The sequence below is a fragment of the Perca flavescens genome, chromosome 22 (assembly GCF_004354835.1).
Source record: "Perca flavescens isolate YP-PL-M2 chromosome 22, PFLA_1.0, whole genome shotgun sequence".
Taxonomy (NCBI): Eukaryota; Metazoa; Chordata; class Actinopteri; order Perciformes; family Percidae; genus Perca; species Perca flavescens.
The window spans coordinates 5,377,592-5,513,477 of NC_041352.1; the positions used below are offsets into that span (position 1 = coordinate 5,377,592).

Below are 135,886 nucleotides of genomic sequence, written 5' to 3' on the forward strand. Positions count from 1 at the left end.
CTTTTGTCGACATACTATACTATGGCCTTTTTATCACTTTTTTCAACATTCTACACTATGGCCTTTTTATCCCTTTTTCAGTGTGCCGATGTACTGCAATAGCGCTATGACTTTTTTCAACATACTATACTATGGCCTTTTTATCACTTTTTTTTGACATACTATACTATGGCCTTTTATCCCTTTTATTGACATACTATACTTGGCTTTTTTATCACTTTTTTTGATTTACTATAATATGGCCTTTTTCGACATACTATACTATGGCCTTTTTATCCCTTTTTTCAACATACTATACTATGGCATTTTTATCACTTTTGTTGACATACTATACTATGACTTTTTTCGACATACTATACTATGACTTTTTATCACTTTTTTCGACATACTATACTATGACTTTTTTTGACATACTATACTATGGCTTTTTTATCCCTTTTTTCAACATACTATATTATGGCTTTTTTATCACTTTTCAACATACTATACTATGGCTTTTTTTATCCCTTTTTTTCGACATACTATACATAGGGTTTTTTTTATCCATTTTTTTGACATACTATACTATGGCTTTTTTTATCACTTTTCAACATACTGTACTATGGCCTTTTTATCCCTTTTTTCGACATACTATACTATGGCTTTTTTATCCCTTTTTTTTGACATACTATACTATGGCCTTTTTATCCCTTTTTCAGTGTGCCGATGTGCTACAATAGCAGCAATCGGCACAATGACTACTGTTTCTCATACTTATTATTTCTTACTGTTATTAGTCATACTATACTATGACTTTTTTCGACATACTATACTATGACTTTTTTATCCCTTTTTCAACATACTATACTATGACTTTTTTCAACATACGATACCATGGCCTTTTTATCCCTTTTTTCAACATACTATACTATGGCCTTTTTATCCCTTTTTTCGACATACTATACTATGACTTTTATCCCTTTTATTGACATACTATACTTGGCTTTTTTATCACTTTTTTTGATATACTATACTATGGCCTTTTTCAACATACTATACTATGGCCTTTTTATCACTTTTTTCAACATACTATACTATGGCTTTTTTAATCCCTTGTTTCGATTTACTATACTATGGCCTTTTTATCCCTTTTTCAGTGTGCCGATGTGCTGCAATAGCACTATGACTTTTTTCGATTTACTATACTATGGCATTTTTATCACTTTTTTTGATATACTATACTATGGCCTTTTTATCACTTTTTTCGATTTACTATACTATGGCCTTTTTCGACATACTATACTTTGGCCTTTTTATCACCTTTTTCAACATACTATACTATGGCCTTTTTATCCCTTTTTTCAACATACTATACTATGGCCTTTTTATCACTTTTTTTTGACATACTATACTATGGCCTTTTATCCCTTTTATTGACATACTATACTTGGCTTTTTTATCCCTTTTTTCGACATACTATACTATGGCCTTTTTCGACATACTATACTATGGCTTTTTTATCACTTTTTTCGACATACTATACTATGACATTTTTATCACTTTTTTCTTCATACTATACTATGGCCTTTTTATCCCTTTTTCAGTGTACCGATGTGCTGCAATAGCCCTATGACTTTTTTTGACATACTATATTATGGCCTTTTTATCACTTTTTTCAACATACTATACTATGGCTTTTTATCCCTTTTTTCAGCATACTATACTATGGCTTTTTTATCACTTTTTTCAATATACTATACTATGGCCTTTTTCGACATACTATACTATGGCCTTTTTATCCCTTTTATTGACATACTATTCTTGGCTTTTTTATCACTTTTTTCGATGTACTATACTATGGCCTTTTTATCACTTTTTTTGATATACTATACTATGGCCTTTTTATCCCTTTTTTCGACATACTATACTATGACTTTTTTGACATACTATACTATGGTCTTTTTATCCCTTTTTTCAACATACTATACTATGGCCTTTTTATCCCTTTTTTTCGACATACTATACTATGGCTTTTTATCACTTTTTTCGATTTACTATACTATGACTTTTTTATCACTTTTTTCGACATACTATACTATGACTTTTTTATCACTTTTGATACTATGACTTTTCATCATTTATTTCGACACACTATACTATACTATGACTTTTTATCACTTATTTCGACATACTGTACTATGACTTTCGACATACTATATTATGACTATTTTTTATCACTTTTCAACATACTATACTATGATTTTTGTATCACTTATTTCAACATACTATACTATGGAGTCAATTTAAACATGCAAGTACTAAAGGCAGCTGGATAACACTTTCTTATTTTATTACTTAGATAAAACTTTGGAATTATTTTCACAATTCTGGCCCTGATTTCTATGTTATGATAACGTTGTAAATGTAATAAAGTAATGTAAATCCCATCAGCTCACGAATGTCATAAAGTGTGGCTGAAGGCCCTGAAAAAACAAAGTTAGTATAGTGTATATATATATATTTTTAGATTTTGGCATAATGTTTTTTTTTCTCCCAAAACATAGAAGTGTGGAAGTTAATGTTACCTTGTGATAAGAATTTAGTTGTCAATTTTGTCAAGAATGGAACTTGAGATTTAATTGTCACTTTCTAATATTCATGTCTTTGTTTTTTAGTTTCAATATGTACAATATACCCACACAATGGCAGCAAAGTAACAAAGTGACCATTTTATTGAGATTCAGTTGTATGGTGTAGTGGAGTGAAAGCACAGCCTGAGTTTTTAGCAACCCATTCTCAGACAAATCAGAACTGTACCTTTCTTCATTATGTACATATGTGTATAATCCACGCACACTAAACAAGAAACAAAACAATAAATTTGCATGCTTCAGTGTCACCTCCCAGCAAAGTTGCCACCACACGTCTAGTCATTCACATATTCCCTTTGTCAAATTCCCTTAAATTATCTGTTTAAATACAAATAAATAGCTTGAAAAAACACAAATACCAAACATCTGCTACACCTTACCTTTCTGTAGACCCCTCCCAGTTCTTGACTTTTCCAAAAACGTATTTAAATATTCATATAATAGCTGCTAACAATGCACTCAGTGCTATGGAATGAATGTTAACAATGTATCCTCCAAAGTAATGTGTTTAAGATCGGCATTGTATGTAATAAACATATCAGCCCAATAAAAACAAGATTTCTGTATACTTTACTTTTTCGTTTTGTATATGCTGCGTTTCGTCTTTACATTTTTAACAAATTACATACAAAATCTTTTAATTTTATGCATGTTATTTGTTGTCAAAACTGTCTGAAGTACATAGTATTTTCTGGATAGCAGCTCTGAATTGTATGACACTGTGAGACGTCTGTAACATGGAAGAAAAATAATGAAACAGAGGATGTGACAGTAGCACATTTCCTGCACTAAGCCACACATAACCAGATAGCCTAATGGATAATAGAAAAGACACATATCAAAACTCAAAGCTTTAAAAGTGAAGGCAAACTCTTGAACTGATGCTTCTTTTCATATCATCAAAAAACGACAAAAAAAAAACATTCAAGGAAAGCTTCTGGACTTCCCTTTACTTATAGATCCGATACAGTACAAAAGATTGTAGAAAAAAACACAGAAAAAAGATGCAACATAATCACAGCTTTGTCCTATCTTGCTCGTGCCACTTAGTCCTATTCAGGGTCAGGGGCTGGAACGTATCCCATCATGCTTTGGGTGAATAACAGGGAAGGATGCTGTATAGGTTGCCACTCTCTTTCAAGGCTAACATACAAATGTCTTTAACTGTGTGTAATTTAGGCCCCATTTACACTGAAAATGTCAGTATCACCCACTGGCAGAAAACAATGTTAATTTTTTTCTTTTTTACATCCAATGGCAACAACTTAAACAATTTGTCATTTCGTACAATATCTGGCAACTGTGATGTGGTTAGATTAGGGAAAGATTGTCATCATAGCAAATAAACTATGGTTAACATGTAGTTAGGTTTAGGCAACAAAAGCACTTGGCCAAAAGTTAATTTGGACTCCGTTCAGTTGGGAATGTAGCCACTTGGCTAGTGTGGCCTGGAGCCTCTAGCCTTGAGCCTTTGCGTGAGGAGCGGGCTACAGAGGTCTGGTAAGTTCACTTCTTATATTCACCGCCAGTTAACACATTTTTCAAACTTCATAAAAGTCGCTGATGTGACATCCCTAGAGGCTTTATACACATTTCTTTTTCACATATGCACTAAAATGTCCCAAAACCTGGAAACACACTTTGATGAGTTTCCCTTTAATCATAAAGACCAACCAATGGTTGCAATCACAAACCGCGTAGTTACACCTGGCAGGAGAAGGGATAATGAGAGATGACATTTTTTATACCTTTTTAACAATGTGCCGGATTAATGCTTTTTGGTTGCATTCATTCGTTTCATATCAGATAGCTATCTGCCCAAGACACATGAGGTGGTTAACTGTAAATGGGCTGTCACAGTCTCCAATAAACCTTCCTTGTGTTTAAAGTATGAGAGGAAACCCACAAGGACACTAGGAGAACATGCAAATTGTTTTCAAAAAGAACCAAGGCAAATACTAATCAGTACTTGCCACAACCCCACAGGCCACATATGAGGCAGTAAGTAACTGAGGCACAGTTCCATTACTGGACTAGAGGCTGGGGAATGCTGAGGGTACACTGCAGTCGGTCATTGTCTTAAACAACAGGGTAGACTGTGGAACACGTTGGAGTAAAGGTCTTAACTATTGCATATATTACACTGGTTTGTTTAAAGGCCCCTGTACACATAACAAGTATATACCAGGGAGCCAATGAAATCATCCTAGGCCCTTGGAGACCTACACGTTGCTTTGCACCACTCACATTGTTTGAGACAGCAAAGGTTTGGGATATTGGAGTACCTGCTCCGTGCGAATAGCAACACCATTGTGAAGGTACGCAGTCAAGAGAGAGCAAGTTTATCAGTGGAGGACTTGAAGAGTAAAAGCATTTTCCATTCAAACAGCAGGACCAGGGATGCTGAAAGTTGAAGCACCATTCTGGCCAAAAGGATTCACAGAAAGTCCCCTTTGACAGCTGGAGACGGTGTTCATTCTTTGTCGTCAAGGAATCCTAAGCTACCTGATTGCTTGGTTGACACGATCACCTTCCGTCGTTACAGAAGGAATCCCATAAGCCCTTGTGTTGGAAGTGATGGCTACTTTGAGAGAGATGTGACACCACTGTCTCTACTTTTGAAATCATAGCAGAGCAAAAAAAGCTTGGAGAGACCGTCAAAGTTCTTCGTCAGTAACATCGCTGTCCATTCAGAGATAATCAGCACCCAGCCCCTGTCCACACCTTGGACTAAACCAGAGGGAGACAGTTCCAGATCTAGGCCCTTCTGGACGATACCAATACTTCTTGAGATCCAACTGGATAAAGTATTGTAGTGGTTGTTGAGTCTGTAACTACCTATTAGACCTTTAAGGGGATATACCACACATTTTACCTTTTATGCTGTTGGTGTACTGTATCTAAATTAGACCAAAGGCCAACTGTTTATGAAATATCCCTATATTACTGTTTCTGTAATTTCGTTGTGCCAGACCACTCCTATTTCTAAGCAAATACCTATTTTTTTTGTATAACTTAAACCCAAATGCTAAACGGTCTAGTAAAAGTAATCCATTCGTCCATATCCATGCCCATATCCTACTTCTGCAGCTCTGCATGTTTTTTTTTGTTGTCAAAATATCCACTCCGATCGCTAAAGTGCAGCTCTGACTGGGGCAAACAGACAAGATCTATATCATACAAGCATCTTTATATTGGTTACAGTTTTAGATTTGATTGTAAGAGTCTACTGATCATCCCAAGGGCCTTGAAATGGCAGGTTTCTGGCATAAAGCTATATTACATTAATATATTTATATATTATATTAAATATTCTTTAATTCTTTATGTTCCAGATCCCAGTCTCAGATTTTCAGGCAGGTTCCTACTGGCTCACCACAGTCCAGATAAAATACAGCTAAATGCAGAAAAATAAAGCTTTGTTATGATAGACAGTAAAAATAGTGGACGCAGCATTGTGACGTCACCCATTGGTTTATGGACTGCTGTTTTGGAGCCTCGAGTTTGCCGATGCGGGCAGCTAGCCTGGTTGATGCTGAACAAGATTTTAGGTGACCAAATGTTCCAATTAACTTTGATGAAGTGAAAACAGTAGTCACTTCTGTAAAATATTTTTCTTTATATATGTTTTGTATGTATATGTTCCTCCTTGTCTTTACCGTATATGAGCATACCATAGCTTTTATCATCAATACTTTATAATTTAGATCCTTTCTGTGAAATCAAAATTTTAACCCAGGTGTAAGGATATATATGTATATATATAAAGATTAATACCAACAAGTTCTCAAGTATAGCTCTCATAGTAATGTCTTAGATTTTATGTAAAGTTCTTCAATTCTACACAATAGTGTAGCTATAATTTGATTGTAGTACTTTTACTGTTGGATATATGATGCATTTTGGCAAATGCAACTCTAAATGATTTTAATTCCATTTTCTTTGGATATATATCTTAAAAACGCTGTTGTAGCGTCACATATTCTCAAGTCTTAATGATTAATAATGTAATAATGTTATTATTATTAATCATTAATAATTAATGATTATTAATCATTAATGATGAATATTTAAATAACTGTAGTCCTGCTGTGGTGTAGCCTACTAAGCGCTAGGTGCTGGTTATTAAGATCCTCACAGCTAAGTGAGAGACTCTACAACATAGTACCATAACAGTGACATCCACTCAGATGACGAAGAACATTGTTGAGTACAATCCAGTAATCTTTGACACGTCGCGAGCCCACTGGAGCTGCATTTTTTTGCAGTTAGCCCGGCACGTGTCAAGCAGAGAGAAATCCGGTGTTGATTTGCGTGTCTTTTCTGGATCACTCCAGGCCAAACGTGCTGGTTTCCTCCACGGCGATCAGCAGTTTCTCATACAGCATGGTGTATGAAGGGTACGGAGGAAGGTCCAGACGGTTAAAACAGGTGTGAGCCCTGAGAGAGGGAGGGAGAAAGAAAAAGACAGGCATACTATTTGAGAGTATGGAGAGTCATTGCTAGAAGAGAATACATGAAGCTATTTCACTTTTTTGTTATTTTTTTCATTCACATTATAATGAAGTAAGCTGTAGAGACTATTTAAAAGTGTTTCCTCATACTAACATGGTTTTGTATTTCATTCATAAGTTGACTCATGGGAAACAAGTGCTAATAGTGTTTGCTGATAGTCAGCTGATTGGCGGCAATTTCGGTGATACTTAAAGGTCCAATGTGTGGGAATTTCTCCCATCTAGCGTTGAGATCACATATCGCAATCAACTCTCTCGCACCACGCAGTTCCAAGTACGTATTACATAGGGGTGGGGGAAAAAATCGATACAGCATAGTATCGCGATATTTCCCGTGGCAATACTATATCGATACACAGACGCCAAGTATCGATCTTTTATTATTTAAATTGCACATGAGAATTTAACTTTTTGGTAGTAGAATAATAAAATAAATTGCTTATTCAGTCCACCAGATGGCGCTGTTTGTTTTCTGGTGAGGTCAGCGGGGTGACTGTCAGCGTGCAGGAGGATGAAGATAAAATAAACATGGCAGCATCAGAGAAAGAAATCAGAAATGCACCATCTGCGTTTAAATCAAGCGTTCGGACTTTTATCGGGTTTTTTTTAACAAGGAGGGGACAAGTGAGATGGACACAAGACATGGGATTTGCAAGGAGTGTCGTATGCAAATAAAATACTCAGGGAATACCACATGAGGGCTCATCTCACACGCCACCATCCCATAGACAGTATATGCACCATCCAGAGTTAGCGTTAGCCGAGGACGGTAAAGCTAATGCTAAACCAGCTCCGCCGAAAAACCAACCAACACTGGACACACTTAGCTTGACAAAGCTACCTCCCAATTCAGAGCGAGCTAAAAAAAATAACTCAAGCCATCGCCTACTTCATGTGCAAAGACCTGCGTCCATACAACGTTGTGGAAAATGAGGGATTTTGTCACTTGCTAAAAACACTGGAACCAAGGTACGTGACTCCGTCGCGCCGTTTTTTCACGGATACAGCCGTACCCAAGCTCTACAGAGAAGTTAAGCTTAAAGTTCAGGAAAGCAGAACGTGTTGCATTGACTTGTGATGCATGGACGTCACGGGCAGTGGATTCCTATGTGACTATAACAGCTCATTATCTCACAGAAGACTGGCAACTGCTGTCTCACGTTCTCCAAACTAGAGCAGTACACGAAAGTCACACCGGGGCAAACATTGCTAACCTTCTGCCAAATGCAGCACGGGAATTGGGGATTGCAGACAAAAACCTGGTGGTTGTCACCGACAACGCTTCTAACATGGCCGTTGCCGTTCAGTTAGCGGGACACCTCCATGTGAAGTGTTTCGCACACACGCTGAATCTGGCGTCGCAGCGCGCGTTAAATCTGCCAGCAGTGGCCAGGCTCATGGGGAGAGTACGGCGAATAACCAGCTTTTTCAACAGAAGCACGGTGGCCAACCACGCTTTGGAGAAAAAAAACAGATGATGTTACAGCTCCCGACCCATAAACCGAAGACTGATGTCAGCACGAGATGGAACAGTGCTTATGAAATGCTACTGCGGTTTCTTGAACAGCAGCCTGCCGCTTGTGCAGCGCTGTTGTCTCCCGAAGTAAGAAAGAGTAGCACAGATGTCTTCACATTGATTGAGTCTGATATTGGGAACGCTGAAGAAATTGTGCGGGCATTGAAGTCGATGTAAGTGGCGACCACTGTGATGTCCGAGGAAAAGAATCCTACTCTCTCACTCGTCGCGCCGCTGCTCGCACAGTTGTTGCATAACACACAGGACAACACTGGTGACACAGCGCTGATCAGAGACGTCAAACAAAGCATCAGTCAAGATCTTAACAAGAGATATGCCAGTGCAGCAGAGAAGAACACCCTCTACACAGCATCATCCCTGGACCCCCGGTTTAAAACCCTGCCATTCCTGTCCCCAGAGGAGAGACAGGACACCTTTGCCAGAGTGGTTGCCGAGGCAGTAACCCTTCAGGTAATCAAAATAATAGAAGCAGAATACTTTTTAACCCACATGTCACTCTCTACTAATATTGTAGTCATATTAGTAAAGATTAAAAAAATAAAGACAAAGTATAAATTACCAAATATAAACATTTTCTGCATACTTAATTAAAGATACAGTACATATTTATTCTCTCCTTCTGTGTGTGTGTGAATTCTACAGGAAAAAAATTAGACTGCAGACCATCTCTGAGCCAGAAGTCCAGGAGCATCAGGAGGAACCTGGCTATACTGAAGAGGAACCCGGACCAGCCAAGATGAGGAAGTCATGTGGGCTAACAGACTTACTTGGTCAGACTGATGGTGATGTTGGAGCCCCAACAAAATCATTATCTGCCATAGCTGAGGAGGAAGTGAAAAGATACCAGGAGGTCACACCACTGTCACTCACAGAAGAGCCTCTAAGCTGGTGGAAATCACATGAGCGAGTCTATCCTTTCCTGGCCAAGCTGGCAAAAAGATACCTTTGTATCCCAGGTACTACCGTCTCAGCCGAAAGGGTCTTCTCGACGGCTGGAGACATTGTCACAGCACAAAGGAGCACTCTGAGTTCAGAGCATGTAGATCAGCTCCTCTTTCTGAGCAAGAATGCTGACATTCCTTCACTGTCCAAATGTTTTTGAAAAATTTTTTGTACCAAGGTTGGCAGCAAACAGTAGCACATTTTGTTTAAAGAGTACATGTTGCATTTTATTTAATTGTAACATTTTGTTTGAATGTAAGGCTACATGTTTTATTTTATTTAAATGTAACAGTTATTGCCTTTCTAATTCACTAGGGGCTGAAGGGCCTGCACAACTTTTTTTGTACAAGTTGCATTGTAAAAAATACCTGTAGTAGCACAGCAGTGCATACCTGTTTGTATTACAGTCTAGTCCACCTTAATTAAAAATGCAAACCGTTCAGTTTGCCAGGTGTATACAACATTTATAACCTATTCATGAAAGTGTTTGTTAGTTAGTGAGCTTGACAGTCACATTTTACAGCAATACAATTCATGTGAGATGAACAAACAGATGTTGACAAAGTTTTCCTTTGGGGACATAATTAAGTTGGAAAAAAGGTAATAAATTGCAATATATTGCAGAATATCGCAATATGTTTAAAATCGCAATAATATCGTATCGTGACCTAAGTATCGTGATAATATCGTATCGTGGTACCTCTGGTGATTCCCACCCCTAGTATTACAGCTACGGTAGCCTTCACGCTTCAAAAGCTGGTCTCTTGCTCCTTTCAATATCCTTTGTCTTTTTCTGGGCGAAGAAGAAGAAGACTCCTGTTCCTGATATTTTGATTTTGAATACATGTGGTCCTCCATGTTTCCTTTTTCAAACTTGCCCGGGGCCGGGAAGCTACGATACCCATTAGCAGCATTAGCAGCACCTGTGAGTTTATCATGTGACAACGAAAAACGCCAAAGGTGGAGCGGTATGTCCTGTATGTCTCTTACCGGCTAACGTATTTCAAGATGGAGCATGAATATGGAGCGTCTACCCCAGTTCATGCGAATGCAAATGTAAAATTTCAAGCCAAAAGGAATACTTGAAATCGATGGTGGTGGTAAATATTCATGAAAAAGGACAAGTCTGTGAACGGGCAACACAGATTTTGATAATGAACAACTAAACACGTTACACGCTGGGGCTTTAAGATGCAACAAAGAGTTGATTCATTGATTAAAAGAAAGTAATCTTCTACTGTTTTTATAATCAATTTATCAGCTAATTCACGGTTGACGATGTGCTGCCAACATTGTTTTAATGCACACAGTGTGTGTGTGTGTGTTAAATTTAAGTTTCAACCTAATCACACATGCAACCAAAGATCTGTCAAGTGCGACTAAACATTTTCATTGGCCTGGCATTGAGCAGGTCTTTCTCTATGTGTGTAAGTGTGTAGCATTGGGTTCAGACAGGAGGCGGAAGCACTGGAAAGCACTGCCCGACAGACAGCTCTACGTGTGATAAGAAAAGAGCAGAGAAGCAGAATCGCTTGTTGACCGGCGTATTGAAATATTAGGCTTGCCCCGCCGCGCCTGTAAAGTGGACAGGAGCAGCTGTGGTCAAATCAGAGAGTTTCCAGCCGTTTCAAGCAGCCTGTACAGAAACTTTAAAATGTTATCAGACCCATATATCATATTTGATTATGACAGAGTAGCCTGTTAATTACAGGAAATCTGTTGTTGATATTAAAGGAACACACCACCGTTTGTTGAGATAGGGTTATTCACCATCTCCTCTATATTTATATAGGTGGGCAAACGCATTTTTTGTCTCAGTGCATGCATTGTCTTAATCCGGCAGCGCCGCCGCTAGTTTAGCTTAACACAGTGAATGGAATCCTTTGTTGCCGGGTAGCATGTTGTGAGTAAAAGTGACCCAACAACAACAAAAAAACAACCTAATTACTTCTTGTGGACGTCAGCTTTATTAAAATGAAGGTGCAAATTATGGATGATTTGGACATTTTGCAGACTACTTTAACATACCCTTCCATGTTTTATGCTTAATTAGAGAAGAAGCCTGAGAGCATGTACGAGTCAATAATGAGTTATAATCATAGCCCCACCTATTGACAACAGGAAGTAAGCCCTGACGAAAATCTTTCGATTTACCTGAAATTTATAGGATGTGGTTTAAACATGATATACAGCAACATGTACGTATAAATAGTGTGTTCTCTAGCGCCACACAGTGGACAAAGGAAGTGGTGCAGAATTTGCGCAATCACATTTCTGAGGGGCTTGGATTGCTTGAAAACTCAAAAAAACGTGCACATTTCAGACCTGGCGAAATTGCAAAGTTCTGCAGTGAATTGAAAAAACCCAAACCAACAATGTGTTAGTCTGTCTCTCCATAATTTCTGACTTCCCTGTCCTGTCAGTGGCTCTCAGCTCCAAGCCCATTGGTTCCTACTGAAGATGTAAATAATTAAAAATGGGTCAGAAATGTAAAGAGTAAACAGGATTTATTCTGTCAGGCATACATACAAAATAGTCCAGATTGTTTGCACTCATCCTGAACAAAGCCTTCTGTTGTGTCCGAGGACTCATTCATTAAGCAGGCAGCAGGCCTTTGACTTTAAGGAACAAAGTAATGAAAACAGGACAGTGTGAACATGGCTTTATAGGAAACATGCTTAGATACCTGGGTAGCGATGTGACTTTGCCCCACTTCTCAATACAGAATCGTCGGAGGCCATTGGATCCTCGCAGTGAGGCGAAGCCTTCGTAGGGCACGCTGGATGTACCGGTGACAAACTGCAGGAGGCGGAGACGTTGCTCATTGTTGAAGCGCTCCACAGCGGCCCAGAACCACCGCATCACTATGTGACCATCATGGTAACCTAGAGATTCACAAAAGTTCATCAGTTTCTCCATCAGTGCATCTGCATTGGCGTCGAGCTTGGCACCGCGCAGCCCTTTATTTTAGGGCTGTCAAATGATTAAAGGGGTGATAGAATACAAAACCAATTTTACCTTGTCATAGTTGAATAACGACAGTTCAGTGGATAAATAGGACATACATATGAGCTCAAAATCCCATTGACACCCCTTTACTATAAAAATCTCATATTTTGAAACTGCCGCTGAAAACGGGCGAATCTCAACAAAGCTAGTTGTTTACTTAAGCACCTCAAACTCCAGAACCTTTGTCACAGCCGTGGGTGTATTAAAAGAAAAGTCACGTCACTACATTTTTTATGCGAGAAATTAACTATGCAAAGCTCAAATATGGGGTGTTTTACAAAAATGTAAGTCTAATTGCAAATTTTGTCCTACTGTGTGTCGGACTTCAGCGGCCAGTGCTGCCTGGGTTACTGCCTCGCCTTCCGGGCCTGCCTTCCTTCACAGACCCCGGCCTGCTGTGAGCTCGATTGAGCTCCGTTAAGGCTGGGAACCCACGGCACTTCATACCCGCGCAAAGTCACCGTTTTTTGGCTAATGGACTACTAAACGTTCTACTAAGCTCTGACAGAGCTCCAGGGCCTGCAGTTCCCCTCTTCCTTATGCCAGGTGTGTGTGAGTGAGAGCGCGGTCAGAGAGCTTGTTACGCCAGCAATCTCTTACCACAGGTTCCAGTTAATCTTATAATGTGTGTAATTATAATGTGTTGAGTTATTTAAACAAATGATCGGTGAAATACACGCCTTTTGTCCGCGAGTCTAATTGATAGAGCCTGCGGCTGGATGGAGCTAGCTAGCCTCCTCTTAGAATTCCTCTGGAATTCACAAAAATTCATTAACTTGAAATCAGACACCGTTGTTAGCTTTATAAGACATTTAGTTAGATGTTGTATAAGTGGCGTGACAAAATTCAAACTGTAAATATACTCGGAATTACGCCGAAAATGAAGCTAACTATCCGTGATTTGTAGCTAGCTACACAGCTAGGATTGAAGGGACAGTCGCAGCTAACGAAACACATTGCTAGTCTTCACAAATATTCATTAACTTGAAATCGGACACCGTTGTTAGCTTTATAAGACATTTAGGTATATGTTGTATAGCTAAGTGGCGTGAGTTACAGGCCCCTGGAGCTCTGTCAGGGCTGCCAGCCTAACGGAGCTCACAGCAGGCCGGGGTCTGTGTAGGAAGGCAGGCCGGGCGGCGAGGCAGCAGCACCGCCGCTGAAGTCCGACACACAGTCTTACCATATTTGCAATTAGCCATCAATTTTCGTAAAACGGCCCATATATGAGCTTTATATAGTTGATTTCTTACATAAAAAAGTCTCAGAAGTGAATTTGGTAATGAAACATTGCAGTGTCTGGAATATGAGATTCTGTCGCATTTCTAATGTCTGCGTATGGCAATTCGCTCAACCAATCAGCGCGCAGCTCATCTAAATATTCAGGAGCATACCATATTTGGAAGAAAAGCTCTTGTTACAAATAGGGCCAAAACACAGGGATGCATAAGGGCCAATAAAATATCAACCAGGCCATTTTCAGCCCAACCAATGTTACATACCCCATTAGGAGACCATAAGGAACAGTGTGAAATACTCTATATAATAATTTCATCACCCCATTAAAATATTTAATTGCGATTAATTGCATTAATGTCATAGTTAACTCACAATAATTGCACATTTTTATCTATCTAAATGTCCCTTGATTTCTTTTTGTCCCATTATTTTTGTCTATTTTTTTTTTTTATCAACATGGAAAAGTGGATCGGCTTGCTTTGTGCTTTTGTTGCCTGGCTTTGACAAGGGGGGGGGAGAATTGGCATCAGCTGTGTGCTTGGCCATCAGCTGTGTGCTCGGCCATCAGCTGAGTGCTTGGCCATCAAGTGGTATTTCAGACTGGACGTGCTGCGATGATAGCTCAGTTCACAAGGACAAAACACACAGATCACTTTGGTCTTGTCAATGGAACCATTCGGCAACTTTTTAAAAGTAAACTTTCCATTCAGAATCTTATTGGCATCCATTTCGGCGTCTCGCGCTCGCCATCGGATCTAAACGTAACGTTAGCCTACTACTCTTTGGCCGGCTTGAAATCCCAAACAAGTGTGTGCGGCGTGCAGAGGTGTCAAGTAACGAAGTACAAATACTTTGTTACCTTACTTAAGTAGAAATTTTGGGTATCTATACTTTACTGGAGTAATTATTTTACAGCATACTTTTTACTTCTACTCCTTACATTTTCACTGAATTATCTGTACTTTCTACTCCTTACATTTTAAAAATAGCCTCGTTACTCATATTTCAGTTTGGCTTGTTTTCATTCCGGCTCGTCATCGTTCAAAAAAACACACAAAAAACCCTATCCAGATCGCTCCATCCGGAGAGAGTGAATGCGATTGTGGTTGGATGAGAAGTATAAACATAGTCATTCCGACACCCAGAGGTTAAATTGGGCCGGAGCGCAGCTCCCCCTCCTCAGGTCCACAACACACCCTGCCGGAGCTCAGCTCCATCTCCTTCAGCATCAAACATTTTGCCGGGGGTTCAGCCCCGAATGTTTTGAGTGTAACCCCAAATGTATTTTGAAAAGTTGACTGACAAATATGAAACCGGACGTCGCTTAGTGTCCACTCTTGCTGTAAAAAGCTGCGCAGCTTCAGGTTTATGGATGCGCTCTGCTGTGGACATGCTGCGGCAGATGTGTCGCGTTTGAGCTCCGTGTATTTCTGCCAGAAGTTTTGGGTTTCCACTTCCGATGTTTAGCAGCGTACAGCCACTTCCCTAAACGTTTCAAACAGGGCTCTGTGTTTCAAACGGGGCTCTGTGTCTGTCAGAAGGTCTGAGATCTACCGTGTCAGCAGAGCAATCACGTAATGCACAGCAGACTACGGTGCAGGTAGCCTATAGATTATTTTATACTTTATTCTCGTAATAGCCTATATTATAACTTTATTTTTTTCACAAAATATCACGACTCCTTCAAATCTCAGAGAGCTCAGATTGAATGAGTTATATTTTGAATGTGCACAAAGTTTTGGACATGAGCAGAAATCTTGCTCAATCATCTGAAATATTACAATCAAGAGGTTTATTAATAAATTAAATGAATAATGTATCACTGTGAATAATTGTCATATGCACATTTACGGAGTTTACTTCCCCAACAAAAGATGCAAAAATGGGAAGAATAAATGATGCCTAAGCTACATGTGTGCTGACTCAGATATAATTAGAAAAGTCAATCTAAAGGAGAATAAATAGATGAAAGCAATACAGAATTCCTGACAGCCTTACTGCAATATTTTCCATTATGTTGTTATATTTGGATTGTAGCCTAATGTTTCCCTTTACATAAAGATAGAGTAGGTAGAAATAGGTGCATAAAAATTCACCAAAATGCAGAAAATTAAGTGTTTAATGCTAAAAAGAATTCTGGGGGAGGACCCCCAGTCCCCCACATCATAAGTCACCAAATAAATCTGGAAGCAAAACCTTGGCCTTTGACTTGCCAGGCCAGTTATGATCAGACCAAATGTTGGTGCCATCTAACAAACTGGAAGCTAAAATGAACATACACTGGCTATTAACAAGATGGCCCAGCCAATCACTGTTAAAAAGGCTATAGTGGTTTCTGATTCTCTTAAATCAACATAATTTTCTTGTTTAAAAACATATTCAATTTCATACATTTTCCAAGGGTGAAATCCATTGCCTGCCTGTTAACATTAGCCTATAAAAGGTTAAAAAAATAATAATAATAATAAAGTAAGTGAATTGTGAAGTATTTCTCTTTGTTTGAATAACTTATCAACCCTACCTTACACATTAATACTGGAAAAAGAGCCCATTTGGTGTAAAAACACATTAAGTCATTTTACGGCATGATTTTGAATGACAACCATTCTCCGTAAATAGGAGCTCCCCCTCCCTACAAAAGCCAATTTAACCACTGCCGACACCCTATTGGTTTGTACGCGATCCATCAAACCTGCACAGACCCGGTGCTAATACGCCACCGGTGCTTTAACGACCGTTATCTACCGGACCGAATAGCAACGCGGATTTCGGTGCCTTATTTAGGTGCCACTTAGATGCCTGCGCTTCTCTCTGATACTCCGAAAACGGACGTTAGAGGGAACTGAAACATCGCCGCACGGGACGCTAGTTAACACTACAGTTGGCAGCAGCTAACGTTAGCCTACGGTTAGCTAGCAGCAGGAGTAAACACGGTTAAAACTCTGACAGCTAAAGGGTGTAAAAGTGTGTCTGTATTTCACTGGAGAGGATTGTAACACCAGCCTGTAGCTGCCGTTGTCTGAAAAACACAGAAGAGATGTGTCACCTTTTTCAGCCCTTCTGAGTTTGCAGGTATGATTTTAATATAACATTATTATAGTCAAATGATTTTGTCCTAACGTTTTGGGGTTAAGCTGTTGTCCTTAATGGCATTGTTTCCCCCTTACATCAGGGTTCTTCAACGTTTTTTAAGCCAAGGACCCCTTTACTTAAAGTGAGATGTAGCAGGGTCCCCCTACTACATATTGTATGAAATTAAGTTGCCTATTAAACTGGGCCTACAATAACAGTTAGTTCTTACATACCCTTTTTTCATAAGCTATTAAAATATTAATTGTTGACATGATTTTATAATTTTTTAATGTTACATACTGTATGTGACATACTGTATGTGGCACAGTAAATCTAGGATTAACTGTGTCTGTGGGCTGATATCTTAGGGACTCCCTTACCTATAGGCCAGTAAGCCTATCATCAGTGAGAATTTATATTTGCTAATAATATGTTGGAATTATGTTAAGGCATTTTAATTTTAAAAGACTCAAAGATAATAAAAAGACTCAAAAATTTACAATAATTTGGAGGCCCCCTGCAATGACTTTGAGGACCCCTGGTTGAAGATCTCTGCCTTACATTACTTTTTACTTTTATACTTTAAGTAGTTTTGAAACCAGTACTTTTACACTTTTACTTAAGTAAAAAGCTTGAGTTGATACTTCAACTTCTACAAAAGTCTTTTCAAACCCTAGTATCTATACTTCTACTTGAGTAATGAATGTGAATACTTTTGACACCTCTGGCGGCGTGCACATCAAAACCAGACCAGGAATATGTTTTTATGTCTCGTGTTTTTCATTTATGGTGACTGTAATGTTTAATGTATGTTTTTAAATGTGGAACCCAGGAAGAGTAGTTGTGCTTAAGGGCACAGATAATTGGGATCCTATGATGAACTAAACTAAACTAAACTGAAAAGACTTTTTTTTTTTTCACAGATATGAATTAAAACGGAGATGCTGTTGCTGACCATTCAGGGTCCACTGACAGGAAGGTTAGTTCTAAAATACTGTACATTGTTATTATTCTTTTTAATCTTTGGGTCATTTTATGTCTTTAGAGAGGTGACAGTCGAGAGCTGACAGGAAGCTCTCAACGTGTTGAGCAGGCTAATGTGGCCAGACCTAACAGATTGCATTCACACCTGGTAGTCTATAAATCAGACAACATCAAGATAACTTGCATCATTTTCCTCACACACACACACACACACACACACACACACACACACACACACACACACACACACACACACACACACACACCTCCTCTGTACTCTGTGTTGCTCCTCCAGTCACTGAGGTCGATCTCGACTGTACCGGCGATAACCAGCTCCAGCTCACGGGCATCAAACACAGACACCAGCCTTGAGTCTACCACCTGGGGTAAAGAAAAACAACAAGCAAATATTTCAGTTGCCTTGCTGTGTAGAGTATTATTGCAGTGTAGTATTATTACTTTTACTTAAAGTGCTTATATTATGCTTTTTGGCTTTTTCCCTTTCCTTTATTGTGTTATATAACTTTTTTGTGCACGTTATAGGTTTACAAAGTGAAAAAGCCCAAAGTCCCCACCAAAGGGACTTACCATCCCCAACAGAAAACACTGTTCACCAACTGCTCCAAACAGCTCTATTGTAGTCCAGCCTTTCAGAGACAAACATGCGATATTATGTCCTTTTGTTTACAGTTCCCTCTGCTTCTTTCTCAATGATCTTTTGCTCACTCCAAGTTTGCAGTTTTGCTCCCAGCTTTCGCGTTTGCGCTTCCAAACTCTTTGTTTGCAATTCTGGCACAAACCTCTAGTGTGGGCACCGCAAATTTGTATCTATTCAAGTCTACGCATTGTTTTTGTATATATTCGGACCCCGCAATTCGCACTGAAAAAGCACCATTTGAACCATCTGAGGACTAAAATAGTAGTGTTTACCTCGTAGAAGCCTCTGACCAGCGCCTCTGTCTGCTGCACCACTCCTCTCTCCACCCTCCACTTGGCCATTCGCTCTATATAATCCTTCTTATTCTTCTCAGTAACCTGGAGGTTGGAGCCACCCGACTTTAGCTCCCGCTCTGTCACCTGCGAACATAAAAAGTAATACAGTTAAAAGTGCAAGTCAGTGTAATACATATAGTATACAAACACTATGTTTGTCATAAAGATTTTTATTTACATGCATAACAGATATATGCATGTGGTTTAAATTGTAAATATTTGGCTGATGCTGTCATGCATGTCAAACACACACACACACACACACACACACACACACACACACACACACACACACACACACACACACACACACACACACACACACACACACACACACACACACACACACACACGCGCGCTGACCTGGCCAAAGACCTCCTCATTGACGGTGAAGGTAAGGTCCAGGATGTCAGTGATGTTGTTGTCTTTCATCCACTGCAGAGACTGGTGGAACTCCTCATCCAGATACTCTAGGTCAGACAGGTCTGTCGGCCTGAAGGACACACAGAGCTTACACATGCAATCCACAACATTACACAATGCTATTCAGTTAGCTAGATTGACCCAGAATCCAAAACTAAATTGATTTAAACCTCAGACTGTACGACTACTTTTCTAAACAGCATAATCTAGAACTCCTGCTTGTTGTTATTGGCACACACATAACAGAATGTCCTTGTTAACTGAATGTTAGGATCCCAGACTTTGTCAGGGTAGTGCTGACTGGCTAGTGGAATGGTGTGACAAACACGCTCTTATTATCAACACTAAGAAGACAGAGGAAATCATCTTTGGCCTTTCCCCGGAATGTCAAGTGCTCCCCGTGACAATTCATAATGCAGAAATGAAACGAATTTGTATGATGAAAGTGTCATCATACAAATACCTGGGAGTCGTGATAGATCACAATCTATCATGGACTCCTCACATAGAGCATATTTGCGCCTTTACTTTCTCCGTAGGCTTAGATCCTTTGAAACCAGGTTACAGATTATTTCTTTGTTTTTTAATTCAGTGATTCAGAGTGTCATGCTGTATTGCAGCACAGCCCGGCTCAGCAGCCTATCTGCTAAACTTAAAACTAATTATAAAATCAACTCAAAGTCTGTGCTAAAGATTACTGGTCAACCTGTTGCACACTCCTTTCAAACAACCCATAAGAAGAGCCCGCTCAGGCTTGCTAACAGCATCTCTTATGACTCCATATGTGTTTTAAACTCTGAATACTAACTTTTATAGAGTCCCTTCATTTAGATACAACAGGCTTAAGAACTCTTTTATACATCATACGTCTATTATGCTGCTTTTTGTGAAATTTGTGTGTTGCCAATTAAGATCCGAATCCGAGGATATCATTGTTGTCTAACTCTATGCAGCTGCTTGGGCTCGCAAAATGAATTTCACTGTAGACTGACAATAAAGTTTTATCATAGTGATTGGATGTTATGTTTCTGGTGGATATTAGCCTTGCATGTCCACAGGTTATCAAAGAACCAGATGTATTCTAACATGTTTCATGTACATCCAAGCCTTAAACTTTCAAACTTTAAACCTTACACAGTCACCTAACATTGTCTATGCAGAAAAGAAATGCGATGACAGGATAAGGAGGATGTGAGTGTCTACAGAATAACAAACATATAGTGTGTTTGCTGACAGTCTGAGCAGGGCCTTGTAGAAGGGTCTGGTGAAGAAAGCATCCAGCAGGTACTGATGGATCAGAGCCAGGCCCAGGATACGACCACTGAAACGGAACCTGGACACACACAAAAACACACACACACACACACACACACACACACACACACACACACACACACACACACACAGAGGAATCCTTACAATCAAAAATAGAATCAGTTAAACACTTGACCATGAACAAGTAAAATGAGCCAACTGGCCTGATACCAAAAGAATGTGAAAAGAATACTTGTTTTCTTTATACCCTAGTATCTTTTAAAACAGTGTTTCTCAAATGGGGGTACGTGTACCCCTAGGGGTACTTTGGAGGACTGCAGGGGGTACGTGAGATATTTAACTAAATGTTTAGTTACAAGGCTGTTGTCCAGAACATTGTTCCTCTATATGTAGAATATTTTTTTTTCCTACCAAAAAAATGTGACATTTGTGTCGCCTTCTTTGGACCTATTCGCTTTTTTTCTTCTTATGTCACTGTTTTTGATATTATTTTGATCTACTTCCTTCCACCATCAAGTTTTTTGTCTTTACAGTTTTTGTCTCTTTTTCTCATTAGCATTTAAATGTTTGTTTTTTTATTACAAGGCTGTTGTTTAGTATATCTATCGCTGACAGCGCAGTACTGTTCCTGTTTATATACACTTTTTTTTTCTACCAAAAATGATTAGCACTGGTCAGGGGGTACTTGGCTTAAAGAAACAATTCAAAAGGGGTACATTATTGAAAAAGGTTTGAGAACCACTGCTTTAAAGGACAAATATAGCAGCTCACACAGACTAGTCTGCCATTACGCTGTGACTGGCAGCTGCAAACTGGGCTGCAATGTAATCCTATGGGGCAATGTGCATCTTCAATTTCGTCCACTAAAATTGCTGTTTTTGCCACTGACTGACAAATTATTATTCTAAGTGTCTGACAACATGATTGAATGGATCCCTAAAAGAGAAGAAGAACAAAACAGCCCCGAAATTGCATCCCATCAGACTCCATTTAGGTAAACAATACTTTTAGCGTGTAAAGAGCCAGCATATTTCCACATGTAAAGTATGTGTTAATTACAACCAGAGTGGTGACTGTTGGAAAAGCAGAAAGACGAACCAAGATGGCTTTTTTATGCTTTTATTCTGTGTCTGTCAACTTTGGATATAGTGTATTATATGATGCAAAAATTACTGTTTATTTATATGGAGTCTGGTTGGCTAAGCAATAGCAATTCGGTAATGTTTTTAGCATTAAAAAAAGGATCTTAAGCTTTAAAAGAAAGGTCAAAGATTGTTGTTCCCATCAGTCACTTAGACACAAAGACATAGAAAAATAGGGTCCAGGTTGAAAAAAAACAATAAGAAAATCCAAAGTGTGGGTGAAAGAAAACGAAAATTCCCCACAACGGTTGTGATTGGTGCCTCGATTTGGAAAAAAATTGGAAATGGGCTTGAATGGGCTCTTGGCTCCAATTCATCAGGGTTTTCCCAGGCTATAAAATCTTATTCGGGGACACCCCTACACAACAGTAATTAACATTTAGCGCCAAAGTTGTAGATACGTTTCAGTATGTTGCACTGTGTGTTACACTGTGTGTTTGGGGTGGTGATGGCGCAGTGGATATGACACATGCCTTTGGTGTGGGAGACCTGGGTTAGATCCCCACTGTGATACATCAACCAATGTGTCCCTGAGCAAGACACTTAACCCCTAGTTGCTCCAGAGGCGTGCGACCTCTGATATATATATAGCAATTTTAAGTCGCTTTGGATAAAAGCGTCAGCTAAATGACATGTAATGTAATGTAATGTTTGTATTGCTCAGCTCACCATTCCAGATGGTTCTCCACAAATGCTGACATGGGGCTGATTTGAACGGTGTAAGTATCGTTAGCTGAGTATTCAAACAGGCCGTAGTATGGATTAAACAACTCCTGAGACAAGAGGAAGAAGAACTCTCTGGACGGACCACTGTAGTCCAATCTGAAGAGACAACAAGACAGACGGAAGAAACATCTTGACACATTTGGTACATGGTATATTTGGACCATTATTATTATTATTATTGTAATATAGCTTTATTTTGCCCTATTAAAGATATGTGATAGATCTGGTCCATTTATCCACTTTCAACAAAAATGACAAATCAGTTTCATTAAATAACAAAATCTATTTTAGAGACCTTTAACTCTTTAAAAGGTTTAAACACCAAAGCAAGAAAAAAAATTGACAGCAAAATGAATACACAAAGTCTAAAGCAGTGAGTTGAATATGAGTTGCCTATTTACACATTTTGCAGACACAGAGCAACATGATCATTAATGTGAGTCATGTTTGTGTTCACCTGATGAATGTAAGTCCAATATGAACTCTCTTTGAGCTCTGGTTTGATCTCCACTGACTCCTGAGAAGAATATCTGACTTTTTAGCTGCTAAATGTTCAACTATGTTCACCAGCTAGCTCTATCACTGTCTGCTGTATAGTGCTGGGCAGGTGGTGTACAAGTGGATTCATCTAAAAACAGTTGCCTGCTGCTGTTGTAAAGGAGGTTGATGAGAATGGAGTTGCTGGCCAGAAAACCAAAACGATGAGCTTAAAAAGGTAAGAGGAAGGAGTTGGGTACAAATTCTGTGTAGGATCCATTGTTCCAGTGTTTCCTTTAGGATTTTTTTAGCGGTGGGGGCAGTACCGAACAATCTTGACATATAGGCTGAGCATTCTGTAGCAAATAACAATAAACCCACTATTAATTACATTATCTTAATGCAGTGTAACTACTTCAGCATGTAAATAATGCACCTGAAATACAAACGTTCTCCGACATGCACTCTAACAATGCAGCCCTATTTTTCTGATACCGTGGGGGGCAGAAATGTTCCCGTGGGGGGCCGCCATGGTCAAATCAACATAGAGGAAACACTGATTGTTCATAAACATATTGATTAGTGCAGCTTTGAAGATACAGCTCTAAAAACTTGCTGGTAGAACAGCATAAAGCATTAGCTGTGTTACCTCACTGTTTTGTGTGTGTGTGTGTGTGTGTGTGTGTGTGTGTGTGTGTATGTGGTTCTTACCCCTCCTCTCCCAAGAAAGTGACGTAGAGTTTGTTCCTCTGTAGCTCTTTGCGCGAGTATGCCATCACCTGGTTAAAGGTTCCCTCCAGCAAGTGTTCTCTCCTGATCAGCAACCTACAAAAACCAGGGCAGCTGACACATTACAGGTACTACCCTCACACAGGGCCGTGGACAGGACTTTAGTCTCCCCTGCATCCATTCTAAACATTTTGACCAGACACAAAATAGAAAGTCTATTTAAACCTTTGGTTGTACTTTGTTTTACTGTACCAGTACCAGTGTAGACAGCTTAGACTGGCTTATGATGATCTAGTCTAAGCTGTTTCAGAACTGCGATTAGGATATTCACTAATACATCTGCCATAACTGCTACAATCTAATCTGTGTTAGGGTCAACCATTCACTTTCATTTTGAATGGTACAATTAGTTGTTTCATATGTGAAATTTCAGTCTTACTTACTTGATTTTGCCTGGTCCCTGCCCGTAGCCCTTGGCTTCTAATTTCCTGTAGAAGTTTCTTAGTTTGGCTTCAAAGTCTCTGCGGTAAGGAGCTGGAGCCCTGGCCCTTTGCAGGCCTACGCATGCACGCACACACACACACACACACACACACACACACACAAAGTTTTTGTTTAAAACACAGGGTAATAATGTATGTAACACTATGGTTGAGAAAGTGCTAAGATCCTTTGCTTAAGTAAAAGCACTAATACCGTAAGTCCATTAGAAATAGTTTCCTTTCAAAATGTTCCCTTTATAAATGTAGAGATGTATTATTAAAAAAATACGATAACACATCGTGGTTAAACTGTACCGCCTGCAGAAATCGAGATTCCATGAAATGCTTTTGTGTAAGTCATTAAAGTCTCCCAAACCTTTTTTCATGTGTGTGAATATCAGTTGTGCTGCTCCTGAGTTTTTCCTGAGTTTTCCACTCGCAGATCAGTCTGGTATCCCGAGACAGAGAATATTTGGAGCCGTTCGCCAAACGACCGACCAATCAGCGTTGGTTTTGAGGCGGGTTTAGGTGTGACGCAACGAGAAATGACTGTTCAGTCTTAACAACATGGCAGCTTCCACGGATGAGATGAGCGTAGCTATCGCGCAAGCTTTATCCGAATTAGAAAGTATTCCTTCATTGAAGAAGAGCAAAAAACGTCACTGGAGGCTTTTCTCGGAGGAAAAGATGTTTTTGCTGGTTTCGGCAAGGGTTTGATCTGATTGGTTGATTTAGCCCGTCTATCACCAACATAGGTGGTGATGGACAGATGGTTTATCCAATCAGCTAACCAGTATTTTTGCCCCTTCCCAAAAGTTCTCCAACGGAAAGTTCCCAGATGGATAGGCTGAGCAAATGCGAAGCAATCCATCTGGCGGAGTCAGGTTAGTGTCCTGTATCCTAAAATACACTTTTTTTTTTCCATTTCAAAAAAGGAAAAATTCCCTTGCACCTCTTCATTCAAACTAACAACAGCGCTTTGCATTTATTATTAGCAGGTCTATGTTGCTCTCACATTACCAAATAACGAAATATAATACATCTCATAACTTTCTTTTCTGTGTTTTGATTTGGTTAAAAAGGAAACTCATATGGCAATGTAATTTAATTTAATTACTTAATTTAAAATCTTTCATAGCATGGTCCTTTATATTTTTAAGATTTGATTCACATGTATACAGGCAACTGTGGAAAGACTGCTCCCTGTTATGTTATGTAGGTATGTTTTTTATTAATAGGAAGGATATTTTAAAAGAAAATAGCTGTTCTTTTAACAGTGTGCTTGACACCCATCACGCTTTCGCAATAAGAAGGATTAATACAATATGAACAAGTCCAGGAATGTTTTCATCTTACCCATTCAGTCAGAGAAACGGTAAACTCCAAACATTTGTGATTGGCAAGACTTACCAGGAGAGTTCTGTGGCGAGGAGGCGGGGGAACAGCGAGGAGAGATGCTGAAGCAAGGGTGGATAGGGTGAGGTGGAACGTAGGACATGATCTCCTCTTCGAATAAACTACAAGAACATGACACAAAAAGAGCACAGAAGACGTTCTTTCTCTGCACAACATAGTGTCCAAGCATTAGCTGTGTGTGAAATTCAGTAATTTGTGACTACATTACTGTAAAAGAAAACAGATGATACCGAACATTCTGGGTTCAGCATGTGCTTTACCTTAACAGGATGACTAGGTCTGCGTCACATGACAACTTCTCAACCCCTTGAGTACCTTCTGTCCGAAGGTAGTGGATTTTCTCCCTGAACAGTCAACAAGACAAAGTCCTTAAGTTCATGTTATATATTGACTTGAATTCAAGTAGTTATTACAACTAAATATGTAGGTTTGATACTGAGATGCACCTCTGTTTCATGGAACAAAGTAATTGTGTAAAATAAGTGTAATCAAAATTTACATCATTGCAGGTTCAAATCAATCATCGTTCACAATTCATTTTCAACAGTATGTTGTTACTGGTTAGTAAAGACTGGAGTTGTGGAGGTAGTCACCCAAATCCCTTGAGAACGCAGAGTGTCCTTTTACCAAAACAAACTTGGATGGCAAACAGCAGCTGGCACTGTTTATGTAGTGTGACATTTGCACTGAAAAGGCCAAAAAAGGAGGAAAATGGATTGAGAGGCTGATGGGGAACACGGACTGGAGAGCCTACACAGGGAATTGGCGGAATCGCCATTCCTCTTCTTCCTGGTTTTCTTTACCCATATGTCTCCCTTGGGGTGAGAAACAAGTAACATCATGGGTTGTCAATACCAACTGAAACAGACTGGAACAAACCAGTTCTCAGAATTGGCTTAAACTAATGGGTTTCCCTGCCTTTATTGACTGCTTTAAAAATCAAATTCTAGTAAAGTCAGTGCCTTTCATGTATTTATTTATGGTGCAGCGGTATGATTTTAACCAGAAGGCTGCTGGTCTGATCACCAGACTGGCAGGATAAATCTACTGTAGGTGGGGATATTTCTCCAGTGAAGCTGCTCATTGGCAAACAAGGCATTTCCGGAAAAAGATTAAAGTCTCCTTGGGTAAACAAAAATCTAGATCTGTCACAAAGAGTTCACAAAGAAATAAGTGGTTACTAGTATTAAGAGTCGAGACTATAACTAGGCATTATATGTCTGTGCTAGAGTTTAAGTGACACTTTTCATACCAGCCTATACGACCAAAACCAAATGGGCAAACACACCAACCAAAACCAAACCACACAAGCTAGCTTTAAAGGTCCTATTTGGATGCTTTTTTATAGACCTTAGTGGTCCCCTAATACTGTATCTGAAGTCTCTTTTATATAGGCCTTAGTGGTGCCCTAATACTGTATCGGAAGTCTCTTTTATATAGACCTTAGTGGTCCCCTAATACTGTATCTGAAGTCTCTTTTATATAGACCTTAGTGGTCCCCTAATACTGTATCTGAAGTCTCTTTTATATAGAGCTTAGTGGTCCCCTAATACTGTATCTGAAGTCTCTTTTATATAGACCTTAGTGGTCCCCTAATACTGTATCTGAAGTCTCTTTTATATAGACCTTAGTGGTCCCCTAATACTGTATCTGAAGTCTCTTTTATATAGGCCTTAGTGGTCCCCTAATACTGTATCTGAAGTCTCTTTTATATAGACCTTAGTGGTCCCCTAATACTGTATCTGAAGTCTCTTTTATATAGACCTTAGTGGTCCCCTAATACTGTATCTGAAGTCTCTTTTATATAGGCCTTAGTGGTCCCCTAATTCTGTATCTGAAGTCTCTTTTATATAGACCTTAGTGGTCCCCTAATACTGTATCTGAAGTCTCTTTTATATAGACCTTAGTGGTCCCCCTAATACTGTATCTGAAGTCTCTTTTATATAGTCCTTAGTGGTCCCCTAATACTGTATCTGAAGTCTCTTTTATATAGACCTTAGTGGTCCCCTAATACTGTATCTGAAGTCTCTTTTATATAGACCTTAGTGGTCCCCTAATACTGTATCTGAAGTCTCTTTCCCGAAATTCAGCCTTGGTGCAGAATTACAGCCACTAGAGCCAGTCCCACAATGAGCTTTCCTTAGTATGTGCCATTTCTGTGCCTGTAGCTATTGAGGAGGAGAGAGGGGGAGGTGGAGGGGGGGGTGGCCTTGACCACCGTGAGCCTTTGCTCGTTTGAAAGCCATGATGTCTCTCTCTCATGGGTGGGCCAAATTCTCTGGGCGGGCAAAGCACAGAAAGGGGAGGTAACCTTTCCCCTAATGACTTCATAAGGAGCAAGATTCCAGATCGGCCCATCTGAGCTTTTATTTTCTCGGTTTACACCTATCACCATTTCTAGCCACTGGGGGACCATAAGCAGGCTGGGGGAACTCATATTAATGTTAAAAAACCTCATAAAGTGACATTTTCATGCCATAGGACCTTTAAGGGTGTTGTTTAGTCTGGTTGAATCAGACTCTCTTTGTTATCCAGAGACCCTTTAAAGAATATGGAAATAGTAGTTCATTTGTGGTAGGAATGTGAAACCTTGATCTGGACTAACAACAAGGTTTAAGCTAAATGGCTCCCATGACCAGGTGAACCTTGCATTCTAGGATGCAAATGAGTGCAGTTGCTAGCAACTAGGCGTAGAATAAATCAAAGTCTGACCTGGACTAGCAACGAAATATGCAGCTTTCTTGATATTTGGGCAGTTAGGACTAGGGAAGCAACGGTGAGGAAAGTTTCCCACATATTAATAATATAAATAATGATAATTGTGACAACACCAGTGTTATGAATTACACATGACATTTTACAAGAAAAGATAGTCATCGATTGGGTTTAAATCTGAAATATTGCATAATAGGCGCCTTTGCTTTTCACTCCTCTGACACCAAATTCTCCACCATCCTTTTGTTGGTCGGCTCTTGTCGGTAACATCAGCCTACTGGGAGTCTCTTATTGCCAGATCTCCATAGCGCTGATGGATGTTGTGGTTTTAACCGAGCTAGACCGATGCTGTTTTGCTGTTGTTGTTCTCCATGAAGTTAGCTGGAAATAATATTGTAGCATTTTATGTGAAGTGAGCACTGCACCAGGCTTTAAAAAAAAAAGAGCCTTTTAAATGCTACATTGCTTGTAAAGAAATAATGGGAGTAACAGTTCTTTTCCTCTTCCAAACTACAAGTGTGAAAGTGTCACAGCATACAAAGTCGGACTAATTAGTAAAAACCATTCAGGTTGTTGCAAGTCAAGTTAAAGTTCATTTGATGACGTGTATAAAAGCATAACACCACCATCTCACCACTTGGTTGGATTTCTTTGCTTGGATAGTGGATGAGATTTCAAAACTATGTAAAAAGTGCAGGAAAAAAAGAAAAAGATAAAAAAAATATCAGAGGATGGGAGAGAGTAGGAGGGAAACATGAAGAGGGAGGAATACTGTAGTAGCAGTAATAATGTATATAAAAAATTGTTATCCATCTAACACCGGACAGCAATGAACATCAGCAATCAAGTATTTAAAACATATCCACCTAAATTGCTGAAATCACACAGCTTTAGAAGATTATGTTTTTGCATGGAACAATCGTTGTGAACCAGGAACCCGCCCCACATACATATGGACAGTGATGATAAAAATCAATGTCGACTTCAATATTACTGATTCAATCCATTAAGAAAGAAGCATACCTCAGTGCATGGTTTCGGCTAAGGCTTGGCTGTCGCTCCTGCAACATGTCAAATATATTTGGCTGTCGAAGGAATGCCACTATTTTGTCATTGTAAGCTAGTGAGAGAGACAAACAGAGAGCAGCAGCACATTAACACATAAAAAGTCATTCGAAAGAATTAGTGAGCGTTAAATGCATTGCATTAGGTTGATCGTGTTATGACAGTGCCTACACGGAGCAGTCAGCTGTTGTGAGTTGTTGTGCTGGCTTCGTATGGCGGCTACCAGGCTGTTTCCAGGCCTGGCCATTAGAGAAGCCCCACGACTCCTGGACACATCAGAGGCCTGGGAATAAACACCAACGGGACACATGACTGTTGAATATTTAACAGTTAATCTTCTGATAAGGCCCTAAAAGCCTACTAGGTATACTGATTGCTGTTTACCTCTAATACATCTGATCTTTCTAGAACATTTCTAGGTAATGTCAGCATGTGAGCAGGATGCAGTCAACCAGTCATCAATGTCTACTTGTTAATGGATCTGATGTGCACATTATCTAGCATAGCTAGTGTCACGTTAGTATTGAAGCTGAAATCCTGCAAATGATGAAACTTTTTTTTACATTCTTTAGCTGAACTGATGTTGAAACTTACAGCAAACACAATTGAGTTGTGGAAGTTTACCATTGTGGAAGTTTACCATTGTGTTTGAAGGTTAATTCTGGTGATGTTCTGTATTTTTCTTCTTATCAACAAATCCCTTGTGCACCCAAACTAATCTGATCTTCCTAAAATGTTTGTGTGTGTGTGCATATCCAAAGCATGATATATATTATTCCTCTGCACCATTGTTATCCAAAAACACATCAATGAGCCACACTTTTGCACTGATTGACATGTTCCTCCATTACCAAGAACACACACAGAAACACACAGAAACACACACACACACACACACACACACACACACACACACACACACACACACAGTACTTTATTGCACTATTTTCTCCGGTTTGATCAACATTTGTTACAAAAACTAAAGTGACCAGCTGTTTTAGGAAATTACTAAGCCTTTTGTAAAAATTTATATATTTCTGAGCTGTCTTTTCAGATTCACGTCTTCACTAGGAACCAATGGGCTTGTGGCTGAGTGCTATATCAGCTTACGGAGAGCATCTCTATTTTCATCGATTGTGTTCATTTTTTCATGAGTTGACTTTTAGGAAGGGAATATATAATTTATATGTGGATATAAATGCAACTAGTGTGTAGTTGCAAACTAGTTACATTCAGAGTTCTGAATCGAAAGTACAGGCGTGTGTGACTACCTCCCCAGCGCTATAGCTGCGTAGTCTCTGCAGATGCTGCCTGTGAGCGAGGTGGCCCGGCAGCCGGCCATTTTGTAGAGGGATGCGCGGGTCAATGAAGGTCGTGGCTCGACTGTTGTGGTCCACAAAGAAAGACTGAGAGACAGAACAAAAATCAACTATAATTATACAGAATGATTTTGAATGATCTGCCAGATACACACCCACACACCTCACTCATGACCACGTACACATTTCTCATGCTATAAATACTCATATTACCCATGGTATAAATAAATAATACAAAATATGTAAATAGAAAAATAGAAATACAGGGAGCAGTGAATACAAAAAGGTATTGCATTAGGCCTGGAGTGACAGATCTAGCTGCGAAAGTTTGTGTGTGTGTGTGTGTGTGTGTGTGTGTGTGTGTGTGTGTGTGTGTGGTCACTGGGTGGTGGTGATGGTGGTCGGTTTCTGCAGCCTGTCTACAGCTCTGTTCCGAAGCCTGTTGGTGCTTGCTCCTGGGGTGTGCCTGAGGGGAACCCTCCCATAGATGGTGTGCAGTTTGGACACTGGGGGCTAGATTTATCAAGCCGTTTGCGCCTGTTTCCAGGCGCTAATTGGTCGCAAAGACGGACGTAACCGATGCGGGCTATTTACAAACAGGGCGCACTTGGGTAAAATCGCAGATTGTCTGCCACATGAGCGAGAAGAGACAAGTTGCGCTTTCAATATGCGTTCGTGGGAGTGTTGTGGGGAAAGTGGGAGTTCCACCCAAAAAGGTGGGAGGATAAGCGCAAAGTGCGCCTAATTATATATTCCGTGGTATTTACAAAGACTGTCCGTGAAGAGTCTCTATTCTGCGGGGAAATTCTCCGCCTCTTAAAAGCAGGTCTGAACCAGCCGCAGTCGAGTTTCCTCGTAGACCTTTATGCCGCTGGTGAAATGGCAACAGTAATTTGAGCAAGACGAAGACATAGGCGAGGCTGAAAATATTTTAAACACAAGAATCACGCTTTGTCAGTGAACACAACATCATTTAGCGTTACAGATCAAGCAGCCATGCAATATTAGAGTTACTGGAAGAAATCAAAGATGAAATTGAATCTCCCACTCAGCGTTCACATCCCATTCCAGCAGTTGTTAAAGTCCTCGCTACATTACAAATATTGGCATCGGGATCATTTCAAACAGTCATAGCATCAGCAGTGGGAATATCACAGTCTGCGCTCAGCCATATCATAGCATAAGTACCGCTTTGCTACAGCGCAATCTACGGTATAGTGGGCGGAGAAAGACGCTGATTGCCTGATGGGTGTCAGGGTTGATAAATACTACGCAAAATGTGGAAGCATAGCGAAGTATAGTATAAGCATAGTATTACCGAACTTGCATAAACAGACGCAGCGCAAACTGCGCTAGTGTTAGTTAATTAGGCCCTCGGTGTGTCGTAAATTGATAGGCGGCGTGCAGTTTAGGAGCTGGGTGTGTGTGGTCTTAATGCTAAAGTATTCATACTTTATGGACAGCTGCCCCATTTGGAAATGATTCACATAAAACATGGTACCAACAGCGCCACCATGTGGTGGGGTACATGTTTTAGCTTTTGGCTAAGAACGGTGAAGTCTGTGTTCAAATGTTTCCACCATTTATTCTTTTTTTGTTTTTTTTGCTCCTTTACCACATATGTCATCTAATCTTCACCAAACCTGGTACAACAAGAAATACATGAACTATTAATTGGTTACCAAACTTTTGAGTTGCGCCCTGTTTCACTTAACAGGTCATAACTCTTTGATGCTGAATTGGATTGCAACCAAATTTGGGTATGTTGTACATACATTCACATTGCACAAATGTGTAACATAAACATTTCTACCCACAAGGGACACTACAGTAACATCAAAACTTGTTATTTCTACAATTCTGTTTAATAATAAATTAAAGCTAATATAACCGCTAATAAACGGTTACTATTCCTTAAAACTAAACTTTGCTGGATTACAATCTTTCCATCTGATCAAGATTTGTCGTTGGGCTATCAGTGTGGCAAATGACAGAAGTCTTAGTTTAAAAAACCCTCTCCGACCTACTCCCGGACACCCTGCCCATAGCAGTGGTTCCCAACCTGGGGTCCGGGCACCCCCAGGGGGGGGCGGCAAAGATCACAGGGGGGCGCAAGTCTTTATCTGGTTAGAAGTTGATGTAAAAAAATAAATATTTGCACATTAAAGAAATTATGATAATACACTAGAATATATAATGTATACAAAAGTCTGTATAAAAACTATATATTTTGTTGTATCCTCGTTTTTCCTGCCCCACAGCATCACTATTATATGAATGAAACATGGCGGAGAAACGTAAAAGTGCTGATGACTCCTCTGTATCAAAAAAGAAAGAGAGGCTCTATCTCCAGAGTTACCTCAACTTTGGTTTCGGGGGGGGGGGCTCAGCTTTTATAGACATGAGTAGGGGGGGCGCCAAGGAAAAAAGGTTGGGAACCACTGGCCTATAGAGCCAACCGGTCTGTACACGTCACAGTCAACACAGCTCTTTATTTCACTCTCCGGCACCTGGACTCCTCAGGAACCTACGCCAGGATCCTGTTTGTGGACTTCTGCTCTTCCTTCAACACCACACTCCCGGGCTCTGCTGCAGGACAAGTAGTCCCAGCTGCACGTGCTTGACTCCACCTGCAGGTGAATCACAGACTTCCTGTCTGACCTGAAGCAGCACGAGAAGCTGGGGGAAAACGTCTCTGACTCTCTGACCATCAGCACCGGCTCCCCTCAAGGCTGTGTCCTTTTCCCCTCGCGGACGACACCACTCTCATTGGACTCATCTTTGGTGGGGATGAGTCCGCCTACAGGTGGGAGGGTGACCATCTAGTGACCTGAGTAAGAACAACTTGGAGCTTAACGCTCCCGAAGACAGTGGCGATGGTTGTGGACTTTAGGAAGGACGGAGCTCCACCCGCACCCATAAACCTGGGTGACTTCACACTGTGGAGTCCTTTTGCTTCCTGGGCTCCATCATCTCCCTAGTCAAAAAAGCCCAGCAGAGGATGTACTTCCTGCGGCAACTGAAGAAGTTCAACCTGGTTCACTTCTACAGGGCTATCAGTGATTCCGTCCTCACCTGCTCCATCACCATCTGGCACACTGCTGCCACTGCTAAGGACAAGGGCAGACTGTAGCGCATCATTCGCTCTGCTGAGAAGGTGACAATCTTCTTCAATCTGCTGTCTCTCCATGACCTGTACGCCTCCAGTACGCTGAGGCGGGCAGAAGATGTGGCTGATCCCTCTCATCCCGTCGGGAATCCCGGGAAATAGCTGTTTTTAGCCCAAGTAATGTATCGATATCATTCAAATATGCGTTCCCAAATCCGTACATTTTTTATATTATTTGTTTCATTATTAAGGCAAAAGAACACAGTTTATGTCCATCATCAACACAGTTTGCAATGATCAATTCTGCTGCGTGATCAAGTGACCTGCGTGTGTAATTATGAAATGCCGGGTGGAACGTCTGTGACTTGTCTTCTGAAAATCTAGGCAACCCTTATAACTATATTTAACAGAACTCCATTATAAAAACTAACGAAATCTACTAAAGTAAAATGATTCTTAAACCATTCTGTAAAAAAAACCCTTCTGTGGCTGTTGAGATTTGTAAGCTTCAACTAAATTAAAGAAAACGACCCACAAAAATGTACAACTGTGCACTGCAAAAGGACAGAGCAATAGGCCTATGTAAAACTGAATAAAAACAAAACAAAAAAAAACAGCCTAAACACTCTGCCGTAATATCAGCATTGCATTGAACTCGTGACAACTTAGGCTACATATTTCTTTTAGTTTACAATGCATTCTCACCCTGCCCTTCTTTCTTTTTCTTCTGGGAGTATGCTTTCAAGAAGCAGAGAGCATCTTGCGTTTTTTTGGCCGCAGATAGAAAACGCTCTCTCCGCCTCCACGGATGTAGCCTACTGCTGCGTAATAGATTTAGTGAGCCTCTATTACCCTAGCTACGGTACGGCACCGTTGCCTGCATCAACTTTACCGTATGACAACAAGAGACGCTATATTGTACTATATGTATATGCTTTTGCACATTCTGCACTCAATCCATTCAGCCTCCTTTTTCCTATGTTAAATAGCTATTTGTTTCTGTATTTATTGTGTATGTTTAATATGTTTGTTTATGTATGGACCAATCACCAAAGTAAATTCCTTGTAAGTGTAACTTGCGTTACGCTTGTTGCCACAAAAAAGAATACGAAAATGTTCTTACACGATGCCCAATACCTTGTGTATGTATTTTGTAATTGTTGAAATGATAGCTAAAAAAAAAAAAAAAATTGCTTTTTAACACCAACAAGAGGACAAAATAATGTACATTTTGTATCTCAAATATCACAGATCATATCTACTACATTGCATTTGCACAGTATATGTGCATTTGTGGGTTTTATATTTGGGGCTGTGTTTAACATACAGAATGTAACTTCAGCCACAGGATGAACTGTGACCTTCTCTGGGGTTCATGCTGCACAGAACAACATGATCAAACAGCTGAACATGTGTATCCGTCCAGTGTTGTGCCCCGAGCTCATTTAGCTTTGTTAGCATTACCAAGTATGACACGGTACTGACTAAGAACCATCCCCATCCATTGAAGGGTGCTTCTACATATGTCACCTACCTTGCCCTGTGGGTCAGTCTTGATCTCCCAGCCTCTTGGCAGATCCAGCTGAGTGTCTGCAAACTTGTTGAGGAAAACCACCAGGTCCCGGTTATGTTGGTAGCGCTCAAAGTTCCTGGCATCGCGACGCACCTTCAGGATCATGTGTTTCACACAACTGCTGCTGGTGAACATCCGGTAGGCTGCCTGGAGAGAGAACATCTCCAAGTTTACTTTGACATTCAAAAGTTAAATTGCTGTGTTGCTGACAGTAATACATGTTTTTTGGATTTTATTTTGGCCATGTATTTGTATATGTTATGTGTGTGAGTGTGTGTGTTTGTGTGCGTGTGTGTGTAAAACAGATGCTTTCCTCAATGTTGCATTGAATGTATGTTTTATCCAAGTCTTTGCGTAAAACATATTAATTAGGGTCCAAACACAGCCCAGTCACACTATTATTATCCTTTTTTATAAAGTTGCTGTTTCCTGGCATCTTTCTACTTGTGTAGCACTTCTTCAGGAGATACACAGTATTATTGTATTTTTCTATATTCTAACATGTTTCAGTGATTTTATATAATTAAGTATTAAAATGTATAAGCCTGGATTGCTGATATGCAGAAATGCTGAAAGCTTTGGGTGTGGAGGGGCTGTCTTGACACGCCTCTTCAACATGTCTGGGACTGTGCCTAAGGAGTGGTGGTTCCCCTGTTTAAAAAGAGAAAGCGTGTGCCAATTACAGGGGTATCACACTTCTAAGCCTCCCTGATAAAGTCTACTGCAAAGTGCTGGAAAGCAGATGAGTGGGGAGGGGTTGCGGTACGGTGAGCTGGGGATCTCATCGCTCCTTTTTGAAGATGAAGTGGTCCTGATGGCATCATCGGCCTGTGACCTTCAGCACTCACTGGATCGGTTCACGGCTGGGATGAGGATCAGCACCTCTAAATTTGAGGCCACGGTTCAAAGCAGGATACCGATGGAGTGCCTACTCCGGGTAGGGAATGAGTCTTTACCCAAATTAAGGCGTTCAAGTATCTTGAGGTCTTGTTCGCGAGAGAGGTGACAATGGAGCCGGAGAATCGAATCAGCGGGGGCAGTATTGCATTCCTCTACCGCACCGTTGAGAGGGATGAGCCACAAGGCAAAGCTTTCGATCTACCGGTTCATTTCCAGCCTATATGTATTTTTGTTTTCAACGAAGCATTCTCCTCTCTTTGCCGCCTCTAACGTTACCTCGCTTGCCCAAGTGAGGGAGCGGTACCGCAGTGTGCGGCAAATGTCGGAGCTGACATTAGCATTGATGTAAAAATGTACGGTCTTTAGCAAACAAAATGGATGATCTTCGGCTGCGGATCACCACTCGTAAATGTATTATGGACTGCAACATCATGATTTTCACGGTAACATGGTAACAACAGTGCTGTGTAACTCAACTCTTGGCTGTTTTGGAAAAAGGAAATAATGAGAGAGTAACAGGTAAACTAGCTGTTAAAGTGAGTTGGCTTTAAGTGCTGTATAGTGGATACAGATCAAAGTAGTAGTCGTAGTGCCAAATTCAAATTTGAGAATGGAATTTTGGTGTGATGTTAGCACACCTTCAGCAAGAGTTTGACAGAAAGACAGTTCATCCAATCTCCTGCCAAGTATTTTTTCAAAGTGTCCTTTTCCAAACAGTTTCCAACGACGGCTTTTCAGATGGGAATAAGATGAGGCCAGTATAGTGTTTGTGCAGTTTGCAGTTATTTAACTAAAAAATGTAAAGAGGGTTCTTTCCTGAAAGTTGGACATCTGCACTGTCATCGACCTTCAGTATGATTATTGCAATCCAATGGTCTAAACTGTTTGTTGAAGAATTTATCATCATTATTTATACATTTTTCTAACTCAGGTTGAAGCAGTCAACCTAAATTGAGTTTATTGCAACTTAAATAAATAAATAATCAGATTCTACATGGGCAGCATATACAGACCCTTTCCAAAAAGTTAGAATATCATGGAAAAGTTTATTTATTTCCATAATTCCATTCAAAACGTTAAACTTCCATAGATTATAGATTCAGGGCCCACAACTTAAACGATTTCAAGTATTTAGTTGTTTATTTGTACATAATTTGGGCTTCCAGCTCATAAAACCCACGAAAACAGGATTTCAAAAAATTAGAATACTGTGAAAAAATCACCATAAGAAGGACTGGACTGTTGGCCAGTGGTCCAAGGTCCTCTTTTCCGATGAAAGTAAAGTGTGCCTTTCATTCGGGAATCAAAGTCCAAGGGTTTGGAGGAAGACGGGTGAGGAACAGAACCCAAGCTGCTTGAGGTCCAGTGTGAAATATCCACAGTTAGTCATGATTTGGGGTGCGATGTCCAGTGCAGGTGTTAGTAAACTCTGCTTTCTTAAATCCAAGGTCACCGCATCAGTCTACCATAAAGTTTTAGAGGACTTCATGATTCCTTCTGCTGAGGATCTGTATGGAAATGCAGATTTCATCTTCCAGCAGGACCTGGCCCCTGCCCATACCGCCAGAAGCACCAAAACCTGGTTTGATGCCCATGCTATCACAGTGCTTGACTGGCCAGCCAATTCGCCGGACTTAAACCCCATTGATAATCTATGGAGGTATTATCAAGAGGAAAATGAGGGGCACCAGACCCAAAAACAAAGAAGAGCTGACAGCAAGCATCAAGGAAATCTGGGCTTCCATAACTCCCAGCCAATGCCACCGGCTGATTGCCTCAATGCCACAGCGCATCGAGGCACTGATTAAGGCAAAGGGATTCCCTACCAAGTATTGAAGATTGACGTATCGTTTTGAAAGTACCATATTTTGATTGATTTGATGTGATCCTAATTTCTTTTTTTTCTGCAAAAACTGAGAAGTAAATGGTGATTTCTTCACAGTATCCTAATTTTTTGAAATCCTGTTTTCGTGGGTTTTATGAGCTGGAAGCCCAAATTATGTACAAATAAACAACTAAATACTTGAAATCGTTTAAGTTGTGGGCCCTGAATCTATAATCTATGGAAGTTTAACGTTTTGAATGGAATTATGGAAATAAATAAACTTTTCCATGATATTCTAATTTTTTGGGAAGGGTCTGTATACTGGTCCAACCCTAAACCCTAATAGACTATTTTAACACATTAAAAAGAAGTAATGGTCAGAGAGATATGTATATCTACTTTAAATGTAATTTAATTATGAATATTTAATTAATACTGTATATCTGACCTGTAGCAAAACTATATAGCTCGCAGTCAGCACAATATACTATATATAGGCCATGTTCTCTGTGTGTGTAGCACTCACATAGTTACTGTGCAACACAGTGAAGAATTCTGGGTGTGTGATGAACTTTACAGCAGGTGACTGGAGGAGATGGCTGATCTTCTGGTGATTGACAGGGGATGCGGGGCCTGTAGACAGACAACGGGCAAATTACTTTCTTTGTATAGTATTTTTAAGCACTGAAGTAGGTTTTGACTAATCTATTATATGTACTAATACATAGCATGTAACCTTTAAAAGTACTGCATCAAAAGTTATACAATTGTAAATGACATTAAAATAAAATAGAACCATTACCAATACCAGGTATTTAATCGGTCAGTAGTCCCACAAATATGCATAAACACAATCCAAAACACTTTAAAAATGATCTCTTTAGTCTGTTCCTTAGTGGGCTTGGTTGAAATTAAAGACCATTGCTAAGCATAACGGACCATTGCCATGTTCTGCCGGATGTCACTCCTTAAACTCCGGTGGATTTCTGAGGACTATGGTTAACTGCTCCTCAGATCTCTGCAGGGTAAATCCAGACAGCTAGCTAGACTATCTGTCCAATCTGAGACTAAAACAACCTTTGAATGTACACGTTCCACCAAAACAAGTTTTAATTTGCAGCGGTAGCGCGGCTCTGTCCGGCGGTTGGCGCCGCCCATGACGATTGTGATTGGTTTAAAGAAACGGCAATAAACCACAGCAGGTTTTTTTCCCATCACGGATTGCTGTGTGGACTAGCCAGACCCTCCTCCGCAGCGCTGTGGAGGAAGGTCTGGCAAAGCGAGACTACAAACTGTATGATTGATAATTAATGCATGTGTTTGCATGCAGCTTCTTGCCTAAGATAAATTTCCTACAGGACGATAACTTTTATCTTATCATATATTCACCCACTCAAAAAAGACTGAATAGACAAATGAGCCCATGGGACACAATTTCCTTGGGCAAATGTTACTCCAAATCAGCTAGGCAGCTTTTCAAGGAGATACACCAAACACGTCAAAATAAACACTCCCAAAGAAGTCCCACTTTGTCTCACTTCTGGTCAACGGAAATTTTTAGTTTCTGTGAATTATAAGTAGGCTAAGTAGGCTACAGAGTTTACATTGCTATGGACGCAGTGTAGAAGACGGTAGAGAGGCAATGGACTATTTTCTTTAGCGGAAGTATTAAAATTGTTTTAAAATCAATGAAATCTTTTTAAAATAACTTTTTTTGTGTCAAATTATTGATTTAATTGGTAAGAAGCCATTTAGTAAGTATATAAGGATAATGTAGAGCAACGCCTCATGTCGGGGTCCTGCATCACCCTGTTGGGATTGTATTTGCTATAAAGGCCGGCTCGCTTACTGACTTACTGAAATAGCGGGGATGTCAGTTTAAGCTGTAAGGAGGCTCAACACTGTACCTGTCTGAGCAGTATCAGAATCAGTCTCTGTACTGCTGCTCCGCTCTAACCTGGGACTCCCACCATCCTCCTCTGTGGCCATGGTCCTTTGGATGTTCTGGTACCTGCAGAAACAACAAGTTGTCCTTTTACAGTAGTATAAAGATGGAAATAGTTTATTTCTTCGGCTTGTTAAATATATTACTGGGTAACCCTTCCTTTTACAGACTTTCCAGACCTTCACAGTGTGTTTACCACTAATGATGATGATCCCGAGCATGGGCTATGTGTACTGCCTCCCCACCATAGATGCGCAGCCAATACACTTCATCTAATTGCTAATAATGAGGTTGATAAATGGGGTGAGGACACTTGTTTTAATGGTTTTAACGCTTCAACCAACGCTAGAAGTTCTAATGGCCAAAATCTTAGCAGCGAAAAATGGCTTAACGCAAATGACCACTGGGCTGCCTGAGGTTATTGTGGGAGCAATTAAAACTCAATTTGACTCCAAGGATGCCCTACTGGCCGCCGTCTCTCTGCCCAAGTTCAAGCTACGCTGGGTAAAAGAAGAAGCCAGAAGAGACCACATCAAGTCTCCTCACGACGGAGTGCTGCTGGAGGGCAAGAAAACATTTGCCCTTTCTGTGAGCTGCTATCTGACACGATAGCCCCCACAGGCCGGAGAGACAAACACGACAAAAGTAGGGTGAATCAGACGTGAGACTGATAAAAATACCATATTTATTGATGGGAATATTTGTGATTAAATTACATTATACTTAGGTGTAATCATAATTTAATCCATTTAATCTGAGCGCCTTCTGCTCTTAGACAAGGTGGTGCCCCAACCACGAGTACAAATAATTATTTTGATTTATAAATTGATTAAAAGACACATTTTTAATTAATACCCCATTCAATACATATGTAGTAAGCCATTGATTCACGCTACATTGTTTTTACAATTTAAATATGTTAACTAAGAAAAATACCCATATAGTACTTAAAAAGAAACATCAGTTAAAATATTGATGTATTTTGTCCAATAACATTAGTGTTAGTATGCCAACACATATCGCATGATTTATAAAGGCTATAGTGTCTACTATAATCTTTATAGTTGGAGCTCTCTATATGTATTTCCAATCTCACCTCCTGTTAAGTTGTTCCATTTGCTGTGTGGATCCTGAGCGGGGGATGCCGGGGTTACACTTGCTGCTGTGGCTTGGTCTCTGCCAGGTTGTGGTCCGGTTCGCATGATCCACATAGAAAACTCTGCCATGGCTGTCGATACGAGCTTCCCAGTCTGTGGCAACAGAGAGGTTGGGGAGAATTAGGAAATGTTATTAGCTTAAGTTTCTATTCCGCTGTTAAGAATGTGTTTGTCAATCACATTACTGTTAACTGGATGTAAACAAACCATTTTGTAAAAGTCTTTAACCCTAAAGCCAAATAATTGTCTGATTGTTAACCAATATTCATAATATTTCACAATGCCGTTTTTTCTATTGATCAGTTGAAAAAATGAACAAGATGTGAAGCTTCCTTTCAACTGTACACAATAGGACACATTGCATTATTTGTATACTAATAAAATGTACTTACAAATATTACAAATTCTCATATAGCTATTGAGATACATCTAGGGACAGTATTTTGTGGTTCATTACCATTTACACATGACCTCAGCAGTTTAATAAACTAGGCTATATGTCTTTCCATTTCCTGCTACTTTAATGCTGTAACATCATAAAACGAAGCCTGAGTGGGTAATTAATGCCTTTATGCATAGGCTGATGCATGCCTTGAATTGCAAGGGCTTCCAGGTATTTTCTGACAAGCTGGTTAGTGATAGGATCCAAACCTACGGGCAAATGATTGAGAAAATAAGTGTATCTCTCCATTTTGTAGAGAAAATCATTCGATCTTGTGGTCTTCTGGTGTGTCAACCAATATAGTAACAGCTTATAAAGAGGCGACCTAACCAAACCTAATTACTCCATTGTCCTAAAAGTTATTTACTCGAGAGTGGCGTGTAGAATAAACATGGACAAATTTACATAAGCACAAGTGACAAGTGGGTGAGTGCATCGCCCACTTTGTCACACCCATGTAGACATCCTATCTGGAGAAAACGTTTGTATGCAGACTGATCTCATGAAATGGCGTATGTATGACACGCCAATTCGTATATGTCATTTTGGCGTGTTATCAAGACGCATAATCGCTTTTTAGCGCGTTTATCAACGCCGTTCGGCTGCCATTGACCTACAATACGTGTGAATTTCCGCCGTAGCGAGTAGTATGAAAGGACGTAAGTCTGCGGATGGGTAAAACACAGGACTTTCACCCAGGAGAGCCGGGATCGCGTCTCGCGTTTGGCGTTTGTCAACCCAACATTTCTTTCCTAAACCCAACCGTTTATTGTTTTCCTAAGCGTGTGACGTTGGTCACCGTCGTGTTTTTTTGTGTTACTAAAGCCTTTCCCAATGTTCTTTTCTTAAACCCAACCTTATTTTTATTTATTTTTTACACGCGTGTGACATTCTCGTGGCACGTTCTTGCGATAGTACGGCACGTTCTCACGATAACACACCACGTGGCGTCGTATGTTTACATCCGTTGTATACAGCATAGACATACGCGTGGATAGCTCAAAATGCATACAGATAACACGCCATTTGGCTTTAGGAAAGTGGTGTATGTTTACGCAAAGTCATGATGCCATGTTGTTGTATGACATTTTTTTTCAAACGCCGCCACCCTAGCCATCTCACAAGCCCACTCTTGAATTGACGTTACTTCAGAGTGCCAACACAACAGTTCTGCAGTCACCAGGTACGCATGTCAAGTCTGCTACACATAGTGACCAGCTATGACCAGTGTTCGGGCTCACACATGAGTTATCCCAGCAACAGTTACATTACATATGGGGCAGTAAGGAGCACTTAACTCAGCCAGATGACCTCGCCTGTCTACTCAATGATAGCTAATAGCTCTGCAGCAGGACGGAATCATAGTGGTGGTGAAGAGTCAGCAGATGAAGTTCATTCACCAAGCAGCTCTATCGCAAGTGGGTCGATAAACTCATTACACTCTTTACCTTTCTGCCAACTTCCGTCTGTGGGTATAAACACCCAGTTCTTGTGGCAAATACGAGAGGACCCTTGTGTTGTCTTCACATTCTGTATACACCCCTTGTCTTCCTGGTCAAAAATGACCCGCCTTTATCAAACCCCTAAAAAACAACAGCTTAATTGAATTTTGAATGCCAAATCTATTTGGTTGATTCATTTATCACAGACTGTGTGAATATCTTAGTTTTCCTTCTTCACAGTGCAGAAAAACTGCATTTATTCAGTGGAGACATCACTCGTTTTTACTACAATACAGCTGTCATAATGGTTTTCTTTATTAAAGTAAAGATGTATTATTAATATTATTTATCAAGGTACTGCACATATGCAAGATAGTACTTGTGTGTCATAAGGAAGTAGCAGAAATGTGCAGAAAGTGTGAATGAATCAACTAATTAGCACATGTAGGGTGGTATGCAACTGTGTGTGAATGGACTTTGCAGATATATTTCTCACATGCATAGCAACACAGTATGTGTTTTACAGTCCTTCTTTGGCAGATAGAACTGGCTTTTGCGCTTGCTGGGAACAGCTGCTGAGAAGTCCTGAAAGATCATCACTGTTGCCGGCCCGTGTTTCAGCGCCTGGGCTTTTTCCCCATCCCCCTCGAGACGTTTAATACACGTTGCTTGTCCAGAAAGTTGTGGAATTTAACCAGAATAGGTCGTGGTCTCACCGAAGTGGTGGTTTGGGAGCCGCTGAGCCATGTGCCCTCTCCAGCTTCATTCGGCCCATCTTTGTTTCAATATTAAGCATTTTTGGCAGCCAAGTTTAAAAAAACTGTGCCGGATTACTTTCCCCCGCGTCTTCTGAAAATCTGACGATGCCTATGTTCTTCCTCCTCCCACGGTTTTCCAGATCATCAATACGACTGTTCATGTCAAGCACATATCTTTCCAGCGCACTCTGTTTGCCCTCAACTGGATCTACAGCATCCTCCGGCGCCGAAATTCTTGTTTCCGCTTCAGAGATATGATTTGCATGGCTGTCGAGTTCTTCCATGCTATAGACTTGCAAGAGTTTGCGAAATGAAATATTCGTAGGCTGTAATGCAGAAAATAAGCGTCAAGCTCAACTAATTGTGACCTCTCTTCAATCCGTCATTTTGAGAGAGACAGCTCTACTAGTTTAATTTTGAATATATTGCCCCATTCATCCATATCAAACGTGTTTTCGGCATCAAGGGAAATAGCAGCTATTGGGGATTGTCTATCAGCTACAGACAATATTAATGAGACGCCTAATATTATCTGATGAGCTACACCCGCGAATAATCCCCACCTGATCAGGATGAATTAAAGTAATAACCCTATTTAGTCTATTTGCCTTTTTTTGTAATCTTAACATATGACTGCATTATAGAAATTGGGCGGTATTTCTTACAGTCTCCTGGGACTTTACTATTCTTAGGAACCAAGTTGACAAAGCCTGCCTAAATGTTGGTGGTAGTGTGCCTTTCTCCAGTGCCTCTCTATATTCCTCTAACAGAAGCGGAGCCAGTTCCGTTGCAAAACTCTTAAAGAATTCTGTTGTGATGCAATCGGGTCCCTGCAGGCAGGACCCTTTAATTTCCTTCATAGTTAAATCTGCATCAAGGAGTTCTCTTTGCTCTTCGGTCAGTTTGGTAAGCCCTAGTGGATCTATGAAGGAACCCTTTTCTTCATCAGTAGAGGTAGATAATGACCTATAGAGATCAGTGTAAAATTCTTCAAAAATGTTGTTACTATCTAAAGTTTCTGTAAAAACATCTCCAAAATTGGATCTAACTGCAGAAATAGTGAGGGCAAATTCCCTCTGTTTTGTGTATGTAGTGTAGTTATTTTCCTGCTTTGTCTCCGAATTCAAAATAATTTTGTCTTCCCCTGAACAAATTTAATTCAACCTTCTGAGATAGAATATTATTATATTAATATTTTAATTAAGTCAGGTTTCTCAGGCCATTCTGCTTTAGCACTATTCCTCTTATAAAATGAAATAATGTGTCCCCTGAACACAGCCTCGAAGGTATCCCATGCCATCCCTGAAGACGACACCAAAGGCCAATTGATCGCCAAGTAATCTTTTAGCTCAGACCTAAGCCATTCTATATTTTTTGGCTCCTGTTAAAGGTAGGAATTAAGGCACCACCTATAAAGAGCACCTTCTCTCACTTTGAGGCAGCAGGTCTAGGCACACCCACGTATGGAGATTGCTATAATTCACATTTAATAATTAATATCACACATTCTATAGCCCAAGGAGCCAGTGATTTGGCCATTGAAAAAAAATCTATCGCAGGATATGTCTTGCGCACTGATGAAAAAAAATGTATAGTCTTTTCCAGATGGGTTCAAAATTCTATAAATATCCACCAAGCCCAGAGTCTTACAAATCCTCTGTAGTGTGAGAGAGAGGGGCCCTGCGTTCTGCAACCCCACTGTAGTCCAGAACTCAGTCCACTATCAAGTTAAAATTACCCCCTAGAACAATATTTTGGTTCCTTAAAGGTTGTAATTTCCTTTCCAAATCTATAAAAAAAAAACTGATAATTTACATTAGGAGCATACATTTTACACAGAATTAGCTCTTTTATATTATTGTATTTCAGCCAGCACAATAACTCATCCCAAATTATCCCAAATTAATTTCATTAATATAAAATTGCAAAAGTTTGCTATTTAATGTAGCAACCCCCCTACTCCTGCTAAATCCCACACTATGAAAGACATATCCCACCCATCCTCCACACAATTTTTCAGATATCACAGCCAACATACCGTATGAGTTTCCTGCAAAAATTCCACATCATGTTTGTTTCTTTTAGGCCTGGATATAACCTTCCTCCTCTTATTTTCTTTTAAAGATTATTTTTTGGGCATTTTTGGCCTTTATTTTGACAGGACAGCAGAAGACATGAAAGGGGGAGAGAGAGGGGGAATGACATGCAGCAAAGGGCCTCAGGTTGGAGTCAAACCCGGGCCCGCTGCGTCGAGGAGTAAACCTCTATATATGTGCGCCCGCTCCACCAACTGAGCTATCTGGGCACCCAACCTTCCTCCTCTTGATGGGATTCCCAAGCCTATTAACATTCCAGGTGGAGAAACGCTTAAGTTAGACAACATAACTATATATTAAAATTTCACAGTCATCTTCTGAGCACATAACAAATACATAGTGGTGATGCCTAAACACAACTTAACTCGCCTGGGCACTCACACCATCCCTGAAGCACACAAACAGCTATTCAGTGCTTCTAATGGGAGATGTGTGTTCAACATAACACGCCAAAGCACGAACTGGGGCATAGCAGATGTAATTTTGCCTACTTGTCCCGCGCATGGAGTGAAAGACTTATATATTTATAAAGCATTGCTCCTATATTAATACACACATGCTTATATTATAAATGTTTTATTCTTGATTAAGATAATTTTATGAATGATGAATTCACCGTTTCTAAATTAAGTATGTTTATTACAACGCAGTTTTAAGTAAATGGTTTACAACTATTTAGTATGTACATTTATGCATGCATTTATACGTATAGTGACGTAGATATGCACGGTTTGTGAGTGTTTTAAAAAATGTTTTAGAAACACTTATAAACCCAATTCATGATCAATCCAGGTAGTTACTAGCTGTTAGTATTTAAGTAAGTATTTTGCGTGACCTCATTTAAAGTGAGGAACACCTAATAAGACAGCAATTCATTATTAGGAAAGCATTACTAGTTTTTAAGTGGTTTTATGAAATTCAACTAAATCCTATATTTTAAACATTTGAGAGTAGCAGTGCCGATCTGGCTATCACCAGACCAAGCTCAATCTTTTAAGATTGAACATTAGTCTGGGGAGTCTGCTCTGTATGTTCTACTGCACAAGAGGCGTGATCAACGGGCATAGTTCAAACGACTCTGTATGCAATTGGGGAGTCCTTCAACCAATCAGACCAACGGTCCAGGTGACGTATCAGCGACAGTGGCATCAACAGGTTGATGCACTTTGGTGGCTGCCATGTTGAATGTAAACAAAAAGCTGCTTGCTGTCGCTTCTCTATCATCATTGTGTTAATCCCGCCAACAGCGCGCCAGGTGGATAAGCCAGTTTGTGATTGGTCCCTGCAGATCTGTAACGGAAGCAGGATAGATAAACGTACAGGTTTCCAGCCTGAGCTGCAGGACGAAATCAAATCGCCGGCAGATCGGGCTGGGTTTACCCAGTCTACCGATCTAGGCCATTGATATAATACTTCATTTAGAAATGATGAATCCATAATTCATAAAGCATGACAATACAGTCATTACACACATTTAAGATGAGCTTATTTATCAAGAAGTAAAACATGTATAACTGTTTATAAATAACATACAAATGAGTATTAATAGATGTGGATGAGGATATGTAGGATTAATGTAGATACATATTAATGTATGATGAATTCAATATTTACTGATATTTACCTAATGCTTCATACAAAAAGTAAGGAAATTTGGGTTTGGTAGATTATTTCTCTGTGGTAACAACGCTTTTTGGCAATAAATCTTATACCGTTGGAGAGCCTGTTTAGTTCCCTTTCAAATGGTGCCCCATTTGTAAGGAACATGCATTTGTAGGATGAGCAGCAGCGCTGAGTATATGGGTTGCACCATTAAAAATTTGACAAATCTTCTATGTCAATGCCAAACAGGTTAACTCGTTTGGTGGATTGGATGATTGAAGTTTGAAAAAACAAGACATATTGGCAATTTAACAATTTATTCATTTCAGAAACAGGAGCGTCAGTAGCATGTGGAAGAACCATACACAGCCACAACAGCCTGGCACCTCCTCCTCATGCTGGTCACCAGCCTGAGTGAATGATGACAAGCCTCCAAACAAGTGTCAATAGCAACAGCAAAATAACCTGTTTGGCATTGGAAGAGAAAATATGGCAGATTTTTCATGGGCGCAATCCATATACTCAGCGCTGCTGCTCATCCCACAAATGCATGTTCCTTACAAATGGGGCACCATTTGAAAGGGAACTAAACAGGCTTTCCAAAGGTATAAGATTTATTGCCAAAAAGCATTGTTACCACAGAGAAATACTCTACCAAACACAAATTTCCTTACTTTTTGTGCTAAGTTGTTAAACCAAAGTCCCCCAACTCCATAAATCATCCGCGCCTCGCAAAATATCTAAACACCTTTTCGTTTCAAAAGACGAGTCTGCCTACAGGTTGGAAATTGACCACCTGGTTACCTGGTGCAGTCAGAAGAACTTGGAGCTAAACACTTTGAAGACAGTAAAGATGGTTGTGGATTTTAGAAAGGACTCAGCCCCACCCACCCCCATCACACTGGGTGACTCCACAGGCAAAACTGTTGAGTCCTTTCGCTTCCTGGGCTCCATCATCTCCCAGGACCTCATTATCAAAAAAAACAAAGCAGAGGATGCATTTCTTGCGGATGATGGTGCACTTCTACACACGGCCATCATTGAGTCCATCCTCACCTGCTCCATCACCATCTGGTAGGTGCTAAGGACAAGGTCAGACTGCAGCGTATCAAGCGCTCTGCTGAGAAGGTGCTTGGCTGCAATCGGCCGTCTCTCCAGGACCTGTACTCCTCCAGGACGCTGAGGCGAACGGGAAAGATTGTGGCCGATCCGTCTCACCCCGGTCACAATCGCTTTGACCCTCTCCCCTCTGGCAGGAGGCTGCGGTCCATCATGACCAAAACCTCACGCCATAAAAACAGTTTCTTCTCCTCTGCAGTCAGCCTCATTATCAAGACCCCGGGCCCCCACTGATATTGACTCTCAATCCTACATTCTGTCCTCAGCACATTCTATATATCCTGAACTTTTGCACATTGCTCGACATTTGCACATCCTGCACTAATCCATACAGCCTCTTTTTTTTAATGGTAAATAGTTATATGTACCGTATGTGTTATTTATTTCATATTAATGTTTAATGTGTTTATGTATGCACCAACAACCAAGGGAAATTCCTCGTAAGTGCTACTTACTTGCCAATAAATCCTTCTCCTATTCTGAAATAAGAAAATGTACAAGTCATGAATGAAAAATGAAACAAAAGAAAAACATACTGTAACCTAGGACCAGGATCAGAGCAGAACATGACAATGAGTTACGTGCTGGCGCTATTAATTATTATTATCCATTCACTCAGCACTTCTGTGCAGTCTAACAACAGCTTTTGGTCCTTGTACAGGTACAATTGTGACACACTGTGTCCGGCTGCTATTTGGCAAGGTAATTCCAGCATCTAAATTCCACTAACAACTACAAACTGTTGCTTTTACATATGTGCATGAATTAAACAGACGGATACAGGTGTTAATATTTTTTTGAGTAAAAACTACTGCTGTATAATTCTAGAGAAACAGAAAACTCTGCACCTTTTTTAATCACAAAACTTGCATTGTAAAATGTAGTGTGTAAGGAAAACAGCACACTAGTTAGGGAATCTTAGTTGAATGATGATGTAACAGCTGAGTGGAGTTTGGGCCTTCCAGCAGCAGACCTTCCTGCTCTGAATCAGCAAAGACCAGTGAGCCATCCAATACTGAGTACAGATCCAACCATTAACCAAGCAGGACAGAGCAATATAAAGCTGTACATCTAAACCTAAAAAAGTGTGCATCGGGAGGATGAGATGATGACTGCAATCACAGAGATGTTATACTGTATGTTTGGAAATCAGACTTGGTAGCATGCACTTGATTGTAACATACAGCCACAATAACAGCAAACCACATTGTTGATGTGACTCCAGAGTAAGACTGGTAGGTGTTGGTTCTTACTTGGAGGTAAAGCTTGGTCAGTGGCAGCAGGAAAATGGTTAAGGTCATGGCTGGGTCGCAGGACTGGAAGATGGCCAACAGGAGGGGAAAATCCTGAGCCTACAGGACATCAGAGACACAGTACGGGATACATTACCATACTGCTGGGGACACACTAATCCACCTGGCAGATCAGGCAAAGGAAACTTAACTGGGATGCTGAGTGAGCTATATTGTATATATATTTGTCATCCGTAACCATATCATTTATGCCTAATTTTCCCTAGGAGTTTATGGAATTAAATTAAATTAGGTATCTAATAACTCCTGAGAATGTCTCTTTAGCTGCTAAATGCTCCACTATTGTCATTAGCTAGTCTCTAAATGCGCCTGTCGGCTGTTGGTGCTGAGCATATCGTTTTTTTTAACCGAACACAGCTGCCTGCTGCTGCTGCTGGAAACAAGGTTGATAGGAGTGGTGAGACTGAAACAAAGGGCTGTACAACCAAAACAATGAGCCAAAAGAGGCTAACACAACAGCTGAGGGACACTGCAGACATAGTAATAATTCTCTGTGGGTTCATCACTACTAGCGACACCACCTCATTTAACAAAAAGTCATTTAGGCCATTGTTTAAAAACAAAATTCACTCTCAATACAAATGAGTTGTTAGCTGACACATTTTTTGTGTATTACCAAGCAGACACATAGTGTTATTTTCTACAAATGATATGTTGTTTGATCAATTACAACCAGATTAAATAAACCATTGATCATGATGTATCATGATCATGATTGATGTAGTGAGCTACAAAAATACAGCTAAATAAGTGAATAAATTGTGTTTTATTTCATATCTGGGTAAATTCAATGAAAAATACTATTCCCATAATCCTTTGTTTTGTCATGAATTGCAATGTATTTCCAGTAGAGTAGCCTAATCCAAGCCAATATATTTTCTGTATAGTTAAACTCTTAGCCAATCAGGGATCACTTTGTTGGGTACTGGAGAGAATAAGGAGGGAGTCTGAGATGACACGTAGACCAAGTTTAGCGTTGCGGTGACTGATGTTTGTAGACTAAAGTACTTTTAAAGTATTGGCACTAGTATCATTTTGCAAAATGATATTTTGCAGCTGAAAAATGATACTTGAACCGTTAGCTAACAGTCGTGTGTGACGCGCAGTTTGGGGACTTGTTATCCCATAGATTTAAGTGAAGTGCAGCCGGGTTTACAGTGTTTGTTGTTTTCACTAGCTTCGGAAAAGCGTGAACTGTAAAACGTGGACGTTTAAGCTAGCGCCATGGCAGCTTTCACCAGGGCCAGGAGAGACGAGGACTTAAAAATGCTGAAAAGCTAAATGGCCAAAGATAAACTGGATTGCTGGCTTACATGCGTAAGAAGAAGGTGAAGTTCTGGGAATAGTGGAAAATGGTCACATTAATATAGATGTCTGTACAAAGTTGAATAATACCAATATTGTATAAAAGTTGTGGTAATTTGTGCTTGTATAAAAGCTGATGCTAAACTGAAATGCAAGCTTTAATTTGGATGAAGAAGTAGCTAAAAGAGTAATCAATTGGTCTCAATCTCAATCAGCTACGTTGAATTTCAAATTAAACACACACACAAAATGATACTTACCTTGGTCTGACCTTATCTGCATCATGCAATTTCAATAAAGTAATACATTCACTCAAAGAAAAGGCATGCAGGGTAATGTATGCATTAAAAACCAAGCTGTTCAACATTAACATTCCAAATAGAATCTGGACAAAAATATTTGATAGTGTAATTGAACTGCTCTATGGAAGTGAAATTGAGGGCCCACTCAGTGATTGGAGCAGGACTACTGGGCCAATAGATGCCCTCCACACTGAATTATATCAAAGAACTCTAAACGTTCAAAGTAAAACACCCTACTTTTATTGCTGGTTAGACCCTGTGCTAGTTAGGTATTCTCTAAATCCTGGTACAATGAGTAAATCAGCCTCCCTTATTTAGTCATTCTCACCCAATTATGCTATATAAGACGTTTGGTGCTGTCTTCACCCAAATGGAAGAGAATATTCATTATTTTCACATGTTCATCGTACATTCTCAAGAATCGATTACTTCTTAATATAGTATAGTTATCTCAGACCATGCCCCCGTTGTACTCTCTATGGCCCTCCCTGGCCTCCCCCAAACAATACGACTTTGGCGCTTTAATTCAACCCTACTTTCGGATAACGATTTTGGGAATTTTATGGAGGAACAGATAGCTTTCTTCTTACGTACAAACATGTCACCCGAAACCTCCAGCTTGGTTGTTGGGATGCTTTAAAAAGCCTACCTCAGGGGACAAATTATTTCCTACTCTGCCAACATGAAAAAGAAGGGCAGTAAAGACAGACCAGATCTAGTCAACCAGATCAAAACAGTAGGGCTGTGTTCCATTGAAGAAATTCTTAGTCGACTAACACTCATTCAATTGTATCGACTAATCGATTAGTTGAATTAATCGACAGATCTGTAAATCTGAGTTTCTCCGCAAAGAGTCATGCAAAAGGATGCATATATTGAATAAGATAATGCCTCCTTTGCATATTTAAACACATTTCAGAAAACATGTAATACAACAACAAATTGCCTTAATGAAAGTAATCAAAGTAGGTTTCACGGTGATATCTATTAGGTAAAATGTCAACCCTTAATTCTTGGGTTTACCAGAGATGTGCTCGTACGTTTCTTGGAAATAAGTCATTCAGCATGAAAAAAGCATAAAACATGACTTATCAACTAAAGAAATCTAAGTTGACTAAGACCAAAACGACCGATTAGTCGACTAATCAACTAAGCGGGAGCATCCCTACAAAACAGTAGACCAGCATTTGCTCTAGTCAAAGACCCAGAACTTCATAAACTGCGTGCTGAGCAAGTGCACATCAGAGCACTTCCAATTAGGAACACACACACAGACACATCATTTCCAACTGGGAATCCGTTCAGCAGGCAAGAACATCAGGTCTCAGTCATTGACACACGTAAAGTTTTTAAATATGTGAAAATAAGGAAGGCTGCTGGGCCTGATGGCATTACTCCACGAGTTTTAAGGACATGTTATAGTCAACTTGCCTCTGTTTTCACTGACATTTTTAACTTGTCACTCTCTCTTTGTGTGGTTCCAAATTGTTTTAAAAAAATCAATCCTAATTCCTGTGCCTAAAAAAACGACTGCCACCTGTATGAATGATTTTAGACCTGTAGCGTTCTGTGATTATGAAGTGTTCTGAACAGCTTCTGAAGACATATATCAACAACAGCATACCTGCCTTAACTGAAGCATTACAATTTGCATACAGATCAAATAGAGCTGTGGATGATGCTGTATCCCTGGCTTTACATACTGTGCTCCAACATCTAGAGGGCAGGGAGAAGTATGTCAGGATGCTAGTTGTCGATTATAGCAGTGCCTTTAATACTATTAGACCTTCTATTTTAATATCTAAGCTGTAACCGGCAATTTCCACTGGATGCGGAACGTCTGCGGAACGTCTGCGGAACGTCTCCGAAACGTCGACGGAGTCATTAGGTTTCCATTAAAGTCAGTTTGTGTATTTCCACAGACTGTGGAACGTCTGCGTCCCGACTCCGTCCCGGTTCCGTCAGTCCGCAGCAGATACGCAGAGCTTCTATTTTTGATGGACGACGGAGAGCTCCGCAGCAATTCAGCACACGGCAGATAGTGCGGGACAGGAAGTCGAGCACAGAAACAAAATAAATATCCGGTTAATTTTCAAAATAAAATACACCGTGCTCACGGCGGATCATATTTCCCTGCACTACACCTTGAAAACACAGCACAGAGCTGTTTCCCCTCTACTCCTCTGGATGGAAACTAAATGTTGTGGTTTTGTGGTTATATTCCACCTGAATTTGCGAGAACTTGTGGGTCCTCGTGACTACAGCTGTCAGTCATGGCCGCAGCCGTGCTGCAACAAATCCGGACCTGGTGGGTATAGACGGACGGCGGAGCACGCAGCAGACACGCAGCGGAGCCAGTCTGCAGCCGTTACGCATGCTGTGGAAATCCCCGGTTAGACGGTTAGACTGCACTTCTATCTGCAGGTGGATACAGGACTTGCATGGATACAGGCCGCCCTGTAGTGCTAAACACTGGAGCACCTCAAGGCTGCTGTCTGAGTCCTTTATTATACAGTCTGTATACCTATGATTGTATTGCCAAACACCCCACTAATAATGAGTATGAATAGTAATAATGAAATTTGCAGACGACACTACTGTGATTGGACTCATTGACAACAACTATGAAATTGATAGAGATGAGGTGAGTAATTTGATCATGTGGTGCAACAGAAATAATTTGTCTCTTAATGTGGGGAAAACTAAGGAGGTCATCATAGATTTTACAAAGAACAAACCCACACATACACCTGTCTTTGTTAACAACTCTCCAGTTGAAACTGTTAACACCTTTAGATTCTTAGGCATCCACATTTCAGACACCCTCACATGGTCCTTCCATATCAGCTGTGCCATTAAGAAGGCACATCAGAGGCTTTATTTTCTGAGGTGTCTTAAGAAATACGGTATGTCCCTTAACATTCTACAGAACTTTTACCGCTGTACAATTGAAAGTATACTGACCGGTAACATTGTAGTGTGGTTTGGCAGGGCTACTTCACATGACCTTAATCTTCTGACAAAAGTGGTCAGGACTGCATCTAAAATCATTGGGGTTCCCCTTGAATCGCTCCAACACATTTACTGGAAACGCAGCACTAAGAAGGCACGAGGTATTCTGTAGGATTCTAGTCATCCGGCATATAATCTCTTCTCCCTCCTTCCATCAGGGAGACGTTTGCAGAGCAACCCAACGCGCACAACACGTTTTAGGGATAGTTTTTACCCTAAGGTAATAAGGTTATTGAACGATAGCACAACAGGAAGGAGGGCTGTGGTTTGAACATAGTCACTTATGTATATTGTGTTTGGATATTCTAGATGTTTATAAATGCTATTATGTTTTAAAATTGTTATTATTGATTGGTGCTGAGAGAGTTCTAAGGCACATTGTATTTCATTGCTGTGGTACTTCGTATTAATATGCATATGACAATAAACTTGAACTTGAACTTCAGACTAAATACAACCTTCTCTCAACACATCTAATTGAACAACAACTCCTGATGAGCAAAAGCTTGTTCTACATTCATGTTGACAAACCTGGAAAGCTGTTAGCTAATCAGCTGAGGGGACATAAAGCTTAACAGTTCGTAACCAAAATACGCACAGAAGACAGGAGTGTCACCTCTGACTATTCCAAAATTAACAATACACTTAGACCTTTTTACTCTCGCCTCTATACTTCTGAAGCTCTTAATGATAACACATTGATAGACAACTTCCTATACGATTTAAATATGCCCACGATTTCTTCTGAGAAACAGCCTATATCACCAGAGGAAATAGCTACTGCAATCTCCTCCTTGCAATCTGAAAAATCCCCGGGACTCGACAGGTTCCCTGCAGAATTCTTTAAATTATTTTCTCCATCACTCAAAGATCCAACAGTGTGCATCCTACATGCCAATCTCTCTTTTGAATGTTAACGCTAAAATGTTGGCTAAAGTTATTGCCCATAGATTAGAGAACATTCTTCCTTTAATTATCTCTGAGGATCAAACCGGCTTTGTAAAAACTTGTCAACCCTATTTTAATATACACGTCTTTTTTTAATATCATATTCTAAGGGGGAACTCGTCAAGGGTGTCCCCTGAGTCCACTTCTTTTCGACCTTGCCATAGAGCCCCTCTCAATTGCCCTGCGTAGCTCCCCAGACATCTGGAGGAGGGGGGTTGAACATAAAGTGTTGCTTTACGCAGATTACCTTTTGGTTCTCATATCAAACCCACCCCTTTAAAATGATGAAAAGCAAGTGCACTTACCTTGGTATTATAGTTAAAGAAAACAATTTAAAGGCCTTTTTAAAGAAAACTTCTTCATCATGTTAATCAATGTTTAGTACAGTGGTCACCTTAATCTACATCCCTCGTCAGCGGTATTAATTATGTTAAAATGACCATCCTTCCAAAGTTTTTATACCTTTTTCAATCACTAACAGTTTTCATGCCCAAATCTTTCTTTGATCTGCTGGACTCAGTTTAACTTCCTACATATGTACAGGCAAACAACCTTGACTTAAAAAAATGCATCTCCAAAAGTCTAAACACAACAAAGGCATGGCACTTCCCAATTTTCAGCTGCAGCTACTGGGTTTATATTCACGTTCTCACACTTTGGTTGGACTGACATTCCAGAGTGGGTAGCTATGGAGCTGAATTTGGTCCATAACCTCTCTATCTTATCCCTGCTCTGATCACTCCCTCTCCCTTTACACATCTCAATCAATTACCCAGTTATCACACGTAACTTGAAAATTTGAGATCAGTTCAGAAAACATTATCACCTACTCAGTTTCTGTCTCTTAAAGCTATGGTGGGTAGTTTCTGTCTCCCCCATGAGGAATTCTAAGTAATGACAACAACACTGTTGGCGCATCCACATGATACAAGACTTACTTGATCGCGCATGCGGCCCCACCCCTCCTCGATGCAGTTGCTAGCAGCTAAGGAGGACAGGAGGATTAAAAAAACATGATGGACTCTTCAAAAGAGGTCATTATCTTCACTCGAGTTTCTGCGCGGGAAAGTCACCAGACGCCACAATCTTCTGAACATAGCCACACTGAGAAATCCAGAGAGAGTTGTGTGGAGCTGATAGTCTTAATTAGCTTTGTAGCAACTCATTTGGCAATGGCTTGAATGTAACGCATGTTTATCAATATCAAAAAGTTACGCACTAAAGCTTTAAGTCCTATTCTGTTATGATCCTGTGTTTGGTTCTGGTTTTGTTGGTGTTTTTTAGTTTTTCAGCTGAAAGTGTCATTATATAAAGGCTTTGACTGGAGTGGGAAAATCAATGACATCCAGCATGTCACTGTGAGCAGAGCAGAGCAGATTTCCATAACTATGGTTATATATAACTATGGTTATGGAAATCTGTGTTGCCAGGTCCTTTTCATAATGTAAGCCTATGTGAAACTCTACAAAAACTTAATAGGCCTATGTAAATGTGAATTACATAATTCAACTCATAACATTATTTCTCTGCCTTTCTTTCATAGTTGAAACTGCAGAGAAAGAAAAACAGGAAATGTTGGGAGAGAGGGGGGGTTATGACATGCCAAAGACATGACAAAGATCCCTGGCTTGAATCTTACCTATGGCGTTATAGTTATGTGTTATAAAGCCTTAACCATTCGGCTACCAGGATGGCCTGTAGAAGTAATTTTAAAAAGGCTTTTAAATTTAACTTTATGTTAAATAATTTCATATCATGAGTAGTCTGGATCAACGCCGAATTTCCCTCACCTCCCGCTTTCTTTGTGTTTATGTTCTAAAAAGGCCTGCTTGGTTCTTCCGGGGAATGATTGTAAAGATTTACAAAGAATATGTTTATGGCATTGACTCTTTGACAGATTGGCGGGTATTTGCTGTGGACAAATTACACACGGTGACACACTGTTAAAAGCAAATTACATTTAACCATGTATCCAGATCATTTAAATAGCTTACTTTAATGTATTGTGTGAACAGTTAAGTTGATTAAAAATGTTATGTCACGTTTTCTTTTGCAGAGTGCAAATGTTCCACCAAAACAAGTTCCTTCCCAAGACCATTTTGCAGAGCTACTGACAGCTTTCTTTAATTAAAAGATGTGTATGCAGTGTGCCACCTAAAACTTTAATTACATCAATCCCGCTAAAAAATAGTAGGGGTCTAACTGGCCAAACTCTTGCCAAAACATAGCAGCAGACCAATTGAACCTCTAGCTGTTGTACTGATGTGCATGTTTAAGCTTTAACACAGAATGAAGCTGAGACTTTTAGGAGACAACTAATAAGAAGGTCATGTTTTATCTCACCAATGTTGTTTCTATCACTAGGCCCCGCCACAGCTGGCTCCCCCTGCTCTCCTCTCCTGGCCTCCTTCAGGCTCCCCGTCCTCCTCTGTCCTTCTGCCCCGCCCACCTTCTGGTCATCCGACATGTGCCCATCAGGTACCGACTCAAAGGCGCTCTCCTCATCTTCATCTTCATCCTGGGAGGAGAACACAGTGCTGCAGGAGAGTCTGTTGCTGTCAACTGAGGAGAGGCGGGTATGGCTGCAGAAGCGGCTCCTTCCCTCGTAGCCTGAGTTGCATGACGTGCTGTAACACGAAGTGCTGTAGCAGGAGGTGCTGTAGCAGGAGGTGTCGCAAAACTCACACTCGTTTTCACCCGGATGTCTGTGGGTGCTCCCACCAACTGTTCTCCCTCCTCCGTTACTGGATCCCCCCTCCTCCAGGCAGGAGGGGGAGATCCTCCTGTCTGCTGTATGTCCTCCTCCCTCACCTTCCAGGAGCTGGTTCAGCTCAGAGAGGCGTTCAATGGAGAGGCTGCGGGGTATGGAGCGACGGCAGCAGGGGCCTAGACACTCTGGGACCTGCAGGAATACACAGATATTTTAAAGAGGAAATAAATAAAGTGTTTTAATCGCAGTTAAACCAGAGACATCAAGTCAACATGCTTTTATTCCTATGGTATAGACCATTTGTTCGTAAAAGGCCATTTTAAAGCTTAGATTTAGTAAAAAACTGGAGACAGATATTCCAATTTTCAGTAGAAGTACTTTACCCTTACAAGTAAGTAAGCCATTTTTTATAGAAAATAATTTTACACTTAACTATAGTATTTGGACACTGTCATTGCACTACTGTTAATTATTTATGCATGTTTTGTCTCCTCATGCCTCTGTATACAGTAGAATAATGGCTTAAGCTACAGTCAGATTCAGATGAAACAAACCATTCCTGGCCTCACTTCTTTTCTTATTCTTTTGGCGGAGAAATTTGAGAATATTTTATGTCAAATCTTACAATGTTACAATGTCGGATGTTTATATTAAACGTGGCTGAAGCTTTGAATAATGAGATAAAAGTTATCTCTGTGAGCAAGAGCTGGCCGGTAAATCAATTTTATAAATGTAATCAAATTTATAGATTATTAATGGATTTTCACTTGGGTAATTAGAGTATGGAACCACTGAGCTCCTGCAGTTCATAGTAATGTAGTGTTGGTGATATGTGGTGAGTGTTTGTTCCAGTGCTCTGCACAGATCTGACACCTGCATGTCTGCTCTCATCCCAGGCTCTTTGAAGATCTGTGTGTTGCAAATGCGGCACAGAGCTCCCGAACCAGTCTCACGGCAGCTCGTAAAATGGTCACGTAAATTTAATCTATTGATTCGTGTACACGGACACGTTTATCTCCTTTTTTTTGTGATGGTCAGCAGGTTTTTTTAAACTAATGTATTTCAATGGGAAGCATCTTTCGTGATCACAGTACGATTCATTAAGAGCGACTACGGTAGCAATTAGTATATAGGGGGTGGATGGGTCAAACATCACAGGACTTTCACCCAGGAGACCGGGGATCGTGTCCCACGTGTCACGTTTCCTAAACCCAACCGTCCCGTTCTTCTTTTACTAAACCCAACTGTCGCTTTCTTCTTTTCCTAAACCCAACTGTCCCGTTCTTCTTTCACTAAACCCAACTGTCCCGTTCTTCTTTTCCTAAACCCAACTGTCCCGTTCTTCTTTTCCTAAACCCAACCATCCCGTTCTTCTTTCACTAAACCCAACTGTCCCGTTCTTCTTTTCCTAAACCCAACCGTCCTGTTCCTTCTTTTACTAAACCCAACCGTCCCGTTCTTCTTTTACTAAAGCCAACCGTCCGTTCTGCTTTTCCTAAATCCAACCATCCGTTCTTCTTTTCCTAAACCCAACCGTCCTGTTCCTTCTTTTACTAAACCCAACCGTCCCGTTCTTCTTTTCCTAAACCCAACTGTCCGTTCTTTTTTTCCTAAATCCAACCATCCGTTCTTCTTTTTCTAAACCCAACCGTCCCGTTGTTGTCCCGCGTTTCATGGAAACGTAAGCCCACCCACAACCTTTTCCTTAACTTAAGGGGCCGTGTTCATTTCATGGAATTCTGTGAGATCAGGTTGTAAAAAACGTGCTGACCATGATGGGAAAAAAAACAACAACAAAAAAGAGATAAACGTGTCCGTATACACAAATCAATAGATTCAATTACATGACCATTCCACAAACTGCCGTGAGAGTGGGTTGGAGCTCCTGAGGGGGAGTTTAATAGCGACGGCTGGCTAGCTGGTGTACCTGAGAGGGAGAATGGGTTGTATCCTCCTCTTCCTCATTCTCTTGCCCCTCCTCTTCTTTGGAGTTTTTAAGTGTCGGTGATGTGTCGGAGGTAGTGTCTTGAGTAGTGCTTGTATCCCCGGTCTCCTCCTCCTCCTGGCTGGAGGCTCTGTGCTGGGCCGAGGGTAGGCTGTGAAGGAGGTGGTGAATCCGGATGTAGTGGGATCGGGGTGTCTCCGGCTCACCGCAGGCCGACGCAATCACCGTTTCCAGCTCAGACACCGGAAGGGAGCAGGGACGGTTTCTGCGGCGTGAGGGAGCATGGGAGTTGTAGTTCGAGAAGAAGGACTGGCAGGTGCAGGGGACGCAGCTTTTTTCTTCTCCCTCTGTCACCTCCTGTTGGGGCCTTTCAGTTTGTTCTACAGAGGCCTCCTGGGATGGGATGTCTGTTGATAGTACTAAAGGATTGTCAGAGTTTGGCTCTGGCTGGGTTTCCTTCCCAACCTTATTTTCTTCTAAAGCCACCTCCTCCTCAACTTGTGGTGCAGACTCTGCTCTATGGTCGTCCTCATCTCCTCCATTCTGCCTGTCCTTCTTTCCTTCCTCCTCTTCCCCCTCTCCACTGTTCTCGTCCTGCTGTTCAGCCAAGGCCCCCTCCTCCTGCACCCCCTGTGGCTCTGTAGATGGGGGCTCCTCCCTCACTGTGTCCTCCACAGTTTCTTGCTCCTCTGTTGTCACCTCAGCCTCCTCTGTCTCCGAACGATGGACCATCTCGGGTGTGGAGGCTTCCTCTGTGGAGGCTGGTGGCACCAATGTCTCAGGGTCAGGAGGGGTGTCCAGAAGGAGGTCAGGCATGTCAGGTCCCACACTTGTTGTGTCATCATCATGTGCATGAGCAGCGTAGTTGTCATCTGCTGCATTTCCCCCATCAGCACAGGCTGACTCTATGACAAGGGAGACCTCCTCATCATCTAAAAAAAAAGAGCACATGTTAGATGTCCACTAAACTCAACTTTGAGAGTTAGTGCCGTTAAATTGGGTTGTGTTTACCATATTCCTGACAGTTGTGGCATGCACAAGTGTGAGTTGTGAACATTGATGTATTTAAAAGAGTACTTCACAAAAGTTAGCATATTGAGTCCTAACTCTAATTGTTAAATGACAACTTGGGTGAGTTTCCAACAGGTCTCTGCCCCCCAGCGGTGGCCTCTGAACTGCCCTCACGGTTGGAATTTCATCTCTTAAAGCAAGGGCTGGAGCAAACTAAAAATAAGAAACCTGCTGCCAAACTCTACCTCTTATCCTTTTTATATTACATGGTTATTATAAAAAGATATTTAATTACCTACAATCAAATATTTCAGGAATGACATGCACAGATAATACTATATGTGTATAAGAATCCCCAGCGATTTCTTTAAAGCTTCAAAGTTTAAAACATTTTTCTACAGAGAGACAGTTGACATGAGAGCTTAACAGCTGAGGGAAGATAGCAGGATTCATAATAGGTCTACTGCTAGATGGCATTATGCCCTTTGTACCTGGGTGCATGGAAGAAGTCAGCTCAAAGCGGAACTGCAACTGGCCGCAGACATGATCTGTTGGCAACCTGCGACCCAGCGAATAACTCACTACCCGATCCCTGCAGACAAAAAACAAAGAAGGGCAGAGAAAAAGAGTAAATGTGTATATAATGGAAGTGCAGCGACACAGGAAGAAAAATTGGATAATTGAAATATAGCAAATTTAATCATAGCTGACATCAGATTGTCACATGGAAGTTAAACTGGCAATAACCACACCAGTGTAGTGTATTTGGGATGCTTCCACAGCTCTTAAGACTTGGATCATAGAGCACAATAGTAATATTTTGACTGATGTCGCGCACAGTCCTACTGCACTCATCTTCACACACAGCTTACACCTCCACTACATAAATGTGCATGGTGTGTGTGTTTTACCCAATGGCATGTTTTTCCAATAGCCTCTGGACAGGGACAGAGAGCTTTCCGAGGAAACGCTTGATGATTGGCCGACTCTTGGCAAACTTATCCTTAACCTCGATCTCCAGGGCGTCAGTGGGCAGAGATACAAAGTTAAACCTCTGGAGAAACAGACAGAAGCAAGAACATCATTAGAATTAAACCACTCAGTGTTATTGGATTGGGATGATGTTTGATATTTGTGAATGCAGTACAGTTTCACCATTACATCATATACAGTACACTCACACTAGCCTTTAATATAGAAATCCCACAAGGACTAATCTGGAACTAATTTGCATTAGAGCATATGTATTGTATGAAACATAATGTAGCCTGGATTATGCTTTTTTACCAACATGACAAGGAAACATTTTGTCTATGTTGCGGTTAAGGTTAGTGGTCTTGGTTTGCTCTGTGAGGCTTTTATTACTTCTCATTATTATTTTGGACAAAACTCAAATCTAGCTGTCAAAGGCAACTGCTAGAGGGTGACCGCCACCCATGGAAGTCGTTAAGCCTATTTTAGGGGGGCTGAAGCTACCCTTAAGCCCCACCAAATAATAAGAACAATAATTATTAGATTTTTTTATTTTTTTACAGTGTACTCTGTATCACTCACTACATTGAATCAATTCCCTTCACCATTCATCTGTGTTGGCGATGTGTGTGCGTATCAAGGTTATTATAGTTTTGCATTTTTCATTAGTTTTTATTTTTATTTTGTTTTGACTTTTTGTTTTCAAATTCAGTTTAGTTTGAATTAGTTTTAAAAGTGGGTTTGCTAGTTTACTTTATTTTGTATTTTTTGAAAATGCTTAGTTTAGTTCAGTTTTTATTAGTTTTAGTGTTAGTTTTAGTCTTTTTTGTAATATGGGATATTTGTCAGGGCTCAGATACAAAAAGGTCAGAAAAAGTATTACTCTAGCAGGTGCTAGGCTCTACCTGTTTAAAGCGATATGTCTCTGGAAACAGTGACTACTGTGAATAGGGCAGTACCCAAGCCGGCAAAACCTCAGTGCTGTTCGATACTTCCCCACCCAAACTCAGTGAGCTCAGGCTGGTGGTACGGCGAGCAAGATCTTAATCAGCACCAGGGCCAAATGGGATACCATACAGGTTGTATAAGAACTGCCCAAGAGTGCTGAAACTCCTGTTGACGCTAATGAGAACAGCTTGGACCAAAGGAATCATTCCATCTCAGTGGCAAAAGGCATAGGCAGTCTTCATCCTCAAAGAGCAGAAGACCATCAGGCAGTTCAGGATTACTGCCCTGCTGAATGTCGAGGGGATGATGTTCTTGGCAGTTGTGGCTAGGAGGATGACCAACTACTTGATGGAGAATGGCTACATTGATATCAGCTGCCAGAAGGCGGGGATTGGAACATGCCACCATGATTTGGGAGCAGATTCAGAGAGCCAATGGCTCGATCTAGCCAATGCCTATGGGTCGGTTCCACACAAACTCCTTGAGTTTGCTCTGGACTTCTTCTACGTCCCAGAAACCATCAAGGCCATCGCAATGACCTACTTTCAAGATTTCCACATTTGCTTCACGCCGCATGATTCCACCATCTGGCAGCAACTGGAAGTAGGAATCGCAATGAGATGTTCCATCTCCCCCATCCTCTGTTGCTGCCTTCAAAGTGATCCTGATCGGAGTAAGGCCGGTGGTCGCCAGAGTTTGTTTGCCAGCTGGTCGGAGGCTCCCTCCTCTTAAGGAGCTCCATGGATGACACCACATGCCTCCTCCAAACTGCACCATACATGGCACGGCTCCTGAAGAGACTAGACGAGCTGGTCTCTTGGGCCAGGATGAAATCCAAGGCTTGAAAATCAAGGAGCCTGTCCCTGCGAAAACGGCACACTTTCACCATTGGAGGAAAAAAACATTCCCCGCATTGTAGACCAGATCATCTGAAGTCTGGGAAGGCCCTATACATCCAGCCTTTCAGACAAGGAGGTGGGGAAGACAGCCTTCAGCAGCTGTCAGCAAACCTGGCCAAGATCAACGTAAGCCAGTTACCTGGAAAGTACAAGATGTGGTGCTTCAGCAGTGAGCAGGATGGAAGCCAAAGCCAACTCTTTCCGCCAGAAATGGCTGATTCTCCCAAGGGGCCTCTCAACATCAAGCCTGCACAGGTGGAACACACTGCAGTTACCCTTAAAATCAATTATGCTGGTATATAGGCAAGAGAAGGCAAAGCTGGTGATGGAGCTGAGGAACTCTGCAGATGAGTCAGTGAGGAAGATGCATGCCCATGTGGAGACAGGGAGGAAATGGAGGGCAGAGGAAGAAGTCCAGAAAGCAGCGGGCAGGCTGAAACACCAGGAGGTTGTGGGCATAGTCCAAACAAGACGGACAGGGTTGGAATGGAACGACCTATCCATCTTGTGGTCCAGAGCCAGCAAAAAGGAGAGGAAGGACCTTGTTATCGCCGAGGTGACAAGGATGGCACAAGAAGAAGAGTATAGGGTCAAAGCTGTGGCTCAGGGGCAACAGGGACAATGGACAGTGTGGGAAGGGGTGCTGAGCCGGGGAGTTAGCTGGTCAGACACATGGAAGCTGACACAAGCCTGACTCAGTTTCCTGATTAGGGCAACACTCTTCCCTCCCCTCGCAATCTGCACTAGTGGCTGGGAACAGCGATGGTGCAACACATCCTGGCAAGCTGCGGGACCGCTCTGACACAGGGCAGGTTCAGGTGGAGGCACGACCAGGTGCTCAGGAGGCTGGCGGAGGTGGTGGAGCGAAAGAGGCAGGAAGCAAACCAAGGGAAGCAGATGGAAACCCAGCACTGGATCCACCTAGGTCTACGAGGCGAAGATCTACACAAAATCATGAGGGAGCTCTCAGAAGAGGCAGAGAAGGCCAGCTTCTAGTTATGGCTGAGGAGGTGTGACAATATCTGGGGAGCTAGCAGAGAAATGGAAGAAAAGAATATGTCTGTTGCTTTTTACTTGTTACCTTCTTGGTTTCTTGACTGGTTGTTGACATAAGTGTAGTTCTAATACAATAATAAAATATTTGAGTGCAAAGATTTTGAAGCGCAAGTTTACCCTGGGGGCAAAGCCCCCATCTTTTAATCCTAGTGACCTTCCCGCCGCCACCCATACCAGCCAGCACAGCTTCTTTGATATAGACTTTTTCTAAATTTAGACATGTGATATTGATGGAAGCCCTATTTAAAAGAAACTGCAGCTTATTTCATTTGGGCATGCAAGTCAATCATATGTGGCACAATTGTCAGCATTGGGTATTTAAATGTAGCATTAGAAATTATTACTCAAATTATGAATTATTAAAAAGCCTTTTAAACATATTTTAGAATACAGAAGAGTAAAACTCTGGTGGCCATCATCAGCAAACAATCAATAAACCAGATCCAGCACACTAGAAGTAAATAAAATTACTCAAGGTCAATATGGATACTGGCAAATGAAGATAAATATAACCCTGCATTTATAATTCAAAAAAGCTTAATATTACCACTATTTATAGAATATATCTGCAAAAAGTATTCAATTTAATTGAAAGTACTTTTTAGATCCAGGAGTCCTTTCTTGTGATGTTGTTTGTTGTCATCATTTCATCTTATTATATAAATATGCAGAATATGCATGTCTCTTTAAGCTGCAGGGTAGTGGGATGCAGTATGGAATGTATGCTGACTGAGCTAGCATCCTATGGAGACCCATTACAGTTATACAGTACATTACTTCCAAGCTCCACTCAAACTCAACATGGGAGCTGTTTGGAAAAGGAAAATGGCTTTAAGCTGAGTGGATGCTGCCAAGAAGGACACTACATTATATCAGTGTATTTAGTCTCCTAAGGGACATAAAAGATAAGAGACTGTGCTGTAGAGCATTCTCAGACAGATATTGCAGTCGGACAGAAAACAGCTCCATATTATGCACAAAGCACTGAGTCATTTCCAGTGATGCTATAGTCTAACCTGTCCTTTTCATGCTATGCCTCAAATCTGAACAACCAGAATTATGTAAAACCGCCTACACACGATCTGCAGTAAAACAGCTCTGCACTGGCTGTGCTGGCACACCACTTGAAATTGCAGCTGAGCACTGCACTCAAAGTTCTAATTATTTTAACTTTGACCTTGTTGCTGTTGACCTCTCAGATGTGCAACCAAAGCATTAGCAATGATGACATATACCTGCACTGCGTTTAGCCTCTGTGTTCTGTGCCCTTATTTTACCTCTGATCATCTGTAAACAGCTTAAAGTGATGGTTCGGAGTAATTTACCCTAGGGTCCTTTGCACTATATATGTGTACTAGTGTAGACCTTTGGTATCATTTCGGGCATTATTAGTGGGGTCATTTACGAGATACAAACGTGGGTCCATTAGCCCCTGCACTAAGCTATTCAGCTGCTAACGCTACTCTACGCTAACTCGCCCAATGTTAGACCCAGGTGAAAAAAGCTTCTGGGGGGGTGTTTGGCTCGAGGTCATGGTGCAAAGGACACTAGGGTAAATTTCTCCGAACCATCACTTTAAGATTATATTATGGGACAGTGTAAAATACACATTACACAAACTAAATGTGGGGCCTAGAAAAACCTAGTAATCCCAACCTAGGTTTTGAGTATGTCTGAAAGGTTCAGTCAAGGTCCCTTAAAATAATGTATTAAAATTATGAGAATTAAAATACACTAAGATTCAGGTAAAAATGGTAGTCAGTGAGTTATGGAGTGTAATTATACTTGACCTTATAAGTCATTATAAAATGCTTTATAATGTGTTATGACTATTGTTTTAAAGCATTATGAAGAGTTTTAAATATATAACTATAATTACGCAGTGCATTAGGCAAAATTATAGCGTATTGTAAGTATGTTAATAGTGTTTTATAAACATGGGCTTGGGAAAAAAGAAACAGTGAGTGACCAGCAATTATATTATGATATAGTCATTATAAAAATGCTTTATAATGTATTATGATTATTGTTGCATTTTATACAGCGCTATAAGCAGATTATAACACATTATAAATGTGTTTGTAATGCATTAAAGAGACAGGCTTTATTGAAAGTGTTACCAATATTTTTCATGAACATTTTGCGACCCACTAGAGGGCACTCGCGGACCACACAGGCCTAGAGGTTGAGAAAGTCTGCAGTAGAGGGCTCTCTGCCTGTGCTTATAGAACTAAGGTTACAGCATAATAATAAGAAGTAATCAGATCTTATACTTATGTAAAAGTATTGCATTCAGATTCCCATTATATTATATTATATTATTATATTATATTACTGTATTATAATTATTTTGTATGTGTTCAGCTGGTACAGGTGGAGCACTTTTTTATTATTATTTTATATACTATGGGGTAGTTAGTTCTATAATAATACATCATTATTTATTATTAGGGATGCACCGAATCCATGATTCGGCTTCGGATGTGGCCGAATATTGGGCTTTTTGACAGGGTTCGGTTTCTGTCAAACTTTTTTTCCACCGAACCGAACCCTACACTTGCACTACGCGCGCTACGATGAAACATCCGAAAGAATACGAGTTGTGCATGAAGGAATCCACAGACAGCAGCCAAAATGCAGCAACTTCAGGTACGGCAAAGGAAGGACAGTCACAGCTAAAAACTTGTGTTAACCAGACAACCATTACCAGCTTTGAAAAATACACTGCTACGTTTTTTACTTCATTAATGTGTTTACTGTGTTAATGGACTGAGGATGGGAGTAGGATTCGGCAGAATCTTAACTAGTGGATTCGGTATTCGGCCGAACCCCAAAAATCAGGATTCGGTGCATCCTTATTTATTAGTTGCTTTATATTTTGTATAAATTCTAGAAATGCCTCTGTGTGTTTGTACCTCCGTGCTCCATTGTGGGTTGACAGTGTTGCAGACCACTCCGGAGCGTTTCTCTTGGCCGTGGTGTGGTAGCGAGGGGAAGATGCTGTGCTTTCCAGGTTGGATGGAAAGCTTCAGGTAGGGGTCAGGATTGAAGAACATCCCCTTCTTCAAACCAACTGCCTGGAGGTCTGAAAGGGGTGGACATGAAAGTAAAGAAGTAGAGGGTTATGGAATGACTCAAAAATGTTTGTCCTCTGTTATAATAAAAAGGTTTGGCACAGGTTCAGATTTACACATTGCAGGGTTTTCATTAGTGCAAAGTTTAAACGGCACTATTCTTGAGACAACAAGTACTCGATATTGTTGCCCAAGTAATGAAAACCGGCAGCGGATTGGACGAACGCGTCACATGGGTTTGTTTTCTCCGGATGTTGAGAGCTGAGCAAAAAAATCCCAGGTCATTTCTTTTATTAAAACTATTTATTTAAAAAAGTTATAGAATAAGTTTGGAACTTGCCACGTGCTTAATAATTTTTCAGATGTGGAAAATTCTGTGAAACTTAAGGTGCTCTTGATGATGAAAAACTGGTAACAGAAAGATAAATGTTTTAGGCCCTATTAGGCACAGGAGAAAAACTATATTGTGTACAAAGGGGTGGAATGCGTGGATATGCCCTGGGCTGCAACTTCTATTGAGGTCTTATCCTGAGTATTTTATTCACAGGAGTTGATATTCTGAAATTAAAAACATTGTTGCTAACAAAATAAATAAATAAGGATTCAGAGTTGTTGTAACATAATCTATTTCTGGGCTATGCCGAGGGATCTTTGAAAGGACATTTCAGATCTTCACCTTGGGGAATAAAATGGTAACGAGTTACTGCACAGGTCTGTTATACCCAAATAATTCCATAGGCTCTTGTGTGTGGCTGCACATTCTTTTCATATAGTAGCTGGAAAGAATTTTAAAGAATTCTATGGGCTTTCCAGATTACTGAAAACATACTTCTGTGAGTGAAGGACATAATAACTACATGTCTACAGGCATGTTACTGCCATATAGATCAGTGTGTCATTGGTAATAAGTACATTGTTGATGGGTGTGTGTAAAAAGTAGATAGAATTGCTGTAATATCCCTTAATTTTATGTTTTAACTGTGTCAAGGTTGTTTTGTCCTTCTTTTTTTGGGATTCAAATTGACTTTCAAGTGGTTTGTATATAATTTGAGGAGTAAAGGTAGCCAGAGGGGCATCCTCTGACTTAATCTAAGGTGATATATGATGTAAGAATATATGATAACAGACTATTTTCAAGATTCAAGTAGGAAAGAGTGCAAACACTAAGCCACTTGTGTTTTAATGTAGTGTTATCTTTGGTCTGAATGCCTTCTTACAGTAATGTATGTCTGGGATAAAAAAAAAGTTGGCTGATTCTAAATGTCTAAAAGAATACTTCTAATCATGTCTTCAAATTGTAGTTACTAGTGCAGTGCCCTTTTGGAGAGTGTGCCTGTTCGGAATGGGCCGACTGCTTGGTTCCCAGTATTACTGCTTGCAGCCAAGTTGGGTAGCTTGCTTGTTTGAAACTCATCCAATGGTAAATGAAATCTGTTGATGCTTTTGTTAATGCTGTGAGAGAATTGACAAAGTCATTGCTGCAGCATGTGTTCTGACAAGAACTAAGAAAAGAGATCATATTTCTCCTGTATTAGCTTCTCTGCATTGGTTTCCTGTTAAATCCAGGATTGAATTTGATATCCTTCTCCTGACCTACAAGTTCTAAATGGTCAAGCACCATCATATCTTTAAGAGCTCCTAGTACCTTATTGTCCCACTAGAGCACTGCCTCCCCACGAATGCAGAGTTACTTGTGGTTCCTAGAGTCTCTAAAAGTAGAATGGGAGCCACAGCCTTCAGCTATCAGGCTCCTCTCTTGTGGAACCAGCTTCTAGTCTGGGTTCGGGAGGCAGACACCGTCACCGCATTTAAGAGTAAACTTTTAGTTAGTTAGCTCCTCACTCCCTAACGTTTAGTTAGGGAGTGAGGAGTTGCAGCATTCGCCTAGACCAGCGGGGGAGGGTGTATTGGTACAGACACGGCACCCCTTCTCTTCTCTGCTTCTCTTCATGGTCGTCAGATTCATCTACCAACCCTTATAGAGCTGGCTCAGGTTTGCCTTGGACCAGCTCTTAGTTATGATGTTATAGTTTTAGGCTGCCGGGTGACTTCCTTCCTTGGATACACTGAGCTCCTCTCTCTTTCCATCTGTGTGCATTGATGTCCCAGAAATGCTTGTTACTAACTTAGCTCTGCGGAGCTTATTCCCCAGAGTTCTTATGTTTTCTCACCCTGCAGATTGGTTGCAGCTTTCTCTGTGGTCCTGCTTGGCACCCTCCTATGCCATGCAGTGCCCTGCTACGCCATAAACTACTATACTATAGTACTACTACTACTTATAATTACCACTGTTCATCACACCCCCAACCACCACCGTCAGACACCGCCTACCAAGAGCCTGGGTCTCTCCAATGTTTCTCCCTAAAAAGAAGTTTTCCTCGCCACTCAAGGTTTATGCCTAAAACGCCAATGTCACACTAAATACTTGCTCTTGGGGGAATTACTGGAATTGTTGGGTCTTTGTAAAGTGTGGTCTAGACCTACTCTATCTGTAAAGAGTCTTGAGATAACTTGTATTATGATTTGATACTATAAATAAAATTGAATTCATGTGAAATACTAGAAGATGACATGCTAAGAGATTGAATATATCAAAAAATATAAATATTAAGCGAGTTAAAATAAAAATGGAAACAGAAGCGCAGACAAAGAATAAGGCTAAAGCAACACCGTGTGTTAAAGATGTGGAATAGCAACTCATAACACAGATGAATGTGGAGCCAAGACAGCCAAATGCGTTTATCTGTGTTTTTTCCCCCAACGGTGCCGTACAGGCAGCGCTGCCCGAAGGCACCTTTGGGAGGCACTGGTTATGGTTATGGTTGGGGTTAGGGTTAAGGTTAAGGTTAAGGTTAAGGTTAGGTGCCTTGAAGGCAGCGGTCGCAGCACTGCCTGGAAGGGGCAGTTGAGAAAGTATGAACCAGTTAGAGCAGCAAAGGATATTTCAGATTCAGACTCTGATGAGTTTATATATGCTAGATGCACAATGGTAAAGAAACAATAAGTAAACAAGTTAAAGTGAATCATTTGGACTGGCAATGATTTAAACATATCGCTTCTTTTAGAGAAACATCACTAAAAAAGATTACTAGAGAGAGCTGCAGGTCAAAGGAAGGATCAGATGAGGACAGAGAGTGATTACAAGGCTTTAAAGGTCCCATGGCATCAAAATTTCACTTTATGAGGTTTTTCAACATTAATATGAGTTCCCCCAGCCTGCCTATGGTCCCCCAGTGGCTAGAAATGGTGATAGGTGTAAACCGAGCCCTGGGTATCCTGCTCTGCCTTTGAGAAAATGAAAGCTCAGATGGGCCGATCTGGAATCTTCTCCTTATGAGGTCATAAGGAGCAAGGTTACCTCCCCTTTCTCTGCTTTGCCCGCTCAGATAATTTGGCCCACCCATGAGAGAGAGACATCATGGCTTTCAAACAAGCAACAAATGACAGTTGGTCAAGGCCACACCCCCACCCTACACCTTGCCCCCCCTTTCTCCTCCTCAATTACTACAGACACAGAAATGGCACATCCTAAGTAAACCTCATTGTGGGACTGGCTCTAGTGGCTGTAATTCTGCACCAAGGCTGAATTTTGGGAAAGAGACTTCAGATACAGTATTAGGGGACCACTAAGGTCTATATAAAAGAGACTTCAGATACAGTATTAGGGGACCACTAAGGTCTATATAAAAGAGACTTCAGATACAGTATTAGGGGACCACTAAGGTCTATATAAAAGAGACTTCAGATACAGTATTAGGGGACCACTAAGGTCTATATAAAAGAGACTTCAGATACAGTATTAGGAGACCACTAAGGTCTATATAAAAGAGACTTCAGATACAGTATTAGGGGACCACTAAGGTCTATATAAAAGAGACTTCAGATACAGTATTAGGGGACCACTAAGGTCTATATAAAAGAGACTTCAGATACAGTATTAGGGGACCACTAAGGTCTATATAAAAGAGACTTCAGATACAGTATTAGGGGACCACTAAGGTCTATATAAAAGAGACTTCAGATACAGTATTAGGGGACCACTAAGGTCTATATAAAAGAGACTTCAGATACAGTATTAGGGACCACTAAGGTCTATATAAAAGAGACTTCAGATACAGTATTAGGGACCACTAAGAAGCAGCATGTCATAGGATCGTGAAGTAAAGCAATACAAGAATAGATGGAATGAAAAAGACAGATGTTGGTATCCTACCCGACAAGGAAAAGTTAATGAGCCTCCTGTTGCCCAGTCCATGGTTGGCTTCAGGACTAACCACTGGCTTTAATACCTGAGGATACATACAGACATGAAAAGTTAAGAACTGTCCTCAAATAAAAATAACACCAAAACCCAGTCAAAATAAAATGGAAAGGAAATTGGGTCACTGCAGCCAAAAAACGCAGTAAATAAAGCAAGTAATGCAAAAATTGAACAACTACACACATATATATATTAGGGCTGTCAAAATTAACGCGTTAATTTTTGCGTTAATTTTGTAATATTTATCTCGTTAAAAAAAATTAACGAAATTAACGCAGCTGTGTTTGTTTACTTCATGTGGCGACTGAGAAACGTAATACGTCTCCATAACAGCAGGCGGCGCTACTCGGAATTGTCGCCCAAGTAATGAAAACCGGCAGCTGACTGGACGAACGCGTCACATGGGTTTGTTTTCTCCGGATGTTGAGAGCTGAGAGCCAAACTGTCATGGCGGCCGTTCAGAATACGATCTCATATTGTACTAAAATAGTTCACTGAAACATGTTTCTGAAAACATTTTAAGCGAGAAATAGGCCGTGCAGTTGCTGAATCTGTCTTCATTTCAGCTCAACAAAGGTCAGTTTAAAAGATTTTCGTCAGATTTTGAGAGACTAGTCACCTCATTGCGCTCGCCATTTCCGGGTGATTCCCAACTGCCCTGCCGCCGACTGAACATAGGCTCGTTGGAGATGAACTGCCCCTCGCCTGTAAAGTAGACGAGAGCAGGCGACAGCAGCCGGGGACGGTGACAAAAATCTGCTCTCAAGTCGGACAGTTTCTAGGCGTTTCCAGCAGCCTTCAGCAGGACTAAATAAGCCAAATTGTTGCTGCTGTTGTTCTGAAAGATATTAAACATTCTAAACTTAGCAGAACCTTTCCTTGTTTGTTTTTTTCTTCATATTTGCAAAGTTAAGTGATTTTGCATTTAAATATCCATTATTACAAGCTTCAGTCTCAATTTAAAAAAGCGATTAATCGTGATTAATTACAGCAAATTGTGCAGTTAATTAGTTAATTTATTTTAATCGATTGACAGCCCTAATATATATACAGTGGGGGAAATAAGTATTTGACCCCTTGCTGATTTTGCAGGTTTGCCCACTTACAAAGAATGCAAAAATCTACAATTTTAATCATATGTACATTCTAACAGTGAAAGACAGAATCCCAAAGAAAATTCCAGAAAATCACATCATATGAATTTATTAAAATTGATAACCATCTGATGAGGAAAAACAAGTATTTGACCCCCTGGACAAACACCATGTTAATATTTTGTAGAAAAGCCATTATTGGCCAGCACAGATGTCAAACGGTTTTTATAGTTGGTGACAAGGTTTGTGCACATTTCGGCAGGGATGTTGGCCCACTCCTCCCTGCAGACAGCCTCCAAATCATTCAGGTTCCGAGGTTGTCGCCTGGCAACTCAATTTTAAGCTCCCTCCAAAGATTTTCAATCGGATTCAGGTCTGGAGACTGGCTAGGCCACTCCAGAACCTTGATGTGCTTCTTCTTCAGCCACTCTTTTGTTGCTTTGGCGGTGTGCTTAGGGTCGTTGTCGTGCTGAAACACCCATCCTCGACCCATCTTCAGCTCTCTCACTGAGGGAAGGAGATGTCGGTCCAGAATTCCACGATACATGGCCCCGTCCATCCTCCCCTCAATACGATGGAGTTGTCCCGTCCCCTTGGCTGAAAAGCACCCCCAAAGCATGATGTTGCCACCACCATGCTTGACGGTGGGGATGGTGTTCTTTGGGTTGTACTCGGTGTTCTTTGCCCTCCAAACACGACGAGTTGAGTTGAGGCCAAAAAGTTCTATTTTGGTCTCATCTGACCACATCACCTTCTTCCAGGCCTCTTCTGAGTCGTCCAGGTGGTGAATGGCGAACTTCATGCAGGCCTGTACATGTTTCTTCTTGAGCAGGGGGACCTTGCGTGCGCTGCAGGATTTCAATCCATGACGGGCGTAGTGTGTTACCAACCGTTTCTTTTGTAACTGTGGTCCCAGCTGCCTTCAGTTGATTCATCAGTTCCCCCTTGTGGTTTTGGGATGATTCCTCACCGTTCGCATGATCAGGGACACCCCACGAGGCAAGATCTTGTGTGGAGGCCCAGACCGAGGGAGGTTGGCGGTGGTGTGGTGCTTCTTCCATTTCCTGATAACTGCACCGACAGTTGATCTTTTCTCTCCAAGTTGCTTTCCGATTCTCTTGTAGCCCATCCCAGCCTTGTGCAGATCAACAATCTTGTCCCTGATGTCCGTAGAAAAGCTCTTTCGTCTTGCCCATGGTAGTGATGTTGGATGCTGGTTGTTTGGGTGTTCACAGGTGTCTTTTATACAGGTAACGAGGTGAGGCAGGTATATTTGATGTAGATAATTGGTTCGGATTGGGGCTGTGTCTTAAAGAAAGACTAACTGGCTTGTAGGAGCCAGAATACTTGCTGTTTGTCCAGGGGGTCAAATACTTGTTTTTCCTCATCAGATGGTTATCAATTTTAATAAATTCATATGATGTGATTTTCTGGAATTTTCTTTGGGATTCTGTCTTTCACTGTTAGAATGTACATATGATTAAAATTGTAGATTTTTGCATTCTTTGTAAGTGGGCAAACCTGCAAAATCAGCAAGGGGTCAAATACTTATTTCCCCCACTGTATATATATATATATATATATATATATATATATATATATATATATTGGATTTATCATATAAAACAAGAAACAAACAAACAGAACAGCTCAGACAAGACATGACCAAAGGGTAACAGTAGACAATAGAAATTAAGATAACAGGCATCATCCCCAGCCCTCCCAAACCATTAAATAGAGTACATCAAATGACAAAGAAAACATGTGGACAAACAAATAGGTTACAAATTTGCTATTATTTACAGAGAAGGTACGAAGATAGGCTATACTGGATTAGGAAACCCTTGTGGTATGGAAGATTACAGAGTAGGTCCAATAAACTCCAAGTAAGGATCCCAGACTCTATAGAATGTCTTCAGAGAGGAGTGAGTGAAGCATACATGCTATGTATTCATTAGGAACACACTCCATTACAAGATTGTGCAATGACTTTTTTGTTGGAGCGATGTCCTTAAAAGCAAAACATTCTTTCTAGCGGCAAAAGTGAATGTTTATGGTTACCCAGGCCATCCAGCTGAGCCTTGTCCTCCTCCCACTCCTTCTCTCAGGATGACTGGGAGATAGCAGTCCCAGCTGGAGACACATGCCGTCCATCACACCCATACAAATCAAACGCTGGGTCTTCTCTGTCTAGACTGAACGGGCAAAGCAGACAAATATCCCTTCACTGCTTTTCCATCTGTCCATCTCCTTTATGTTGTTCTTCTCCTCGTTCCCTCTTTGGTGGTGTCTGGCTCAAGCAGCTTGAAGCGGTGCTGTCCACCCCTCGCCTCAAAAAACCTGAATGACTTAGCTAGTGTGGACTCTCTTCTCCTATCTCTACTCTCTCCCTTCCTCTCTCTTCAGATGGCGGTTATTTTTATTCGTTTGTCATCAGGAAGCAAGTACAGATCAAGTTCCTGCCCATCAGCGTTTCCAGAGGCCCAGAACAGCAGAATGGGAAGGCAAACACTGGAACCCAATCTCCTAGCTGAACACCATCTAGATAACAGGGTCTGACTGATATAGGCTTTAGAAGGGCACACACTAGGGCTGGGCGATATATCGATATTAAAAATATATCGATATATTTTTAAATGAGATATGGAATTAGACCATATCGCATATATCGATATAGTTCAAATGTGATCCTTGCTCCCATAGATATATACACAGATGTCGCCTTGAGGTTCTAAACATACGTCAAAACCGCCGCCATCTTGGAACAGGGGTCCGAAGCATTCAGATCAACGCTAAAGAAGCCGGACTTTTGTACTGCTTAATTATGTTCGATAGAGGAAATGAAAAGAACAAACAGCAATGAATAACATTTAACAGGTGACAATGTGTTTTATGATTATGTATGCCGCCTTCGACCAGCAACCTGAGCTCCGGCCGCAGCGTCTCTTCCCCCGGGAAAAACACAGCTTTGCCTCGCTGCTGCGCCGGTCCCCGCTGATCCAGATCGGACCAGCCAAAGACAGAGTGGTGATCGGTAGGATCTTACACGTAGTCCAGGACGACCTGTATGTCGAAATCGGCGGAAAGTTCCACTAAGTTTGCCGGCGGCAGGCGGACGGAGAGAAGCCACAGCGGGGCAGCAGAGACCGTCTGCGGCTGCAGGATCTGGAGCTCAGTGCCCGTTAAAATGACATGTAACGCATAAATACATACAGAAATAAATAGTGGAGGAATGAGCCTGGACATTTCAGTCTGTTTTAAACTTCACCTTGAAGCAGAAACTCTTAGTTCAGAAGGGTGAAGTTTCCGTTTGGACTCAGATCTGTGAACCGATCATAATAAATATTCTTTGTATTAACACATTAATTAGTTTCTTTGTTTTGTAGTCGATAGTTCATCTTTTAGTTTACTTAAGTGGAAGCAGTATCAAGTGGAAGAATGGGACTATAAACCTAGGCTTACAGGCATGAGGCATTACATTTTGAACAAAGTAGATTATATTAATATCAAAAGCTTAATTGACCTTTGGAACGAATCACAAATATGGAGCTTTGATTTCAAAAAAGGTACTCCTGTTATACAGTATTTAGGTTTACATTTTATTGTTATTTGAACAGCTGAGCATTTAATCATGAACCAGGTGAAGAAACCGGTTTATTATTTATTTGATTTTGCAACTGTCTCTATGAAACTACTTGTGACATGTCATATTTGATTTGGGCTTTGACTGAACATTTGCTCTCACTTTGCGGAAAAAAATATCGGGATATATATCGTATATCGATATTCAGCCAAAATATATCGGGATATGACTTTTGGTCCATATCGCCCAGCCCTAGCACACACACACACACACGCACACACACACACACACACACACACACACACACACACACAGCACTTTGAACTGACATTTTATTCCGATGGAATAGTTGTAGCTCAAATTATGATGTCATAGGTCATGTGACAACACATAATTTTAGGCATCTTACAGGTAAATGTAAATGGACAGTTTTTATATAGCACTAGTCTTAACAACTACTCAAAGCGCTTTTACATAGTACAGGAACCAGTCACACACATTCAGACACTGTGGCCATGGCTGCCATACAAGGTGCCACCTGCTCATCAGATAAACATTCACACACATTTACACTCTAATGCACTGCATCGGGGGCAACTTGGGATTCAGGGTCTTGCCCAAGGACACTTCAACATGGGACTGCAGGGCCAGGGATCAAACCACCAATCTTCTGATTGGCAGGCAACCGCTCTACCACTGAGCCACAGCCTGAAACAGATCCTTGTCAATTTGGGTCAGCAGCATTTTAAGATTTTCACGATACTTTCTTGGAACGGTAGCCTGACAAGCCAGACCCACATCCAGATGTAGGGTCTGGGAACTCACCATTGACGGAGCTCAATCCGAGGGGCGGGATAAACGGTTGTCTTTCAAATTCCCTCTGGACGTAATAGGATAGCGCTACAACCAACCAGAGCAACAAAGAAGGTAGAGGAGCTAGTTGATAGATTAAACTTTTGCTGTATCCGGTCGGCAAAACTCTGAACACATCTTCCCTTTTTAAGAATGATTTCTGAGCTGTTCTTTGTTCTTTTCTCAAAGAAAAGCTTAACTCCAAGTCTTCCAGAAGACCGCTGTTCCCAGCAGCAGCAGCCATAAGCCCCGCCCACCGACTCTATACACGATGTGATTGGCCTGACCAGAGTTTGGTTTTTCCAGCTCGCAAGCCAACGGAGAGTGTCTAGACCCCCCTTGGCTGCAAAATAAATTTGCTGCCGCTAGGGTGCGTCTAGATTTCTAGGCTAATGGTACGGTGCTGCCGTGGTGAGGCAAAAATTAGCATCTTTCACCATGACACAGGAAGCTGTTCACAGCTTAGTCCAATCTGTCCCACATTTCACATGCTGGATAACAGTCCAGGCTCATAATGAGTCACAGTCATAGCGCCACCTACTGACAACAGTTCAGCCCGTTATGAACGGCTAGACGGTAAAGAACAGAGGGAGAGAGATTATCAAGTATAATCAAGTTATTTGTCAAAACTATTTGGCGAACAGTGTAGTTAGTCAACATTTTCTTGGAAATTACTCAGAGAAAAATGAAATACAAAACTGTCAAAATACACTGGAGGGGGCATTTAAGGGGATTAGCTCTCAGCAGAATCATCATTGCTGCTCAAATTCTTTGAAAGCTTCTTCAAAGAGCAGAGCCTTTTCCTGTGTAATCTAACTATTTGCAATGGATGGTCAATTATTTAACGTGTCTCTGACTGAAATATACTTAGTGACTTCTAATGTAGCATTGTACTTCCATCAGAGGTGTAGCTGCAGCATAACTACTTCAGTAGTAGATCAAAGCATGGCAAGAAACAATTACAAAGTAGCTTTCTCACCACTAAGGTTGATTGGCATGACTGACTGAAATGAGACAAAAATAAAAAAAACAGGGCTGCCATTCAACAGACACAAGATACTGAGTGACCAATGAAGCCCCACATTTTAAAAATCTGCAATATGTCAAAAATAAATAAATGTGGTGGGACTCACAGTTGCAGAACTTTTCTTTATGGTTATGCTGGCTGTCGTTGCCCTCAGTGCTCCGGTGACACCGTGGTAGTACCTGAAGCAGACTTTGGTCTCAGCTGAGGAGGACACACAAATGAGTGGGAAAGAGAGGTGGCGATGATGGAGAAAAAATTAAACAAGAATTAGTTTCCTTTCACCAACACTGAATCCCACTCCACATTGTAATTTCTACCTGAATGTCAAACAAAAGAAATCTGATGATTAAAGTTGATGATTTTACATCCCAACAAGATACATTTAAATACAGGTTCTGTGGTTTTAAATTTGTATACATTTAAGTCTCCAGCAATGAGTGATGTCCCACGCAATCTAGTTAATTCGAATTGCACTGATTACCTATACTATGAATCTATGTAGGCAAGGCAAGGCATCTTTATTTTTATAGCACATTTTATAGCAACATGGCAATTCAAAGGGCTTTACAGTTAGGTGATAACTGATTGATTCGCGCCTATACTGTTGTATAACATCTAAGTCACACCAACTGGAGTAAATTGTAAAGTCACACACACACACACACACACACACACACACACACACACACACACACACACACACAACATTTATTTATGATGAAAGGACAATAAATACATATATATATATATATACTGTATATGACCTTTGTTTGCAAAACGTAATACTTTGTGAATGAAATTTAAGACTTTTCAGGCCTTGCATTTAGAATAATAAATTGTAAGACTTTTTAAAGACATTTGAAAGAAAGTTATGAGTTACTTGGCAAAAATTGCGATCTATGGGTCTCGGGCTTGGGCGCTGCACACGTTTTATTACTCATAACAGTCTCTTCTTTAACATACAAAAAGTCCTAAGAGATCCAAGTGGTGTAAAGTTTTGAAAAATACTGAAATCGATCATGCCACAATTTCCCATTGCAGCCTATGTTAAACAAGACACTACAGGTGAATAGGGAAAATATTTTCACTACCAGATATCACCATGAAACTTCCCAATTGATTAATTACATTAAGATCATATTTTTTTGTATTACAAGTTTTCTGAACTTTTATGTTTATTATGCAAATGAGACATTGTTATTAAATATGTGCTAATTTGCATAACTAAAAGTGTTTTTTAACCATACCCTTGCTCTACTCTGGTTTGGTTAAAATAAACCCTTAATTCATCCATTTACATGTATAAATGTAGAAAACAAAGAATATATTAATAAGCTTCACCTATAGAACACCAGGATCTTGTCATGATACGCTTAATGAAAAGCTCGTTGATGTGTATAATAAGAGACACGACAAAAAGATGATCTTCATATGTGAAGACTTCAACGTAGATTCGTTAAATTTAATGGAGCAGAAATCCAGTAGAAATTTTATCGACAAAATGTTCTAATCTTAAAGCCAACTAGAATAACAACTGATTTAATATATAACATCTTTACTAATGCAATTGGAAATAAAATACTAAGTGGAGTGCTTATCAATGACATAAGTGACCATCTTACCGTGTTTGCAACTTTGAAAATGTTCTCAAAGAAACTCTAAAACTGTTAAGTTGATTCAAAATAAAACACCTGACTCCATATAGGATCTTTAAGGCAGAACAGATAGACAGAGGTTTCTCTAAATAATGATTCAAACAAAGGCTATGATGAATTCATGTCTACATTTACTACCCTGTATGACAAACGTTGTCTTATACGCACACTAATGATAAATAAATATGAAGACAAACCCTGGATTACGAGGGGACTAGAAAATGCTTGTAAAAAGATAAATGTGGAAACCCGGTAGGCTCAGTTGGTAGAGCAGGCGCCCGTATATAGAGGTTTACTCCTCGATGCAGCGGGCCCGGGTTCGACTCCAACCTGCATGTCTCTCTCCCCTTTCATTTCAACATAATCAAAAAAGGTACTGGAAAATCTGACTATCCAGACCACTTTAATAAAAATATCCAATCAATAATAACAGAAACAAAGGAGACTGCTAACAAATTCAATAATTACTTTAGGAATGTTGGCCTTAATTTAGCAAAATAAATTGTTGACCCAATAATAACAAAGAATGTAAATGAAAATATTATTAAAATGAATTAAAATACCTTTTTTTAAAGAGAATTGGATGGAGTTAATTGATGTGGTAAACAAGTTCAAGAATAAGAAATCAACTGACTGTAATTATATTGACTTTAGTTCAAAATATTAAAGATAGTATAGCGAAACCCCTGACCCATATCTTTAATCAATTATTACAAACATATTTCCAAATCAAATGAAAATAGCAAAGGTCATTCCCATCTACAAAAATGGAGATAAGCACTTTTTTTTAAACTACAGACCAATTTCTCTCCTTCCACTCTTCTCAAAAATATTCAAAAAACATTTTATCCACAGATTTGATCACTTCATAGAAAAACACAATTTACTCAATGAACATCAATATGGCTTCAGATCAAACCGGTCCACAACAATGGCAGTGATGGAGCTAATAAATATCTACAGCTGTAAATAAAAAAGGAATATATGGATTTTTCATAGACCTAAAAAAGCATTTGACACAAATGACCATAAGCTATTAATGACCAAACTGTAAAAATATGGGATCACATTACATTAGTAGTTACCTGGAAAATAGATATCAATATGTGCGAATAAACAACAATAACTGTTGTTGAGGGTTATTCGTGGGGTCCAACAAGGGTCAGGGCTGGGTCCAAAATAGTTTCTACTGTACATAGATGGCATTTGTAATGTTTTGTATGTATGTACATTTTGTTTTGTTTGCTGATGACACCAACTTGTCCTATTCACTTTAAAACAGTTTAATATTAACAAGTTGTCACTGAATATAAATAAAACTAAATATACAATATTTGGACATCGGAAATTCAATAATCAAGTGCAAATTATGTTAGATAATATTTAAATAGAAATGTGTATGAGAACCAGGGATGGACCGAATCCAGGATTCGTCTTTGGAATCTGCAGAATATTGGGCTTTTTGATTTTTTTTTCCACCGAACCGAACCCTAGGCTTGCAGTATGCGTGCTACGCTGGTCGACGTAATGACGCCGCCGTTGATTATGGGAAGGTGTTAATGTAGGTGGACCATGCAATGCAGTAGGCTGTGAGAAAGTGAAAATGGAACTTGTGCGCAGAAAAAGGGTTGTTTGGCAGTACTTTCAGTCAAAAGAAGACCATTCAAGTCCAGCTATATGTTCAATTTGCAACGCCAATTTGTCTCGTGGTGGCAAGGACCCTAAACAACACACACCATCGCCGTTAAAACATTTGCGTATGAAACATTTGCGTATGAAACATTCGAAAGAATACAAGTTGTGCATTAAGGAATCTCCAGACAGCAGCCAAAAGCAGCAACTTCAGCTACGGCAAAAGTCACAGCTAAAAACTTGTGGTACCCAGACGACCATTACCACCTTTGCTAGCCCTACACCGAATGAAAAATACACTGCTGTGGACGTTGTTTACTTCATTAATGCGTTTACTGTGTTAATGGACTGAGGATGGGAGTAGGATTCGGTATTCAAAGTCCGTCTGTTTACATTCAAGGCCATGTACAACCTCGCCCTCGCTCTGTGTAGATTCTGGTGCAAATACAAAGGGACCCAACCCCGGGATATGTGATAATAGCTATGTGACATTTGTGTTTGAATTCAAATTAAACCAGCAATAATTTAGTTTTTTGGTCTCTTAAAAAACAGACAGTTTATCACTTTTTAAAATTGATATTGCAAAACAAATAATATGAATAAGCATACACTGGTGTTACAGGCTGCATGTTGACTGTTAGAACCTGGCCGAAAAACTGTAAAAAACTGAATTCCAAACAGAAATTACAATAATTAATATAAAAAACAAAAACAAAACTACAACTTGGATGAAGTGGTACAATTGATTTAATACAGGGTATATATTAAGCTGTTTTTAATGAGAAACTAATTTCCTTGCTCAAAAAACAAGTAAGAGTTTTTGTTACTTACTGTCACTGAAGTTGGAGCTAGAGTCAATTTTCCAAACAATCTGTCCCTTGTGAGACCCGTTGATTCCTCGGTTCTTGTAGTCCAGAAAGTTCTCAGACAAAGCCTCATCTGGAAAGAGATCATCTTGTTGAGACCTGCTACTCCAACCCTCAAATATTTTTGAAGAAGTCATTTTTATATTCCATTTCCCATTACACTTTACAGTAACATAAAATGCAATTAATTCTCCATGTGGCGATGTCCTTGATTCCCAACCAATTATTAATGTGCCATGGGATAGCATAATACTGGTAATAATGTGTCATATCACAATATTTACGGTATTGGGATATATTTACATAATGACTACGTACAGCAGAAACGCAATGGCTGACTCCTCTGTGGAGGACTGTTATTTTATCAGTTCCTAAATCAATAAATAAAGTAATTTTCCCACTAAATTTAGTGGGATTTTTTTTGTATTCATAAGGGACACAAGTAAAATGTTTTATTCTTCCTGTGAATATAATCAAAACCTCCTCTCTCCACCACTCAGGACCACGCACCGTACCTGGGGGTGACAGAGCTTTTGCCATTGCAGCCCCCTCCCTCTGGAACTCCCTACCCATACACATCTGTGATTGTACTGACCCTGGACACATTCAAAACACACCTCTTCAGATTAGCTTTCCACATACAATAGTCTTACATTACTCACCTGATAGTTACTGGTTTTATTGTTTTGAATTGCTTTTAATATGCTTGTTTTATGTGTTGGTTTTATAGCTTATCTGTTTTTAATGTGATATATGTGCTGGTTTTTACTGTTAAGTGTCTTTGAGTACCATATAAAGTGCTATATAAATAAAATGTTTTATTATTGTTATGCCGTAACTCCGTATTCTACTACTAAAGTGAATAATGGGCCGTCTTTGAGAGATAAAAAACTATGAAAAGATAAACAAACTATGAATAATAACAGAAATAAAATAAAATAATAACACCACAACATTTAGAAACACATTATTGAACTATACATGCTCAAGGGACATTACATACACATATACACATATACATACATACATATATATATATATATATATATATACATATACCGAGTTGCGCGGTAAATGAGCTGTCAGGTGATGCATTTCAATTAGCTCGAAAATAGATTTTGAGGAGGTGAAACGGAGGCTGGCCTCTGGAGGACTTATTTTATAAAATATTGGGCTGTAAACGGGTTTGGGCTTTTAAAAAGCTGTCAATCAAAATGTACTTGTCCGGCTCGGGCAGAATTCTGTCGGGCTCGGGCCTTGTTGGGCCGAACTTTTAAGGCCCCATTAGAGCTCTAACGCAGATTGCCATTGCTGTGGCTTACTTTGTACCAGGTCACCTACCCAAATTCCTGATTTTATCAGATTTTCTTCATTTAGTGGCTCTATTCTATTTTAATTTCCCCCGTCATACAATACATCTCTGGGTGGACTTGAGGGCCTTGATGATGTAATGGGAGACATGTCATTAATATATATTTATTATTTTCAAGTTGTTTTCCCCAGAAAGTGGCTGGAGGAGTCACATGACCAAATGGCCAGGTAGACGCTTGGACAGAAGGCTCTGTGTTGTACTGATGCATTTATCCTTTTAGAGATACCTAGCCAGAGATATTTGTGCTTAGCCTGAAGGAAAAACATTGTGGAAGCCAAAGATGTCGAAAAACAGAAAATTGGAGGCCTGTGGAGATCTGCATATGCACCCCGGCGGAACTACGGCTGTGACGGGCCAGAATAGCGCTGCTGCGACGCCCGGAGAAGATGCTCAACATGTTCGCGGTGTGACGCAGGCAGACACTGGTCAAATATGTGCAGCACTGGAGGGGATTGCGGAGAGATCTGGATCTGGAGAGTCTTAAGGAAATTCGCCGCTCCATCGTTTTGATGTAGTCAAAACTCTCTGCCCTGATCACCAGAATGGATACAGTTGAGAATCTCGTGGAAAGTATCGAGGCTGATGAGAAGGAAAGGATGGAAATCCAGCTGCTAGCAAGAGAGAGGTGGATATTCTTTTGGGGAAAAAAAATGAAGATTTTGGGCATTCACAAGGGTAAAGAAGGAAGTATTTCCCACAGATTAAATGACTTGCTCACTTTGCAACAAAAAGATTGGCAAGCCTCCCCCCTCAGTTGCTATCAGACACTGGGTCCTCACTTTTTGCATGTAATTTATAACTGCTCGAATTAATAGGGCCACTGAGACTAGTTTAAATAACTGGTGCTCCGCAGTTTAAATAACTGGTGCTCCACAGCTAATTCTAAAAAACATCTTCTATCTTGATTTTCTAAAAAACTCCATTCCCTTAATTTTGCTTATGAAAGTGACTATATGTAACTTTTTAATGTTCCTGAAACAGTGTAATTTTTCACAGAATGATCATAAATGACCTGTAACAGCAAATGAGACTAACAGTGAAAAGAACTCTACTATTTATATATAGTTTTTATTAATGCCTCTGCCCGGGTCTGATTTTTCCCGCAAAGTCACAGAATGATTTGCGGCAGGTAGAACAGCTCTACACAAACACATTCTGACGGGTCACAGACTTCTGTGTAACACCAGATAAAGCCTGTGTTAGCGTATCCGGCCAGGTAAAAAGGTAGCAGGAGATTTCTTTATATAGGCCTAATTGTATTCTAATTTTATTTTAGCAGTTATCTGCTGTAGTTACGGCTGATACTGGGGCAGGACCTTCACAGGAAAGAAGGAAATTAAACGAAAACAACTAAAAGCTAAAAAGGAAAGTACAGACGACAGGCGAGCCTACTTCGGTCGGGCTTTCACCAGATGGAGACAATCATGGGACTGTAAATGATTCAAAATCCACCCCAAATCGGCCTTCATGTATGTAATATGTCTATTTATTCATATTATAACTTTACAATGCGCAATGTGGTTGTACGTCAGTAGCCAATATTAAATGACATCCTCCTTTCATTAAGCGCCCTTTCATTGCTTTTCAGTCCACGTTTGTGTTGGCCTACTATTTTCTTTTCCCTTGTCCCCTTGTACTTGGGTAAAGCGTCCGTGGGTTTCATGAAATGCGCTATATTCATCTAAGTTATTATTAGGTTGGTACGTCTTAATGCTTTGGCTTGTGACCCAGTGACAGTGATACCCAGTTTAGCTCACGATACATCAAAAGTAGACTAAGTTACCGTCTGCAACACCTGAAATGCAACGATGCATCCATAACGTATTCTCTTATTGTAAATGAATGAGCAAAACATTATCACAACTATATGCCTGTACCGCTAACTCTGTAATACAGTGGGCAACACAGCACCGTAAAGTGAAGACCTTTACGACAGCAGGAGTGGTAAAAATACTATCACTTCTGTCCAAAGCGGCCGCTAGAATCAACACAAAGAGAAAGTTACATATACAGTAGCCACTTTAAGGAAACTTTAAGCAAACTCTCAGAAGCTCTCTCTTTCCCTCGGTGTGTGTGTCTGTGTTTATTTATGTATATCTATACCTGTATAATAAGTGCTTGTGTGTTGTATATGTAACGTAGTTGAATGGGTTCAGGTTAAATTCTACTAAATTGGCACAACTACACCATCTACTGTTATAATTTGTACCTGCTTCGAGTAGTAGTAGAGCAGGATTATGGGAAATTCCTCACAGCAACGGAGGATTTCCAACGAGGTAACCTGTCTGTGAATGCTTGTGGACAATATAGCATTAACTACTTGAAAAGCACTTTAAAGTTGACCCAGTTTGTTTGGTCAGGTATAATAATTGCGGAAGTTAATGGCTGTATATAGTTACCAGATGTTTTATTCATGTTTTAGCACTCTGAAAATATTTTCTGTACGTTAACTAGCAACTTCATGGCCGTCTTTTGACAGAGCATGCTTGCTGTTGCCCTATGAGACGAGCATTCACACACTTATCTTCCTTTGTAAATACAGGTACTGTATGTTGCAGTATGTTGTATGTCCGTTGTGAAATGTTTTGTACTGAGATATTTATTTGTGATCTGCTTGATATTTTGTACCGTGGGAAATACATAATTATTTTTAAAATACTAAAAAAGGATAAAAAGTAACAGTCCAGTATGAAGAAGCTATATTATATTTTTGTTTATAGTGACTCTTTGTTAATTTGCAAGAGAACAGCTTCAATTTGGTTTATTTATTTCAATTACATTTATTATTCATGTAGATTGCTTCGCTAAGTGTCACAGCATTGCACAGAGAAAATTAGGCTGTAGAGGTGGGAAATTCCTCACAGCAACGGAGGATTTCCAACGAGACAGAGCACGCTTGCCGTTGTCCTATGAGATGAGCATTCACACACGGTTATCTTCTTAGTAAATGCAGGCAGAGGCTGATTAAACTGGCGGTTACCAACCTGACCGGCTCCGAGTGATACACAAGTCATCTCACATAGGGCCCATATAAATGCTACGGATGCATAATTTTTGCTCTTATTATTGGCTGAGGGCTTGTAACCAATACCAATCTACCTAGTTGTCCTCACTCTAACTTTTCACTTCTTGTTCTTTTTATTTTCGGGGTGTACATTTCTATATGTGACATTTGCTTTCCCAAGTATGTATAGTGTACTTTTCTGTATATTGTCGTCTAAACAAATATTTAGCACTTTGATTGCAAAAAAGAGAGGGTAAAACCCCCGCCGATAGGGGAGCTTTCCAGCTGGTAGCATGCAGCTTAAGACACAGGCTAACGTTAGTTTACCGGTTAACCTGTAGCTTGACTATTCCAGACACCATGGCCACTGCCGCAGTCCGAGATGACTGAGAAACAACAGAAAATCCTCCTGCTTTCCTGAAGTCACCGGTGTGGCAACATTTTGCCTATCCCATTAAGTGAGTATGTGAAGAAACAACGAAGGTTAAGCACGTGGGCTCTGACAGGATTTCGTGGAACCTTCAGGTACACTCGCTAATTGTGGGGAATTTCTGCTCATTCACAGTTAGTGTGATGAAGATGGTTCAATATTTTTTTTATATAACGAGATTCGGCATCGGTATCGACGTCGGCCAAATGCAAATTCTACAAAAGATCCTACAAAGGAGGAAGGGGTAGAGACCAGACCCCTGCTCCAATCTCTAATGTCCTGCTTTAAAAACACATGTTTCACAGATACTAATCCATATGTTTCATCAAATATCTATCCATATAGACATGAGAATGCCGTGATGATTATTATGAAACTTCCTCCTTGACCATGTGACTTGCTTTGCTTAAGGGTTTGAGGTTACCGTATCTTTTATCATGATGTTATAATGCATGTTAGTAATGTTTGTATTCTATGTGCAGCTAAACATCTCTATATTTCAATAATAGGAGCTTTAGCTTAGTAAGTCTAAGACTTAGTAAGACTGCCTAAAAGGGAGTTTTTCCTCGCCACTGTCGCACTAAATGTTTGCTCTTGGGGTAATTACTGGAATTGTTGGGTCTTTGTAAATTATAGAGTGTGGTCTAGACCTACTCTATCTGTAAAGTCTCCAGATAACTCTTGTTACGATTTGATACTATAAATCAAATTGAATTGAATTAAGAATGCTTAACGTTAAGAAGAGTAAGTTAGTTTAAAGTTTTAGCGTCAGAAAATGGTATTGGGAGGAGAACGCCCCCCTCAAAACATCCCTCCTTTGAATGGAAGATGACCTTTAAAAGCTGAACGCCCAAGCTTATCTGTCTCTCTTCTTTTCTGTTCTTCTGCCCTTCTTCGTACTTTGTTTTTCTTTTGTTCTCCTTCACCCCTGATGTCCTTTCTGCGTGTGGCACGGTGCTAAGTGACCTGCACACCGGCAGTTTATCTCACGCTCTCTTCGATCGGACATTTCCTCTCCGTCCATTGTCTTCCCTACTCAAGCTGCACAAAACTCGGACTGATCGCCTACGTTTTTAAATAAACACGCTGAAGAAGCTTGCGGGACAAACTCCCAGCTCAACGAAAATCCTCCTCTTCATCTCTGTGTTCGGAAGTCGGAAACTAACGAACCAGCACCAACACGGCAGTCACCATCTGGCGGTGATTCAACTCTTCATCTGTGGCTGCAGAGAGAGAACGAAACGAGCATGCGGAGTCGCCACAAGGTGGTAGCCGGAGGACAAGCTCCAGCACCGCGGCAAAAAAACTGCTGCCACCCTCGATCGTCCAGGCCGTCTTTTCATCCCTCCATCAATCCCTGCTTCCTAGTTAGACAAATGCTATTTTACTCTTAACCCTTGTGTTGTCTTCCCCCGCCGACCACGCACTTGTTGTCCTCTCGAGTCAAAATAGAAAAATTTACAGTTTTGTTTTGCTTTTTTCCCCCAGTGATTTTGATGTTTTTGTCCCTTTTGTTTGACACTTTTTTCAATGTTTTTGTCTATTTCTTTTTTCCCCACTAACACCAGTCCCGTATACACGTCACGGACACCTTGTTAGACTTGTTTTTCGGAATTCATGGTCAATAAACCTTGTTGGATTTTTAAATTATACTTAATTTTTGAGCCCAAAAAGCTGAAATTATGAATTATTTTGACTAATATTAGAGGAATGTATGTCGATGGATAATCAAAGACTCATGTATGTCAAAGTTGAGTCAGAATACCGTTTAGAAACGCTAGAAAATTGAATAAAACAACTTAAAATTCAACGAAAGTATATATATATATATATATATATATATATATATATATATATATATATATATATACATTTTGCTAACGGGTCCAATTTGACAACAGGAGGGTTAAAAGGGCGATGCTTACTGGCTTGTTTAGGAAGGGTTAGGGTGAATATAGGGTTTTAAAAGTGTTAAATCTTCCTTAAAAGTCAGTTTGTTCTGTTCTGCATTTATTCATTGCTTATTATGTTGATTTTAGTAGTATGTATTCAACAGATGAATACGTTCTTCATTCATAAAGAATGTGAATTCTGTGTGTTCTGGAAACAGCACAGCCTCTGTCCACCGAGTATGTCAAACTTTATCTCTTTAGCGAGATAAAACCTCCAAATGTTGAAACTGAACTAAGGCAAAGGTTATAAGCATTCTCTTTATAGAGTGGTACCCCAAATGTATTAGCTGCTCAAAATAATAAACAATTGCTGATAGCCAAGCGCTCAACAATAAATTAAATATTAATAAATGTCAATTAATTAAACCATCCACATACACTCCACTTGTTTTAACGTAGATTGTGTCATCAAATATACTTCATTATTATTCATCTTGTATCAATGAAACTATAACATTTTAATGTCATCGTGTCATAACTCACTTACCAACAAGATACATGCCTATCCAGTCCCTAGCATCCACTTCCTCCTTGATGTCCCACGTGATCACCAGGTTGTCAGACTCGCCTATGGTGTAGTAGGAGGAGCTGATGGTCAGAGTGGAGCGTGCGTCTGGGGAGACCAGGTCAGTGTCACTGGTGGAACGCGACAGCCCCAGCATGAAGTCCTCCTGGTCCAGACCATTGACGGCAAAGGTCTCTGGGCCACAGCTTTGACGAACCGCATTCTTGCAGCGCTGGCGGGTCTGGGTGCTGCAGGTCGGGGAAGCCATCGCAGCCAGGCCCAGAAACCGGTTCTGGTACAAGTTCTGAAAGAAAATACCCAGCAAGAAGCTTTTAGCCAACTAACAAGGAAAAAGACTTTCAGATTACAAAGAAAATCAAAAGAAGAAAACCCCTAACTAGTGTTTCTGTTGGATTTCCTCTATAATTAGCTAGTTTTTCACACTATATATTGATCCTCGTCCCATTTTACAGGGTTCATTGCAACAGTGATTTTCCTTTTTCCAGAGAAAATCCATTCATTCGGTTTTTGACACCCAAAAAATCTGTGAAATATTAATTATGTACATTCTACCCCTGAATTTTCAGGCCCTGTCACGGTCACCCCCACCACACATACCCCAACCCCCAACATGTAAATACAGCAGTCAACTGTCAGCAGTGTGGACAGTATTCAATATGGAAGACTGAGAGCATGCTACTGGGTCAGAGACGAATAAGGATTTAAAATTTGAAAATAAATGTGTCAAAACTCAATTCAAGCACTTTCTATTTCTAGGAATTTAATTTAGAAATGCAATTTAATTTTCTTTGATGAATCATATGATTTATTCCATGAAAAACGTCCTTCCTGGGTAACGAGAATGGATTTAAAAATGATTTCAATGCCTACCTTTTTTATCATATAAATGTTTATGTATATCCATAGTTACTGCTAACCAAACACGCGCACACTGCTCAAAAAAACTGAAAATAAATTTTTTACACAATTAATATGATATATTTGGGAATTTATAATTAAATGGGCTCATCGTTTGATTTTGGTCACACAATATTCCATGCCAAAAACAGAAACATTATGAAAGATGTCTTAAAATGCTTTACAGTAACGGTAATCATGTTTTTATTGTATACTTAACTCAGGAAAACATGATTGTGTAATATACCATGAAGATCTGAGTTAAATTACTTGACTGTGTCATTGTTACTCGGGATGACATCCCGTTAGCCAGGAATGACATACTGTCAGTATTTCGCTAAAGGCTCTCTTTTTTTTCAACAGTCATACATACAATAAAAAGCAAGCAACACTTGCAGGGTCACATAAGAAATCCGAAAAACTACGAAAACATCAAAAAAAAAAAAGGCCAACAAAACTAAAGTGGTCAGTGAAAACCACTGTGTCAGTTTTTTGTTGTGCCTCTCTTTATAAGACAGCATCTGGAAGGACAGATGTGACCATGGAACTTGAAAACTTTTGAAAGAAGCAGGCAGACACTCATGCACGTACATACACACACACACACATTATTATATGATCAATTAACAATTCAATATTAGATTATGTCTATAATATTAGATTATTCATTATCTGGACAATGATCATGACCAAAAATGACTGAATGAATGAAAATAAAGAAATACATATTATGTTATTAATATAATCTAACAATATCAACACAATGCTTGAAAAGTGACAAATACTAATAAAAAAAACTATTTTCATTAACATGTCCAATCTGGATAACGAGGACATGTCCTGGGTAACAGAAGATCTTCGTTATCCAGGAAGGACAAAAACATGATTTTCCCACCAAAACTCTGTCAAACATGGCATACTAAGCTAAAATATATCTTAGCCTTTAAAACATTAATGCCATATTTCACATGAAATAGGCAGTTTTGAAATATCAAATCATCAAATATGTTTTATTAGCGTTATTCAGAAAGACACATGATTTTTGGACACAGGGTACCAGTGACCGAAAAAGCTAAATATCAACTTTGTAAGAGAGAATTACTAAACTCTCCAAATGTTTTGGGGTCCTCCAAAATCGTCTTTATGATGTAATATCCTGTTACATGACTAGGCAAATGCATTGTGGGTAATGTATGCATTTGAATGTCTGTTACCCAGGAGGGACATTGGGGAAATCCAAAAGTTTGGACAAAAGTATTTATTGTGTAGAACAGTAAATAAGCTCAGTATTGGTATTATGTGTGTAGGTATAATTGCAAACATCCACACAAATTGTGCCCAAGTAGAAAAATTATGCTTTTATTAATAAATTATAATTAATTCTTTTGACATTTTTGTCACATTTCTACACTTAGATTTTAAGTCGGGACGTTACCCAGAATGGACATTTTGGTACTTTTGAGCTCAATGGCTCTTAAAATTTGCATTTCTTGCAATAAATACTCAAGTGAGTAAAGAGGGGAGAGTAAAGCAATATAATGCACTGTTTTAAAATGTATATTTATTTTTAACATTATGAATATGCTTTCGACACCATAAAAATGGTTTGTGTTCCAAAGCTGAATTACTTTATCCAATCTCTTTCCTCTGTCATATTTTAAATGGTTTGAAAGGACAAAAGAGACATTTACATGGAATGGTAAAAAAAAAAAAAAAAACACGGCTACATTTTGATAAATTACAAAGACTGATTGATAGAGGAGGTTTGGGTCAACCAAAGATGTTGTATTATTACTTTGCTTTTAACTTAAGGCATCTGGCCTACTGGTCACTTCCTCCTGAGAGAGCCCCACCCTGGTATTGTATTGAGCAATCTGTTCTTGCCCCATTATTGCCCTTACAGTATGGTGAGGTAAAAACACATCCAATAATCTCTCCCCTAAATGTCGTTTGGACCAAAGTGGCCTGGCTGTTTGAACTGGATCCATATCTAAATACTTCATTAAGTATTGCAAAATCTAAATTTATTGGTAGATCTCCCCTTTTTTAGAAGCATTGGTTGGAAAAGGGAATTGTCACACTGGGGGATCTGTATCTCGGTGGCATATTGAAATCCTTTGAGGATGTGGTACAGCAAATTGGAATCCCTAGGTCTCGATTTTTAAGATGCTTGCAACTTTGCCATCTGTTAGTGGGGATTTTTGGATGCAGTTCTTCAGCACCGACGGCACCAGAATTATGCATCGCTTCTATTGGACTCCCTCCAGATTGTTTAGACTTGGTTTCAAAGTCATCCCAAATTGTTGGAAATGTAAGCCAGAGGACCCCAATTACTTCATGTCCTATGGTCTTGTGATAAAGTCCAGAAATATTTAACTGGGATAAATGACAACCTATGTCGGATTGCAGGGACCCAGGTTCCATTCAGCCCAAGATTATTTGTTCTAGGGGATGGGTATAGATAAGCACATAAGAAGCTGGGTCCAAACTAGTTAAATGATAGCCAGACATTCTTTTAAGAGGATGGAGGAATGAAGGGGTGGCGTTAATTCAAGAGTGGGCTTGTGCGATGGCTAGGGTGGCATATGTTCATGTTGCAAATTGTATGTTTTGTGTGTTTAGTTCAAAATAAATGTTGTTAATCATTAAAAAGAGGGCGGAGCTGGGGAGGGTAACGTGGCTAAGCCAGTGTCATCTATGGATTCAATGACGTGCACTAAACTAAATGCTAGAAAGGAAAACTTGCAGATTTATAGTGAACGTTATAGGAGTGAATATAATGAACACAATAATCATAGGTTAGTTATCAGAATTGTCTTTTTTCCTATACTAAAGAGAAGCTTTGACAGTCTATTAAATATATGGGGGAGTTCCTTTGTGTGTGCCATTATTATGAATTATTTATAGGCTTAAGTACTTGTGATATCAACAGATAACGTTTAATATAATACCCGGTAGGAAAGGAAATTACATTTCTCCATTCTCAGCTGAGGTGGACACATCACCACTGCAGTGTTTACTATTGCACTTTACACTGCATACATTAGCCTAGCAGCTATCAGAGTTGAATTTTAGCCTGGGTTGCAAGTTTTTGTAGCCTAAAACAGAGCAGCTTATATTTGGTTTGAGCGATCAACAGTTAGCAGACTGCTGAGATGCCCTCTGCTCTTCTCAGCTGCTAGACCACTGTGCTGCCAGAATGGCTAATTATTTCCAAACAGAGCCATTTAAGTCAACTGCTAATTTTTCATTTATTTTTTTAAATATCGCAATATATATCGCAGGAAAAAAAAAGATTGCAATGTTTTTTTTCCAATATCGTGCAGCCCTACCTGTCAACATGTTTCAAGGTGTGGCATGACACACTAAGAGTTGGGTGGCTGTTCAGCGCGGATGCTGTGATCAGTGCAAGATACAGCATCATCACCAGCAAGTCCAAATGTGAGGGAGTTTTCCATCAGATCAGAGAATGCTCTAGTTGAAACGGAGCTTCAGGGCACAACCCATCCCACTCTGACGCATAGTTCTAAATACTGAGGCACTCTGGGCGCAGTTGGTGATGAAGAAAGGTTATCTGCATGCACAGTGCAATTTTCATGTGCCTGCTTGTGACAGAATTTGATATGAATATTAGTGAAAAGCCACCATCATACAATACATACGTTCTTTCTTATTCTTTCTTGAACATGGTGGAAATAACGTTCCAATGGCTGATTGAGAGGCTGTGTCAAATCTAACAGGATGTGATGAGAAGCTTTTATTCATTTATTTATGTATTATTCTTAATGTCTCTGTCCTTTACATTTATGTTTTCCTTAAGTGTCAAACATGTTTTATATGTATGTACATTGATTATGTTAAAACTCTTAAACAATATTGATGAAAAACAAAAAAGCCACCATCATTATTGATTTAACAGTTGGTTGTAACCAATATATATATATATTTCTTTTTTCATAGATTTGGCAAATATTGCTAATATGATGACAATGCAGTAAGTTTATATTTTATCATGAACAAGATGACATTTAAAGATATTGAACGTCAGAACAAAACGTATTCTAGTTCGCTGTACACAAATAAATATTGCTATTGGCAACAGCCTTTAAAATGCCATAATGTTACACATTAACTGGGTAAGCAGGCAAAAGGAGAAGGTGGTGGGTGATCATGGTGACGGGTGGGTGGGGGGGCACTGACCTTGATACTACAGAGCTGCATCAGCATTATGACCAGTCAACCCAAAGCAGATCAAAACCTGAGGGAAGTTGGAGGAGAAGGGTGGCGTGTTACAAACCACAAAAAGCAAAAAAAATAAAAAGCAGAGGCTGTAAATGTAGCAGGTTGGAGTCAAGTGTGGCATTTGTGTGCAGGGAAAAAACAACATCATCATCAGTAGATCACTTTCATACTTCATCTTTGTAAGATAAAAATATGAATAATTGAGAAGGAGCAGAAGCACATATGGACAAATAAAAGAAAACAGAGATATAAAGACACGGTGACCTCCACACAGAAACATGGAGAACAGAGATATACAGCAATCAGAGCTATCCGACAGAGATATACAGCAATCAGAGCTATCCGACAGAGACATACAGCAATCAGAGCTATCCGACAGAGATATACAGCAATCGGAGCTATTCGACAGAGATATACAGCAATCGGAGCTATTCGACAGAGATATACAGCAATCGGAGCTATCCGACAGAGATATACAGCAATCAGAGCTATCCAAAAGAGATATACAGCAATCGGAGCTATCCAACAGAAATATACAGCAATCGGAGCTATCCAAGAGAGATATACAGCAATCAGAGCTATCCGACAGAGACATACAGCAATCAGAGCTATCCGACAGAGATATACAGCAATCAGAGCTATCCAACAGAGACATACAGCAATCGGAGCTATCCGACAGAGATATACAGCAATCGGAGCTATCCGACAGAGATATACAGCAATCGGAGCTATCCAAGAGAGATATACAGCAATCAGAGCTATCCAAGAGAGATAGATATACAGCAATCAGAGCTATCCGACAGAGATATACAGCAATCGGAGCTATCCAAGAGAGATATACAGCAATCAGAGCTATCCAAGAGAGATATACAGCAATCAGAGCTATCCGACAGAGATATACAGCAATCAGAGCTATCCAACAGAGATATACAGCAATCGGAGCTATCCAACAGAGATATACAGCAATCAGAGCTATCCAACAGAGATATACAGCAATCGGAGCTATCCGACAGAGATATACAGCAATCAGAGCTATCCAAGAGAGATATACAGCAATCAGAGCTATCCAAGAGAGATAGATATTCAGCAATCAGAGCTATCCGACAGAGATATACAGCAATCAGAGCTATCCAACAGAGATATACAGCAATCAGAGCTATCCAAGAGAGATAGATATACAGCAATCAGAGCTATCCGACAGAGATATACAGCAATCAGAGCTATCCAACAGAGACATACAGCAATCTGAGCTATCCAACAGAGATATACAGCAATCAGAGCTATCCGACAGAGATATACAGCAATCAGAGCTATTCGACAGAGATATACAGCAATCAGAGCTATCCGACAGAGATATACAGCAATCGGAGCTATTCGACAGAGATATACAAAAATCAGAGCTATCCAAGAGAGATATACAGCAATCAGAGCTATCCGACAGAGATATACAGCAATCAGAGCTATCCAAGTGTCTAATGGAACAGCTAATATTTCCACTTCTCAGTTTTCATGTGCATCTCTGAAAGGTCACATGGTTTGCATTGACGCAATGAAGAGGCAAGCCTGCAAAGGAAGAAAATATATTCTCGGGTCACTTAACTGCCGCTGATACGACGGAGCTCTGTAGCCAGCGTCTGTACCCGGCTCAAAGCCCCCTATTCTCCTACTTTGGATGTCTCGTGAGCTAAACCGGGTGACACTATCACCGTCACTGTGCCACGAGCCGAACGTAATAATATCTTAGATTCATATATCGCATTTCATGAAACCCACGGATGCTTTACCCAGGTAGGCTACAGGGGGAAGAAAATAGTAGGACAACACAAACACGGACTAGGCTAAAAGGAATAAAAACGTCTGTGCTAAATGAAAGGGGGGTGTAATTTAATGTTGGCTACTGACGTGCAACCGCATCACACATTGCATTTTATGAATGAAGTAGACATATTGTACTAAGGGCCAATTTGGGGTGGGTTTTGAATCCTTTACAATCCCGTGATTGTCTCCATCTGTTGAAAGCCCGACCGAGATTGACTTGTCATCTGTCTTTCTCCCTTTTAGCTTTTAGTTGTTCTTTGTTTAAGTTCCTTCTTTCCTGTGATGGTCCTGCCCCAGTATCAGCCATAACTACAGCACATAACTTCCAAAATAAAATTAGAATACAATTAGGTCTATATAAAGAATTCTCCTGGTTCAGGATCAGTTGGGGGTTTGGTGCCTTGCTCAACTGGCACCTCTCCAGCTACCAGTCCACCACCATACTTTGGCCCGTATGGGGACTTGAACCGGCAACCCTCCGGTTCCCAACCCAACTCCGTACAGACTGAGCTACAGCCAACCCCTACATATGTATAACCAGTATATTCTTCACTACATGGAATATAAATGTGTAACCAGTGTTCCACTCAGAGCATGAAATGTGGAAAAATCAGAGGACCAGCATACACTGCTGAGACCATGCAGAGCAAGAGTCAACTGCTCTGGGAATCCCCCCCTCCCTCTGGCTTGTTGCTTGATTAGGGGACAGATGAGGCAGATAGCAGAGAAGAGAGGAAAATCATCTTGATCCAGTTTGCAATACATACGCCTTTTAGACACACTGAGAGCAAACCAGTCAAGATTTTTATTATATATTTATAATGATATTATGCCAGGGGCAGAAGAAAGCATAGAGAGTGAGTAAAAAGCAGTCCCAGCCAGAGATTGATGAGGCCAGCACAGGATAAGCATGGAGATCAGAATGGTATCATGTCAAAAAAAAGGTGGATCAGAAGACATATTCACACTACAGAAAACCAGATGCAGCCTGGGGGGAAATTAGTGGAACTGAGTGTTGTTAGCTTCATAAACTGAATAAAAACAACTCTTAGCAGCACCGATCTCTGGTTGACTTTGGTGAATTTTTGGGACTCTTTTGCTGTCTACCTTTTTGCTGAAAAAATGTGTGCAGAAGAGGAGTTCAGTCTTCTACCCAGCTTAGGTTTTGTCTTTTATTGGACAGATGCAGGGGGAGGACTTGCGTAACAGGGGTACATACATGTGCCATTTTCATTGAAATGTTAATTACACTAAGGAAGGCAAGCAGAAGTTTATTGCTGAAAAAGGTCAATTTGACCCGCTACATAACAGGAGGGTTAATTATAGGCGAGTGATTTGCATGGCACCGAAACACGGAGGAAAACAAGAGAAAAGAAAGGCACCCGCCGTGTGTTGCTCCAGTATTCAAGGGGATTTTGAGGATGGGAGTTCCCACACAAAGTGGGAGGGGGGAATCCTCCCCTTATAATAGGACTCGTAGTAGCCTCCATCCCAAATCATGAGCAAACTAGGGCGAATCTGTAGGCTACGGCCCTGACGTCTCCAGCGCCGATAGGCTACATCATGCCAAACAACATTCAGACAATTAATTATTAATACTTTAATGTTATTTCTAAGCCTACTGGCAAATAGCCTAAAGGAGGTCTAGATATGAAAGATGACTCATGGCGTTCTCAGATGTGTATCCACTGATTAGGCACATATCCAACGGATAACAAGTCAATGTTGCCTTTTTATGTAGTCTAATAGAATTCCAACTTTAGAGAATGATGTGGCTTGCTAGCAACGGCAGCGAATTAAGCTACAAGAGAGCAGTGTTTCGCGTAATGTGAACCGCCTCCAAACACAATTCTGCTTTCGTGTTGCTTGTCGGATATGTGCTCCATAGCCTACTGAAAAATAAGAACATTATTTCGTGTGTGTTCGTGTGTCATTGCCGACGAACCGCCGCATCGATGTTTTAAACGGAATCCAGCGTCGGGAGAAAATGACACATACATGCGGGAGAGATGGGCCGCTGCTGGGGACTGATATATAATAGGCTGCATCATTTAACGGTACACAGCAAGAATGAAAACGACCAACCTGGGATAAAATAACCCGCCGGTGGATCATGCTCCAAAGGTAAGGATGAGAACTCGAAGAGGTACACACCTGCTAATTTCCACCGAGCTCCATTTTGACAGTAGAAGGCAGGAGGGAGGAACACAAACAAAACGGCGTAACGAGGCACGCAAGAGAGGCTGGAGTCACATCCTTTCCTCTTTCTCTGGACCAATGTAAAGCTAGTCAAAATACTATCTGAATTTCCTGCCACTGCCAGAATCGAACATTAAAGCTGCGAGCATGGAAAGGTTTTTTTTTTGTTGGGCGTTTTGGTCAATATTTTTGCATGTAGAGCATGTAAAAAAATAATGCGTATTACAAATAGCTTTATCTGAAAATTGGTTTCATTATCGATTTAGGCAATTCCAACTTAAAATACGCTTTTATTTTGAAGGTTACACTTCTGGTCATATAAGATACATTTTGTCGGATAGAGCAATGGCTCACAGCCAATCAGAAAACGCGCTTCTCTCCTCGCGTACGCTGCCTCCTCTCTGCCCCCATTCGTCAACCAACGCACACATAAACATGTAGCCTATACACGCGCAGGCGGTGGCAAGCGCGCACTTATTATTCCCATCAGTCTCCTCTCGTGCATTCCCCCCCCCCCGTGACCCTCGCGTACAACGTGATGTCATTTCACATGAACCGAATTTAATCAAAATGTATTTATATAGCACTTTACAGCAACCAGCAGGTATCCAAAGGGCTTAACATCAGAAACCAAGAGTAAAAACACATCTCATACAATAGAAAGAATGAACATAGAAAACACATATATATATATATGTGTAAAATATAAAAATAAAATAGTAAAATCAGAAAAGGTTACAAAGAAATGTTAAATTAATTTAATTGAATTATTTCACAATTTCATGGTTATAGGCCCATATGTTTTCTGAATTTATGTATATGGTTATTTCATAATGTCTTATTTATTTAATATTAAAAACTTTAAATCTCCATAATATCACTTTGATTGTATTATATATATATATATATATATATATATATATATATATATATATATATATATATATATACACACTACTGGTCAAAAGTTTGGGGTCACTTAAAAATTTCCATTCCACTCCATTCCAGACACAATACCTGCTCAGTTGTATCAGTTGTATTGTTTTTTTTAACCAGGGCAGCAGTTTTCAGATTACATTATTTGCTTACATAATTGCAAAAGGGTTCTCGGCTGTTGTAGAAAGAAGTGGCTGAAGAAACACTTGAAATTCATGCTTTTTGGTCTAAACGTCATACCCAAATTAAAAGTGGTACAGCTCCCATATACTTTGACACTCAGGGGTGTGCCTGATATCATTGGAAAGGTGATTGATGTGGGTTTGTTTGTGTATTTGAGAAGTGTTGTATTTTGTAGTTTTTTGGCTTTTTTATTTGCACTTTTCAAATAGAAATAAAAAACGCACAGACATATTTGTAGAAAAGAATTCATATAAAATCCATTTTTGAGTCTTTTGGTGTCTGGATTGTTTCTGTAGTAAGCTGAGACATGTGGCTAATGCTGTGTTGTCTGTCACCTGTCAGATGTGTTTACAGCAGTGTATTCTAATCACTTTACAGATGTATGACTTGGACGGAAATAAAACACCTCCATTTTAGCCTCTGTAACTCTGTGTCAGTAAGGCCTAGATTCGCCCTGACACTTGTAACAAAAACTTGAGAATGTTTCCTTTCCAATGATATCAGGCACACCCCTGAGTGTCAAAGTATATGGGAGCTGTACCACTTTTAATTTGAGTATGACGTTTAGACCAAAAAACATGGATTTCAAGCATTTCTTCAGCCACTTCTTTCTACAACAGTTGAGAACCCTTTAGCAATTATGTAAGCACATAATGTAATCTGAAAACTGCTGTTCTGATTAAAAAAACAATGCAACTGATCTCAGCAGGTATTCTGTCTGGAATGGAGTGGAATGGAAATTTCTAAGTGACCCCAAACTTTTGACCGGTAGTGTATATATATATATATATATATATATATATATATAAAAAAGCATGTTTTTTTCTGTGAAACAGCTAAACAAATCCCACACACTGTTAACCTCTTGCACTCACTTTATTTACAATTTACTCAGACCTTCATCAGATGAAAGTCATCCAAATAATTTTTTTTCCACAAAATGTTTATATTAAATAAATTACATTTCTGCACTTTAGTGGACACTACAAATTGGTGGTTCAATACGCAAGTCAATGAAAAGTAGTATTATTAAGCCAATATCAGCCATGTGTGACTTAGTTATGTGTGTTACACTATTCGTTGTTAATAGCCGACTTGTAAAACATAACTTATGTTCAGATATGGCAATAGTAATCATTTTTTGTAAGAAATAAGACACTGATGATATTTGAATAGCAAAATCAATTCTAAAATAATGTATTGTATTACAAACAAAAACAGTTCTAAACAGTAATAATAATTTAGGTCTGCGTTACTTACAAATAAGCAATGCAACCACAAACATGAAACATGATGTAACCTGCATGCAGTCACAGTTAAACTTCTGGGTTATTTTATGGTTTTACTGTTGAATTAATCATATGAGTATAGCCATGTCAAGCAGCAAGTAAGAGAGATACAAAAGTGGGGATAGAGGAATAAAGAGGAGAGGTAAAAAAACAAAACAAAGAGGTGGTGTGATATAAGACTCAGAAAAAGGAGAGATGAGCCAAGAAAAAGGATGAGTGGTCAGAGAAACCAAAAAAAAAAAAAAAAGTCAGAAGATCATCAATAGGTGGAAAAACACAACGACAAATAAGTAGAGACAGATCCTGCGAAAAATAAAGTGGCAGGAAAGTTCCAAACAGGCAGAAAGACTGGTCAGTCTTTAAAGGCCCCGACACACCAAGGAGATCGTCAGCTGACTGTCCCAGTTGGGCTGACGGTGAACGTCCGTCGCCCTAGTTTTCGGAGCTGTCGGTGAGAGGAATCGCTCGGTGTATCATACGGATAATCTGTAATTCATTTGTAATTAGAAAATTAAAAACACAGATATTTGTTTCAAAACACAACACAGTCACAGGTTTACACTTTGAAAATACATACAATGTGTACGCCACTGGCGGATCGAGAAAATTTCACATGAGGTGGCAAAGGGGTAGCGAGCGATCCTGGCAGGGTGGCAGGTTAAGACGGTACATGGGAACCCCCATATGTATAAGCCCTGCTATGCCCTACTACACCCCGCAACACCCTGCTACGCCCTGAACTATTATTACTAGTCATAGTTCCATTATCTTTGTTGTTACTATAATTGTCACCGTTCATCATACCAACTGCTATAATTACTATGAATCATAATTCTCTATATCTGTAGCCGCCTATGATTGGACAATCACTGTCTGGGGGAGAGGTTTAGAGAACGGTCAATTGTCTGTGAACAAAGGCCCAACAACATGATTCGAGGTCTACTGTAATCACTGTGTTCTTTTCTGTAATTTGAACTCTTGTCATATCAAAAGCAAAGGTTAAACGTCAACAGTTTAAGTCCATTACACGCCTTCTAGCTCCATGACAAGTCCCAGGCAGGACCTAGCTCATCCCCATCCCTGGCAAAGACACGCTTTTGTCTCATAATTGAATGCGAGACAATAGGCAGGGTTATTATCTCAATTTTAACCCCCCCCCCCACGAAGACACACATACACACACTCCCTTCTCACTGCAAACTTCACAGAGGCCCCTTAGTCATAATTGTCCTCTGCCAACAGTGTGGGGGATTTTTCCCCTCTGTTTCACAAAGCATCCCATCACTCCAGTTTGCCACTTATCAAATCAAACATGGCACATACAATGGGCGTCTTTGTCAGTACGCTGTGTGTGTGTGTGTGTGTGTGTGTGTGTGTGTGTGTGTGTGTGTGTGTGTGTGTGTGTGTGTGTGTGTGTGTGTGGGAGAGGAGGGGAAGGCAGGGGAGGGTAATAGAGGGTTATTCATGTTGCTGTAGGGTGAAAAGGTGTAAGGGAAAGAGGGTATTTTTACCACTAATGTAGACTAACTAACCTTAGTCACAACAACAAAGGTGATTCACCCCTACTTATGTGTCTGGTTTCTTTACGTAGCACTGTAACACACGGAGCGTCACTGTTGGCTATCGCTTTGGACCGAAAACTAAAGGGCTTAAAAACTTGAACTGACCAGAAAAAAAAAAGAAGAGAAACAGCAAGTTATTATTTTATGATTATATTATTATATATTAATGATTATTATAATTAGATTGCACATCTAATTGTTAGTGACCAATTCTAGCACTTGGTCAGATAGAGGTATTTCACAAAACTGTCTATCATGACACTATCATGACAGTGTAATGGATAGATTATTTAATTATAATAATCATTATGTCAACATGTCATGAATACAAAAAGGCGGATTTTCTGTTTATGTCAAGTTGTCATGACAAAGATATCCTCTGGTAATGTCATACTGGTTAATGTCATTACATAAATTTTGACATTAAGTCTATGTATGATGATGTCATTACAAAGACATCCCAAACAAATTTAATGTCAAGTTGTCATGACCAAGACAACTTTTTGTAATGTCACTTTGATTGATGTCAACTTGTCATAATCAAGACAACCCAAACAATGTCAACTTGTCATGACAAAAACCAAATGACACTTAATGACAGAAGTCATAAATGTTTGACTTGTTCATAAGGTCTATGACACGTTCATTAAAGTGTCATGTCATAGTTATGACAGTGTCATGTCACGATTATGTCGGTACTGTCAAATAAAGTGTTACCAAACCAATCTATGCTAGGAATTAGGAAAGTACAAATTCAATTATTATCAATTTTCAAAAGATTTTTTTATCAATATTAATAAAGTTATGAATATGTGTTTTAATAACTTTACCAAATTGACAAATAATCAAACGCGGCACCACCCTGGAATCAGGCAGGGGTCAATAACTGAACTGTGAAAAAGGAGGTGTTCTCTTAAAAAAAAAATGATTTTAATTAATTTGATAAATTTATCTCATATTTATCAGTGAAGGGTGAAATTCCAGCTCTGACCTGTAAAACCAGCTGTTATTGCAACATATACACAAAGAATGTGTGTTTATGTGGGGCAGAGGGAGGGAAAAGAGGAACGAGAAGCGGGATCACGTGGTTGGACTAACTATGCAAGATCTAAGATGGCGGTCGGGAAAAACCGCGTGATTTGAGCTTTTTGTAGTTTTAGTACAAAGGAACAAAATGGCTACTCATGGCGCTGAAATAACGGGGGGAAAACCGCAAGACTTCGACGTTTGTAACCAACAAAAGGGGACCCACCAGGGCGGGTGTGGTGCTGAAACGGTGGGTAGCGAAGCTCTGTTCCACTATCATGTGACTATAGCGGCCGTGAAGGCCAGCTGATCAGTGTATGAATATGTAAAGTGAAGGATGTTTACTGAACTGTATGCGTTGATTCTTTGTATGGACATTCACTGCGGTGCGTTGGTCAGAATGCATTCGACAGGACCCCAGTATTAGTTTACTTCATTCAATTCACAGGGCTCTTATCAACTTCAGACTAAATCTGTGAACCTATGCTTCTGCAAACAGAAACATGAAAACACAGAGTTTAGAGCATACAATACAATCGAACAATAAGTATGCTTCACATTCTTAAATCAAGATAAATTATACATATTCATGACTGAACAAAGGAACTAAATTACTTAATTACCTGAATATAAAACTACTCCAAATGCCTTAATATCAAAGTATTATACTTTTACAAAGGCTGCCATTATAAATCAAAAACATCAACATAATACTTTAATACAATAGGCAGCCATTAAGGCAGTGAGAAAACGCCACTGAGCAATCCACAGAGGTTTAATTACCGATGCCTATACAGCCTCTTACGTTGGTAGGCATCGCCCTCTAGTGGCGAGAGACAAGTTAAATTGACACGGCGGAATAACGCCGAACTCTAAATTGGCCTCATCATCGATTAAACAACGAATCACGGTCAAACAAACCAATAACTTAGATACCAAGGAATACAGCCACTGTTATTTCAAGTTATTACATGTTATTTCTACACAATAACAGAGGGATTACAGCAGAAATTAGTCATGCACTTGGCATTATAAATCTTCCCAGACCGCATGAGTTAGCAATAACAAAACTTCACCATCCAAACTATGAAACGTGAATTATTACACTGCACTTAGGTTATCGTGGACGCACATGAACACAAATAAAGTGGCACAACTAAAGTGCGCACACCTCCACGAGGTTTGCTTCCCACAATACTCTATGGCTATGATGTCATATTAATGTTACATAGGGCCACAGCTTCTAATGTATGGACCTTTTTTTACGTGTGTATGTGTGTTAAATGAGGGAGAGAAAAAGGGAGGAAAGCACATTTGAGAGAAAGAATAACACTTGAAATCTTGATTTTCGGGGAAGTGATGATAACCAATCTCCTAATGTTGCGTTATGGCAGTGGTCACCCAGTAAGAGCGTGCGTCCCATGTAGGCTGAGTCCTCTGCAGCGGCCCCGGGTTCGAGTCCGACCTGCGGCCCTTTGCTGCGTGTCACCCCCCATTTCTCTCCCACCTTTCCTGTCCATCCACTGTCACTTACAAATAAAGGGAAAAAAAAGCTCCCAAAAATAATCTTTTAGAAATCAGTGTTTTTGGTTCAAACTTTATTTCTTATGGAAGTGTGACTTTTCAGGCTTGTCCTTTCCTGGGTAGGCCTAGTTCTTTTGTCTGAAAGGGCACTTCAGGTCCAATGTGGGACATGTGGCCTTCTTTTGTCTAGGAGGTCACATGTCTGAGGAGATTCTCTTTGTTTGAAATAGAATCATGCTGTGCTCTCTCTCTCTCTCTCTCTCTCTCTCTCTCTCTATATATATATATATATATATATATATATATATATATACATATATATATATATATATATATATATATATATACACACATATATATATATATATACATATATATACATATATATATATATATATATATATATATATACACATATATATATATATATATATATATATATATATATATATATATATATATACATATATATATATATATATATATACACACAGTATCTCACAAAAGTTAGTACACCCCTCACATTTGAGTCATTTTAGCCCCACATCATCACATACCCTTCACCATACCTAGAGATTGGCATGGTTTTATGTCGGTTAGCCTAAGAGCTGGTTTGATTTGCATTGAGAGATGATTGGTATGGTGAAGGGTATGTGATGATGTGGGGGGGCTATTTTAATTCCAAAGGCCAGGGGAACTTCATCATCAAATAACTGGCCTTTAAAAATAAACATCTGCCGGCCTCTATGGGAATTTAACATAGGGGTGTACTGACTTTTGTTGCCAGCGGTTTAAACATTAATGACTGTGTGTTGAGTTATTTTGAGGGGACAGCACATTTACACTGTTATACAAGCTGTACACTTAATACTTTACATTGTAGCAAAGTGTCATTTCTTCAGCGTTGTCCCATTAAAAGATATAATGAAATATGTACAAAAATGTGAGGGGTGTACTCAAAATGTCAGGCCCTGGACTGGCAGGGGATGAAGGGATGTGGGGGGAGGGTTTGGGAGAGAGACAGGTTTTCAGACACCATGTTTGTCTAACATTTCTACCCATTTTGAACAAGTTCAGTCACAGTTCATGAAACAGAGCACCTCCATTTACCAGTCTCCTTTGAAAAAACCTGTGCACTTACACACCCATCTGGGCAGGCAGAGAGAGAGAGAAAGAGAGAGAGAGAGTGTGAGAGAGAGAGTGTGTGTGTCTGCGTATACATTAATTCACAACATGCATCTTCCTTATATTGTTTCAGCACCTTTGAGATGGGGAATATCTGATTTCAGATATTTATGTCAACAGCTAAAAGGAGAGTGAATAGTGGATTTACATTCATCAAGTAACCAGAAACACAACTTCAAATAAATGCTAATGTTGCTTTGTGTCTGCTACCATTAAGGGGCCAAAATATCAATGAATGCAGCTTTAACTAGTCTTCTTCTCTTTATACCGTTCTTTTGTTAGTGCAAATTTAACTAACTTACTATCAGAACGATAATATCTAGAATCTGTACCCTGCTGTTTATTTTCTGTATGAGCGGAAAGCGCCTCTTTACAGTCGCTGCACCCGACCTGTCACGCGCCAATGTGACATCAACATGACGTAGATCTCGCTGCCACGCCAGGATTTTAAGTGCGCGACTAGAGGTCGTGCGCCACTCTATTTTTTTTCAGCGGCACGCGAAAAAGCGGAAACAGGAAGCATGGACGAGTTCGAGGGCAACCGGTTGGACTCTCAGAGTGACTGCAAGTCTCTCTTGTAAACTTACTTGGTTAAGAGGAGCTCTTTTATGGCGAATGAAAGGCTTGATCCGACCAAGTAGGTCATCGAATCGTCAAAAGAAACAAAAGTCTTGCAGATATCCAGGCGTTTCTCATTTTGATTGGGGCGGGGAGACATGTATCAGAGCCACTGACGCATTCAGACAATGGACTGTTTCCCCTGTAATCCTGTGATTTATCGGGCTCAGTGGAAGACACTTGATAACAGATGATAATGATACTTCAACCCTAGGCAGCATGGCTGCCAGGGGCTTTTTCTCACAAGGCCAACAGCTATTTAGTTATTTAATTACTAAAGCAAACGGAAATATTATGTTGTGCAGGTTTTGGGTTTCAAATTTGGCAGTGCCACTGGGAAGATTCAAGGGCTGTCACTTTTTATTTGAAATTTAAACTCCTATAAACGTGACAAAAAATGAAGCTAGTACAAGTTTTCTTTAGTTTTCTTTGCCACCGCAAAATAGAGAACGCTAACAAGCAACGCTCAACAACACCAAACCATTAGAAAAGTGGTGCTTGGAAGCATTTTGGATTTCGTAATGACAAAAAATAACATTTCAATGTCAAGCAGGTCAAATTTGTTTGAACTTGATTAAAAAAACAACAACAAATGACAGCCATAGGTAGTAAAAGTCTTGGTTCAAGGATTGTGTTTCATTCTAATGTAAACCTCTGACATTAAGTAATGTAGGTGATTTGCAGACATATACATGTTCATGGTGTTGTTAACTTTAAATTTACACTGGCTATAATACTTTATGAAAACCTGTGGTCACCAACACATACACTCACCTAAAGGATTATTAGGAACACCTGTTAAATTTCCCATTAATGACATTATCTAATCAACCAATCACATAGCAACTGCTTCAATGCAGGGGTGTGGTCCAGGTCTAGACAATCTCCTGAACTCCAAACTGAATGTCAGAATGGGAAAGAAATGTGATCTAAGCAACTTTGAGCTTTGCGTGGTTGTTGGTGCCAGACGGGCTGGTCTGAGTATTTCACAATCTGCTCAGTTACTGGGATTTTCACACACAACCATTTCTAGGGTTTACAAAGAATGGTCTGAAAAAGTACATCCAGTATGCTGCAGTCCTGGGTGGCGAAAATGCCTTGTTGATGCTAGAGGTCAGAGGAGAACTGATTTAAGCTGATAGAAGATCAACTTTGACTCAAATAATCACTCGTTACAACCGAGGTATGCAGCAAAGCATTTGTGAAGCCACAACACGCACAACCTTGAGGGCTACACCAGCAGAAAACCCCACCGGTTACCACTCATCTCCACTAAAAATAGGAAAATGAGGCTACAATTTGCACGAGCTCACCAAAATTGGACAGATGAAGACTGTAAAAATGTTGCCTGGTCTGATGAGTCTCGATTTCTGTTGAGACATTCAGATGGTAGAGTCAGAATTTGGCGTAAACAGAATGAGAACAAGGATCCGTCATGCCTTGTTACCACTGGACAGGCTGGTGGTGGTGGTGGTGTAATGGTGGGGGGGATACCTTTCACCTTCAGAACTGCCTTAATTCTTTGTGTCATTGATCCAACAAGGTGCCGGAAGCATTCTTTAGAAATGTTGGCCCATATTGATAGGATAGGGTCAAACACAGTATTAGTATGGTGTTCCTAATAATCCTTTAGGTGAGTGTATATGACAAACTGATTTATGCCATTTGTTACAGCCAATCCAATTATGTGTGTGTTCATACAGTACAGGCCAAAAGTTTGGACACACCTTCTCATTCAATGAGTTTCCTTTTTATTTTCATGACTATTTACATTGTAGATTCTTACTGAAGGCATCACAACTGAATGAACACATATGGAATTATGTACTTAACAAAAAAGTGTGAAATATGTCTTATATTTATATATTTTAGATTCTTCAAAGTAGCCACCCTTTGCTTATTTATTAATAAGGGAAAATTCCACTAATTAACCCTGACAAAGCACATCTGTGAAGGTAAAACCATTTCAGGTGACTACCTCATGAAGCTCATTGAGAGAACACCAAGGGTTTGCAGAGTTATCAAAAAAAGCAAAGGGTGGCTACTTTGAATAATCTAAAATATAAGACATGTTTTCAGTTATTTCACACTTTTTTGTTAAGTACATAATTCCATATGTGTTCATTCATAGTTTTGATGCCTTCAGTGAGAATCTACAATGTAAATAGTCCTGAAAATAAAGAAACACATTGAATGAGAAGGTGTGTCCAAACTTTTGGCCTGTACTGTATGTTTTTGTACACTGGGTAGGGCTGGGCGATATGGACAAAATCAAATATCACGGTATTTTTGACCAAATACCTCAATATCAATACCGCAACGAAATTGTTGTGTTGACTATTGGTGCTTTAACAAAATATTTACACAATGAGATTTTTGATAAATAATAATCAGTAATGTGGATATAATGACTAAGCAAATAATAGAACAGTTACAACAGTCTGGTAAGTTCAGAAAATGACATCACTTTACTGTAATGCAGCCTTTAAAACCAGGAAAAGACAACACTTATGCCATATTACGATATCCAAAATCTAAGACTATATCTAGTCTCATATCACGATATCGATATAATATCGATATATTGCCCAGCTCTAACACTGGGTGGTGCGTTGGCAGAAATAAAGGTGAGCTCTCCAATTCAGGTGCGGGTGATTGGCACTGGATGACATGGTTTGTGACCGTATCACAGAAAGTATCGTGTTAGGTAGAATGTACTGTGTTGTTTGTTTTTGTATGAATAAAAAGTTAAATCACAAGCAAAAGAGCGTGGTTATTACTGAGTGCACGCGTCTAACTAAGATGGATCGAGGTAGCACGTCACGAGGGGGATCAGATATTTTGCCGCTGGATCGGAGCTGGAATCCAGCAGATGAAGCTGGAATAAACTTCAGCCACGATTAAGTGAGCGGCTGTCAGGTTGGACAGTAACACACTGGGAGTGGGACCGGCCATCGTGTTGTAGCCACCTGTTTCTTATTCGGTTCACAAAGGATGAAGATGAACTGCAAAGTAAATCGGTGGGCGCCGAGTCTGTGCCGATAAACAATGACACTGACTAAAAGCAGCATAAGACTAAAAACATTATAACGCAGGTTAATAATGAGGTATGTGTTGCGGAAACACGTGACATCATGACTTCGCGTAGACATACATGTACACGCGGATAGCTCAAAATGCAACGTGCTGTAAACGGTAGACATACACGCGGCGTAGACATACACGCGGATAGCTCTAAATGCGTACAGATAACACGCCACTTGGCTTTAGAAAGTGGCGTGTCTGAGCCCGCCCACCATTTTTGGATCCTACGCTATCGGTTGCCAGGGGCAACAGTGTAAGAGCGACACAGAGACGAAGCATGAGAGACGGCTCGAGGAATTAGCATCACGGCGAACAGTTGGGTTTAGGAAACGTGACACGTGGGTTGGGTTTAGGAAAAGAAGAAAGCGACGGTTGAGTTTAGGAAACAGGACACAATGGAAACATGACACGCGGGACACGACCCCCAGTCCCCTGGGTGAAAGACCTGCGTTTTACCCATCCACCAACCTCCCTACACGGATTTCACCCTTTCATACTACTCGCTACGGCGGAAATTCACACGCAATCGCAAGGTAATGTAAGTAAATGGAGGCCAAACGGCGTTGATAAACACGCTAAAAAGTGAGTATGCGTTTTGATAACACGCCCAAAATGACATACAGTACAGGCCAAAAGTTTGGACACACCTTCTTATTCAATGTGTTTCTTTATTTTCATGACTATTTACATTGTAGATTCTCACTGAAGGCATCAAAACTATGAATGAACACATATGGAATTATGTACTTAACAAAAAAGTGTGAAATAACTGAAAACATGTCTTATATTTTAGATTCTTCAAAGTTTTATTTATTTATTTGACATAGGGACATTGCACAACAAATGTGTTGCACAGACCACAATTTTCATCTGTAGTCCCTGGGTAGTAGCCACCCTTTGCTTTTTTTGATAACTCTGCAAACCCTTGGTGTTCTCTCAATGAGCTTCATGAGGTAGTCACCTGAAATGGTTTTCACTTCACAGGTGTGCTTTGTCAGGGTTAATTAGTGGAATTTCTTTCCCTTATTAATAAAAAAGCACAGGGTGGCTACTTTGAAGAATCTAAAATATAAGACATGTTTTCAGTTATTTCACACTTTTTTGTTAAAGGTCCCATGACATGGTGCTCTTTGGATGCTTTTATATAGACCTTAGTGGTCCCCTAATACTGTATCTGAAGTCTCTTTTATATAGACCTTAGTGGTCCCCTAATACTTTATCTGAAGTCTCTTTTATATAGACCTTAGTGGTCCCCTAATACTGTATCTGAAGTCTCTTTTAAATAGACCTTAGTGGTCCCCTAATACTGTATCTGAAGTCTCTTTTATATAGACCTTAGTGGTCCCCTAATACTGTATCTGAAGTCTCTTTTATATAGACCTTAGTGGTCCCCTAATACTGTATCTGAAGTCTCTTTTATATAGACCTTAGTGGTCCCCTAATACTGTATCTGAAGTCTCTTTTATATAGACCTTAGTGGTCCCCTAATACTGTATCTGAAGTCTCTTTTATATAGACCTTAGTGGTCCCCTAATACTGTATCTGAAGTCTCTTTCCCGAAATTCAGCCTTGGTGCAGAATTACAGTCACTAGAGCCAGTCCCACAATGAGCTTTCCTTAGGATGTGCCATTTCTGTGTCTGAAGCTATTGAGGAGGAGAGTGGGAGGGGCAAGGTGGAGGGTGGGGGTGTGGCCTTGACCAACTGCCACTTTGCTCGTTTGAAAGCCATGATGTCTCTCTCCCATGGGTGGGCCAAATTCTCTGATGGGGCGAAGCAGAGAAAGGGGAGGTAACCTTGCTTGTTATGACCTCATAACAAGCAGATTCCAGATCGGCCCAGCTGAGCTTTCATTTCTCAAAGGCAGAGCAGGATACCCAGGGCTCGGTCTACACCTATCACCATTTCTAGCCACTGGGGGACCATAGGCAGGCTGGGGGAACTCATATTAATGTTAAAAAACCTCATAAAGTGAAATTTTCATGCCATGGGACCTTTAAGTACATCATTCCACATGTGTTCATTCATAGTTTTGATGCCTTCAGTGAGAATCTACAATGTAAATAGTCATGAAAATAAAAAGGAAACGCATTGAATGAGAAGGTGTGTCCAAACTTTTGGCCTGTACTGTACAAATTGGCGTGACATACATAAGCCACTTCATCAAATCAATTAGCAAACCATTAAGTTGTGGAAGCAAAATGTACCTGAGGAGTGGTTGATCTTCTATCTCATGTAAGCACATTCAAAAGGAGGCAGGGACAACTGCCCTCCAAGCCTGTGCTGCTGCTTTGCAGAAAAAACACATATTGGAGGAGCAGGAAGAGCAGCTACGGAAGAAAAAGGAAAAACTGGAACTCAATACTGAAATCGCAGTTTCCACCACTAAATTAGCGGTATTAAAGAGCATTGAGTGCAGTAACAAATGGAATGGAATCATACAGAAGGAGAGGTACAAGGCCTAAGGTAACACCAAACCACCTCTTTCTGGATGCAAAGGAGATAATCCCTCATCAGAGACTGCAAGGAGAAACATTGACTTTACTTTTAAGCAAGATAATGGCCAAGCTTTTTCAAATCAAAGTCATAAGGCAACTGAAAGAGTAAATAAGGTAAAAGCCACAATATCTTAGTCACATGAAGAAACAACTCAAAAGTTGGATTCTGGTCTGTTCATACCATCTAATCAGAAACAGGATGATCATTTCTATAGTCTTGTCCTGTGTAGACACAATCAGATAACAGGGCTCATGGTACCACAACAATGTTCTAATTCCCTTCCAAAAAGAGAAATATCATATCATATATAGAGCTTTCATAAGAGCATTTCAACACTGTGTGGGAGAAAAAATGAACAATATGGGGGATTGTTGAGTGTACTTCCCACAGCGGTACACAAGAGGGCAGCCAAAATAACTTGTACATAGTTGCCAACATATGGCTCCTGACAGAGGCTACACAAGAGCAATGGAGCTACTGCAAGAACATTTGGGGACTGAATTCAAGAGCACAGCTGCTTATGTGAAAAAGGTGCTTGGATGGACTGCGATGAAGATGTTAAAGGCCTGCAAGCTTATTCACTCTCTTTGTGAGTGCTCCAATGGCTCCACAAATCACTCAATTCTAGCAACATACCACAACTATAGTCTGTTTTTACAAGATTTTTTAAATCAACTATCAGCTGACTTGACCACCTACAGTCAAAGCTTTACTATACCTTTTCTCTATAAGCTATGTCTCTTTAATTTTAATTATGATTTGCATGTATATCCCTCTTCTTCCTGCTTCAAAAACCTGTACTGTAAAATGTATCAACATGTAATGTATTCATGCACTTTGAGCAGTCTAGTTTTTTTTATCATACACTTTGTCTCATCTCTGCGCAGGTTACAGTAAATATAGCTCTTCGCAGCTCTAGTCTCAATTTTTCACGAAGATCTGATTGCTCATTACTGCCAAGCTAATGAGTTTTTAAACGTTCCTTTTCTATGTCTATTTTTAAATTCTCCAATCCAACATAAAACCCTTCTAGACCCCAGAACAACATTTTCCAACATATTGTATGCAATTATGCTGTCTACTCGATCACAATCTGTTTCTGTTATCATTATTATTGTTATAAACCATAATGCTGTCATCTATCCACCGCTTGTACGGGAATGCACTCTCTCTTTTTTATAGCCTATGAGCAGCAACCTTTCAGCAACTCAAAAAGTTCCTCCTTCTCCAGCTTCCAGCAGCTGCGTCTCCCTCCCTGCACCGTGGTAAGTTTCCACAGACTCGTGTGCTCAGCTGCAGGCAGCCGTCTCACTGTTTCTAGCTTTTGTCGGGCTATGTCCGTGTTTTTTCCGTTTACTCACTGCTAGACCACTAAATATAAAAGTTTTTTATTAACTGTAACCCTTTCTTCCTTTATTCTTCGCTGTTTCTTGTCGGACTCCTCATCCATCCATCGGGTGTGGGGCTCCCTATTAGTTATTTTCCCCCCTATTGGGGACATCGTTATTATTCCTGTCATACTGATGTCATCCCTGTCTTCACGCTTCGTCTGTGTGCTGCCCCTAACTGCATAAACCAGTCCAGCACTTGCGTTTTCCTCTGCTCGTTCTTCCTTCTCTTTTATTACTTTTGTCTCTGATTTTGTAGTGCTTTATATTAGATTTCGCCTCTTCACAGCGTGCAATATTGAAGGTGTCCACCTTTGGCCACTGTTGGCTGCCTGATATCCTCTCATGCCATTCTTTCATGTGGCGTTGAATTTGCTTTTTGTGAGTTGGGTGGCGTTTTTTTATTAACTCCACTAGGGTTGTTGGATGCTGTTCAACTCCAATATGTGTGATAATATATGGGTGCTTTTATTTCCAGTTTGAGCTTTTCCTGCCCTTTTTTAATTTTCAAAATACCAGGTTTTAGCTTTTTTTCTGTATCCTGATTATACTGATCCCTTTATCCTTTTCTTTTATATTTGAACTAATGCTGCCCTTTCTTACTGGTCTTTTCTTCTCCACTATTCCTGGACTGACAGTGATACACAACCACGAACCTTAGAGCTTTTTTGTTTCGCTCTACTACAGAGTTCCAAAATTCCAAAATTGGGATAAATGGACAGATGCTACGGCTCCAATACTTGCTTCTTAAGGCCGGAACACATCAGACTGATTATCGGCCGTGGGACACTCTGGCGAGGTCAGTGACTCGAGTCTGTTCGGTGTGTGCCGTGCCGTCATCAGTCTGAGGGGCTGTCGGCGTTCATTTTGGCCGAAGTGACATGTTCAGTCGGCGGCAGGGAAGTCGAGACTCACCCGGAAATGACGAGCGGAATGAGGTGACTACAGTCTCTCAAAATCTGATGAAAATCTTTTAAACTGACCTTTGTTGAGCGGAAATGAAGACAGATTCAGCAACTGCACGGCCTATTTCTCTCTTAAAATGTTTTTAGAAACATGTTTCAGTGAACTATTTTAGTACAATATGAGATTGTATTCTGAAAACAAACCCATGTGACGCGTTCATCCAATCAGCTGCCGGTTTTCATTTCTTGGGCGACATAACAGATTAGCGCCGCCTGCTGTTATAGAGACGTATTACGTCTCGTCTCCTCCCGTCTTTTTGGTCTGTTCAGTGGCAGTTTTTTGGACCTTGGGGACGTGACTGATCATATCGACGGGGTTTTCTGTCAACGGTCACCCGTCGGCTATATGTGTCTACACCATTAAAGAATATCTGATATCCTAGCAACAGTTTTGTGTGTATTTCTACAACCACAATTAGCTTTCTATTTGTTTTTGTTTTTAATCCGGAAACCTGGTGATTTACAAAATCCTTGCCACTGCTCAATTTTTCCTTTTTTATTGAATCTTTCAAAATAGAATTTCATTCAGGAACACTTTGTCAAAATAGATTAATTCATCTGCAGTTTGTATTTGGCGGTATAGCGCTGTTCTGGGGCCTCCCCGCACTTCCACGTGCATACTGTACGTGGAAAGCAAGAGGCAGGTAGAGCACACCTCCCTGCCCTTCCATGTGCAGGTATGGAAAGCCTTAAGCAAGGAGAGCAGCAGTAGCAGGAACCATGTTGCAATAAGAGAAGTGGATATATCATTCATTTCAATGAGAGTTGCTTAAAGCCCATGATGCAGTCATGGAGCTCTAAAATACCCGGATCTTCTGCATTGACTGGCCCATAACATCACGATGGACATGCGCTCAAATTGTTTGAGTTGTTGTAGCCATACCGCTCATTCATGAGCTTTTAACGATTTTAACGATAATATTTGTAGGATGTATAACTGTAAGTATCTTCATGTCTGTAGCTACTGTGCCCACCCCCAAGTCGGTGTGTCCGAGGAAGAATTCATAAAAGCAGAGCGAAATAAATAAAACCGCCAACTCCCGTCAACGTCCCTAGGCTGGGACGGGCGTTGAGAAAGCATCCAATCCGCTGTTTCGTGGATTATTTATTGAATGGTCGTTCAAGGTTTCTTTGCTGGTCTGTTGCATTTGCCTGCTGTGTCATTCAGTTGTAAAAAACGTATTGTCAAAGGAGCCAGAAATGGTGGATGCCTGGTTAGAGTAGCAGGTTAAAAAAGGTTTTATGATAGGACAGTCCGATTAGTCTCCTTTCCCAATTTTTAGGATAAATCCCATAGGGATCGCCATTCGAAAATATTCAGGTAAAAAACATATGATCGACCTTTCCACTCCACGCAAAGATTCAGCTGTTAGCGTCAATAGCCTCATTCCTTTAGCCCCTTTCTCCCTGTTTTATAGCACCGTCGATGACGCTATCAAGTTAATTAAAAGGGCAGGACGAGGAGCTTGGCTTGTAAAGGCGGATATTTCAGATGCCTTTAAAGTGATGCCATTGCATCTTTCTCAGTGGCATCTGTTCGGCGTTCAGTGGAGAAGCAAAATGTATTTCTCGGTTAGACTCAGTTTTGGCTGTTGTAGTAGTCCAAAAATATTTGATACCTTGTCCGAAGCCTTGTGTTGGATTCTTCTTAATAACGACAAGTTACTGTTTGTTCTTCATCTATTAGATGATTTTCTCCTGGTAGATTGTTATATCTCTGCACTTAAACACACCTTTTTGGATTTGGGTGTTCCTCTCTCAGAGAAGAAGACCGTTGTCCCGTAAAAGTTATAGAGTTCTTGGGCATCACTCTCGATTCCAACCGTATGCAAGCCTCACTGCCCATTGAGAAATTATCCCGCATAAGACAGGTTATGCAAGTTGCTCAAAGATCACGGTCCTTCTCCAAAAGGGAATTGGGAATGGTTTGCAAGAGTTTGGCTGAAAGAATTACTCACTTTACCTGCCAGTGAATTCTCAACAGCCCTACTAGAGTTATATCCTGTTGTTGTAGCCTGCATTCTCTGGGGTAAACATTGGGCTAGAAAACAAATTGTTTTTCTGCGACAACAAGGCAACTGTTAACATCATTAACAAGAGGTGCTCATCTGTTCCATCCATTAATAGATTCATGAGATGTCTTACATGGCTGTCAATTTTGGGCAATTATCTTCGCGCAGCTAATATCCCTGGTTTGAATAATCAAGTAGCCGATTCTCTGTCTCAATTTAATTTCCAGAAATTCCATCTCCTGTGTCCAGAAGCAGCCCAATCAAGCCTGGAATGCCCCCCTTTAAGCCAAACCATTCTAGATTAAATGATGCACTCCAATCTTATGTGCGTGCTGCTGCACAGTACATGCGTAGGGGTCTAGCAAAATCTACATTAAAAAACGTATGACTCAGCTTGGTCTTATTTCACCACATTTTGTGCTAATTTATCTGTAGCCTCTGTGCCTGTTAATATATCATGTATTAGTGCTTTTATAGTCCACTGCTTTGAGACTCAAAAAATGCAGCCTTCTTCCATCAAAAGTAAGGTCGCTGGCATCCAATTCCATCCCGGCTGCCTGTATCTATCCGCTACCAGTATTCTGGAAAACCCATCCATACGCCTCTTGCTGAACGGCCTCAAAAGGGAGTCACCTCGAGGCAATGATAAACGTCTCCCTTTCACATTACCTTTAGTTAAAAAAATGATATCACGATTGAGGAAAGGGTGTTTTGGGCCTTACACAGATCAAATGTCATTCTCACATCTTTCTTTGGTTTTCTAAGGGGTGGCGAAATATATTCATGCATGTGTTCCTTTGACAACTGCCATACCAGGCAGTGATGCAGCCGGTATCGATGGTGCACCGGTAGAAGTTGCGGGGTGGGTGGGTAGGTAGGTAGGTAGGTAGGTAGGCAGGTAGGTAGGTGACTTTATTAATCCCCAGCGGGGAAATTAAGGTGTTTTTGCAGCCAGGTACCTTAGAAACAGTCACAACACAATACAATACTATAACTATATGCTAGAGCCTATGTTAAACCTCTACCTGCTAAGAAAGAAGAGCCGCAGTCTACTCACGATAGCATTTAGCTAAAAGCTAAGCTCACACTACACGACTTTCAAAGTCGTCAGATCACTGTACTGTTAATACTACACAAGTTGCTGTCTTGTAATTGTGAGTCTTGAAGTCTTTAATGACTGATTGGCAACAGGGAGTCACACACTACGATATCTTTCACCAGGAAGAATTCCCAATGTATATCTGGCCTAGAGATGCACCGGTGACCGTAATTGGCTGGTTTTCACGTGCTCGGTCATGACCGGTGACCGGCAGGTCAGTCTGACGTTTGCCGATTTCATGACGGTCAATGCTGCAATTAACTGACAACATAAGTTATTAGTTTCTAACATTGCACTTTAGATTATAGTGATCCATTGTCTGTTAAAAAAAATTTCTATGTTCTGTGTAAAATGTTCTATTAAAGAAAAGATAGAAAGTAAATATTTGCATGTGCTGAAAAATGAAATCGGAATCGGCTAAAATCGGTATTGGCTGGCCTAACTCAAAGAAAATCGGAATTGGCCTAGAAAGTTGTAATTGGTGCATCTCTTGTCTGGCCTCAAAATTATGTTTTCACATGGGACATGAGGTAATACCATGCGCGAGACAGAATTTCCAAGTGCTTTAAGTTGTTTGTGTGCTGATTTGTAGTGATAAAACTACAAAAAAAACAAAAGAATATTGGTAAAAGAAAGGGGTTATAGTCCTGCTTGTTGATGTTGGTGTTGGCACACATGTTCACAAAATAGCCTCACGCTTCCACACGTCTATGCTATTTATAGTAGTTTTATATATAGTTTTTGCCTGAATTTAAAGTATATCTGTGGTAGAATTTCCAGCCTAAGAACTAATACTCATGCAACACAAAAGTCCATGTGTGGTTTAGCTGCTGACATTTTACGAAATTTCCTTTTACTCACCCCAAACAATCAAACACACAGATAGAGCCAGCTGTCTGGGGCAGACTGAGGGGCTGGGGCCGGTGGTTGTGTTGGTGCCGGGCGCCCCAGTGGGTTTGTTTGTGGTTTGTTTGCCGGGGTGGTGGGGGGAAAGAGGTTTACACACAGCGCTCTCTCTGGCACCAGCCTGTCCCGAAGGAGAAAAAACAGCCTCTGTTCCTAGACGGATGCTGCCGCTTTGGGAATGCATGAGAGGAATACAGTAGGCGTTTATGAGATTGGACAGTTGGTTAGAGTACATGTTCAGTGATTGGATCATAAACACCCCATCATCCATGTGATGCCTTTAAGTGACCCCAGATAATTTTTCAACACAATCTATGTTAAGTGTGATTAAATGAGAATACTGGTGTGTTAAAAAATACACTCATTTATGTTAGAATATGGACTAGAGTGACCAGAGGAGAATGGGTGAAATTTGAGAGTTGGCGTGGCCACCAGTACAATACAGTGTCAACTAACAGTAAAACAATTGAAAGTCAAAACGCAACACTAAAAACTCATACATTTACATACAGTTACATTTGAAAACTCTACGGGCCAGTCTAGCAGAGTCAGCAGGATACTTTATGTAGGCTTCAGACATTACAGTGCCTGTCTGTGGGCAACACCAAAATATTGTTCCATAATGATTATTATCTAATGTTTTATTAGGCTAACTAACTAATTTAACTAATTCAAACTTGGGTTTAGTCTAATTTTCGGGACAAACAGGACACAGTCGTGTCAATCAGTCTACAGACTTTTTTATTTCTTACCATGGAGCAAACATGAAAACTATTTTTGGTTTAGTTAACTTCTGCTGTCTATACATCAGCCTGGCTCTGCTGACAGACAACAGAGATGTTTACGTGGTTAGTTGGATTGGATAATAACATCAAATACATTGTACATATAAAGAATACAGTGTCCTTCATACTTTATCAAGGCTAAGCTGTTACAAGCTTATCATTTTCAGTCGATTTGTGCCAGTTTCCTTTGGCATATCTGGTTTTTCGACTTTTCGGGGGGGTCATCTTGCAAATTTTGAAATTATTCCAGGCACATGACTTTTATAAATATAAATAGACTATACACACACACAGATCCCACTATACACACACACAGATCCCCGACTTTACACACAACAAACAGCACTCCGGCTGAGAATAACTTTTGGGGTGATGTATACGTAACAATAATTTAAAAAAATAAAAGAATGAAGCATTCTGATTTGAGCGTTGATTACCATGGCAAAAATCAAAGCTTGTAGACTTTGAAGTATTCAGGTCAACCTTAAGTCGGCCTCCACCATGATTTATTATTCTGTTTCCTAACAGAACCAGACAGGGCTCCACAAAATGGGCTTCCTGGTAATTGTCTTCTGACATAGTGAGGCCAAGAGTCAGCATCAAAATATAAATACGCTGTAATAATGGCTTTCAAAACACACAACAAATTACAAAATCAACTTCAGAATGAGAGACCATATAGACTGTAGCTGAGATGGCAGCAGAAGGAGAGAGGGAAAGAAAGAAAGAGAGAGAGAGAGAACAAAGTGAATTCAAGTGAGAGTGAGAACTAGAGACAGACATACAACACAAGACATTTTTTTGTGTGGTGGACAGAGAGGCAGCTTGTATGGGCAAATGAGCAAAGCGGTAAACATTAATTTTATTCCAAGGAGCCAAGATTCAGTTTTTTCCTTCTCTTCTCTCCATTCCAGCCTCAGGGAAAGCAGGAGCCATCTCTATTTTAAAGTGTAAACTTTAAGAAAGACTCTATTATCCCCTTTTGACCTGAATGTTGCCTGTCCAGTCTGCTCTGCAGTCACAAATCAATCTACAGAGGAACCCACGTGTATTAAATTTTCATTTTTTGTCAAAGCAAGCATTCAGTTTATTGAAGAACTGGAACTATGACTTACAGGTATTAACAAAGTCTTAAAGTGCTCATATTATGCTGATTTTCAGGTTCATAATTGTATTTAGAGGTTATACCAGAATAGGTTTACATGCTTTAATTTTCAGAAAACACCATATTGTTGTACTGCATGTTGCTGCAGCTCCTCTTTTCACCCTGTGTGTTGAGCTCTCTGTTTTAGCTACAGAGTGAGGCATCTCACTTCTGTTCCATCTTTGTTGGGAGTCACACATGCTCTGTACCTAGGTAAGGACTACTAGCCAGTCAGAAGCAGAGTATGAGGGCGTGCCCTGACAGTACCTAGGTAAGGACTACTAGCCAGTCAGAAGCAGAGTATGAGGGTGTGCCCTGACAGTACCTAGGTAAGGACTACTAGCCATTCAGAAGCAGAGTATGAGGGCGTGCCCTGACAGTACCTAGGTAAGGACTACTAGCCAGTCAGAAGCAGAGTATGAGGGCGTGCCCTGACAGTACCTAGGTAAGGACTACTAGCCAGTCAGAAGCAGAGTATGAGGGCGTGCCCTGACAGTACCTAGGTAAGGACTACTAGCCAGTCAGAAGCAGAGTATGAGGGCGTGCCCTGACAGTACCTAGGTAAGGACTACTAGCCAGTCAGAAGCAGAGTATGAGGGCGTGCCCTGACAGTACCTAGGTAAGGACTATTAGCCAGTCAGAAGCAGAGTATGAGGGCGTTCCACGGTAGCAGCTAGGCGAGCATTATAACGTGTGTTACAAAGTGACCCACGTTTGTCTCTGAAGTAAAGGCTGGACTACAATAGAGCTGTTTGGAGCAGTTGGTGAACAGTGGTTTCTGTTGGAGATGGTAAGTCCCTTTGGGGGGGGGACTTTGGGCTTTTTCACTTTGGAAACCTATAATGTGCACAAAAAAGATATATAACACAATAAAGGATAGGGAAAAAGCCAAAAAGCATAATATGAGCACTTTAAAAGAGAAATATCATGGGGTGACCTCTAGCTCACCCAGTTAGAGCGTGTACCCTATGTAGTCTGAGTCCTTTACAGCGGCCCGGGTTTGAATCCAACCTGCGTGCCTTTTCTCCATGTCATCCCCCATCTCTCTCCCACCTTCCCTGTCTGTTCATTGTCACTATCAAAAAATAAAGGGAAAAGCCCCAAAAAATAACCTTAAAAAAAAAAAAAAGAGAGAAATATCACATGTGAAAATTTGTCAGAGAGCAGCTTAAATCTTATTTTTTCAGTAACCTGTCGTGTTTCCAAAAGCTCCATCCGTGGCCCCCTTTTGTTCTCTGTTTACATTCTTCCACCAGGAGACACATCATTCATGCTGTCAACACCAACATCTACGTTCAGTTATAAAAAAACACACCTTAAGTTATTACAAAACGCAGCTGTTCTATTTGTTTATTTCACTCTTTTGATCTACTTTTTATTGTTGAGGTTTTTTTTTTCATTTTCTGCCTGATTTATTTAACTGAATGACTGAATAATTGTGCTGAAGTGTTTTATTCTTCATTTTTACCCGTAAGGCCCTTTGCAATTCTGTTTTCAAAGGTGCTTTGTAAAGTTGGTCATTATTAGATCATACAACATGTTCCAAAACACTTCTCTCCAGATTGTGAACATTATTTCCAGCATTATTCCCATGTGCACCGTAGTTCAATTTACAAGTTACGAGCTACAGTTTGGAAAAGAGGGATCAAAGTTGTAACTTGGGGAGGGGCGTGGACGCTGAAAAAAAAAAAGCAATCACAGAATCATCGTTGGTCATCATGGTGCACGTACTATAGTAAACATGTCCATCACATCACACTGCTGATCCCTGCATTTTACACACTGCAACAGCTCTGGCGCGCATGGCTTTAACATAACGCTCACAGTCAACAAAATTACTAAGATGTCAATTCATATTTCGTGGCAGAGGGTTTTCTTAATGGGGGTATTTGAGATAAATTGCCTGGGTAAAATATACTTTATTTTAAAATGCTTCTTTTAACACTGACTGTATTTCAGCCTTGTAGCTGACATTGCTCAAGCATTTCCACATGGGGAAATATGATCAACATGTATTCATTCAAAGGTGCTGTATTTTTACATTTTACAAATAATCCAATAATGGGAGTAATCTTTACATGGTAAAAGAGTATGTTTTTGTCATGTATTGCCAAATAAATGCTTTCCCTTACATCTCCTTTTTTATCTTAAAAAGGTTTTGCTTACCTACTGCGAGTCTTGTTTTCTCCATTTAAGCTGTTTTACAAGGCTGTGCTGTGCCATTCTGTTTCAGGAGGGAAATCTTTTAATTCAGGACCACAAATTTAGTGTTTACACAGCGTAGCGGATGATTAGACATGATGCTTATGTGAGCCAACCTTTTTTCCCTTTTGGATTGGGCAATGGATTTGCTAATGTGTTTTTTTATTTGTGTGTCTGGGCATTAATGGCTCAAGTCCAATCCAGAGGTTAAAGCAGCCCCCCATCCCCCTCCACCCTGCTGTTATGGTCTTGTTTACTGTCAGTTCAAATTACATTTGTTGTGCCGCTGGTTTCGAAGAGTTTTTCCTGTCATGGGTGTTTGTGTCCTAGAGGTAAAATGGGTTCATGTTTTTTTTTTTTTTACTTTTTAAAAGTTTTTCATCTGACAAAATCATGGGGAAATAAGTTGAGAGAGAACGAAGGAGAGAGAGAGAGAGAGAGTGATGACAAATGGCTTATGTGGAGAGAAGAGGGCAGGAAACGCTGCTTCCTTTCTCCGTCCATCATAATCACCCAGGGGCCACGGCTCTGGAAGCAGCCTCAGTATTTTTAGGTCTAACGGAGAGGGAAATGCCACCTGGGGGTCCTCAGGGGTCACTTAGGGAGCAGGGAGGGAGCAGTCCAGCGTTTCCTGACCTATCTAGGGCCACACTGATACTCAATGGTGTTTTAACATAGACTTCGGAAATGGACCAACAGATCCTGTTGCTCTGGACGGAGACCAGTGAAGGATATTAGAAGAACTTTTCCGGTGATGGCTGAGCGTTACTGAGCAGCCTCCGACTGAGCTGACGACGTAGATGTGACGTGAGCAACCTGTCTGAAAGCTGGAAGTCTTCTTCTGGAAGTCTTCTTCTTCTATCAGAAGACTTCCAGCTTTCAGAAGGCTTCCTGTCTGAAAGCTGGAAGTCTTCTGATAGCTGTGCCAAGAGAAATCTCAATCATTCCCAATCTTGCAGAGACAGAGAGCGTAGGTATATGTAAGGAGATAACGTTGGCACAGGCTAATTATTGCTAACTAAAATGCTAGTTAACATTAGTAATTAAACCTAAACAGCTAATGTAAGTCCAAACTGCCTGCGAGCTTCTCCTGTACTATACGGTAATTCCTCTACTGTGCAACAGTAAGTCGTGTGGTTATGACCCAATCGTTAGCCTATTTTTATAAAAACGTCTGTTACGGAGCCATAATGTGAGATACAAAGTAATGGAGCCTTTTATACATTTCTTTAGAAATAAACAATGGACAAATAAACTCTTTAAACGCTTGATGTAATGTCATTCGCTGTCAAAGTGACGTCAAAATGAATGGCAGTCCACGTGTGGCAGAATACATTTTCGTTTCGGTGTGCGCAATTCACCAGTGGGGGTCAGATCAGGGGAAAAGGTGGTTATGAGGAATATTAGAGGAACTTTGAAAGGCTCTTGTGACTGCTTTTTCTAATGTAAAGGCAATGCCAGCTTCCCAGCAGTACTTGTCAAGGCTGTGCAGGATCTGCTGTCCCAAGGTAAGGCAACGCAATGAGGACCCATTTATTATTAACTGATAGTGTATTTATTAATGCAAAAATAGATTAGTGGTTTAAAATTTGGTATGAAGAATAATTTTGAAAGGTAGATTGGATCAAGCCAAAAATGACCTGGGTACTTCTGTAAAGAGATATATACATAAATAAATGTACTCACTCTAATGAAGCACCATGATAAGTAAATAATCTTACAGTTACTGTAATGATTCCCTTTGATTTTAGAGACATGTCGGAAGTGAAAACCCAGGCTTTAAAGTGACCTTGGTAAGACAAGACCTCCCCCTCTGCCACTTTTTCTTTGCCTTTTGGGACACCCATATGCATGCAATCAAACTTTAACTACACACACACAAACCCACAGTCCATCAATGTGATATACAAACTGTTGGAAGAGTAGCTAATCTTTAATCCAGATATTGAAAATTAAAGGAAGACTCCTTTTCCGGCTGGCTCTTTCTTTCCTTTTTCTTCCCTCTCCAAATGGAGAATCCCTCTCCCAGATCCTTTGGTTAGGAAAATGTTTAGCGGTCGAACTTTGCTTCCTGTAATTACCCCGTTATTCACATGCCACTGGTGGAGAGAGACTGTAGGGCAGAGGGCGCCTGGGCTATACCCAGAGTACAGCAGGGAATTTAGCACAGATTGTCAGCCATGCAAACCACGAATTCCCAAGCACGCTGCAGCACACACGCACATGCAGTGCCTGATCAAAGCTGAAAATGTCACAGCGCTTTATGCTTGTTGAATGCTGGATTCAAATGATTAAGAAATTTATGTGAGTCCAGCTGCAAAATGAATACATACACACATACACACACGTAGAGTGGGCAATCAGACAGAGAGTGAGCCAAAGCAGCGAGGCAGCCACTCTATTGAGTTAGAGCAGCATCAGGCCCGTCTCTTGCCTTAAGCCTACTACACACCGAGCCGATAATCGGCCGTCGGACAGTCTGGCGAGGTCGGTGACTTGATTCAGTTTGGTGTTCTGTGCCGTCGTCCGTCCGATGGTCCGTCGGCCTTCATTTTGGCCAATTTGACATGTATAATCGGCGGGGCGGGGACTGCCGGCAGTCGGATTCAAATGACCCATCTGATTGGTGGAGATCTAACCCGGAAATTGGAGCGGAATGAGCTGACTACAGTCTCTCAAAATCTGACGAAAATCTTTTAAACTGACCTTTGTAGATCTGAAATGAAGACAGATTCAGCAACTGCACGGCCTATTTCTCACTTAAAATGTTTTCAGAAACATGTTTTGGTGAACTATTTTAGTACAATATAAGATTGTATTCTGAACAAGTCGCCATGACGGTCTGTCTTTGAATTTCCCTGAGAAAACAGACCCACGTGACGCGTTCATCCAATCAGCTGCCGGTTTTCATTTTTTGGGCGACAATACAGATTAGCGCCGCCTGCTGTTATGGAGACATATTACGTCTCGTCTCTTCGGTGTGTTCTGAGGCACTTTTTGGACCAACTCAGGGAGACTGATCAGTCCCACTGGCTTTTCTGCCGAGGGTCGGCCGTCTGGTCAGTGTGTCTGGGCCTTTACTCTGTCTCCTCTATCTGACAATACAAAGGGGCTGTGACCTCCGCTGCCCAATAGCAGTGGCTGATCATAACCTAATTGAATGGATGTAACTTGCTTTCCAGCTCATAGAATCGAATTTGCCTGGAGCCAGCAACACAGAGACAATTGTCAATATGATCTGGTCTTTTTGCTCTGTCTCTCTCTTGTTTTGTGGATTTCCAAAGGAAGGATGTGGGAGCAGGATGATAGGCTGAACTGTGCAGGAATGTACAGCACTCAGCCGGATGGGACGATAGACAGCAGGTCTGAGATGTGTAGAGGCAATTGAGTTTAAATTGAATTCAGATTTCTAAGAGCCTATGGGACCTTTTTTTCAACACATTCTTTGCTGGACCTTTCATACTGAAGACATGCACACTCAGGTATTCTTGAAATAACTGTGTGTGTTCTCCAGGTATGTAAGTGGTAACTTTTAAGTAAACCTTGTCACATGTATTGGTCACTGGTCAAACGTGCACTGTAGAAAAAAAGTTGCTGACAGTTAAAATTGCATTGTGTTGCAAAAGGGCTGTGTGCAGTCATACAGGAACTGGTTCAAGGAAATGTCTCTGATACATAAGAGGTTAAGCTTAAGCCTTTAACTATAGTTTAAGCCTTTTATGGCACAAACAGGAAAGACAGTTGAAGTTAAGAGAATAGGAGAGGAAGTTGCACCACACAGAGGCCCCGACCTTGGTGTGTGTTTGTGAAAGGTAACAGTCCCCCCCCTCCCTGTGAGGAGAGAATAAAAACACAGGGAAATCTTAGATCGACGCTCACTCGGAAAGAGACTGTGGTGGACCGAGCTTCGACTTCATGTCTGTTGCTAGAGAAACTTAGACTCTGTTTGTGAACCCACAATTGTGTTGTAACTTTTATGCTGGACTCAGTAAACCTTACTTAACTGAACTCTTCGTCTCAGATTGATCCTTCTGTTTTGGGTAAACTTAAGTCCAAAAGAAGGCGCGGGAATTAGTAAATTGGAGTCGGATTTGACAGGCCTTTCGGCCTCATTTGGACAAATTTCCACTATAGCACCAAGACTTAAAATATGGTTTGAGTTCCTATCCATGAGATATCATAGCCACTAAATTATGTAAAAAAGGCTGTTTTGTTTTTCTTCAAAAATGTAAATGTCTGAAAATGTACATTAATATGAATCCAAACATGTTAATAGTGCTCTCGGTTTTATAATGGCGGACACAGCGGGTAAAGACGCGGCGGGTAAAGACGCTGCTGCTCCGAGTAAATCTCGGATAAAACCGGAGATTTACACCACAGTAGACGGTCAAATTGATGAGCTGTTGAACTTTCTTGTGGTTAAAATGAGAACTTTAAGTCAGGATGATATTGTTATGCTGACTGTTAACCACTTTGGGTCAGAGTGGATTGAGAGCTCCAAAAAAGTTTTGTTTGACCTCTGCCCAAATACCACTCAACGCTGCATTTCGCACAAAGGACAACAAAAAGACTCTAATAACGTTAAGAGCTGTCTGAAAGTGCTCAACGAGGCTGGTGAGAACATTCCTCGGTTTGTGTCTCATCATTTGGATGATCTTCCACCTGTGACATTCAACAGCAATGATGTTTCTTGTTTGCTGGGGAAAATCGAACGTCTTAGCATGAATGTATCAACCATGAAACAGGCCATATCTGTGCAAACTGACATCTGCGAGGTTCTCCGTTCAGTTACAGCTGGTCTAGACCAACGCATGTGCGCAATAGAGAAGCCTGGAGGAAGTAAGCCTGCTCCTCGGTTCACCAAGGAGGCCCAGAGTCGGGGAATGGACAGAGACGGGCATGTACTTGGATGCACGGTTGTGGGGGCCAGCGCAACGGAGGAAGTCTCAAGTGAGGGGAGCGGAGAGACAGCTACCCTGGCATGGAGCAAGGTAGTGAAGCGGGGCCGTCGACAACAGTTAACCGGAGATACTGCTCAGCCCAAGGCCAAACCGAACGCTCCAAGAAAGGAGAAGAAAAGTGGCATTGTTGGAACCAGTGAGGGAGGAAACATAAGGGTTGTGAAGACTAAGTTGGTGAGTGTTTTTGCAACAAAATTCTCCCCAGATGTACAGTAAATTCGAAAACATTGGCTAGTTACTTGAAAGATAAACTACACCGTGATGTAACATGCCAAAAGATAGAAAGTGCCCAAAGACGGTATAACTCCTTCAAAGTAATTGCAGAATGCAATACGGTGAGCGAAATGTATGAGCCACAGCTGTGGCCAGAAGGTATCTTTGTGCGGCGTTTTTATGAAGCACACAAAACATTAGGTCAAAGAAATGTAATTGTGAATATAAATGATGATGTGTCTGAGGCTGGAGCCACTGTTGCGGTGAAGATTTGACTATGATCATGAGAGTTGTGTCATATGACTTGCGTGGTTTACGCCAAGGGGCCGGGGGCAAAGCACGACGTTTTGTTATTGACAAGCTCTTAGACAGTGCTGATATTTTATGTATACAAGAGACTCTGTTACCCAAACAAGATCTAGATAAACTCAACTCTGTGCATGAAAATTCTTATGGCGCAGTTGAGTCGACAACAGATCTAAGTATGGGAATCGTGCGTGGCAGAATACCTGGAGGGGTAGCCATCCTATGGCATAGGAAACTTGACCCACTGATCGATGTGTTTAGGCTAGAGGTGGACTGGGCCATAGCAATTAAAGTTGTACATGATAAAAATGTTTTTATTATTTTAAATGTGTACATGCCATTTGAATGCTACCAAAATGAAAATGAATATCTTAATAGGCTTGCCTTTATCAGCTCATTCATAAAAGACAGTAAAAGTACTTGCATTTTTGTGATGGGTGATATGAATGCTGATATGTCAGATGATAACTCTTTATTTGCCAAACACCTTAATCAATTGTGTTAGACAGTAGGTTAGTTCTCTCAAGCAAAATGCTGTTACCAGTAGACAGTTAGACATATATTAGTGAAGCATGGCATACAACATCTTGGCTAGACCACTGTATATGTACAGCTGATGCTCATGATTGCTTGGAGATTGAGATTATGTATGGTGTAGCCACAGCAGATCACATACCTGTCTCCATGATAATACATCTTGACAGTCTACCTGAGTTGACTAACTATGATAATGATAATAATGAGCTAAATAGAAAAGTGGACTGGGCAAAGCTCACAGAATATGATCTATGGAAGTACAACGTACTGAGTGATAGTAGTCTTGGTAATATTGATATACCACTTGAAGCTATTTTGTGTGACAACTTAAATTGTAAGAGTCACAAACATCATAGTCAAATAGTTATCATGTATGACAAAATTGTGAACAGTTTAATTAATGTCAGTAAATTATTCATCCAAGACAAAAGGAAGATTAACATTAGACCTAGATGGGACGAATTTGTGTCTGAACTTCATGTGGAAGCTAAGGAAGCTTTTTTGAGCTGGGTATCATCTGGAAAAGCTAGGTATGGCCCAGAGTTTGAACATAAGAAAAAGGCAAATGCCAGGTTTAAATATGCTGTATGGTTTATCAAGAGTAATGAGCAGATGATGAGGGCAAATTCTATGGCCAGAAAGTTTCAGCAGAATAATTTGTATGATTTCTGGAAGGAAGTAAAGGTCATCAATAATAGCAAGATGCCTTTGCCATCCAGTATTGATGGGATCTCTGGGGATGAAAATGTTGCGGAGCTGTGGGGGAAACATTTTAGAGAGATTTTTAACTGTGTTGAGAGTGCTGAATATCATGTTGATGATGTCATTAATAATGATGGCGTGGTTATTAGACCTGATGAAGTATGTCATGCTATTGAGAAATTGGCAATGAACAAAGCGTGTGGTCTTGACCAAATAACAGCTGAACACCTGAAGTATGCAAGCCATAGAATCTCAGTGTTACTTGCTATATGTTTTTCTGGATTATTAGCGCATGGAATATTACCTGACTCTATGTTACCTGTACTGTTAGTGCCAGTTATTAAGGACAAAATCTATAAGGTATCTAGCATAGAAAACTACAGGCCAATCGCTCTGGCGAGTATACTCTCTAAAGTATTAGAACAAATTTTATTTGATAGACTACAAGAATATATAACAACCACTGACAATCAATTTGGTTTTAAAAAGAAACATGGCACAGATTTGTGTATATATGCACTGAAAGAACTTGTTTCCAAGTACAAAAGCCATGGATCAACAATGTTTTTATGTTTCCTTGATGCATCCAAAGCTTTTGACCGTGTTAATCACGGTAAACTGTTTATTAAATTACGAGAGCAAGGGGTCCCTCCGTACCTAATACGTATCTTGCATTATTGGTACTCCCATCAAACAATGCAAGCTAGATGGGGCAAGATTACATCAGATCCTTTCCCAGTTACCAACGGGGTTAGACAAGGTGGAATATTGTCGCCTGTTCTTTTTAATTTGTATATGGATGATCTTTCTAGGACATTAGAAGTGTGTAAAACTGGTTGTATGGTGGGAGATAGGCGTATTAATCATCTGATGTATGCAGATGATTTAATTGTTATGTCTCCTTATAGTGTTGGCCTACAACAATTGCTTAGTGTCTGTTCAAACTATGGACTACAGTATGACATCAAATTCAATGCAAAAAAGAGTGTTGTAATGATTGTCAGAACTAAGGAGGACGGGAAGCTATGCTTTCCGTCTTTTTATTTGACAGGGCAAGAGCTAAACGTAGTTACTAAAACAAAATACTTGGGCCACATTATTAGGGATGATTTTTGTGATGATGATGACATACAGCGCCAGTGTTGTAAATTATATGGACAGGCAAATATATTGGCACGTAAATCTCATATGTGTACTGAAGAAGCTAAAACGTCTCTTTTTAGAGCATACTGTACACCACTTTATACAGCTCACCTATGGTGCAGCTATAGTAAAGCAAAGATAAAGGTGGCATACAATGATGCATTTAGAACTTTGTTGAAGTATCCAAGATGGACCAGTGCTAGTTATTTGTTTGTGACGAGTAATGTTCCCACCTTCCATGCTGTGCTGAGGAATTTTATGTACAAATTTAGGTGCCGATTAACAGAGTCAAAGAATACAATTTTAACTGCCTTAACTAACCCTGCACTTAGTGATACCAGATTTACTTCCAAACTCTGGAAACACTGGCACACGCATTTGCATATGTTCTAAGTATTGTGTATAACTATCTTTGTGTCTGTGTATGTATGTATGTATGTATGTTCCCTCTATGTACTATGTGATAGACAGTATGTCTGTATGTTTTTTTATGTTTGAGTGTACCCTTCTGTCTGTAATATGTTATGTGTACTTTTATATCTGGACCTTGAGTCTGTAAATAAAGTTATATATATAATAGCAAAGATAACTTTGCTTATTTATGAAAAAAAAACAGAAAAACATTTAATTTAAACACTGAAGATAAGCTCAGGCTACTATGGGTAAGATAGCCACTATGATAGCCATACATTTAAGCTTAAGGACTCAGTCTTTCAAATGTATTTTTAACATTAAAACATTATGTATAAATAATATATTCCATTCATTTATATCCATCTGACCTTAATATGCAACTGAATTTTATACAGTATATTTCAAATGGACCCTTTTTAACATTAAAACATTTATTTGTAATTTGTAATGTCATGTTAATGTTTTTTCAAAACTGTTGGATATTGTATTAATTTATTTGTATTATGTACTTTATTTTATTATTTTATTCTGTTCTTATATATGGTTACAGTTTTGTTTACAATTTGGGGTGGGGCCTGAAGCCTTTTTTTTCTAGTTGTACTTACATGCTCTGATGAAGGCTTCATGCTCATGATTTACCAGCCTACTGACAGCAAATGCATTCACTCAAAAGATCGACACCTGAAGCGAAGCTTTTACATTTTTTTCATGAAAATCTCTACAGATCACAGTACATTACTAATGCGGATGTCCAGACTGAATTTGTAAACAAACTCAATATCCTGCAAGTCTCTGAGGAAAGTAAAAAGTCCTGGATAAACAATAAAGCATGGCTGAGCTATTAGAAGGTGCAATGAAGGCTGGGAAAAGCAGCAGGGGCCAGATGGCTTCCCAATTGACTCATATAAATATGTTACCTAAATGGTTACCTCTTGGCCTCAATGAGAGAGGCCTTCATAATCCTGCTTCCAAAACCAGGAAAACCTAACACTAAATGTGAGTTCATTTAAACCAAGCAAGCTGGAGGCAGGATTCCAGATATGGGCAAAGAAAGGAATAAGTAAAGGAGGCGACCTCTTTAAAGAAGGGATTCCAATGACCTTTGAAGAGCTCTCTCTAATGTATGACATTCCAAGGAAACATTTTTTTTAAATATCTCCAAGTGAAGAACTTTATTTCTTCTACGCAAAACCAATCAGTTGAGATTCCTGCACTCTCATCCTTAGAAGAAATTATAACAAACAATTGCAATGAGAGGGGTCTGATTTTATCAATATATAACTTGCTTGCACTTGGCTCTAAAGAAAGACTGATATAACAATGAGGGTAAAGGAACATTTATGCACTGTGTCTGGGAGTGTGACAAAATGTATTGTTGAAAATTGTATTTGCAATGAAGTCTAAAGTATGCAGCTTACTGATGTCATTTAGTTCTTAAAAATTTAAGAGTTGTTGCTATTTGGTGCAGCCAACAAGGAAAACCGGTCTCCCAGTGACAGACAGGAGTGCACACCACACACCTTTGTTTGCCATATCTCAGTTGTATCTTTATCTTTGAGGATTGCTCTGTATTCACCACCAGTTTCATTATGAACAAGAACAGTTGCAAAGAGACCAAGTTATTACAGGATGGATGCAGAATGCAGAGAGAGGCAGATATTTCCCTCGACTCGACCCGAAGAAGGGAGATTTGAAGACGGTGAGAGACTGTTTTGACATGAGAGAGCCAAGAAAGCCATCCAAAAGATAAACAGTCCAAAACATCCTAAGAGTTTGTCCAAACCCACAGTCAAAGAAAGCACAAGCCTAACGTAATCACAGGGCTGGTATAAATAAGTAAGCACTCACCCAAACTGTTAAACTCTGGTTGACATCTGTGAGCATCGTTAAATGCTCTGCATAGAGACAGAACAGCTTTTCTCTCTTTATGTGTTTACACATGGTGTTGGCATATGTAAACAGACACGACCACTTTGATGTACATTCAGCCAGGTCAAGGAGTTACATCCAAATTGACTTGTCAACAGTGTTTTTTTTTTCAGTGGTGTAAAATGATGGCTCGCAAAAGGCAACAAAAGAAACTGATCTGCGGGCACTCGAGTAATGAAGTATCTCTTGCCACGGCTTTTGTGCGGACTCTCACAATGGTCCGTGTGATATGGATCCCTCTCAGACGGGCAAAGTGGCCAACTTTTGTGAGAGGCGAGCACACGGGATCCAAGGCGAGCCTCTCTCCTCAAAGCGGCCAAAGTAATTATGATATAATTTTTCTTCAGGATTTCAGCAAGTCTTCTCACTTTACTCAAAGAGCCTGGAATTGGGCTGGAGTTAGCTGGCGAAAGCACTGACGCGGTGTGGTTGGGGTTTCACAACAGCTTTCCTCTGGTCTGGGAATTTTTGAACAGCTTTATTCTCTGCGTTTTATTAGTTATTTGAAAAATGTTAACTCATTTTCCACTAAAAGGTTCATTTTGTGCACTGATGACAATAATAAGGTACAGAATCTCTGCATACGTTTTTTTATATAATTACATTCTAACCACTATGAGCATCCTGAATCATGAAATACAGCAACAAGATTTCTTCATCCTAAAGGTGCATTTCCATCAACCCCTTTGGGGCAATATAAACTTTAGTATTATCATTTTTAATTTATATTAGATGTATACATTTTTTTCAAATTAACTTTTTTTTTGATTCCATTCAGCATTGTCCCATTGGCATTTAACATCTGACACATATATAGAGCATACAAATATTTCACAACAGGGATCGAACATATGTACAACATAGAGTTTATTTTTCTAAATCTTATTTTTACCCTTTATTAAAATTATTTGTTGCATTAAAGCCTTTTTAACTGAGCCTCACGACTACGCCACTGCATTCCACACATTTTTAACAGCAAGTGACAAATGAAATATTCTTTCCCTAGCCTATACAGTCCCTACATTAACTACAGTAAAGTAAAATATGTCATACAAAGTTACCCCAAAATATGATGCAAGCTTAGCAACATATTGCCAATTTGTTCTACTGATGAAGGAAATAAAACATGATGACTGTGGCTGTTTATAGTTTAGATTTTCCTGAAAATCACTAATATGATATGCTCTACAGCTGTTTTTAAGTCCACATCAGACATCATCTAATGTGATTCATTCAATGTGATATTTAGTTTTATTATTTGTAATCTGAAGTTTGGGCAAAAAAAATGTATTCGTTTGCAAGCTCCCAAATGTTTTAGGAATGCAGCGTTTTGACCTTTCTCGAAAGAAGAACTTGTGGGTCGAAACATTGCATCAATAAAAACGTTTGGGTGCTTGCAAATGTCAGTCTGTTGACAACCTCTCCTTTTTCTTAACTAATTTGGCATTTGCAAATTTCACTTGTAATGTTTACATTTAAAAATGTATGTTCTATCAAGGTATCAAATGTTTAAAGCCATAGTGCGTAGTTTCTGCCGCCCCCATAAGGAATTCTAAGTAATGACAACAACACTGTCAGCGCATCCACATGATACAAGCCCTCCATGACCAACTGCTTTCTATTGGTGTGGATCCTTTTGAGAAAGTTTTTCCGCGCTATGTGGTCACAAACACAATCCAGCGCCCAACAGTAGATGGCGGTAATGCAAAACTT

At 40.2% G+C, this 135,886-nt stretch overlaps 1 protein-coding gene across 5 annotated transcripts; it reads right to left on the minus strand.

The window, feature by feature from the left end:
• Nucleotides 1-2,693: 2,693 nt before the first annotated feature.
• Nucleotides 2,694-99,611, minus strand: hecw1a (HECT, C2 and WW domain containing E3 ubiquitin protein ligase 1a). Of its 5 annotated transcripts, none has more exons than XM_028569101.1 (30): nt 99,518-99,611; nt 95,504-95,561; nt 90,368-90,689; nt 83,088-83,195; nt 79,076-79,170; nt 72,366-72,441; nt 67,994-68,163; nt 62,115-62,257; nt 61,695-61,795; nt 60,175-61,124; nt 57,881-58,439; nt 49,911-50,009; nt 41,138-41,291; nt 40,004-40,107; nt 38,623-38,729; nt 35,333-35,518; nt 30,642-30,776; nt 29,542-29,653; nt 29,329-29,425; nt 25,851-25,934; nt 25,585-25,691; nt 24,136-24,250; nt 23,675-23,788; nt 22,430-22,582; nt 20,578-20,676; nt 19,284-19,413; nt 18,858-19,004; nt 18,194-18,308; nt 12,310-12,508; nt 2,694-7,070 (listed from the first exon to the last, which is right to left on the minus strand). In XM_028569101.1, the coding sequence occupies exons 2-30, from the start codon at nt 95,528-95,530 to the stop codon at nt 6,959-6,961; spliced, it is 4,920 nt and encodes a 1,639-aa protein (XP_028424902.1). In that variant the 5' UTR covers nt 95,531-95,561; nt 99,518-99,611; the 3' UTR covers nt 2,694-6,958. The 5 variants fall into 5 exon arrangements, with proteins under 5 accessions (XP_028424902.1, XP_028424901.1, XP_028424903.1 ...); XM_028569100.1 differs by having other exon boundaries at nt 99,449-99,611; XM_028569103.1 differs by lacking the exon at nt 2,694-7,070 and adding an exon at nt 11,912-12,077 and having other exon boundaries at nt 99,449-99,611.
• Between the last annotated feature and the right edge of the window lie 36,275 nt (nt 99,612-135,886).

What these genes read in the sequence shown, in the direction of transcription:
- hecw1a (XM_028569101.1), bottom strand. Translation starts at nt 95,530, where the DNA reads ATGCTGATGCAGCTCTGTAGTATCAAG. An exon ending in ACCCACAATGGAGCACGGAG is followed by an intron (nt 62,258 to 67,993) that starts GTACAAACACAC and finishes CTGTTTCTCCAG; the next exon opens with AGGTTTAACTTTGTATCTCT. An exon ending in ATGAGGAGGTCTTTGGCCAG is followed by an intron (nt 19,005 to 19,283) that starts GTCAGCGCGCGT and finishes TTATGTTCGCAG; the next exon opens with GTGACAGAGCGGGAGCTAAA.